Consider the following 144,179-nt stretch of genomic DNA (forward strand, 5'->3'; position numbering starts at 1 on the left):
ACCCCACAACAGCAAAAACACACTCAGGTATAAAATATTTACTTCCTTTAAAAACTATATATATTTGAGAAAGTGAAGACATGCTTCTCAATTAAAAATAAACTAAGATTACAGGGTTCAAGCGTAAATGAAGACAGCCTAGCCCACTGCCAGCAGAGGTGGCTGGACCGCTTTGAAGTAACAACATTTGAAAGCTCCCATTCTTTGAAACTAATTTAAACACACAGAATTGTTGAAAGATTAAAAACCGCAGTCAGCTAATTACACCCTCTCTCATCTCTTATTCAGCAAATGAATCACTTTTCCTGCCCACTTAGCTGAGGTACATGGATTTCTGCCTAATTAGAAATGTTGTAGATGGGACATTAGCGGGAGCGGAGCAGGCCAGGGTGTCTCTGCTGCTTCATGTTTAATTCCTGACAGTAGAGCCTGATAGCAAAGAATAGAGAAGTCATTAAAGAATTTTAAATTATTTATAAAAATTACTTTGCCCAAATTATAATTATTTTTCCCCAAATGGCCTCGCATCTAGTGGAGTGAGGGAAGAGGCGGTTCCATGTTGATTTTAATGAACATTTTAATGTTATATATAACAGAACATCATGAATACAATGGAAACAAAGTTCTATCAATTGAATAAAAAAATTTTCAACATAAGTGGGGAGGTAATAGTTCGATACTTATAGTATTTATTTTAAAAATATTCCCAGCTTGAGGCTGAAACATTTAATTTTGCATTCCAAACTCTAGCATCATGATTTCCACGTGAGCTTAATGCAGAATCACAGCAGGAAAACAAAAAATTAATTAATCTCCTTTATTTGTCATTAAATCAATAAAATCTCTGACTGCTACAGGTCTCCTTTAATAATATATATCGAACTTCTATTGGAACCATATTGCTAATGCCGTATTATAGACACTCAAAACCCAAACAAAACAAATACTGTATAAAATCTAAACGTGAACATGGCTGAGTCCTAACATTTATATTTAACTTAAGGTTTTAATGCATTTTTACCTTTCAATTTTTTGAAAAGACACCAAAAAAGATAAAAATAAATATTTTTCTCTTCTGACTGTTTCTGACTTGAATGACGGCTACAGGGAGGAGCACGGAAGGCAGCCTTGCCACGTCAGCCACTGCGACGTGCAGCCAACAACTGCTGCAGACAAACAACACAAGAGGTCTTCCTTCTCCAGCTTTTAAAGGAAACCACAGTGCAGTCCTGGAAAAAAAAACAAAGTTTTCCCAGTTCTGTACGGGGCAGTTCTAGAAGGAGACATGGAGAAGCTCACAGCTACTGCCAGCTGCGGACACAGGGTTCAACCCCGTAAGAACTCAGACGGCCGGCAGCAGTGTTGCCGGGGCCTCGGCAAAGGTGCACACATCAAGCCACCTTTGATTTAGCCATAATCACATATGTATGCCTTTTTTTTGGACAAAAATATATATTTTTATAAAAAACTGATCATCCAACTTTAATGATTTCATCTATGGACTCGAGAGTGGTAGTAAAGGAACAGACCCAATTATGACAAGGCGATTGAGGGACAGAAAAATCAAGTTCCTCAGGAAAAGCAAAGTATAAAGTTAGAGAGAAGCACATTTCCTCAGCCCTGTGCCAGTCCTCCCACGGACTAGCCTGTGACATGCGCTCTCCGACTCGGAAAGGCCTTTGCGGTCTCCTCACCATGAGTTGGGAATCTTCACTGGGGAAATCAATCCTGACTGCCTCGTCTGAAGTGGGTTTGTGTTGCTTCTGAAACACCAGACACTTCACTTTATGCCTCAGACTTTTTGGTTCTTTATGTGGGCTATTTAATTAACTGATAAAAGAAAAGGGAACTGCTTAGCATTTTCCATCCCAGCATCACCTACTCGCAGCTACACATTCTTCTTCCACTTGCTTCTTTATAATCTTTTATTTGCTAAAGTTGGCAAAGTTTGCAAAGGCATCTTGCTTGGGCTGCACAGTTCCAGAAGGCATGGCCATGTTGGGCACGCCCATCCCCACCGGGCCTGTCAAGCCCATCCCCGTGGCTGACAGCCCCATGTTCATGTTCATGCCCACCATGCTCTGGCTCATCACTGGGGCATTCCCCAGAGGGGCCATCCCCATGGTGCCCGTCATCACACCGGGCATGTTCATAGGCATGGGTCCCCCCATCAGGGGGTTAGTTTGTGGCCGGACAGGAAGCATGTTTGACGGAGAACTGAGGCTCACAGCTCCAAAGCTTTGCGTCACCACACTCAGAGGCTGCTGCAGATCTACAGGAGAGAGGAGAGAGGTGACTGCAACAGAAGGGAATTCTTGAGATTCACAGAGCAGAAAAATAGGACACATTTTCCCGACTGTCAATACTTCTAAATCCAAGAAGAGAAGTCGATTAATTTGTCCTGGTTACATTCAACAAATATTCAGCAGATGTTGCTTTGGTCTCCTAGAGACAAAAACATGACCCCAAAACATTCCTACAAAATTCACTGCTGAATCCTTCCTAACAAACTGTCAAAAGCAGTGTCTACCAAAAGCCTTAAAAAAGTTTTATTTGTTGACTCAAAATACTGTATGAAGGAAAAAGCAGATGTACAGAATGCATACAAATTTTTTATGGTTACAAAAGAGTTGGAAACAATTTAAATGACCAACAGGGAGCTGTGCAATGGTATGAGGGGAAAATCTAAAGATCATTTTTCTCTGAAAATGCTCAACAGACAATAAACCATCATATTAATGTTGTTAAATGCAAATACCAAGAAAGAAAACAGTACAGATATCCACATTATCACTCAGCACACTGAGTCTTTCGAGGACAACATCCATGAGACAGGGGCCCTGAGCTGGGGAGTTCAGACGGCTTTGTTTCTTCATCAATATTTACAAAAACAGCTGTACAGTAATTCTGAAAAAACAAACAAAACCCAACTTCCTACTTTGGATCACTGTGGAGCAAAAGCTGTACCACTGAGCTCTGTCTCGGTGCTTGGGTTTCTAACACAGTCTCCCATGTAGTTCAGGCAGTCCTAGTAACTCAAAAGCCTCTTATGTGCTGGGATTAATGGCATGCACTGCTCTCAGAAGTATTTTTATTTTAGAACTCATAAATTTTCTCATACCAGAAGCACAACACAGAGTTGGTGTGCTAGTAGGAGGGGTACCAAGTGAGCACTAACTAAGCAGAAAATCTTAGGTGAATATGGTTATCTTCACATATACCCCATGTGTCCCCAGTGTACGTCATCTATATTTTAATACAGAAGATCTGAAACACAGATGGGCATTTGAGGTAACTTACTCTGTTGTTGAATCATTGTGTTAAGCGATGGCTGCTGGGGCTTGGAAGGCTGCATACCAGGTAGTAAGTTGTCTAGGCTGATGTTGACGCTGGGGTCAGACCAAGTAGAGGGCAGGGTTTTGCTGGCCGACTTCTGGACCATATCTGCATTCTGATTATAGAGAGGGTTAGGCTTCTGCAGCACTGCACTAACATTCTGCAGAGGCTGGAAAAGAAAAGTATGATCTAGGAATCAAGACAACACCTTCATCACATACTAGCAAATCACTTCAGTGCCCTGAGAAACTTCCTAAACAGAGTCCTCCGAAGACTCTGGGTCCCGTACAGCAATGCCCAGTTCTCTAGAAGGTACTATCTCTGAAAAATGCCCAGGGCAATTACCAACTACAGGCCGTGATCCCCAGGAAAACAGACTGAGTAGACTCCAAAGGGCAGCATCTGAATAGCAGCAAAGAACCACCTGCCAGGTTAGCACAACTGAAGGTGGACAGGTGGAAATGTAGCCTTACTAACAATGCAGGCCGGTCTGCTCATGTTATAAAGCCCAAGCCATCAAGCAGCAAGTCCACTGCACAGGGCCTGACTGCCTCGAGTGAGCGCCTCCAGTGGCACTCATACATGCATGGACTGACAAAGGAAAAACTCAGGAGAAAGAAGCAGAGGTGCACGGTGGCTACTAAAGATAACTTTATAAAGGGACAGGAACAAGGAAAGGAACGGGAGAAAAGAACTACCAAGGCAAAGAGTCAAAGGAGGATAACAGAGGCTGAAAGAAAGCCACTAGACCCTCACACAATCACCTTTCTGCTTCTTTCTTCCCCTCCTTCATCCCAATACCCCAAAGATGAGCATCTATACATTAAAACAAGTGATTAGTATCAGAAACATATCAGTAACTCAGTCAAAACTAGCAAGTTCCAAGTACAACTCAGACACTCTTTCACCTCTGTCCATTCAAATTCTACTGTTAAGCAATTTGTATTTAACTCCTAAAATGTGAGTTTAAAAACTCCCACTAGTTTTCCTTTAAGAAAATGAAGGTTGACAACAGGCCCAGAACAGGAGGAACGTTCATCACTGAGACAATGGTTTTCTACATGAGCAATGATGTACAGAGATACTTGGATAAGACAGAACCAGAACTTATTGACTATTTTCCATGGGTATGTATCTGCTCCCCAAAACAATTTTGTGACCGAACAGATTTCAGCATGTCTCCTTGTGCCAGCTACCACGCTTGGTATTTTAGGGACTTATGTAGGTAAGACGGCCTTGCCCTGTAGAATACACTTGACTCTACCAAAAGACACAGTGGGTGATTAGCACAACCCCCACCTCTGTTGTGCAGTCACGTGTCACCTAATGGTGTTTAGATCTACAGTAGACTATGGGAGGGAGGGTTCCTTGCTGTCTTACACTAACCATCATCTCAGCAGCTGTAATAACAATCCCCACGGGAAGCAGACAACTCACCTGGGATCTTGACATAGGCAGACCGAGCCCCACCGTGTTAGTGCTCAGCAGAGAGAAATTCATACTCTGGGAAGACGTCATGGTTGCCTGGGATGAGCCCATAAAATCAAACAGGTCTGAGGAGTTAGAGGCAGCAGGAGGTGGGCCTAAAGCTGGCTGTGAGCCACTGATGAGTTCTACTGCAGGCTGTGGGGCGCTGCCAAAGAGCTCACTACCGGAAGCAACAGGGCCTGATGGGGCTTGGTTGAAGGCACTCCAGTCACCAAAGTCTCCATTCCCACTTGTTGCTGTTACCAAGACAGAAAGAAGGCAGAGTAAGAAGCACTCTGAAGTGCACAGAGAAATGCAAGCTCTACGAACCGCAGCTAACTGAAGCTGATAGGAGTCCATGCAGGTTAGCATCTGTGGGTCGCATCTCCATCTGGACAGTATCCTTCCTCATGAATATTACAAGACTGTTAACATGGTGGCAAAGAAAAGAGCTAGAACTCTCAAAGTAAAACCTACCTCTTGGCAGGTCTGTTCATGATACATGAAAAGCACCATGAAATGACTCCAACCAAGTCTGCATCAGTTATACACATGGGACTCAAAAAGGGAGGAAATTCTATACTGATTAACTTCCTGCTAGGAGTGAGGACAACTCCACACAGAGTTCAATTTTTGCTCATCATTTAGAAGGTTCAAAGAGAAATCCAGTTGTAAATTATAGCTGTGTAATTGCTGAAACCCCAAGTTCATGATTTAAGATTTATTAAGAACAAACAGAAATCATGAGAGATAAAAAGCTAATAAAACAAAGTGTGGGTATTTAATACATTTCTGTTAGAAATTCTCCCTCTCCTTTTGTTTCCATGGACTCCACAAATGCTACCACCTAGACTGCCACTCCAGCATGCTGACTGCTTAGTGTATGTCAATGAACAGCAAGGGGAACTCATGTGTGAATTTAATGCATCTGAAGGGGCATATATTGAAGGCTTCGTCTGCAGTTTGTGCCACTAAGAGGCAACTGGATGATGACTGTGAAATTTATCAATGAGCCATTTTAGTGATGAGCTTATGCAGACTAGGCCATCAGGAGGTGGTCTGGCTGGAGGAAGGGTGTGCCTTTGAAGGGTACATTTTGTCACAGCCCTGTTCTGGCAGCCTCTCTGCTTCCACTCTGAGGACACCAGCCTTTCTACCACAGGCCCACAAGCAAGAACCAGCTGACCCCGGAGTCTCTGAAGCTGGGAGCCAAAGGAGACTTCTTCCAAGGCAGACGTCTCACACGTCCTCTCACAGTGATGGAAAGCTAATGCTTCAAGCTAGCTTTAGAAAGTAACCACTAAGACCTCATACGTCCCAGAGGCAAACTATTAAAAAGCAACTAATCAGCGAGCTCCTCTAGACCTGACTTTTAAATCTACACTGTAAAGATGAAATAAGGGCACATGCGGCATCATCTGAGGATTGATATTATTACTTTGGTTTAACTTGGACAATTCAAATGAGTGTCCTGCACAGAAATGCTGTATCTGGCTTCTGCATAACTGTCTGTAATACACGGATTACCCAAGCAAGTCATAGTTAAACATTAGTCTGACTAGGTTACACATGGTTCCAAGTAAATACACCTGTCCTCTAGGGAGGGACATATGCACGAATAGGAGTCAGTGGCAGCTGAAAAAGCAGAAAGTAAAGAAACGCCATTTATGGACCATCATCTGGAATTGTAAGTGCACAGCTCCATGGTCTCTACAGTCTGGGAATACGTGTCTAGCCTGAAAGGTAACCACCACAGCAGCACTGTCTTATGAAGAGACCAGTCACATGATGCCTTGAAGCTTGCATTCCTCTATTACTGTAGTAATATGCAGCATCCTCAGGAGAGAAACTCCACGCTCTGCTGACAGTTTCAGGTAAGAACGGGGCTGCTATTCTTTATTCAGGGTTTTACTATAACTGGCTGTTAATCTTTACAAGACACTATATTAGTCATTTTTACATTTCGTTCTTGATTATTACATATTTTAAAACCATTTAAATAAGGCTGCTGAATGAACATAAACTTTATCCTAATTTTCCATTTGTAGGATCTGTTAAGTAGAATATGAGTGGAAATGGGCAAAGCATGCTGCCATCTAAAAACTCAGCATCAGGATGATTAATCATGCAAGGACAAGATTTCAAACGGTGCAGACGCTGTTCAGAAATGATTAATCACTGTTGTGGGTTCAGCCCCTGTGTGGTGGTGATCAGACTGTATTAATCACACATATATGGATGGAGATGTATGAGAAGGCTGAACTAACATATTCAAGTTATTTGCATACTAGACAACTTCATATATACAAAAAAAAGGTCAAGGATTACCCAGGGAACCTGTACAAGTAGGCCATGTTTACCTTCTACTTTGATGTGCCTACAGCACATCAGCCTTGGGAAGGTGTGCCACACTTCCAGAAGGAAGCAGTTAATCAATCATAGTTTGGGGGTAAACACTTGTAATTTATAGAAGGAGGTTGTCAAAATAATGCAAACCATCTTCAAAGTTGTGCACTTTTTTTCCTGACCACTCCCTGAACTTACATTAGGTATCCCTCAATATAAAGTACAATCCAGGTTATTATAACAGCAACAGAGTCTATGGGATCTGGAGAGTAACACTGACTCAGTTACATACATTTCTCCCCTGGCTCTCATGCCTCTGATTCTTATAGCTACTGTTAAGTGCTCTCTCACACTGTGGTGAGCCACCCAGATTCTATGGGTGGGAAAAAAATGCCACAATGCCTTCACAACCTGAGGAAAAAGACCAAAGGACTTCAGTCTGCACTCTCCAGATCTCTAGAGATATAACTATCTATATAAGGAACCATGGTAGGTGGTGTTTATCCTTAGCTTGAGAAAGCTGCCCATTTTCATTTCTGGAAAACCAGGCCAACTAAGGGAAACACTAATTATTGTGCTTTTGCTCTAAAATGAGACCCATGTACTTACACTCATCCCTGGAGGACTAAAGAGTGTGTTATAGATATAGGTGGGGTTTGATAGTTTAGTTTGAGTCATATACAACTAAGGTAACTGATCTAGCACACCTAAGACACTGACCCAATTTATCTTGTGGATAAATTGATTGGGAATTAAGAATTATAAATACCATAGGGATTAAAAATGCTGATTAATAGCTCTGTGTGTATGCATGTCAACTTTTCTGGTAACTTTCTACAACCTCTGGTTGTGGCCAGTCAAATCATCTCATACCTTGGGAAGGGAAATTGCCTGATGCAGCAGCTGAGCTGAAGTCAGCAAATCCTCCAAATAAATCAGTGGATCCTCCTAGAAGGCAAAAATGGGGACAATGTTTTGAACAATTACAAACAATATCAGGAATCCTTTTCAGGCAACACACAAAAATATACTACAGGAGAGGTCCAAGGTTCTTGGACTCCTTGACTTTTTGACATTTCTTCCCCCAATTTGTTAAAACTTTATCCCTCCCTCCCCCACCACACACACTGAAATTAACCAGACCCAAAGCCCTACATCTCAGTGGACTTCTGTACAGTTAGAACAGTCATTCTGAAGTTGTGGACCTTCAGATGGAATTTTACATTTTTACTATCAGATGTATTTTTATGCATTTAACCACCACCACCAAGTGAAAATTCCATGTTAGACTAAAACCAGAAAAACAATAGACTGCATATCCTCTTTCAAAAATGATACAGAGCAAACCATGAAACAAAGAACCAGACACACACCGGGGAGGGTGTCGGCATCAGATCTCCTTGGAATTGGAGTTGCAGGAGGTCGTGATGTGGATGCTGGGAACTGAACTTGGGTCCCCTGCAAGGGCAGTGCATGTTCTAAATCACTGAGTCATCTCCCCTGCTCCCAATTTCAATGTCGTTGTTGGCTTTTGTTAGGTTGCTGCTTTTTTCCCCCACGTCACGATTTTTCTGTGTAGCCCTGGGTTAACCTAGAACTCACTTTGTAAACCAGGTTGGCCTTGAACTCACAGAGATCTGCTTGCCTTTGCCTCCCTAGTGTTGGGATTAAAGGCACGTACCACAACCACCTGGCTTACATTTTTGTGCTTTAAAACAAAAACTTGGGGGAAAACTTGATGGTTTGCAAAAAAAAAAAAAAAAATCAATTTGAACAGACAATGGGAGAAAATTCAGCATGATAATGTTGCCTTTTTCCTCTTGCTCACTTCACACAAGATTAAATACCTTTTTATTTTTTTTTAACACATGGGGGAAAAATCAGCTTTTTGCTACTATTTACTTACTCATTATTTTTATTGTGTGTTTGTGTGTCTCATGACACATGCTCTGGCACACAAGCAGAGGTTATAGGTCAGGATCCAGGGACAAATTCAGGTCATCACGCTTGTGTAATCTGAGCCATCCTGCCATCCCTTATTACAACTGCTAAGCTGTTTTTAAAATGGCAAAATCACAGCCACTGGGTCAATCTCCTTCACAATTTGTATACTACTACAAAGGTCAGGGATTTATTTTTAAGATCTAAAACTTTAAGCTGTTGTCTTTATTTTTGTCCTTAAGGTTTTACTTCTTAAGAGTCAGAACCTTAGAAGCCTAGAGCAGCAGCTCAATTATAGTGCTTTTAGTGTTATGTGAACATTACACAGGTTACATCACAGCTGCTTAGCCTGCAGTGCTTAGAAACTAGCCAGGTGGGACTGCAACATCTGGGAGGCACTCAAACACCACCAGGGACAGCTTCCAACATCTGGTGCCATTTCTGAATTGCTTTATCGCTGCGAGACATTCTGCCCATCTGCTACCCTCAGCTGGGTTAATTAAAGTATAACCCCGCCCCTTTTAAGATGGCCAGCACAATAAAGGGAAGAATCAGTTTCTGGTACATGTGTGTTCTCTTTCTTTTGTAGGTCCATTTACTGCAGCCAACCATCAGCAGGTGTAACTACTTCCTCCTTCCCTCCACACCGCACCATTACACACACTACAGATACATCCTTACAGCAGCCAGCTAGTGCCAACCACAGGCTCGGCACTCCTACCAACACAATCGCGCCCATGGCTATTTTAACACTCATCCAAAGGACGGTATGAAAGCACTTACTCCTGTTTTGTCTTGTTTTGTCTCTTTCCTTGCAGGTATATGGGACAAGATAAAACGCTATGAGCACAGAGAACTAAATGTGCACACTACAGACAAGCCCACATTAATAAAGTTAGCAGGGAAATGAATGCTGCAGACACTGGAGCTTAACATTCATGTTTGTTTTCCATGTTCCTTCATGTTCAACATTTTGATCAAAGTATACTGCTAACAGGATGATAACTTCTATTAGCAGTAAGGGATTTCAAAACAGATCATCTTAATTTGCTTCATGCAAGCAGTGGATAAAGCACCAGTAATTTTTATGCTAAGCACAGACCATCAAATGTGAACTAGTCTAAAGTTACAGAGAAAAACCCACGCTGCAGGTAAAAGCGGTGAAGAGCAGATTTTAAGCTTTTCACGAATGTGGTATTTCAGTGTGACAGTTCCTCCCCTTCTTCCATCTACACGAAAACTATACACATCAAATGTCCATGGCAACTCCTACCCACTCTACCCACACACGTGCGGCTTGGTTTCTACATGACCTGAGGAAGGAGCAGCGAGAATGGGCATGTATGCTCTATAGCATGGATCTGCCCTTTTCTGATGCACCACAAAACCACCTTTAACTGAAAGAAGTGTTTCAAGCTTCTCAGAGGAGGGAGAAGCATGGTGATGCCCTAACAGCACAAGTGCCCACGCTCCAGCACCTCCCATGTCATCTCTAAGGAAATACAGGGAAGACTCTAAGAGTGCTACATGAGGAAGGCCGCTGCTTCTCAAAATGCCATTCCTGCAGATTCCCACATGAGAGCTGTCATCATAAATGAATCATATCCTTCTGCCTTTCCAGGGCAGCACGGAGGTTATTTACAACCACCATCTGGGAACATGAATTTTCCAAAGCAATACTGGGAACAAGAAAAAACATGGACAGACAGTGCTTAAACTACAAATGAAAAATTAAATAGTTGAATTCAATGCACTAAAAACTGAAGAGTTTTAATATATATAAAGTTAAGTGACTGATGAAAAAGAGCTTTAAAATAATCATTAAGAATAAATACCTACACTAGAGAGAGAGAAAAAAAGCCTAGACCACCAGTAGGCAAAGTCACAACTGGTCCATAAAATATAACGTGTTTGAACCCAGTACTCAAAACGAAATGTGATTCCTCATAAAACAAAGATTCCGAAAGGTGTAAATGTTCTGTGTTTGGAACAGAAGAATTTAGAAAAACCTCAAGCTAAGAAACCTGAAGTACAGAAAACAGAGATCATTAAGTTAAAAAACTTAGTGGTGTAAATCACAGCAGGTCAGCAGACAAGCTGTCCTCAACTAGCAAGCCTCACAGCTTGGCCACATAAAAAATGCTAACGTCCATCTGACTGAAGACGCACAAACAACACTGGGGAAGCAATGCGCACACCTGGGAGGCCAATGGAGAAGGGTCAGGTGTGCAGCCAGCCTGGGCTGGACGGCAAAGCCTCATCTTAAAAGCATTTTTCAAACAATAGTCACCAAATATTTTGACAGCTACCTTTATATATTTAATTTGGTGCAAATCAGTTGCTTCCCACATTTAAAAACTGAGCACAATCATCATCACCATCAGTGAAAATTTCCCTAACAATAACTTTGAGTAAACCCAGCTTAAAGATAACTTCTACCCAATGCACGCTGATGTGCTTGGATTGCCACAGCGCTTCCAAGTCACATAAAATGTAGTCAGGGTCAAATGGCAATGAGAAATTTGGACTTAACACATGTTGTTTTGCTTTTTTACTTGAAAAAAGGAACTTAGAATATACCAAGACCTATTAACACAGCTGTTCTAGGTACTGGTGACATATTTCTCTCCACTCCCAAGAGAAACACATCTTTGAAACTTCTTAATCAGAGACACAAGGCCTACAAGGTGGACCCATTCTAAAAGAGAAATGAAATGGTTTTAGCATTGTTTTTAGTTGGCTTAGTTTCTAATTTTAATACCTATTTTCTGGCATGGTCTTAGGAAAATGCTCCCTTAGAAATGAGCTGTTATGTAGGAGGCACTGAACCATCACCCTAGGAGCCTGTAATGAAAGATCACACAGGACAGTTATCAAAACAATCTCAAGAGCAAGCCGGCAGCCTAGGTTTTGCATGTGCAGCTTTAAATTTGGTCAGATGGTCCACAGCGATTTTAGCAGACACTCTGTAAACTGCTAGTTATGAAGATGTAATCACACCCACACGAGGAGGAAGCAGGAAGAAGCACAGAGAACCTGAGTGTGGCTGGTGGAGACACTCATCTGATGAGTGGTGCAGATGTTCATCTGCTGCCTCACCGTCTGCAGCTGGATTACTGGCATGGCAGCCCTGTGACAAACACAGGACATCTGGCACATCCTTACACACGCTCATGTGCAAGCGGTAAGATTTAAATCTAACCACCTTCTGTGGCAGAACTTCAATTAAGACCTGTAGTTAAATATACTATCTCAAATGAAATAATTAAAAAGTAATTCTGATGTCAAACCATGTTCAGCTGCTTTTGAGATAATACTGAGATAAATTTTAAGGGCAAGAAACCTTCCAGATTTCATTTAAACCCTTCCCCAGTTACTGTATTAGTATTAACTGCTGTTCATATACAATTAGTCTACCATTTATATTAGAGAAGAAAAACCACACAGAGGTGTTTTTTTTTTCCGCTCAAAGCAATCTTGGGGTCACAGAGGAGGAAAGTCACATTCACACAGCTGATCTTCCTAGTTAGTTAATTCTTCTTTGACTGTTTCACAGAAGCACAAAAGGGATCTTTCAATATTTCATGTCAGGAAGTCCAAAATAATTGATACTCCCTGACACTATATCTACATTAGACAGCTGTATGCTAACCACCAGTCCATACCACAGTTCAAATCTTAAAGATACAAAGACAGCACATCTGTTGTTAAATAACCAAGGCAGCGGTTTACCACTGAGAGCACTGCAGTCTCACCAAGTTACAGTAATTTTAGGACAGTTATAGAGGAGACTGGAAGGGAAATGAGAATCTCAGAACTGGGTCAAACTAGATGTCTTGCAAGTTTATTCCTAGGCCAGTAATTTTATGACAGTAGGCAAGAAGGAAGAGAGAATAACTGGGGGTTCTATGTTAATCACATGTACTAACCTATCAGTGATTAATATAGTAATTTACATCATGGACCGATGCTTAAAGCAAACAAGCAAGTTTAACAACACCTTTGCTTCTGAGAATTATTATACACTATCTGTAAACAGCTGCACTCTATGCACTAGTCACACCAACCCTGCTGATCATCATTTTAATGTAATGAACTTTAAACAGCCTCAGAAAAGCTAATCTTTAAAAAGCTCTAGTTTTGAGCTGTTTTTACTTGGAGTACAGTAGTTTATTAAGACTACAATCATCAAATGCAATCCTACGGCATCAATTTACTTGAACTCAATTTTTCAGGAGTTACTCAAAATATAGCACATTCTGGAGATCGCAATGAAGACATCCTCAGTCTCATCGATGAGAAAGGCTTGGTCCTTTCTGTTCAATGTGATGTCTCCCTAATCTTTCTTCTCCTCACAGCTCTGTGTATGCTGCCCAGGTTGGTGTGGAACTCCTCAGGCCAGGTAACCCCCACCCCCAACTCTGCCTGCTAAGAACTGTAATTATAGGCACGTGCACTCCGCCTGGGCCACAGACCTCTTACAACATGCTTGATGGGGACGCACAGTTATACAAGACCCCTTTCCTCCAAAGCACCAGCATGTTTATAACTAGGTAACAACGGTCAGTTACTGTCCTTTGACTAATGATTATTTCCTCCACTTCACTTTTCCAAGAGCCTAAAATTCCATTTTAAGCACCCAACCAGTGTCTGGGTCAGCAAATGCACACTGACAGATGAACAGAAGGTAAAGAACACAAGGCATTATCTGCTTTGACAACCACAATGAAGGTTTAGGGAAAATCATGAAAACGTGCAGAGTAACATATCTTTTTATAAAAAGAAATTTTAAAATGTTAATTTTCGTGTAATTTTTTACATCTTCAAAATTACTCATAGAGTTTAAAAATGCAAACTACAAAGCCTCCAAAATCTTGGTGGAAAATTTCTTAAGTATATTAAACTCTGAAGGAGGAAGCAGTACAGAGAGGAACCCAAACAGAGAGGAAGCCCTATAAGTTACAGTGACTGATGACAGACATTCACTAATACTGGTAACTACCACAAACAAGTCTTTTCTCTCTCAAAACCTAACGATCAGATAAAAGCACAAAACAGAGATACTTTTCAAAGAATGCTTTGAGAAATGGGTGCATGCATATGAGATAAAAACAGCAATGGCAACCCCAGAGACACATTCACAAAGGTCACAGGCACTGAAGACAATAGGGGAAGAGGCTACTAAATTATCATCTTCCCCCATTAGGCAGTTACGTAATTCTTTCCAAACAGCACCAAGTACTCATATTAATGTCATATTAGCAAATCCGGGAGTATTTTTTGCAGGACTGGAGAGACAGTCCAAAGTCACACACATGCTTGGCAAGTGCTCTACCAACGAGTTGTATCCCTAAACCCCTTTCTAAATTTTATTTTGAAATGAGGTCTCTTTAGGTTGCCCAGGCTGGCCTTAAATCTGTAATCTTTCCTGCCTTAACCTCCGAAGAACCAGTGATTACAAGACCTGGCTAATTGTTTTTTAAGAGACAGGATCTCTCTACATAGTCCTGGCACTTGCTCTGTAGACCAGGCTGGCCTCAAATCACAGAGATTCACCTGCTTCTGCCTTCCAAGGGCTGGGATTAAAGGTGTGTGCTACCACACCTAGCTAGAATTCTTTTATTCCATCTTTCACATAGCATTAGAAAGTAAATAGCAGAAACCACAGTTGCTGGAAAGAAGGAGCCAATGTGCAGCTTACCCACTGATTGGCTGTTGCCATCAAACAGATCAACGAGGTCCCCTGATGACTTGCTGCTCGGCACTGACGGCTGAAACAGTAGAACAGTGAGTAAGCTTACAAAGAACTGCAACGTCAACCCCCAACTTTGACAAAAATTATGTAATCATCTAAACAAGGCTAGATTTAGATTTCTAAAAGTAACAGGTCTTGAATCCTTACAGAGGAAGAGCAAGCATCAATCATTCCCTATATAATAATCACCGTGAAGTTCTATCACGTAAGTCTCTTTTCCCCTAAACAGTTCCCCATCTTAAAATTTTATTAATGAAATATATATGTGTGTATGTTAATGCACATGAGTGTAGGTGACATGGAGTTCAGAATTGGGGGGATCAGAACTCCTGGAGCTGGAATACTGTACGGTGATTCTGAGCTACCTGATGTGGGCCAGTAAAAGCATACACCATCTCTCTTGCCTCCACAATACATGGATGGTCTTGCTATGTAGCCCAGGGTAGTCTTGAACTCAATCCTACTGCCTTAGCTTCCCAAGTGTTGGAATTACAGGCATGCATGACTGAACCAAGTTCTAATAAATTAAAAGTGAATTTTAACTCACTTTTCTTCATACTGCATTTCAGTGTGGGAAAGCAATACACTTCACACCAACCATGGTACAGCACCAGCCTGTTCTTTATCATTTCCCCTAACTGTCGAATATGCCCATGCTTTCCCTAGTGAATGTGGCTGAGACTGGTGACGCTGGTGGTATGAGATGGGCACAGATGGGCTACAATGGGATTCACAACCTCCCTGTGTGAATGACAGTGTCATTTCTACCTTACAGGAAAAGTCATTCGGCACTGGGACAGTTTCTTCTCCCAAAGAGATCTCTTGTTATTAATGACTGAATAGGGCATGCCAGATGAGCAAATAATATGATTGATTGAAAGGCCCCAGCTTACTAAGGCAGGAATTCTGAAAGCAGTTTACGAGAATAAGGCAAACATGCTGTGTAGATCCATGTTGTCCACACCTTCGCTGAAGACTGAGGTGTGTGGGTTGAAGCGTTCTGATCCGGGCTGGCTTTGTCCCCTGTGTAATGTGCTGCTGCCCCGAGATCAATGGTTTTGGAAGGGTTAGCTGTGCGCTTGTGCCGGGTGGTGGTGGTCTCCGTGGCCTGTGTGATATGGATATGCTTCGTTGTCACTGTTTCCTCTTCGTCTTTGAATTCACCTTTGGGAGATCTGCCTCTCCTTGCTTTCTTTTCTTCATCGCTGTCACTAAAAGATTAAAAACGAAACAACATAATAAGACTTGGGAATATTGTAAGATGGAGTCCTTAGTGGTTTGAGTGAAAGAATCAAATGCACTAATTCCAAAATTCCACACTCTGACTGTTTGACAGGATCAACACAATGTTATTTAGGCTGTTGAATAATAATGTGTATGTATTAGGGAGGGGAGGAGGGAATGCGCACAATTTCCTAGTTAAGTCTAAAACACCCCTACAAAGGGAGGAAGTGATTTTCAAAAATGTGCCTGAGCAAAAGAATGTCTAAACTACCTTAGTGTTTGTTACAGATGTAAGACTTAACTAGTAGATAAATACTGTGCAAATGCCTACAATTTCATTTGTCTTCTTTTAAACATTATTACCAACTTTCTGAAAAGACATTGCCATGTAGTCTTAGATGGTCTCTACCTTACCATATAGGCAAAGATGACCTCTTGATCTTCCTGCTTCTAACTCCCAAGCTGGGGTCTGAGGCTGTGACGCCACACAGGCTTTTCCCAACTCTATTTAAGAACTCAGTGTGTTAGCAATTCTCATGCATTAATCTAGGGACATAAGAAAGACTGGCTAAGGTGAGGTATGGGGTGCAGCCTTGTAACCTCAACATCTGGGAGGAAAGTCAGGAGCTCAAGGCCATCGCTGGCTGTACAATGAGTTTGAAGTCAGCTTGAGCTACCAGAGACTGCCTCGGAGGGAAGGAAACACCAGACAGTAAAACTTTGATGGTCGGCCCTATCAACTGTCACCTGAGAATGAATACAAACACAAAGCCAGGTCTTTTGTAACTGCTGCATTTCGCTCCTCTGTCACATCACACACTACCTGTCAGCTATGCTTTGTAGAAACTTGGCCATATTTAAAATATTACTGAGACAACTATCTTAATCATGTTAACACTGCAAGTCAACTAATCAAAACCCCTAGAGCGCAGGAAACCAGGATTCTCATAGGTTGGCAGTGAAGCGTCTACTCTACTATCAAAGCCATTGAATTTTTTTGTCTGGGTGCAAGCAGGAGGGAGGAAGAAGAGTGCCATGAGAACCTGAATACACACCATTACCTTATTACTTAATTACAAAATATAACATACAACTTCTATATTTTTCAGGTCAGACCAAACACTTTTGAGGAAGGGGAGAGAGGAGAGTGCTCAGACACTGATTCTCAAAGCTCAGTGCTAGAATTCAAACACACAGATCTCTGGGAGAAAGAAGATATGCTCCTACTACTGACATAAGCTCTGTCCCTTCAAAGACCATGTTCCTACAATCCTGAAAAGGGCATTCTAGAGATGTAATGACTCTGGATGACACTGAAAATACACTAAAGTACTCATTTTTAGAGTCCTTAACAACCTATTTCAAAATCAGATTTGGTTTTATTTGAACTTCATTTCCATGACACCCTAAAACCAAACTACTATTAATTTATGGGTAGGAAAAGAGATGGTATTTAGTTTAAAAAAAAAAAAGCAAACAACAAATGAACAACGACAAAAAAAAAGCAAACAAAAACAAAACAAAAACCCCCTCATTTTACAGCGGCCCACAGTCTGATGGGCCTCAGGTTTTACTTCTATTGTTTGATGTAAGTTCAATCACCTACATCAGAAAAATAATGTTTATAAATATAGGCCTGTATTACAACTCTAGAAGCCAACTGCACAGGATTCTTGTGCTCATGTGGGCATGGGATGGTAATGCAGTTATCTCAGGTAGTTCAATTTCAGCCCTTAACTTTCTCTAAAACTTAGTATGTAAGGATTATTTCTCCAACATTATTTTAGATCATGGAACCATATGTTGTCCAAATGTAAAATTATGAATAAAAATTTTATCATGGATAAAAAACTTCAGGGCAAGACTAAAATGCCTAAAGAAAAATGCAGAAGACAGGACCAGATCGCTAAGAAACAGACAGGTGTGGACAGTACGGAAGAAGTGTGAACACGCTAACAGCACTCTATCTGACCCAGTGTTCAGAGACGCGGTTTCTGTGTGGAATGCTTAGCAGCATCGTGAACGGTTCCCAGTGTTTGACATGAGGCATTTCCAGGAGCTGACATTCCTCTATGAGATGTGACTGGAGAAATTCGCACATTCGCCACACTGCACATCCATACTGGTTTCTCAATTAACAAATATATCAAATTAACACAATTATCTTGAAACTTCAGGAAGGAGAGGGGTATGTAGCCACTCTTCTGTTCTTTATAACCAAATTTCAAGTGTCCTCTAAGCGGGGCGGTGGTGGCGCATGCCTGTAATTCCAGCACTTGGGAGGCAGAGACAGGCAGATGGCTGTGAGTTTGAGGCCAGCCTGGTCTACAAAGCAAGTTCTAGGACAGCCACCAAAGCTACATAGAGAAACCCTGCTGGGGGTGGGGAGAGAGAAAGAAAAGAAGGAAGGAAGGAAGGAAGGAAGGAAGGAAGGAAGGAAGGAAGGAAGGAAGGAAAGAAGGAAGGAAGGAAGGAAAAAAAAAAAGACTCATCTAACAAAGTCTGTTAAAAACCAAAAGCTTAACTTCAGATAATATTAACACCTTGAAATCAGACAAAAGCTGTTTGGTTTAAACAGCTGCATAAGCCCGCAGCCCTCCAGTGAGTGGCGGGGAAGGCGGCACACCTGCAGCGTTCCGGAGAGTCCTCCCGGTCTTTCCTCCGGAACTTGCTGATGGTGTCATCGATTGTGCTTCCGATCTTATCGCTCAGCTCACCTAACTTATCACTGAATGGAAAAGCGCTCTTGTTTTTATCCCACTCTTCATCCCATTTGGACTTGGGTTCAGGATCGTATCTTTCATCTGTGTGAACAATGAAGAAAGAAACAACTAAGGATATTGAATTTGGAAGGTCCCACAGTCCTTCCTTCTGAAGACTTTCTCATAAAACATTATTTTTAAGAGAAAACAGAAATCTTGCACAGTACCACACAAGCTTTGCATGGCAGGGTGCAGCACATGCCAATCACTGTGTCAGGAATGCAGATTCAAAAGCATTTCTTCGTGAGAACGTCACGGCCCTGATGGCGGGCAGCCGTCGTGAACCCCTGAACCCTGCTGTGGAGGAGTGGAAACACAAAACACACTCCACAAACATAAGTCGGAGGGAAATCTTTCAAGTTTTCAAAAGTCATTTAATGAATCCTATTTTATTTTTGTCTCAATGGTGCTTCAGTTTTAGAAAAATCTGAGCCAACAACAATATCTTACAATAACAGGAAGTAAAGCTAGGTGCCGTGGCACACACCTACAGTCCCGACATCCAGGAGACAGAAGCGGAGTGCTAGGCTGGAGAGTGAGCACACACACGCAGCACAAACTAAAGACATGGAGGCTGTACTCCAGACAGCTCCAGACTGAAGGGAGTGAGCATTTGAGATCAAGACTTTAAGGCCATCTAGTAAAATACAACACAGTGAGATACCTTCTTAGAAACAGATGAAAGAGGAAGAATGGACAGACAGATAGGCTGTCTTACCTGACTGAGCAACCAACCGACCTCCTCCAAAAACACTGTTTCCCCTAATGGAACTCAAGACTGATTTCTGCAGCCCAATCAGCTGAAAGAATCCCATTCTTTGGTACCAAACTAGAAACACTGTAACTGAACGGATTTTAAGGCCTGGGAAAGAAATCTGTAATTTTCATAAAAAGAATTCTAACTTTCCAAACCTTGACTTTAGAACTCCAAGTGTGTCCAGCAGCTCTGAGCACCCGGAGAACTCTGGAGGGAGAGACCAGTGACGGAAGGCAAGCACCGCGATCCGCACTGGCGCTTCTCTGGAGCCCAGTGAGCAGGGGGGTTATGGACACAAACAGAAACCACTCATTTCCATCTCCAAACTTAACTTAAAAAGCAAATCTGGGATCTAGTGAGATCACATGAGTTTAAGGAAAGATAAATGATATCAACGGAGGCAGGGTGGGGGCGCCGAGAACAAAAAGGACAGCAAAAGGGACTTCTACTCGGAACCCTTGTTACAGGGTGGGATGGCATAGGCGTCCTTTGGGAAAGTTCCTAAACATAATCTGCTGGACTGCCTGCTGGAACCTCAAGGTTAAATTTTACAGTGCGGGTTTAACGATTTTAAAATATGTGTAGTAGGAGCTTGGAACACAGGCCCGAGAGAAGGCCCAGGTCTCATGAAGCCCAGGGTTCAAACCCAAATGCTGCAGAATGAATAAATGAATGAATGGATGATGGAAGTAAAACCACACAAAACACCTAAAGCTGTTGAGAAATCCAAAAACCATTAATAAAAACCAAAGACTGTTAATGCAAACACAGGCTATTCCGCTGCACTGCAACACAGACGCTGAACCAGCCCACTATGATCTTGTCTACAAACTCACTCAACTTTCTGAACTCACCAGCTGCAATTACACACTGGTAACAAAACGGGAAGCATGCACATGGAAGGAAAGTTGCCAGCGGCAATTTAGTGGTGCAGAAAAAGTCAAGAACAAAAAGACTTGGACAAACCCAAAGACTTTATACGCTCTCAGAGAAGCCACTCCAAGACTTAAGTGTTTACTAGAAGAGACATACATTCAATCAATTCAAGGCCTGGTGTTTTGTTTTTCCTTTCTTTCTTCCTTTCTTTCTTTCTTCCTTCCTTCCTTCCTTCCTTCCTTTCTTTTTTGAAGAAAAGTTTTCTCTGTAGCTTTGAAGCTTGTCTTGGAACTAGCGCTTGTAGACCAGGCTGGCCTCAACCTCACAAAGATTCACCTGCCTCTGCCTCTCAAGTGCTGGTATTAAAGGGATGTGCCACCACCTCCCAGCTGAAGACCTGGCTTTTTATGTGATGTATGAGATAAAAAAAAAAAAAAGACTGGTTTTCTGCTGTTAGAAACAACTTTCAATACTAACTAAAGGCAGCATTTTCCCTCTGGAAGCAGCTAAGCAAAGGAACAGAAGAGTGAAGATATTATCCAGAAAATCACAAAATGATAATTTTTAATTTTTTTTTTTTAAGACAAGATTCACTATGTATCCCTGGCTGGTTTAGAACACCATATGTCAACCAGGCTCACTTTGAACTCACAGAGATCTGCCTGCATCTAGTGTCCACCAACACCAGCAATAAGAAATTTCCTTTTACCGATATCCACAACCTCAACAGAATCGAACTGTAAGCAAAGTCAGAAACAGGCGCAGGAGCTGGAGAGCCTCACGGGGTGAATGCTAAGACTACATACACACTGGCCTGCATGTGGACAGGACAGGCCCACGAGACATGCTATCCAGAAGAACTTGTGTGTGTTTCAGCACTCAGTGCACTATTTTCACATTAAGAATAGACAGTAGACACAAATGTTCAAGCTGTCTTCTGTGAGGAAGAGGAGGACAGACACAGAAACTGCGTCTTCTGTGTGGCCAGGACCAGCCTCAAACTTACTGTCCTGCTTTAACCTCCCAAGTGCTAGGACTGCCGGTGTGAACTACCACAGCTGGATTCCAACTGCTCTTCGCCGTACTATGAACAACAAAGAAAGCAACAGCAGACACCCAAGAGCTGGCAATATAGTCGGCCATCTTTTCCTGGGTTAGACATTGTGTAATTAAGGGAAGGGAACTGAGATTTCATGGACTTACGGAAACAAACATGTTTGGAACCACAGCTAAAAAGTTTTTGAACTAGAAAGACCAATCTCATGATTAAACTGGCTTGCTGGAAACTATTAGAGGAGCTTCCCTTCTGTAAGAAGGCTAATCGTAAGAGGAGGGTGTGTGCCTCCTTGTTCTCTGATTAACTCAAAATGTTTGCACTTATCTAACTAGCCACAATCAGCAAAACCCTGTTTTTTGGATTCACAATAAAAAATAGAAAGATTCCCAAGATCTAGGCAAACAGGAGTCAAAATATTACATATATTTTAGAATTCTGTGTATTCCTGGGGGGAAAAAAGTATTTTTTTCTTTAAATTTTTTTTTATTTCAATGATTTAAAAGACATCCAAGGCTAAGTAAGTGGAAGCCTGGGTGGCCATGGCCTGGCTCTGATACTCACTGTATCTGAATCCACCAACGCTGTCTGAGGAGACTCCAACATACTTGTCTTTGTTCTTCTTTGCTTTCTTTCGCTCTTCTCGAAGCCTGTCATCATCCTGTGCAAATTCAACTAGCTCCTTTACTTTCTGTCGAATGTTTATACCTTGATCCTTGCCGTGTTCATCTTGAGGACAGTAAAGAAGAAAGCAAACTTTAAGAACTCTCTTAGTGTGTACTAACCGTTTCAGAACAGAATTGAAATGAAAACAGCAACAAAAATAACTTCAAATTTTTTAAGGAGGCAGATTACGGCATTAAATTCTAATCTGACTTGATGACCTAGATCACAACTAGACAAGATCAACCTGTGATCTACTGAAAGAATTACAAATGTGACATGTGGAATGCACACAGCTGAAAGTGTTTTCTATCATATTTTAACGAGTATAAAAGGAAGGAACTACTCACTTTTAACATTCTGACGGTCCAAAAGTACCAAGTATCTTGATTTCCCCAAGTTTGGGAACACTAACTAGGACTCAGTGTAGCTAAACCCTGACATTTTACAGTCATTACAAGTGAAGCAGGCTACAAAATGAAACGCTAGCCGCCCTCTGCCGCTTTCACATTCAGAACACTCTGGTCCCGCTGTCGAGCCCAGTAAACACTATCTGGTGGGAGGGGCCACTTCAAACAGATGTGTGTGTTTTGGAGCTCTAACCTTCTCTTCCCACATGATTAAAGCTATTCCTTTATGGACACCACAGGGGACCAGTCTCCAGTGCATATTTTAATATAAACCCCAACACTCATGTTGTGTTGGTTCTGTTGTTATTAGCCAGTCCTTTCTGCAAGCTCCTGTCTTCACTAATTAATACTCTAGGGCCCCATGCCTTGGATTCTGCACTCGTCACATAACCAGCAAGAGTCACATGCTAATTAGAGCAGAGAAGCTTCCAAGCTGGTTCAGATGACTGACAACTCCAACTACTGTTTTAATTTGCTTATGAGGGTTTTCTATTGCTCACCTACAAAGTGGTAATTTTCCAGGGATCGCAAATCATAAATGTGCTCTCTGGCGCTTGTAACAACTCGCTCCGATCCATTTCTTATGAGGTAAGCAAGGAGCAGCAACGACTGTGGAAATATAAAGCATCAAATGACTTAACGGAATAAGCTCTAGAAGGGCTCTGGTACACAGCTACAAACACAAAATCCAGTATTACTAGATGGAAAAACTTAATGTTAGTGGTAAGGAGTATGCCCTTTCATTACTGTTTGACCAAAATAGTTTGAACTTCAACCTGAAGTCCCTCTGATAACTAGTTAATAATTACAAACTACCTAGTCAATGGCCACTTTAAATCAAGATTTAAGAAAAAAAAAACACCCAGTAATTCTGACATTCAACACTAAGCGTGTGATTTAAAGGAACCTGGGGATTTGGGGGATTGGCCCAGCTTTCACTGTGGGCATTACAGAGGTCAAATATTAGGGACTTGGGGAGATCCTTCTGTCTCTACAGGACCCTGCACCATTGTCCTCAGATAAAATCTCATTCTGATGCTAATGAGGTTTCAAAACCAAAAAGCCCACAAAAGAAAAATCGAGAATTTGAGAGCACTTTGCTGAAATGTCAGCTTCAAGGATGCCAAGGGGTGCGACTTCTCTGCTGAACTAGGCAGACTGGCTCTTGCAGTCTTATGAACACAGTAGCAACACTCTTCTCTTGCTCACGTGAACCTTCATTTCACAAACATTCGATGTCTGAGGGTCTCTGCAGGATGGTAAAACCAAGAATACAAACTTACATTTTACTACTCAGTTTTGGGGGTTGGTTTTGAGACAGGGTCTTATCATGCAGTCCTGGATGGCCTCTAGCTCACAATAATCCTCCTTCCTCAGTCTCCTAAGTGCTGAGGGTACAGCCCTGTGTCACCATACTCAGATTGAAAAAGAAGTTCAACAATATTTAAAAGCCCTCATTATAGAGCAATTTATACAATTTATAGAAATACCAGAGAATATCTTAGAAAAAAATACCATAAAAAACAGAATTTGTTGGACGTGACGGCACACAATTTTAATCCTACTTGGGAGGTAGAAGCAGTCAGATTTCTATGAGTTCAAGATCAACCAGGATTACACAGAGAGACTTTGTCGACTCCGGACCCCTCCAAAGAATTCATAGAATGGGGAGTGATAGCTGGGGAGGTTTCATGATACAAAACCATGCCAACATGGAAACAGGAAATTTGGCTTCCCTATCACCCAGGTAAATAGCGGGGCAGGCCTGGCTGCCACCTGTGATCCTAGTGTTCAGGAAACAGGGTCCTATGGCAAGCTGGCTGCACTAGCTGAGTCAGAAAGCTCTGAGGTCAGTGAGTCCCGGCTCAGAAGCTAACGTGGAATGCCTGAGGAAGACACGAGGCAGAGCTCTGGCCTCCACACACATTCAACACTCATGTACAGTACTCACACATCTACAGCAACAAAAACCTCCCGCTGAAACAGGTTTTGAATCCTGAGAGCCAAAATATCTGAAGTTTCCAATGCGCGCACTGCTTTGGCATGCAGCATGTTAATATAAATCCTATCTGGCACACAGCGTGCACTGGAAATAAAATTTGAGGAGCAGGAAAGCATGATGAAAAAGAAAGCCCATCACCTTGTTCTAGAAATACAGAAATCGAAGTGAAATGAAATGAACTGGACAGAAAGTGCTTGCACAATGGAAGTGTCAGGAAGCCTACACATTTCACAGTACCAATTAGTGTCCTTTGCTGTACTGAGCACCATTACAACACAGTTATAAATTAAACAAAGTTTACACAGAAGTGACAAACATGAGACTCGTTTTTAATATCAAATGCTCACGTAGTAAACATGCATATGACTACAGATTCAGGTGTCAGAAATATCCAAATAATTTAGTAGAGGAAAAAATGAAGAGATAATAAAAATCTTCAATATTTAAAAGAACACACTAAGTGTGCAAACCCTCTGTAGTATGAAGAGCTGCTCGTGACAAACAAAGCAGGCACAGCCACTCTCGTGTGTCTGGGGAAGTCTGGACTTAGTGGACAGCAGCCGCTTGGACGCTGGCAGCGCTCAGGCTGTGGCTCCCCCCGTACCTTATAGACTCTTCTCCAGTTCTTTCTGTTGTCTTTCAGCATTCGGGACCAAAGCATGTTCATAAGTTCTGGGAACTGTTCGTACATAAAAGTAGCCCTGCAAGAAAGTTTTCCTTAAGCATTTGTAGTAGGTTAGCTTTGACAGTAGGTGGCAGGCTTGCTCTAGGCCCTTTAGATTACCTAAATAGCTTAAAAAATAAACCTAAATCAAATTTCAATGACATTCCTCCTAAAACACGGCTCCTCTTATTTTGTGCAGCATCCAGAACATCTATAAGGCCAGAAAGCACTGTGCCATGCTGCAAGCTTTTCATTCATGGCCTTGGTGCCCCACATTATTATCAAGAAAGAAAAACTTCATTGACTTTACTTTAAATAATTTATATGTATTTTTCAAAATTTCCATGAAAATTTTAGTGAATCTCTTAAACTTGACTGACACATTTTTAAAAGCTAATTTTTAATAGGAACTGAATCTAAATAAAACTCTCCACACCATGATCAAAATGGATTATGCAGAATGTATGACTGTAGTTCAACAGTTTAAAACTGAAAGCAAACTTCACTTTCTGTGTAAAGACACTTTGATTCTTCCTGCACTGTTGAGTCAAATCACCACTTACTTGGCAATCTCTCCCATGAGCTGCCCAGAAGGTCCCCAAGGATCATCATTCGTTGCTTCTCGAACTTTAGACTCAATCTCTGAATAATTCATAACCACATTGGTGCTGTAGAGAAAAAAGTGTACACGTGTGAATGCACACACACATACATACACAAAGATTAGCATCAAAACTGAGCAACGCATGGAAACTTAATCATGATACTAATGCTATGTCCTCATGAGCGGCCTCTATGGGGTGGGGCGGAGGGCGGATCTGTGCATAGGCCACCCCAAGGACGCCGCATTTCAGGCTAAGTTATCCTAGGAAGACTTTACTTTCAAGAACACAGGCGGGAGATTCCATCAGCCCTGGTATGAGCCCAGGAGAAACGGCTTGGACCAAATCTCACAGACAACTGAACACGCTAGAGTCGACCCCGGAACTAAGAAGTCAATTTTCTCACCAGTCGTGCTTTACAAGAATTTAGTTTCGTGTTTACAGGAATTCTGTTCTCTCCCTCATGCACCTCACCTGGCCGGGCTCTCCAGCACCTCCTTGACTAGCTCACAGTGTGCAGGAAGCAGGAAGCAGCAAGGGGCGGGACTGTTCTGCTCTCACAGCCGCAGGGCCAGTTCACCTGTGCCTTTCTCCCCACCAGTCAACAGGATCTGCTCTACTGTGCCGCAGTTGGTGAGGGGCGGGCCTAGCTTTTCCACTCTCATGAGCCAAGGGCCAGCTCTTCCATTTGCCACAGACAGCGAGGGGCATCTCTCCTCCATCTGCTATGTAGTTTTTTAAAAGTCATCAAAAAGTTGTTTTCTAAATCCAGCAGTGGTGGCTCATGCCCTTAATCCTGGCACTGGCGAGGCAGAGCAGGCGGATTTCTGAGTTTGAGGCCAGTCTGGCCTACAAAATGAGTTTCAATACAACCAGGACTACACAGAGAAATTCTGTCTCGAACTACCACCCCCACATCAAGTTGTTTTCTAAATAAGGAAGGTTTGAAGTTGCTACTCAGACCTTTTAAATCTTATTCGTTCCTTCAAGTACTGTAGCTTAGGTAAGATACCAATAAACAGATCCATGTCAGAACTTATATATATAAATCCTCGGGTGTTTTCTTAAATCCTGGACACTTCCTCCGACTGCACCAATGTATTATAGCGTGACTAGAAGTTATTTCTTTGAGATCCCATGACTCCTGCTGCCCTTGAAGACTATTAACAAATTTTCCTAAAATTCCAGTGATGATTGTGTTGACAACAATTTATGAATAAATAGTAGTGTCCCTCTTCTCCTTAATTTTATCAGCAACGGAAAAAAAACAAAAGTGAGTCAACCAAAACCAGGTCTGCAATATAAGATTATACAAAACAATAGATTTCACACTATTTTAGTTTATCCTGGTGGATGAAAACTACATGGCTGTGGGCAGTTAAAAGCATCCAAATGCAGCTGGGAAAGTGAACAATACCCACCTTGCATTTCGTTACAGAGCTTTCCGCTCAAGGGTGACAGTTCCACCAGAACCAGAGCAGTCAGCAGCGCTGAGGCTCCCACAACACTGCTTCCCTTCCTCCTGCTAGAGGCCTGTGGGCAAACCCTTCAAAGGTTCTTAGCTCAAGGCCTGAATGCTGGAGCGCTGTGTGTTTAGGAGAGGTGGCAAAGGGCCAGCAATTTAAGAATTTCCTCATTTCCTTAGCTAAAAAACAATGGGAGCCATTAAAACAGTGTTGGTTATAAAAGACACCCACAGAAGTATCCTATGTTGTTACTATGATAGCAAAACCCTAATACTTCCACGAGAACACTGTTCTAAAGCTATTTTCCAATAAAACTGTTGCTTTCAGAAATGAGCAAAAATAAAGCTTTTTTTTTTCAGTTTCACTAACTCAGAGGTAAGTGTTAACTAAAACAAAGCAAAGAACACTGTAGTTAGGCCTCATTCCATGCATTCCAAAGTACCAATTTCTAAAAAGGTAAAAGCAGCATATTGACCCTTCACTATTTGGATGCTTTCAATGTTGGACCTATTCTTAACATCAGTAACATTTTAAAAATGGAAAATAACTCCCTTCAAAAATAAAAATTAGAAACAACTTCAATCCCAGGTAGCTTAATCCTAGATCTTCCTAAGATTGAGAGAGACATATGTCCCTATTTCAGTTGCTAGAGGGGCTCTCTAATCAGTGTTTGGACACACAAATTCTAGAGAAACGTCTGAATTTGGCTAAGCTGGAAACAGCTTCCCAGGACCTGGGCAACTGTCAATCAAGGAGTTTCTGGGCTTGTAAGCAATCAGCTCAAATTCTGGACTGACAAAGCTCTTTCAGAAGGTGAAAAGAACAGGACAAGTCTCACCACCACTCTCCTTTGAAGGAGGCGGCGCTACAGAGGCAGCCTTTGAACAGTGGCCCTGCTCTTCAGTCCCCATTCCCCCTTACCTGACCACCCGAGAAGAATAAAAAAATCAAGCTGTTTTCCTTGCGTAGTCCGCGTCCCGGTTACAGGGGCAGAACTACCCAAAGGAAGCATGGGTACAGCTGCTTCCAGCCAGGGCTGCTTCTGAGCCACCGTCAGCAAAACCATTAGGGGAACATGAGCGGCAACAAGACCTTGCATACTCCCATCTTGCTGATATTCTCTAAGACTTTTTCAAGAACATGATTTACTTAAAAATATAAGCCAAGAAAAGTGTGGAGAAAACTCAGGACCAACTGTGAATGAACAAACAGTGTGGTACCCAGCACTCACTTCTCCTTCTGTCTCTGTCTCTCTCTCTTTTCCAAATGAGGTCAAATGGGTTTGGACCCTCATAGGGCATCATCCTTTAAGTCTAAGCTTACAACTTTGCTCATCCCAAGATCATGAAATATTAGACACCTAAATGTGTTTTGTCATATTCAAGTGTACAAAGTTTAAGACAGAAAGACAGACAGAAACGGACCCAATAACTTAGTTCCAAGCAACAGTTTCAAGTAACAGTATTTTCTTCATACTGTCTCAGATCTTCCCAATTCATCCCCAAAAGCATTAGTAACCAAGGGAAACTATAAAATGTTACTAAAATGGACACCAAATTCCGTGTCACAGTTGGCTACATTTTAACTATTACAGGTTAGAGACATTAGAATGAGCAACAGGGATACTACCTGCACATCCAGTGTTCCTTTTCCTGCGCAGTAAATGCTACAAAACAGCGACTGAAGTATGTCACCCAGTGTTATGTGAATAAGGCAGTGCACAAATTTAAGTTCCTGCAACTGGAATAATATCTTTAAAACAGGAACTGAGAATTAAGTCTACATCTAAGTAACCTCTTAAGACGTTTATGCCAGAAGAATTTCAAAAGGACATTCTGATAATGAAGTTTTGTGAAACAGTTATATTTCCTGATAAATGCCAAAGTTAGGCTGGGTCTCACTTCTGCAACACCCACCTGGAGACAGAGGCAACAGGATCAGGATCAATACAGCAACCTGGGTTATGCTGTTAAGACTCTGCCTCATAAAATTTCTTTAAATGTTACAGCCCCCCAATTAACACAAGAAGACATCAAGTATGGGTACTGTACTGCTCAAAGAACTTAAACTTGAAATTATGTTTAAAGATATGATCTCAGCTACTGAATTGCTTTTGTTTTGTAAGCATATGTTAAAGAAGGAAGAAGTGGGAGTTAGAAAGATGGCTCAAGGGTTACAGCTAGTACTTCCTGCTCTTGCAGAGGACCAGCATCCAGCTCCCAGCACTCAGGTATGCAGTCCACTCACCAAGCTCCTGCAACTCCAGCTGCAGGGGACCTGATACCTTTTTGACTTTTTGCAGCACCAAGACACATACACAAATAAATAATAAATCTTTCTTTTTTTAAAAAAAAGATAAAAATAATTTTTCTCCTCTCTTACAACACATGTTCTCTCTTTCTCTGTGTTACACTTGGTGGTCAGAGGACAACTTGCAGAAGCAGACTTATCTTAACAATACACTGTAAGTGAGAACAAAGTAAACTTTCAGAGCAAAGCCCTAGCATGCTTGATAGATGAAGACTGTACCCTCAGGCTGAATAATGCAATGGCTACAAAGGCCCTGGGAGCAGGCTGTGAATACTGTTATTTTCTCACTACAAGGTGGCCCATATTTAAAGCCACTTACATTTTTATTTCTCAAAACAAGACATTTTTGTGGGCAGTACACTTTACTCATTGACTCTACAGAGCCGACACAAACCTCGTGTGTATGTCTATGTAAGCATACTCACTGAAGCCAGAAGAGGGCACTAGATCCTGGAGATAACTCAAGTTCCCTGCAGGCACAGGGGCTCTGAACAGCTGAGCCATCTCTCAGTCCCCAGAGGTGACTCTGAGACAGTTTTCCCCAAGGCCCCCAGACTGGAAATCACCCTGAGCTGTGAGGTGGAACACAATAATAGACTTGCTCCCAACCCCACACAGCAGATTTGGGGTATGACAGAAGCATAAACTATGTCTTTGCTTTGTAAACTTGCCAGTTTTTTACTAAAAATGAAAACTTTGAACAGAAAGTCTAATAAGAAACTATTGCGTTTTAGAATTTAGCAGAGGCAAACGCAATGTCAAAGAATAAGCTGTTAACTTAGCTGCCGCTGACACGGACGGATGACACCACCTAATACTTTCTCTTCTGGTTCTAAACTGTCTTTCTCTAAAACTTTCAAGAGTAAAAAATAAGCACTCCAAGTTGGGCATATTAACCTATATTATTAACCCAGCCTGCATTCTGCATTGTGAGATGCTGCCTTGAAGAAAGGAAGGAAGAAAGGAACAAAGAAGGAAGCATTCATCCTAAAACCCTGTAATTTTAATGTGTGAATCAAAGAAGTGTTTGTTCCCCCACTTAAATGATCACATATCTAACACTTCAGGAAAATTCCCACTACTTCATGCCAGTGTGCAGCAGGCAAATACTAACCAAACTCATGTATAAATTTCTAAAATTCATAAAAACCAGTTTGTTTGTTTTTTTACTCTAAAGCTGTTTTAAAATGTAACTAGAAGTTGTTTTCACAAAGCACCAGCTTTCTGATTGCTGCTAATGGTGACTTAATCTGGCAAGTTTTCAGGAAAATCCTTGAGTAATTTATGAGACAGACATGCTAAGAAAATGACACGAATGGGACAAGCCAAGAAAAACATCCTGGTGTCAGCAGCTAAACCCCCTTTCCTTACTTGCAGGGGAGCAGCACTAAGTAAAGCACGCTAACCGACAGCAGTCTGTTCTCAGACTGAACTACTCCACAACACAGGCCTCAGAAGACGATGCTGTGCATGTGTGTGTTCTCACCAGGCTGCTCACCGTTTACAGCATTCTGTATAGAGCACAGCAATATACAGATTCACTCCATCAGTAACTGAGGTGTGAACTGATGTCTCCGGTGTGCACCTACTGTTAGGGTCTCTAAACCAATCACTGGCATGTCTCAGTCTCCTCATTTAGAAAGTCCCCATACATCATTATTATGGTGACCAAACAGTATGTACAGGCAGTTAGCTGAGTTTTCTGATCCACTTGCTGTTTTTAGGTCGAGTTTTTAACCCTAAATATGGCTTCATATGGACTGAATATGAAACACCCTACTGACTCATGTGTCAAAAGCCTGAACCCTGCTGGTGGCCGTATTTTAGGAGGTTCTGGAAACTACAGGAGACAAGGTCTCTCTGGAAGAAGACAGGCACTAGGAAAGGTGCTCTATCTTTACTGGCTGCTAGAATGTGAACCTCTGTGCTCCATCTCCTCCTTGTCCCAATGGCCCGGCACTGCTGAGACCATGAGCTGACAAGCCCCTTTCTTGTCTGGGATGTCTGTCAAGTAACTGGTCACAAGCACAAAGAAATTGACTATAAAGTCCCTCATCAGAAGGGTAAGAATACATGTGATGCCTAATTCTGACTGTCTCAAAAACAAATAAATAATTAGCAGAGCGTTGGAGAGATGGTTCTCTGGTAAAGAGTGCACCCTGTTCTCTAGGAGGGCTCTCCATCACCCTCTTCTGACAATTCACAACTATCTGTAACTCCTGGTACTGGCATTCTTTTTTGAACTCACTGGGCAATGGCACTCACACCCACAATGTATACAGATGTGTATTCACATAACTCAAAGTCAAACTTAATTTTTAAAAAATAATTAGCAGAAGCTGGGAGTATGGTTTGGTGGTACAGCACAAGGTCCTGGGTTCAATCTGCACTATCAAAACTAACCAATACCCAAAGTATTAGAATTCTGAACTCTTAAAATATCCACACCAATGTCCATATAACTACTCCATGTGGCTGAATGCCATAAGAACCTGTTTCCTTTCCAAATACACAAATTATACTATGAAACATCTGGATAACCTCTGGGTCTTACTGATTTGTGTGGAACTCTGCTCACTTCCTAGGAGGGGTGCTGCTTTTATGACTTAGGCAAACTTATAGAAAATCCATCGCCAAATAGCTTGTCTCATGACATGGCAGAGTTACTTTTTTCCACAGAGGCTCCATGCCGGCTAAGACCAAAAGATCAAGCTTCTCATGGCTAGCAAAACAGAATAAATTACCCACAAGAAGTAGGATAAGAAGTAATTCCCATGTGGGTAAAATTCCAACCCTGAGAAATCCCTTTCCCAGAAAAAGTTCTCACAAAACTATATGAATGTGTTTAACAACTGTATAAAAACACGCACGTGGAGAAAAAGACACCCCCAAACAAAAACCAAACCAAAGCTCCAAACAAAACAACAAGGCTCCAGTGAGCAGAGTGGGGTGACTGGAGGTGGCCAATTTAAAATGTTTAATATTATTTAGGTAATGAAAAAAACAGAGGAGAAAAAAAAACAGTATCAAGTTTTGCCCCATTTTCTAGCAAGTGCTGTATGGCTGGACAGACAACTGTGCTGGGAATCTTCCCAGCCCCCTGGCTCAGCAGTCACCCTCTGCAGATGCACAGCTGTGCTCGCTCTTCTCATCTTCTGCCCAGAACATCTGGCCATCACCAGGACGCTAGTCCCCACGGATGACAGTCACAACCCTGAACAATTTCTGTTTTCTGCTTTTTAAAAACTTCTATGTTTCTCAGCGACCTTAAAGATTTGGAACCATTTTCTTTCCTCTGAAACAGCAGTCTAACAGCTCTGGGAAAACTGTCACTGGGGACTGACGACGGGTGCCCCGAGAAGAGGGTTCTCTGGGGAGCTGGGCAACGTCGGATGCAGAGAAACTTCCCAACTATACTGCTTCTTGGAGACTCGCCTAGCCTAATGGCTTATCCCCCAAAGATGACAGCACTGTACATACCTCAAAGTTCTGAGATAACATTTCTTCCCTTGACCATCTTGCTTGAGTGTCCCCAAACCCACCTTAATATGACTGTTGTAAATACAAGTGCCTCTTCAAACCGTCAAATACATGTCCACCTCACTCTTCTTTTTTTCTTCTTAGGAATAACTTTCCCTTTAGTCCTAACTGTTTATTTTTACAACTCTTTGGGAGCACACGATGGCTCTGTGGATAAGGGGGCTTGCTGCCAAGCCTGACAACCAGAGTTCAATCCTTGAACTCACATCTGGAAGAACAACCAAGTTTTGCAGTGTCCCCTGGCATCTGAGTGTGTGTCATGGTATGCTTGTGTACATGAACACCCATGCACATACATAATAAAAGCCAAAAAAAAAAATAATTAACTCTTGGGCTAAGATTTCAGCCTTTTAACTTGTCTCAAGTTTCACCTATTTGTGGTGTTTTTAAAAATCTCAGTTGTTCCTGAGTGTCATTTTACTTTCCCTACTTGCTGGCTTTACGTACCTACCTTACTTTTTATTGACACAAAGCTGCACACATGCAGACGACCTCATGTTTTGATGCAGTTATACACCAGGTGGTGTAGGAGGTCCTTCTGTTTATGTGTTGCTTTCATTGATTAATCAATAAAGAAACTGTTTGGCCTAATAGGGCTGAACTTAAGTAGGCGGAGAAGACAGAACTGAATTCTGGGAGGAAGGAAGCAGAGTCTGAAAGCTGTAAGGTCAGACATGCTGAATCTTTCCTGGTAAGCCATGACCTTGTGGTGTAAATGGGTTAAATCAAGATGTGAGAGTTAGCCAATAAGAGGCTAGAGATAATGGGCAAGGCAGCGATTTAATTAATACAATTTCTGTGTGGTTATTTCGGGTGTAAACTAGCCGAGAGGCTGGAACAAAGGGACCTTTCTCGTGCAACAACCAGGTAAGACTCGGCACCCGTCACTGTGAGCCTCAGAAGGCTGTTCTGGGCGCACTGTGAGCAGTGGCAATGCAATGATGCAGTCAGCAAACCTTCTTTCTTTCTTTTCCATTTCTGTATTGACTACTGCGCTGGGGACCAACCTAGGCCCTTTCTCATGCTGGGAAGTACTCTGGTTCATACCACCAACACCTCTTTTTCCGAGACACAATCTCACTGTGTATTTAGGCTTATCTGGAACTTGCTACATAGCCCAGGCTGACCCACTACCTGAGGCTAAGATTACTGGAATGTGCCACCATGCACAGTGTCCCGAGCGTCTTTGTAACAACAAACTCATCTCCTCTCGATTTCTTCCTCCTTCCCCAGCCTCTGCTAACCACTATTCCCTCTAGTTTCCACTTCTGCAGTCAGCTTCTCTGTGTTTGACAGCAGAGGGATCTTTGTGTCCAGCCATGTCCCCCATCATGTTCCCCAGTTTCATCTATGCTACTGCTGCATAAGACAAGAGTATCCCATGGTGGATATGTGCATTGTCTTCATGTAGCTACTGAAGCACACAACTGATTTCATGTTTTGGCTGCTGTGAATGCTTCAGTAAACATGAGAGCTCTGTGTATCTCTTCAACAGACTATTTCCTTTGGACATACACCTGCAAGTGGGACTATGGAGTCATATGGTGGTTTGGTTTTTATTTTTTTTAAGGTATCTGATGGGTACAGATGTCTTGCCTGTATGTATATCTGTGCACCATGTGCGTGCCTGGTACCTGTATGTATATCTGTGCACCATGTGCGTGCCTGGTGCCTGCATGTATATCTGTGCACCATGTGTGTGCCTGGTGCCCAAGAAGGCCTGAAGAGGGTGTCAGATCCTCTGAATCTCAAGTGGAAGCTAGAAATTGAACTCTGGTCCTTTGGGAAGTGCAGCCATGCTCTAACCACTGAGCCATCTCTCCAGCTCATTTATGCCTAATTTTTGCTTTAAGTCTCTATACTATTCTCTGTAATGGCTGTGTTAGCTTAGTTCACTCTCACTCCCAACCCTCTGCCATCTTAACCCCTGTTATAACTTAGCTAATGTTATAGCACATGGAGTTTGCTAAAGGCATTTAAACTTTAATCCCTTCAAAATTCTTATATTTTAATTTCTTTTCTTTCTTTCTTTCCTTTTTTTTTTTTTTGCTTTGCTTTTCATGACAGGGTTTTCTCTGTGCAACAGCCCTAGCTGTCCTTGGAACTAGCTCTTGTAGATCAAGCTGCCCTCGAACTCAGAGATCCATCCGCCCCTGTCTCCCGAGTGCTGGGATTAAAGGTGTGAGCCACCACCACCCAGTTACATTTTAATTTCTAATCACCACTTTAATCATTTTATGCCGAACACCTTCCCCTTCACTTGGTACTAATTGTAAATGGCACTGAACAGACAGACAAGGAAGTACTCAAAGAGATGGATGGATGGCCCCTCCACATGTTCTGACTCTGAACCAGCAGCGCTTCTCTGGGCCCTGCCCCCTCATGAAGAGATGTAATGTTGCTCACAAATGCCAATTAAAGATGCATGTGTTTTCAAAAGAATTGACTTCATCAAATCCCAAGAGTAAAAATGATTTTTTTTTGAAAACTAGGGCTGTTTTTAAACAGAGTGATATTTTTCTCTATATTATTTGACAAGGAGTAATATGAGCTCTGAGCTCATCAGAAGGCTGAGCAGGCTACATGCAGCAGTTGGAATGCTTATAGCCTACCTGTTCACTTCTGTATTGAGCAAACAGCTCTTCCCTTTGACCAGGAATAAGCCCTTTCAGCCTCCTTCTAACATGTGGTGGTGGCCATGTTAACCTCAAGCACTGTGCTCTTGCTTCCGTGGGCACTCCTGCCCGAGCTAGGAGCTTGAGCACTGCTGCTGGTCACTGCTCACCCTCTCCATCAGACCCTCCAGGGCTTTCCCAGGCCTTCTACATTCCTCTACAGTGCACCTCTCTACTTCTTCCGCCCACACAGCACTATCTTAGTTTAGTCACCTTTTCCCACCTGGATTGCCAAAAGCCCTCTAACTAGTCTTTTTGTGTCTATTTACAAATTTCTACCACACTAGAGACAAAGGGAACTCTTGTTCATATACAAGTCCTACATAAAGTTAGCAAAGGCCACTCTCCCGCTTTGCTTTCAACTCAAAGCCCATGTCACCTGACATGAAGTAAGGTTCTTGCTGGACAACAATTTACCTCTCCAGAATCAAGACTCAGCAACCTTTAGGTTGCTTGCTTAGGTTTTCTTGGTTTTGTTTTTAAGTCCTTTGCTCTACAGCTGACCACATTAGCACTTGGTTTTACAAATGCCACTTCCTCCAAAAAACCTTCCTGCAATGCCCACACAGGTGGAGTCCTTCTATCTATACCTGCCTTCTACAACTGTTCTGAAACAAAAACAAGTGCCCTGCTTGTTTCTTTCCCCTGCCCTGGACTTAAGACTATGACACAGTATTCTGCTTACTTAAACCCCTAGGTCCTGAAACAGGCTTGGTGACAGCAAATATCAAACCTTTACTGAATAGTCTCAAAACACCACCACCAACAACAAAATAAGTAAATAAATAAACAAGAGGCTGTGACAGGAAGATGCAGCAGGGGATGAAGCAGATGAGGCAGAATCAAAGTTGACTGAACTCCCTCTTGGGGACAAAGTGTGCAAGCAGAAACAACGAAGGTGGTGAGAGCTCCATCTGCAACACCACACACTGACAGGGAAGCACAGAGCTTCTCAGTGAACCCAAGGGCTTAGAAAGAAACCTGCTTAGGCAGCTGGTTTAGAATTTCTTTGGTTCCGACCAAAGTTCTGTCATCTGATACCAAGCCTACATGAGCTGAAGAAGTTCAAGGAAACCATACACAAAAATTTGGTTTGAATGTCTCCTCAATCAGTAAAAGTGTTAATAAGCTGAAAGACAGCAAAAGTTACTAGGGATCGTGTCGAGTTCAGCTGCAGCCAGAACCACAAAAGATAAAGAGCAGTGTGCTCTATCCCAGTGATCCTCAACCTTCCTAATGCTGTGACCTTTTAATACAGTTCCTCAAATTGTGGTGACCCCAAAACTAAGTTATTTTCGCTGCTACTTCCTAACTGTAATTTTGCTTCTGTTATTACTTATTGTAAATATTTGATATGCAGGATATCTGATATTTGACTCCTGTGAAAAGGTCATTCAACCCCAGAGGGATCTTGACCCACAGGTTGAGAACAGCATTCTAGGTCATCTGATGAAAAGTTGTTGACCAGCTCTGATCTCCAGTGATCTCTGGTTCTTCTTGGTCACTTGTATGCTTAAGTGCAGTCACATGAAGTTGGCTCGGAATGGAGAAGCCAGCCCACTAAGCACACCCATGACAACCAGCAGAAAACTGATGCTTTCTAGTTGGGCTTTTAAGGTCCCTGGGTTTTTGTTTTTGGTACCCTTTCTTTCTTTTTAATTCTTCTCTCATATATTACATCTGCAGTTTCCTCTCTCTCCCTCCCCTTCCAAGGTCGCTGTTCTTGTAGTTTGCTGTTAATTGTTGGGCAGCAGCCAAGGGTGGGGTGTGGACTTCATATTTGCAAACTGACTAAGACACTAAAGTATACCTGCAACCCTAAAACCAACAGTCATGTGCTGTCCTGATCTCTTGTGGACATGTCTGTGCAAAGCAGTGTCCACCACACTGGTTCTCAGCGGAGGTCAAAGATAACACTGTGCCCTCATTCACTCAGTACAGATGTCTGTTATCTATTCAGTACCATGTTTCCACAATCCTGCTGTTTAAACAGTCCATAAAGGCAGTGCGCAAGTGCTGTACAGTGGTGCTCTAAGTCCGAGAGGGCTGGACAGTGCCTCATAGAGGTATGTGAGTTACAACGCTGTGTACAGGGGTTCAATGAGATAGATACAACATATAAAATTAAGGATTGAGATTGACAGATGGCTCAGTGGATAAGAGCCCTCTGCTCTTCCAAAGACTCAGGTTCAATTCCCAGCATCCATATGGCAGTTCACAACTAGCTGTAACTCCCGTCCCAGGGGATCAAACATCTTCACATAGACATACATACAGGCAAAATACAAATGCACATGAAATAAGAGTAAGCAAATTATTTAAGAAAGTGTCTTACATCAGAAACACACTTTTGGAAGATTATGGATCAAATGAAGCAAATATTGTGGCTCAGGCTCACAGAACGTAACTCTACCTTTTTCCCGAGGAGCAGCACTTGCTTCTTGCTAACTTTGCTGATGATAACTTTACAAAACCGAACAAGGACTGACTGCTGCTTCTTATGGTGACTTAAGGTTCAATTTCTACCATCAAAAAAGGTAAATGGACACATAAAGACTGACTTGAGAAGTGAATACACAAATGAAATTAAGTTGTATTGGACAGAGGTGGGCTGGAAGGTAAAGAAGTGAGATCAAGAGATTAAAAGACAGCCACCAAAAGCACACAGAGGATGAATGCAGGAATGTCCTAGTAAACAGCACCACATGGTAGGGGCGGTTATTGATGTTGCTTTTAAAAGCCAGGGGTCATTTTGGGGCTTGGATAGAATTTGGTCTGTCACCTGAAATTACCTCAGTGGCAGGAGCTGTGTGTCTTAAAGAAACAACTGAAGAACAACATTAGAAGCCTACAACTTAATGGGATACTCGAACATTTAGTTAAGCCTCCTCCTTCCTCATGCTGAGTGTTACATGAAGAGACAGGCACCACCACGAACGGCATTTAACACATGAAGGAAAGTCTCCCACGTTTCTTTCTTTGCATGGAAGCTTGTTTACTAAAACCCTTCCATGCTGGAAATGTGTTCTCCGCACAATCTGTTCCCATGGAAGAAGTGCACAAAGCTGCCTTTGCCTGTACAGTGATAAATACTCTTGGGTTCTCTCCAAAGCACAGAAAATCTGCAGCAAAGCACAGCATCCCTGGCTTCACTCTCTCCCCTATAAAATGGCTGTATTTGTTGTTCACTGTTTTTTTTTAAATACACAAACCTGGTAGTTAAGAGTGTTTGTTGCTCTTCCAGAGACTACAGTTCAATTCCCAGCATCTACATCAGGTGGCAAGACAGTTAGAAGGTGGCGACACTCACACGCAGGTGCTGTGGTGGTGTAAACAAGAACAGCCCTCACAGGCCCATCTATATGAATACTTAGTCATTAGGAAATGGCATCACTTGAGAGGGATAAGGAGGTGTGGCCTTGTTGGAGGAAGTGTTCCACTAGGTGAAGATTTTGAAGTTCCAAAAGCTCAAGCCAGGCTCAGTTTCTCTCCATGCTGCCTGCAGATCAGGGCATAACTCTTAGTTACTACTCCAGCACCATGTCTGCCTGTGTACTTCCATGCTCCCGAAGACGATGATAATGGCCTAACCCTCTGAAACTGTAAACAACTCCCAGTTAAATGCTTTCTTTTATAAGAGTTACTTTGTTCATGGTGTCTCATCACAGCAACAGAACACTTGACTAAGATGAGCGTTATGTGTATGTGTGTGTGCCTGTGTGTATACATACACTTACATACAAATAAAAATAATATAAATCTTTAACACAGAGAACAATAGAGTGGGTGGTGATTTATTTAATCCCTGAAGTCAGGTTTTGTTAGTATCCCTATTTTACAGAAGGTAAACTGAGGTACACGGTTAAAGTTTCTCATTCATTACACAACCACTAAACGGGTGTGTTGAGGATTCAAGCTCAGGGAGTGTGGCCTTAGAGTCTGTGTTGTTCAGTGTTGTCATAGTCATGACTTCAACAATCCTCCCAGTCTGTGTACAACTCAGCACCAGGAGTAACGGACACATTTGGGGTCATTTCACTCCCTTGTTTTTCAAAATCCCTCTTGGGTATCTTATAATATGTAGGACAAATCCAGATTCCACACACGACTTACAAATCCCCATAGGCACAACTCTTCCCTGCTCTGCCACATGCTGTCCCACTGTCTGCACACACAGAACCCCTACTAACTCCCTCCTCTTATGTACTCTATTTTTCAGTACTACTGGAAGCACTGCATTCTCGGAAGGGAAAAGCCCTCATCATCACTTATTATTAGAGCCTCTTCATAACCCTCCTGAACATCTAGTGTTCCCTAGAATTTACTTTTATTTAAATGTGTATGCCCGTGCCTGCTTATCCATAATCCACATGTTTGCAGTGCCCACGGTGGCCAGAAGGTGGTGTTAGATCCCCCAGGACAGGCATTACAGGTGTTTATGAGCCAACTGCTATGGGTGGCTGGGAACAGAGCCCAGATGTTCTTTAAGAGCAAATTCTCTTAACCACTAGCTATCTCTCAAGCCCCAACTATTGTTTTCAGCCATGTCTCTAACTAAACATTTTCACAACTTCAGTACCCACAAGAGCTCCAGGTAAAAGATAATTATTCATTCAATAAACTATCCTGTGGTTTCCTGTATTCCCTGTTAAGACAATGTTCCTTTGGATGTGGGCATCTGCCACGAGACACATGCCTTTCATTTGAGTTATTCATCACGGATTACATAAGCATGAAGAACAAAGTTAAAGGACAGGCAGAGAGGGTAGAGGTACTTGCTGCTGAGCCTGACAATCAGAGTTTAATCCCTGGAACCTACATGGTAGAAGGAGAAAACTGAGTCCCACAAGCAAGTGTACACACACACACACACACTAATAAAACAAAAAACAAAGCCTTTTGTTTTTTAAAGAAAAAATTTAAGGGATAGGCTTCATGACAAGATTTTTGTCTATCTAGAATATGCAAAGTCCTGAGTTTGGTTCATAGACATAACAAACACATACATATACTTTTGTGTGCACAGAAAATATACTTTATTTTCATTCACCATGTAGCAATTATCTATTAAATGAGCAACATCTGTACCTCAAGCTCTTTCATTTATGAGTTTTATTTAATTGTAATGGGGGTGGGGGTGGGAACCATGAACACCACAGTGCACATGTGCAGGCCAGAGGACAACTTCCCAGAGTTGGCTCTCTCCTTCCCCCTTACACAGATTCCGGGGATTAAACTCAGGAAAGCTTACACAACAAGCAGCTTTATCCACTGGGCCATCTTCCCAGCCCAGCTCTTCTCTATTCTTTTTATTTGTTTTTTGATTTTCTCTTTCTTTCTTTCTTTGTAGCCCTGGCTGTCCTGGAACTTGCTCTTATAGACCAGACTCACACAGATCTGACTGCTCTGCCTCCCAAGTACTGTGATTAAAGGCATGTGCCACCTCGCCTGACAAGTTCCTCTTCTATTCTTAGTGTTAATGTTGAAATTAAGAAACTGGGGCTAGGGAGATGGCTCCCTGCATCTTGAGGTGCAAGTTGAGGGCCCAGCACCCAAGCAAAAGCTGGCATATGTGACTGTAACCCAAACACTGAAGGGGTGGGGAAGGCAGATCTCAGGGGCTAACTGGCCAGCCACTCTAGTGAAATGGCTAACTCTAGGTTTAGTGAAGGACCCTGTCCCAAAGGGGAGATAAGGTGTGTAGGACAGAAATGAATAAGACAGCCTGATACCAAACTCTGCCCCCCATAGGTGAACAGCCACAAGCATACAACATATACACACAGGGAAAAAAATAAGAAACTGTACCTGTGCTGTGTACAGTGGTCCAGACTTATAATCCTAGCACCTGGGAGCCTGGAGCAGGAACACTGCCAGCTCAAGGCCAGCCTGGGCTACAAAGTAAGAACTCATGATTTTCCAGCCTCAGTCTCCTGAGTTCTGGCATACATAAATTTTTAATTGATGGGAAAATGCTACTCAGAACATATAGCCAGTTCCTCTCCAACTTTATTCAAAATGATTACCTATTTCAAATAAGCTGTGGTTTAGTCTGGAAGGAAAGCACAGCATCTAACCTTAAATACCTACAGATCCACTGTCAGCTCTTCCTTAGACAAACTTCAAAACAGCTACTTCACACTTCTAGTTGCTAAATGAAGCGCCAACAGCTAGCATTCTAATTAGAACACCGCTGCCATAATTGACTCTTACTGAGCAATCAGCTAAGGCTAAAGGAGGCAGCAGTGCAACAGGAGTGCTGAACACAGGTGTGCGCTGGGACAGGAAGTGCCACTAGCAGGAATGCCGTCCCTGAGAGCGATTTATTGACATAATCAGAATAAATATGCTTTGGTTGTTGTCTGTTCATATCTAATTAGTTTAAGGAAAGCAAACTGCGCTTCTGGGGGTTAAAAAAAAAGGAGAAAACAAATACATAGATGTGTTCTTAACCTCCAAGTCTCTGCCATACACTAGCTGTCTTCATACACGGTGTTCGGTCATCTAACAACATGAAGCCAGACTGAGGATGGTGCTTAGTTGCTGGAGGGGCTGCACATTACAAGTATTTTTTTTTTAAAAAGGAGCACAATTAAAGTAACTTCTTTTCATGTAGATCAGAACGTGTGTCTATAGACACATGGGGTGGGGGATGACACATGGAAACACTGAGCAGTATGGACAAGGGGTTCAGGAATGCCCCGTCATAGTTTCTAGAACTTTCATTTCAAAATACAAAGGTTTAAAAAGTCAGGGAGCTGGCTGCTAGACAGTGTCTCCTAGACATGACAGGTCAGCTGCAGCAACGAGATTAACAGTGTTGTTGCTGAAACAAGACCTGTATGGTGACAGTACCTGCTGACACAGCAATGTGGACCCAGAAGATTTTCCAAGTCCTTACCTTAGATGAAGAAACACACGAAATCAGTGTGCTGGAAGAGGGAGGGTTAGTTTTCTCCAAGGACAAGGGGCCTCCTGGTAGGTTTTCCAAACCCAAGTGGTCAGTCTTAAACACATATACATATGATCAACACTAAATGGACTCAGGTTATTTTTACATATATACCTATATGTATACATGTACACACCTGTGTCAGTATGTCGAAAAATAATAATTATAGAAAGGGTCATGTATTTAGAAGGGCACAGGAGGAGCTGGTAGGGAGAGGGGAAGGGGTGAAAATGATGCAAGCAAAATATCCAAACATGAAATTCTTAAAAAAAAAAAGAAAAGAGAGACAAGCTGGAGATTTGGCTCAGTGGTTAAGAGTACATCTTGTTCTTGCAGAGGACCTGGATTCAGTTCCCAGCACCACATGGTAGCTCACGACCATCTGTAACTCCAGTTCCAAAGATTCTGACATTCTCTACAAGCCCCTGAGGGTTCAATAAACTCAAGTGCATGCATGTACACAATATATTTAAAAATTAAAGTTAAATCAGGGGCAAGGGATATAGCTTAGATGGAGTGCTAGTCTAGCATGCACAAGGCCCTGGGTTCTATCCATAGCACCAGACGTCTGTCATTTCAGCAGCAGGAAGGTAGAGAATCAGAAGTTCAAGATCATCCCTACTGACACATTAAGTTCATACTAATTTTAGGATAGATAGCCTGAGCTATGTGAGAAAATGCCCTTATTGCCCATGCTGCAATGTACTAGGTGCTACCGAACAGTTTAAAACGATCAGTGTATCTTACATGACCTATCTTAATAATGCTGTATGCACAGACTAGCTGCTTTTCAGTAAACTGATGCTTTGCTGTTGTTTTTAAGAAAGGACAGTGTAATATTATTCTTTTGGGGGAAATAGTCAAATAGTCAAGGTACTTTAAAAAATGAACACAGCCCAAGAATTTTATTTGTATAAGATTGCAATTCTAGTTGGAATTACAGACATAATAATTACTAGTAAAACTGCTACATTTAAAATAGGTTAAAATGTTATAAAAATATCGTACTGTACTTATTTATTCATTTATAAACAGGGTCTCACTATATAGCTCTGGCTGGCCTAGAACTCACTGGCCTCAAACTCAAGAGACCCTGACTCTGCCACCAAAGTGCTGATAATAAAGGTTTGGGTCACCATGCTTGAGTAAATAAATTTTAAATTCCTATGAATTAAAACTAACCTTAAAAAATACTGTCATTATGTAACTTTAAAACCTTTGGGTCATAATTTAAAAAACAGTTACAAAAAACTGCTGGGGGAGCAGTTTATAGGTGGAGACCAGAGGACAACTTGCAGAAGTTGTTTCTCTCCTATTACTACGCAAATTCTGGAAATTGAACTTAGATCATTAAGCTTAGTGACAAGTGCCTCTGAGCCACCTTGATGACCCTGCGTTATAACTTTTAAAGTTATCTCAATGACAAAATTTAAACAAACAAAAAAACCCCAGAAGAAGAATCTACTCAGAAGACAATGATAAAATCTAGCACATCAGTTCATTTAATCCTTTAACAGATCCACAGGCAAACTATACCAATTTCACACATAAGTAGCTGTCTGGCTGGGTGGTGGTGGCGCACGCCTTTAATCCCAGCACTCGGGAGACAGAGGCAGGTGGATCTCTGTGACTTCGAGGCCAGCCTGGTCTACAAGAGCTAGTTCCAGGACAGGTTCCAAAGCTACAGAGAACCCTTGTCTCAAAAAAAGAAACAAAAAACAACAACAAAAAAGCTGTCTCCCCTTTCAATGATCTCAACCACCACTCATGAAAAAAATAAAACTGAAACCCAAAGAAATCTGATCAGCTGTCACACTCAGGACTGGCTTTTTAGGTGATACCTTACCTAAAACATTTGAGGGTTTTATCAAATATACTATCTTACTCTAAGGATGAAAAAAACCTGAACAACCTGGGTTAGTAAGCTTTCCAAGGAAACAAACATTCAGCAGTCAGGAGATAGGAAATTCTCTTTGTGGGCTTTGATTCTATCACTTATAAACTGGCCAATTAGTTTCAGATACAGCACCAACTATCCACACTAAATTGTCTGTCTATGACTCTCATACACTTCCAACAGAAGGACAACTGGACATACATACTTCAATAGGGGAATATCTATGACACCACCTTTGTGAATACAAACGGTCTTGCATAGCTCAGGCTAGTCTGCCAAGGCTGACCTGATCTACTTTCCAAGTGCTGGGATGACAGACGTGTCACTGCATCCAGCCTCTTTTTTCACTTTTACCTGTGATTAAACTCACATATATTACCAAATCCTCAAGATTAGGCTTGGCTTTCTGACATAAAGGCTAACAAGGTAAAATAACAAAAATATTATATTTCAAATTATTGACTTTGGACTATTTAGTGAGAGCAAAAGGAGACTTCCTGTCTTTCCTAACAAGTGCTTACTGCTATCAAAAGAGGCTTAGAGCCACCTGGGAAGTGAGAAGTGTCATTTGCCTTGTGACTTCGATTCTGACTCCATGTTCAGTAGCTCACTTGAGTTTCTTTCAGCAGTCACGTTTGAACAATAGGGTCTTCATCAGGTTTTGGCTCTACCTGGTTCTTCTGGGAGTCTGGCTTTGTGTTTTACTTGAAGTATCCAAACTGGAAGAACATCCCCTTTAGTATTGTTTCTTTTTTAAATGCAACTTCACAGAGCCATAGAATCCACTAGAACCTTAAGGTCTGGCTTCATGTTGCCCAGGACTCTGTGGAGTTCTTTAGAAATTGAGTAAGACTTTTCAAAGTCTGCAGAATACTTGCAAGCTCTCAACAGTGTATCCAGTTACTATGTAACATTTAAATATTTGGAATGGATTAGAAAAGCACAGTATCTAGACAGGAAGATACAAGTCTAAGATGCTATTTCCAAGTGGTTCATTTGGAACACAAGAAACATTAGCTAAAATAGATAGGAATCAAACCAGTATAAGAATATCAAAGTGACCATCGTACAAAAAACCAAAGGGCTGAGAACCCGAAGAGCTTCGGAAACTATTTACTGATGATGACTGATTCTGCATCGTGATAATTCCCACAAATGGGACAACATTCTTTGAGACTGATGTCAGAAATGCCTTCATGACAACAGTGAAGGTTTCCTCTCTCACATATGAAAACGTCTGTCTTTCCCTCCATTTTGGGTCAGCTAACGTAAAGATGGTATGTGGGATACTGCAGAAAAGGGGAACTGCCAACCTTGGTTGTGAGTCTTAAGTAGTAAATATGTTTTCCAGGTAAGTTTCAATTTGCAAAAGGTATACACTAGTAACTCAACTTTGGGATAATGAATGAGACAAGTCTGTCAGGTGATTCTTTAGGAAGACCAGCAAAGACTGCAAATATATCTCCTAAAGGCAGATGGCTGTGATTTTAGCTTAGAATATTTTCCAGGTCTGTTACCTTAGAAATGTACCTAGACTTATGTAGCTCATTTTCTTATTAGAATATTAAAACTGGGAGCAGGGAGGTAGAGGTGGAATGGTCAAAATGGTACTTTTAAAAGATTTATTTTTAAAGATTAAAAAGAATATGTGTGCCTGAAGTTGACAGAGGCTAGAAGAGAGTGTCTGATCCCCTAAAACTGGAGTTGCAGATGCTGACCTGCCACGTAAGTACTGGGAATGGACTCAGGTGCTCTACAAGAGCAAGTACTCCTAACCGCTGAGACAGCTCTTCAGGTTCCCACAAAAATATTCTTTAAAAGGAAGGAAGGAAGGAAGGAAGGAAGGAGGGAGGGAGGGAGGGAGGGAGGGAGGGAGGGAGGGAGAAGGGTGGGAGGGGAGGGGAGGGAGGGGAGGAAAGAAAGAAAGGAAGGAAGGAAGGAAGGAAGGAAGGAAGGAAGGAAGGAAGGAAGACGAAAGAAAGAAGGAAAGAAAGAGAAAGAAAGAAACTTATTTGAACATTGATGGTCACTTATTTGGTACATAATGACCTTTATTACTAGAAATGTCCTGATTTAAAGGACAGTCTAACAAATATCAAGTTAGCAAGTTTAACAAATTCATTCAAAAACATTTATTAAGTGTCCACTGCACATAATGAATTTCTAGCATTTGGGCAATAAGGAAAGCAGGAACTAAAATAGACAACTACACACAAACAGAAGAAGGCAGGCATAGGGATGCTGTTTGCATGCAGGTTATGAAATACAGAGCCCAGGGCGGCAATGAGACACGAGGTCAGAGGGGGAGTCTGATCACAGAGGTGAGATGAGAAGCCACTGAAGAATTCCAAGCAGAACTGGCTGGTATTTTTGCTTTTAAGATATGTCTATGCTACGTAGTGCAGACATCCGGGAATCTGATCCTCCAGCCTTAGGCTCCTCAGCACAGGGTCACATGAGCACTGCACCATGTGCAGCGCTGAGTGTACTGCCACTCTAGGGAGGGCCTTATAAACTCTATGTTTATTACTGTTGTGTGTAGGATGTGTGTGTGAGAGAGTACACACCACAGTACATGTGTGGAGATCAGAGCACAACGTTTTGGGGTGAGTTCTTCCTTTCCACCTTCACGTGGGTTTCACATATCAAACTTAGGGCTCCAGACTTGTATAGCAAATGCCTTTACTAACTCAAATCACTAAAGCATCACACCAGCCCCGCTACAAACTTTTATTTGGCTTCGTGATAAATGAACTACCTTTGCCAAAATGCCAAAAGTCCATCCAGCACTAAATATAACCATGAGCCAAACATGCCAAATGAAGAATATGAAATGCAAGTAGCACATGACTTTATGTCACCTCAAAAAGACAAATACGGATGGTAGCAGAAACCTGAGGTTGGAGGAACATAACTATGTTTGAAGCAAGGCTGAATATATAATAAGGCCCTGGTTAAAATAAAAAAAAAACAATCAAAGACAACAACGAATCTGAGAAAAACTACAGAAGACACCAGCTAGCCTGATGTGTTATTTTCAGATTTGCTAAAAATGCATGAGATGTCAAGAAAAATAAAATTAAACTGAATGTGGCTGGGTATGGTGAGACAAGCCTTTAATTCCAGCACCGGGAGGCAGATCTCTGAGTTCCAGGACAGCCACGGCTATGTAGAGAGACCCTGTCTCAAAAAACAAAACCAAATCACAATAAACCCTGAGCTTAAGATGCACATTTCCACCAGGAAAATATAAAGCTCTGTGGGTTTTATATGATGAGTGAAGTGTACAAAAGCGTGTGCACAGGCTGAGCAACCAAAGTGAGTGTGTGCACACTGTCAAACAGCCAACCTCGCATGTAAAGTCCCTGTCCTGCATGCACAGAGCCCCGAGTTCAATCCCTGGCCCTGTAATGTTCAGGAGTGATGGCATTCACATCATCCTAGTAGTTAGGAGGTGGAACCAAGATGACCACAAGTTCAAGGGAGCTCAGGGTCAGTGTGGGCTACAAAAGACTGTCTTAAAGAAAACATTGTAGTTGGGTGTGCTGGTTCACGCCTTCAATCCCAACGGGGGCAAAGCAAAGAAAGCTGATCTCTCCAGATTCACCACATTCATCACACAGAGCTCCAGGCCAGGCAGGGCCACAGAGTGAGACCTTGTTGTGTTTGTTATTTAAAAAGAAAAAGCAAGATTACCAAAAGATTATTTATATTCAAATTATACACAGCATTTAAATGTTCTCCTACACTAAAAAATTAACAAAAATCCATGTCAAAAGAGATTCTAAAATAATCAGTTATTAGATTTTTGAAGTGAAAAACAAAACCTATTGTTATTGTCAGACTCTAAGAACCGTTTGTATTTAACAAATCACCCGTCTACTCTACTCAGAAGCAGCTATACTCGGGATCCAACACAGGGATGTGCTCTATTACTTTACCTGTACTTACTCAACTTTCAGAAAAGCCCCAGTGAGTTTTAAAAGACTTCACTACAGAGCTAGGAAGCCCTTTCTCTACTTCACACATGCTACTCATTCACCGTGGAGAGATGCCTCAAAACTACTTCCAGCTCTCTCAAAGAATCACGGTTGGTTCCCAGCATCCCCTCAGGTCACAAACACCTGTAATTTTAGTTCCAGGAACCCAATGCCCTCTGACCTCTAAGTGCCCATTAATTCACGTGGACACCAGATTCAGACAAATAAAAATTAAATCTTTAAAAGACAGAAACTGTGTATTTGTTATCACATATTTGAGTGATATCTTATGGTCCAGTTTAAGGATGAAATGCCGGCTTCCATTGACATTCATAAAATCTTTTCATGTTTTAGATAAAATGTTTTACATTGGCAATATTTTTAAAATCTTAGGGAAATACAAAACAAGCTAAACGGCACCGTGGAAGTGGCAGGTGGGAACTGCAATATGTCTTTCCAAACACTTCAGTCTCCAATATGTCTTTTGAAAGAATATTCTGCAATACGCTTCACAATATTCAAGTAAAAGCATCCATGAGTTGGTAAAAATAACACAGTGTATGCACAGCAGTGTTTAAGACAAAAGGCTGAGCATGGTGGCCTACACCTATAACGCCAGCACTCAGGATGGAGGGAAGCTGAGGCAAAAGGAATAAGAGTTAAAGGCCACCCTGTAGCACACAGCAAGTCCTGGTCTAGTGAGAACTTCTTAGGAATAAAATTAAAAACAAAACCCAAACAACAGAGTGCCCACTGAGGGCTGGAGAGACGGCTAGCGGTTAAGAGCGCTCGTGCTCTTGCAGAGGACCTGGATTTGGTTCCCAGCATCCACACGGCAGTTCACAATCGTCTCTAACTCCAGTTCTAGAGAATCCGCCTCCTCCTTCGGGCCTCCACAGGAACTGTATACAAGCAGTACACACACATATATGCAAACACTCGTACACATAAGATAAAAATAAATACATCTTTCTTAAAAGCCCACTGTAAACAACGAGCTCACTATCAGGACACAGCTCTTACACACTAGTAAATAACCTACTGTACCTTTACTCTCTCGCTGTACCCCATTTCCTCAGAGCTACCGAGTACCTAACAAAACAGCAACAACACATTTCCCAAGAAGGTACTAGATATCAAGGTATTTTTAAAAAGGCTTCATGTGTAACACCCATGAGCCTATAAAACATGCAAACATGTCTTAGATTACAGTTGAGAAGTCATAGGCACTGCTCTAACACCCAGAGCTACAGCTACTGTTTCTCATTAGTGGCCCTGAGTTTCAATCCATGTCTTACCTGTGATCCACTAGTGGAGTCCAGACTCAGTGACACTAGCTAGAGACAGCTGAACGTGGTGGGAAGTGTCTTTGGCTAGCAAAGACCAATGAAGTAGGCTAACCAAAGAAAGCTTGTTGGAAGTGACAAGCGCACGTAGTCCTAGAAAGTTAAATCACATGTAATTGGGACTAAAAGGCAGTAACTACACAAGACACAGCAGAAATCAGAAAAACGAACTTCTAAGCCAGGTGGTGGCGGCACATGCCTTTTAGTACTTGGGAGGCGGAGACAGGTGGATGGATCTCTGAGAGTTTGGGGCCAGACTGGTCTACAGAGTGAGTTCTAGGACAGGTTCCAAAACACAGAGAAACCCTGTCTCAAAAAACAAAACAAAACAAACAAAAAACAAACTTCTAAACTAGGAAGGAAGCTGTCTTGCTTCCTCAAACTGGAGTTTGAATTTACCAAGATGTCATAATTGTCATATTATAGGTGATACAGTGGACAAGAACATTTATACACTACGATGGGGGTAGAATTTGCAAAATCCAGACTGAGAGAAATGCAAATAACCCAGGTTCTCCAATAACCAAACAAGTAGGGAAACATTTAGGAATAAAAGATGGAGTTTGACTTGCAGGATAAGAGTATCAAGGGAAGACTGGCACGTCTGGCAGTATTATAGGCGAAGCAAGGAGAACAGATATATCTACCAATCAGAAGATTGGAAACAAATGACAGGGCTGGAGAAGTGGGGCTCAGAGATTAAAAATGCTTGCGGCTCTGTAGAGGACCAGGGTTTGATCTCCAGCACCTGTGTGGTAAGGCTCACAACTGACTATAATTCCAGCTGCAGGGGATCCAACATCCTTTTCTGGTCTTCCTGGGTAATGCACTCACATAAACACCCCCCACTCCACACGCACACACAATTAAAAATAAAATGGCTAGGCATGGGGGCGAATTCCACACCAGTCAAGGCTACATAACCAGACTTTGTCTCAAAAAACCAAAAACAAACAAAACAAAAAACAAACTAAACAAGGAAATAAAAAAAAATCATGAAGAAATTAAGAAATACAGGACCAGACATTTGATACCAAGGGGTCACTGAGAATGGCAATGGTATTGTAGTCATGACTGCAATCAATGACTCCTAGCTGACTACAGGGACTCACACCTTAATCCCAGCACCTGGGATCTGAATCAGGGAGGCTGCTCCAGGCTAGAGGTCAGTCTGAGCTGCACAGGGGGTTCTAGGTCAGCCAGGGCCACCGGCAAGATTCTGTCTCAAACCAACCAACCAACACACACACACACACACACACACACACACACACACAAATTAAGTAAGATAATGCCTCACCTTTTAGGAATTGATTCATTTACAGAATAGATAAATTGATATGTTATCTGGGACTTGCTCCAAAATGCCATCCTAGGCTACACAAAGACTGTGTCCCACCTATTTGCCCCCCAAAGGAAAGCAGGCACGCATGAATATAGGAAGCATAAAGAACTTTTAAAATCTTCTAGAAGCTGGGTGGTGGTGGCGCATGCCTTTAATCCCAGCACCCAGGAGGCAGAGGCAGGTGGATCTCTATGAGTTTGAGGCCAGCCTGGTTCAAGTTCCAGGACAGGCTCGAAAGCTACACAGAGAAATCCTGTCTCAAAAAACAAAAACAAACAAAAAGTCTTCTAGAAGTTTTACTTACTTTCATATCTAGATCTTTGACGCTGGCACTTATTTTCAGTTTTTATCACACCAAATTTCAAATACGGCTTCCTAAATACTAAGCTCTTTACCAACTAAGCTGTATCTCCAGCCCCACTTTTCTTTTTCTTAAAGAAATTATTAAATGTCATAAAGGAGTATGAAAAATAATACAGAAGTGTACACACACACAACTGTGAAGCCATATTGTACAAAGTAGGAATATGACTAGTAAGTGTTGCTTACAACGAAGATGACAAGTACCTTTAGTGGCCATACTGGGAAACACATAAAAGCTACCACTAAACTGAAGTGCACACCAAAGGTACGGGCAGGTTGAGGCTGTTAGGAGGCACCCTGGGAACAGTACTAAACCCACTAACTTAAGGTCCCGAAAATTACCCAACGAAATGCTGGCAGGATCTTTCTCAGGAGTTACATTCTCAATACCTACTTGTGTCCTGTTACCAGGAGAAAAGGAGGATAATTAATTCATTGTCTTGGTGGCAACAATTCTCGACAACTGGTTCAGAGCAGTTGTTCTCGGAAGATCAGAGCTGACAAGCACCTTCTCATCTTTGATGCTTAGTTCCAAGAACTGAATGAAGGCTTACTGGCAAGACGGAGATAAACAAGAGTGGGGGGATGAAAGAAAAGCAAAGGAAGAGTCTTCACATTGCAGTGGACTGCAGCAAAGTGCCCTGCCAAGTATGGGCCACTACAGGAGTTCCACAGGGCTGATCTAAGACAACAAATACACGCTCTGTTCAAACAAGTGAAGATACTCCCCTCTGAAGAGCGAAGTTTGCCCATGGAGTAAGTCAGACTCCAACAGCAGTGCACACAGCTCTATCACATTAGCTAAACACCCAGGAACTAAAAACAAGCAATGTATGGCAAGGAAAATAACTAAAGGGGATCTATAATTGAGAGACCAACTTAAAACGAACCATCTACCGCAGATGCCTTGACCTTAAACAGCCAGAGCTGTTTAAACAACTATGCTAAGAAAGGGCTGCTGGTGGAGTACACGGCTCCCTGTAAGGAAAGAGAAGGGTTGGCTGGCTTGCAGAGCCAGCAGCAGCTTCTCTGGACCAGACCATGCATGTCACTTTTGCCACATTCCCCGAATTCCCAGAGAAAAATGCTACAGAGCTACAGAACTTCCAATTCATACCTTGTGTAGGATTACAGATTATAAATGTATTCAATTTATTACAGTTTTGAATTCAGGTCAGAGGTAACAACGCCTAGCTAGCTGCAGCTGCAAGTTTCTTCACTTATCCTTTCCTGCCAGTTGCCTTTGTGAGCAACAAGACAAGACAGGGGAAATGGGTGCCCTCAGCACTGGCTGGCCTATGTGGCCTTCTTTGTTTTCCTGATGTTTTATAATGTTCTGCTCTAGACCCATTTCATAACACCCAGAGGGGTAACCAAGGAGGGCACTATACCCTGACTTCACAGAAGGAGGCTTCAGGCTACCAAGAGTTCGTGTTTGAAGCCCCTCCTTACCTTTGAGCAATGCCTGGGCACAGATGCCAAGGGCTGCTCTGGGGAACGGAAACATTCAGAAAGAATACATTTATCTGGTTGAAATAAGTTACATTTGCTAGTGGGTATACGCTGAAAGCGTTAAGTTTTCCTGAGTCATGAGCTGTACTTAATGATTGCTTCAACCATTTAAATGTAACATTTATTGGTCATCTTTTTTGGCTGTACTTTGCAGTACCCAGGACTTCCACATAGCAGGTAAGCACTCTACCAGTGAGCCATATATCCCTCATTCTCACTCCCCTCCTACACCCCGGACAGAGTCTCCCTCAGCCCAGAGGCCTCAAAGGGGCTATGTAGCAGAGAATGACCCTGAACTCCTGATCGTGTTTCTACTGTCCAAGTGTTGGGATTACGGGTATGTGCCGCCATCCATAGCTTATAAGAGAATTTACTCGCTGGCCCCCGTACTGGGACTGAACCAAGCAAGAGCTACATCGTTGAGTTATAGCCTCAACCTTTGATTACCATTAAATTTTTTTTTAAAAAAAAGTTCATTGTTAGCTCTGTGTGTGTTTCTTTGTCAGTGTGTGCGGGGGGCAGTCATGATGGCCGAGGCTTCAGATTACTTGGAACTGGAGTTTCAGGTGATTGTAAGCTGCCTGATATAGATGCTGGGAAATTATGTTCTGATCCTACAGAAGTGCAATATATACTCTTAATAGACAAGTTATCTTTTCAGGCCTCTTTAATTACCATTAAAAATATGATAATAATAATGATAATGATGATGATGGTGATAATAATAATAATAAACACTCTTTTCAAACTAAATTGTCTCTGGAGGACCACAATTTTCCAAAACTTGCTTGCTTATGTGAAATACTAGTTTTACTGTTTCCTTGATGGGAATTTATCTCATCAAGTACTCAATGAATCTGAAGTCACACCTAGCCCATGGCCACCATAAGAAATTACAAGTTGGAGTCATTCTGCCTTAAACTACAAACAGGGCTGGTTAGAGGCAGAACCTGAACTCTTTATTCCAATCATTGTCTGAACGTTCTACAGGGCCATATTAGTCACCTGGCCATTTCCTCCTCTAACCTCATCCCTCTATTAAACCAATCAGCCATTCCACGGATGCGATTCCCCCATCACGATTTTCTAAGCATACAGTATAACATACTGTACGATGGGTCTGTACAATGCTTATATTTTAAAGTTTTTTTTTCCTGCCAGATAAAGACAAAAATCAAATGCTGAGCACTCATCAGGAAAACTGCCTCCTGTTTTAGCCTCAGTGTGTCAGTGCACATGGAACTTTGGAAAAGTTCTTGGTGGCAACATTCTTACACATCCTTGAGTAAGTTGGCTCAAGGCTGGACTCCAGACTGGACAGAAACAAGAAAGGGACTGCTTCACTGTCCCTTCAGACTCTGCAGTATCACACATTTGGTGAGGGTGGGTTTCTTAGTTTTCTTTAGCTACCCTCTGACTTAGAAGCAGAGGTAGGGTAGTTTTCTAAAGACTTCTTACAACTTCTAAACAAAGTTGGTATTCTATTTCTTATGAGATACCCTGAAAACACCCAAGGACTCGGAAAAGAAATGATTTTTCTCTTTGGTTAAACCAAAGCAGAGTTTACAAAGAGTGGAATGGCCCCATATAAATTTCTGAAAACTTAATGGAAAAATGAACGATAAAATCACGAAAGGAAAATCTTTCAGACTTGCAGCTTCTCTGTGAGGTTTATCTCACTTCAAAGTCGCAAAAGTGTGCTCTTTCAGAAGTGCGCTGACATGAACATGTTTTGTTATAAAGACTCCTATGAAATGGAAACCCTCGGTTCTTCATTTTCATAACTTAACAAGGCCATAATTATCTTCATTCTGAACCAGGGAAGACAGAAGTACGTCAAGGTTGCGATAAGAACCCAGCTCTTTCGGGTCTGAAAACGGTACTTTAAGCACTGGACTAACTTAGGGCGCGAGGCAAAATTTGCACTGTCAAACTCTGGTTCCATATGAAGCATTATCCAAGTCGCTGCAAAATATGTTGCTTTCTGGAGTCAAGAAGAGCTTCTTCACTTCCTGGTTTTCGGTTAGGAGGGTGGCTCAAACCAACTGTTTTCTTACCACACTTATTGCATAATCGCAAAAACCCAAAAGGAAGAGGGCTGGTTAAATGTTTAAACTTTTATTTCCTGGTGACCTAGAAGACCTGTTAAATTCGATAAGCTCAACCTAAGGGTTAAGGGTTCCTCAGTATACTAAGGTCACTGGAGTTATTTCGGTCTGAAAGGCGTTAAAAGCAGGTCAACAGGATACACAAACTTGGTTGTTGTTTTTTTCTCTTCCTTTAGAGAAATTCTTATTGGAATGATGTCTTAATGAAAACGAATGGAACAAGCGACCCACTCAAAACTACGAGTAGTGGGTGGGAACGTTAGAGGGAAACGATCATGAAAAGTTGTCTGGTCATCTGCTTTCACTCGGGGTGAGAAACCAGAAGGGCGAGTCTCCAGCAACTCCAGCCTGGCCACAATGACCACTTGTTACACCTCCCACCCACTGCACTGCAGGTTCACTAGAAATTAAAAGGACTCCAACAAGCTAAAGGACATACCCGGCCAGGCCTAAGGTGTCTCTGGATTATACCCCAAGGGGGGCGGTGGGCGGGTGCACTGTGTCCCCTCGCCCCCAAGCCCGGCCTGGTGTCCAGGAGGCCAAATTCCAGCTAGGCTGGGTACGATCAAAGCATCCGCCTGCCAGGCGAGGGGTAGGGGCGCGGTGAGGACGTCCCGGGGAGCAGGGATGCGAACGGGGGAAGGGGGTTCTGCACCACCGGAGGCTCAGGGACCGAGGCCCAGGCCCGCAGCGGCCGCCGCCATCACCGGGCCGCGGGGCGGGGGGGCGTGCCGCGCGCCCCCGCGCGCCGGACCACCGTGCGCACGCTCCCCGCCCCCGCCGCGGCCCCGGCCGCAACTGCCCCCCGATACTCACGCTTTGTCCACCAGCTCCCGCACTTTCCACATGTTCAGCATCGCGCCCCGCGCGGCCCGGCCCGCTGCCGCCTGCCGCCGTACCCCACGGACCCCGGGACGCCTCCGCGCCGGGGCTGGTCCAGGCCCGGGTCGCTGCCGCCACCCACCGCCGCGAACTCTTCCTCGCTGGAGCTCCTTCTCCCGGCCACAGCCACGGCGCCTCCGGTGACACGTCGAGACGCGGCCGCACCGGCGCTGCGTGGGGCGGAAGTGGCCGGCTTTCCGCCCGCGCCGCGCGCCGCACGCCGGGAATTGTAGTCCGCGTCCTGCTCTCCTGAAGCGCCGGCGGACTAAGGTTGCCACGGTTTGGGGACCTCGGACAGAACCTCCAGGTGATCGCCATCCCAGTGACAGTTGCATGACTTACTCACGCTCACCTTCTTCATCTGCACAACGTGAATGCTAAGCTTGATTATCCGAGTGTGATTGGCGTGCGTGTTCTTTCTTTACGCACGTGTCTCTGCACTTACTTCCAAACATCTAGATATCTATATATCACTAAACCTGGAGCTTCCAGCTCTGATTAGTTAAGAATATTTTTCTAAATCCTTTCTCATTCTAGTTCTATGATACAGTGATTTTATATGTAAACAGTTACTTGATACCTTCGTTGGATACATTGTTACAAGCTCACTATCGTTGGGAAACCAGAAAGCCAGCACCAAAATATACACAGCATACCTATATGTATTTTATGTGATACACCCAAGAACTTAATAGTTTTAATTTCTAAAAGCACACATACACACTGCTCTCTGAGATCTGCTAAAGTAATTGTCACTGATCACATTTCCACTTATTTACGTCAGTCAAAGCAGCTGATAAAGCTTGAAATAACCTTAAGTTTCATTTTAGGCAGCTCCTTGAATTCACAGAGAGCCGCCTGCCTCTGCCGCCCGGAGGCTGGGATTAAAGGAGCACATCACCACCGTCCAGCGACTCCTTAGATTTTATAGGTTTTGGCCGCCCTGTTGGCACACTGCACTTGGGAGGCAGTGGCAGAGGCATCTGGATGAGTTTGAGGACAGTCTGGTTAACATAGGAAGTACTAGGTCAGCCAGAGTTACACAGTAAGACCTTTTTTTTCCCCAAGGAAAAAAAAATCCAACAGCTTAGCAAAAGAGCAATGGTTAAATATGCTACAAGATTCTCTGAGTAAGTAAACACATCTGAGCTATGTTCGAGTCCAAGCCCGAGCTTGAACAAATAAAGACTCTTTGCTTTTGTGTATGGAAAAAAAAAACCTTGTTTTTTTTAAATTATCATTTTAAAAATTAATTAAATATTTATAAAAATATTTAAATATTAGGTAAAATTATGATTCTTATTTTTTACTTTAAAAACTCTGCCACTACTTGCTGAGCATCTTCAGGATGGCACAAGTGAAGACTGCAGCTGGGTCTCCAGTTCCCTGGAAGCTTAAAGGTCCATGGAGGAGGGACATAACAATCAAAAACCATTTAATTAGAGAGAACAAATGCTTGTTGAAATAAAGAACAATGTTACAGACAATGATGCGAGAGAAAAATAACATTGGAGAATATTTAGGGCTCTTTGAGGAGATGGGATGTAAGCTAAACTGGACCGATACAAAGGAATTGGCTGTAAGAAGATCAAGAGAAGAAATATTGGGGGAGGGAGCATGTGCCCCCCCCACAAACCCTTAATATTCACAATGAAAGGGGAAATGGTGGCTGTCAGTAGCAATGGTCCCAGGCCCTCTGATTCCAGATCTGTCAGCCCAGACCGCTGTTCAGTCTGCATTTACTTGGTCATTGGAAGCAGCTTTGAAAGGGCTCCAGTAAGGCCCTGAAAAAGAGCAAACTAAACCAAGAAGTATAGAGAGCAGAAATCAAGATACAGCTGGCTCACATAATCCTTAAGACTGGACCCTGGAGATCACACTAAATAAGTTGGAGCGTTAGGTTGGGAAGGGAGGCGGATGGACAGGTACAGAGGCGATCAGAAATGGAGCTTTCAAAAGCAATGTTTACTTTCCCGTTGTAAGTGTTGTCCAGCCCAAAGTTCAAAGAATGGAATGCGGCCAGGGCAGATGAGAGAAACTGTTTTGCATAAATAAGAGCTCAGCAAGTTAACTTCCAAATAAGCCAGTGGGGGGGGGGGCGGTGTTGGGGAGGGGGGAACACCTGCAGAATGGGCAGGGCACAAAACTAGCAGCTTCTATGCCCTGGGCTCTTCACAGCAGTGCACGGCCAGGCTCGCCATTCAACCACCAAACACAATGTGAGTGTCTCATATTCTCCATCCAACGCCAAGTGTGAGTATATCTAGAATTAATCTGAGTTGTCACCTGTGGCGTGTTTAGAGTCCACTGGGGCCAGACAGAATGCAGCACTAAAATCTTTCTGTCCGCTGTTCAGAGGGAGGGGAGCCCCCAAAAGGGCTCAGAAAGAGTTTGTTTGAAAGGTGGTCTCCTGAGACTAAGCATTTGCATATCGGCAGGGTGTTCCATTTTTTACCTTTTTAATCTTGCAAGTTTGAGGGCAGTTGCCATAGTAACTTCTTTATAGCCAGCTAACTACGGCCACGGTAGAAAAATAAATGGGGACACGCCCCACCAATCCCCCCTCAGGAAAACATTGTTCACTAAGTGAGCCGATGCCTTTAAAGTAAGGCTAAGCCATCATGTGTCCTGAAAGGCAACACACTCAGCTCTGTTTGTTACGTGCGAGGAGCAGTCACAGGCGAATGGACACCAACTGCTTAGCTCAGGTGGTTGGCTCTCAAGCGGTTCCTTCAGAGAGCTCTGTATGACAGTCATGGGACAACAATTTTACCAAAGATCACAGTGGAGGAATAAGGGTTTCTAGGTTCTTGGCTTCTTATTCAAATCATTGAAATAAGGGCTCACACTGGTTTCCAAAGTAGCAAGAAAGCTTTATTTAAAGCAAAGCAATAGATCAGAATACAAAAAAAGAAAGAAAGAAAGAAAGAAAGAAAGAAAGAAAGAAAGAAAGAAAGAAATCAGAATCCACTGCAAGAGCTGAGCTATGTGAATGAAGGCTTTCAAGGTCTCTTTTATGGGGTTTAAAAAAAGGGATTTGGTTGCTAAAGCAAGTGTTGGGAGTGATTGTGTGTTTGATTGATAGATTAGGCCTTAAGATCATTTTTATACTGCACATATCCTTGCCCAACTATGCATAGGCACAAGATGGTAAGTAGGGGACTATCCCTCAAAGGTCATTTGAAGGATCTTATTTTGTCTTGTTGCTCATGCACCCAAATCCACTTCAGGCTGGACTGACATTTCCAGTTGTTATGCTGAATACGTGGTGAATATAGTTGGACAGAAACTGTCTGTGTTTGGTTGTTGTTAGGTAAGGAGAAACATTCTCCCTTGTTCAGAGGGAGGAGGATATGGGTAATTCACTGTAGGTGGGGGTTCTAAGGTTTCGAGGTGCATTGTTCACAGAGGGGCTTGTGTTCATAGTACATACGGGTGACAGGCGGTCAAGTGCATTATGAGAAGAGGGGTATGTATATAACTCAAACCTACAGGGTCCCGGGTTACTAGGCTCTCCTGTGCTTGACTGATTCAGCACCATCCAGACTTCCAAGAGGACCAATTGGCTAGGGCATATAATCCTATCGTCCGGGGATTCAATCAGGAGGACAAGCAGGAGTTCTGGGCTCACATGGCTACATACTTCGTTCCAAGACACCCCAAGCTACAGAATGACGTGCTGTCTCAATAAACAAACAAACAAACAAACAAATAAAATAGAGGCAGTTCAGCAGCTAAGAGTACTGACTGATCTTTCAGAAGACCAGGGCTTGATTCTAAGCACCCACAGGGTAACTTACAACCCTCTGGAACTTCAGTTCCAGGGCATCTAAAGTCATCTTCTGGCTTCCGTGAGTACTAGGCATACAGATATACATGCAGACAAAACACCCAGGAAAGAAAAAGAAGTGGATGGTATGGTAATTCAAAATGATGAAAACAAGTAGTGAACAAAGCAAGCAAGACAACAAAGAAACAAAAGACCAGTTGCAAGGCGTGTGGTTGGCAGATACCCTCCAATGACCTCTCTTCTAGGACCATTTGTTCCCGGGCTCAAGGTGGGCCAGAACTGGGCTGTTTCTGCCCAATGTTCCACCCACTTCCTCCACTCCTGGACAACCAGAGCTTTGCTGCAATGACTCCTCTTGTGCCCACTATTTTTTTCCTCCTCTCCCTTCGCAGGTGGCAGAACTGCCTTGGGGTTTGAAACTCTAGCCACCTGTTCTTGCTTTCCACTCCCTTCTCCCTTCCTCCCCACACCCATGCGTCTCGACACCTCTAATTCCCTCTTAGCTTCTTGTCTGCTGTACGCAGACTGACCCAGGAAGTAAAACCATGTAGCTTAGCTTTCTGTAGTTGGATCCTGCGTCTTGATTTTGATGACACCTGACTGTTCTTCCTCTTTAGGAGGGAGAATACTTCATTTCTAGATGTATTATGTGGGCTGCCACAAAAAGCCAGGTAGATTATAGATTGCGCAACCCCTTGGGCACCGTTTACATAGACTGTCATGAACAGGTTATACAATCAACTAGGAAGGATGTGGTTAATGCGTGTGGGATATGAGTGTGGGATATGAGTGGCAAACTAAACAGTCGGGTGTTGTAGTACACACCTTTAGTCCCAGCACTCAGGAGGTAGAAGTAGATGGACCTCTGCGAGTTTGAGGCCAGCCTTGACTGCATAGCAAGCTCCAGGCTGGCAAGGGCTATGTAGAGAGACCCTGTTTCAAAATAAAATAAAATAAAATAAAATAAAATAAAACAAAACAAAACAAAACAAAACAAAACAGAGTTGTTGGCTGAGAATTTCAGAACTTGGGGCCAGGCGGGCTGGATTTAAAATTTTAATCTTTATTTTGACACTCACTAGCCATATGATCAAAATTATTTTACCTCTCAGTCTCAGTGTTCTCTTATGAGTAGGGAGAATTAATTAGAGCTCTATTGTGAAGGCATTTTTCAGCCACCCATCAGTAAGTCATGGACATCTTTCAAAATGCCAGTCTTCTGGTCTACCTCTTGGATTTCTGATTCAGTTTCTTCCATCGATGCCAGTTTGCTAGTGACCTAATCATTTGCAATCTCCTTAGGCAGAATAAAAAGGCCTTAAACTATACCACAGGGGTAGAGCTTTCGCCTAGTGCACACAAGGTAAGAAAGTAACACGAAGAAACAAACGAAGGCGTGACAAAACCAGGAAATTATAGCCTTGGAAACTCAGACACTTGCTGTGCAAACTTCGTAAGTATTGCCAGGATTCCCACTCTGATTTTCATTTTACCTGCTTGCAGGTAGGCATCTCATCGTCAAGAGGACGAAGGCCTAGGCCCTTTACAGAGATAGTAGCCATTTGTTTTCAGTTAAGCATCACTGGGGGAAGAGGTAAGTCTGTCTGGTCCAGGAGGCTAACATTAGGAGTGATTTTCTCATCAGCCTAATTTGGCACACGCAGTCATCAGGACTACTCATTTCTGGGGGGAACTGATTGGTTGGGGTTGGATCACATGGTCCCCTTCTCACAACGGAATTTAGGGAGTGGGCAGCTCTAGTAGAGCCACACCACTAGCAAACGACATGCTCTCTGATGCAGGCAAGAACACCCACTGAGGCTGAAGTTCGGGAGTGTATTTTCAGGCCAAACGAAGCCCAAAATTATTTTTGCCAGACCTGGGAATGCTCGGCCCTAGGTCCGACTAGTTTCATTCTTACTGGCTATCTGAATTCCACAGACAGCCAGGGTAGGGAAGGCGGAAGTGAAAAGAAAGGCAGGAGGAATAACAGGAAAGAGCCTTCAGGAAAGAAGCGGTGAAAAGCTGCCGCAGGTCAGCGGACTATCCAGACTTTGTTGCTGTCTGTTCTGCCAGTAGCTGGGCCCTTCCTGGATGAAACTCGATCCTGCTCAGTGTGCTCAGAGGCTCGGAGGGGCCTCCTCAGAGAGCCTGGCGTGTGTGCTGCAGGGAGAAGGCAGGCCTTCCTGGAGATGGGCAGGTCCGAGTCTACAGAAGCAATGGTGTAGGGCCTGCCTGGGTGCCTCCTGGCTGTTGCTCCTTTGCTTTCTGAACCGGGAGAGCCTCAGGGCACAAGCTGCCCCTACTGTAGACCTCTGAAAAGGATGCCATCAGCTTGTGCCCTGAGGCACATTTTTATGTGAATGAACTTTTTTTTGTCTGAACGTATATATGTGCAACTTGTTCATGCCAGGTGTCTGCGAAGATAGAAGAAGGTGTTTGATACCCTGGGATAGACTTACAGACAGTTGTGAGCTGCCATGTGGGTGCTGGGCATCGAACCCAGGTCCTTTGACCACCAAGCCAACTCTCTATCCTTGGCTAACTCATTTTTAAAGAAGGGATTTCTGAGGCCAGGCAGTTGGTGGCACAAGCCTTTAATCTCAGCACCCAAGAGGCAGAGGCAGGTGAGTCTCTGAGTTCAAGGCCAGGCTGATCTCCACAGGGAGTTCCAGGACAGCCAGGGCTACACAGAAAAACCCTATGTCAAAACCTCTGCCGGCCCCCACCAAAAGGGGTGGATTTGGGGAAAGACCAAGTACTATGAGAAATCCCACTGAGTCTTCGCTAGCTCCTGAACTCTCTTAGGTCTCGAGAATTATGCTACAGTGCTATAGGGCAGCATCTGATGCGACGAACACTAGTTGATGGATGGCTTGTCTTTAGAAAACAATGAATGTGACCCAAGACTTGGGGGAAGAACAATCGGCTAGGTGTGTTTTCTTTCTGGGATAGTCAACCTTTGTCATTTATGGGGCCATCTGTAATACACGGTGGAACTAAGGAATAGCTGCCACCTGAAAAACTTAGTGTACAGGCATGGACCCTTACTCTGTACTCTGTTGTCCTTCCACCCAGGGACCTGTGAACGAGACTGGGCCAGGGCAGATTGGCAAGCAAGAGCTCCTGTGTGTGAGGTGCATTCACACGGAAGTGCTCGGCAATGAGGAACTCGGGGGTGGGAGGAGTTAGAAATCTGGGCTCCTATACCTAACTCAGTAGGGAAAGAGAGCAGGGAGAAAAGGTACCCATAGGCAGGGGAAGTGGGTTTTACCCTGCTATGGTAGAAAGGTTTGTGAGGATCCTTCTCTACACAACTGTGACTGGTCATAGTGTTGTCATCAAACTCTGGCCAGGGAGGGACTGCATGGCCAGTTTATTCTTGGTTTCTGTCCTTGGGGCAGACGCCTTCCCAAAAAGGGAATTTATGGCAGTCTTTCTCAGAATTTTCTGTCTTGAGGTCAGATAAGGGGATTTCCAGAAGGCTTCTTTCTGTACTGGTGAATCTCAAATGTCTTCAGCTTAATTTGTTAGCTAACTCTAGAGTTCTGGTGTGCCCCCACATCGCCCAATATGGAAGACAGGTGCGGAAGCAAAAAAACTGAAGGGAGATAGGTGAGTCGGGGTTGCACGCCAAGGACAGAAGGAGCGGCTGTGGCATCGGTCACACCTGGTCTCTACGACAGAGCTGTGTGACCTTAACTAACTGTAACTTAGGTCTTAGCACCCTCATTGTCAAGTCGAGTCTCGGACTCATCGGGGTTGCTGTGAGAAGTGAATGGACTGACCTACATTAAACGTCCACCATACGGGATGAGAAGGTGACCGATAGTCCTGAGGTCATCCAAGGTGGGTTCCCAGCACCCAAATCAGGTAGCTCGTAACTGTCTAGAGCATAATTCAGTTTCAGGGGATTTGATGCCCTCTTTTGGCCTTCATAGTTATTTATACTCCCACATGTGCTCGTGGGCATGCGCGCGCGCACGCGCGCGCGCGCACACACACACACACACACACACACACACACACGCACAAAACCTTAAAATCTCAAAAAAAAATTCTACCATAGCACCTGGCGTGGTTTGAGGCCCCAATAAAGACAAGGTCTATTACTGCTAAATTGTTTATATCTAGACAGCTCAGTTGACGTGGGAGAGCGTGTTGGGTGAATTTCGTTAACTCTTGCAACAAATATCCATCCGGGCTCTTATCTCCGTGGGAAAAAAATGTACAGTGAAAACCAGACCCGCTTCCTGTTCTCATGGAGCTTGCCGTCTTGGGGAGAATTCAGACGCTAAACCAACAACGCCAGGGCCAATTTGTCATCACAAGCCCTGGGGAATGCCGCCGTGGAGGAGGGAACAGGATGGTGCGAGAGAACGCAGGGTGGTATTTCATCTAGATGGGGTAGGCGTGGGGCCCAGGAAAGGCCTCTCTGGGCAGGGTGACCTTTAAGGCAGGAGTGGAAAGACGATCTGAAGGTGAGAGAATGGAAGAATTGTCCAGGTGGAGAGAGCAGTCTGTGGCAAGGCCTCCTCCCATGGTGGAGATTAGTTTGTTCTGGGACCTGAGAGGAGGTCCTGGCGACTAGGAGAGAGGAGGAAGGTCAGAGGTGAGCTCGGGGACTTGATGGTTCTTTGCTTGCTCAACTCATCCCCTGCTCTGCTTCAGTCTGACTTGTGTGGGCTTCGAGGCCCACAGTATCATGGCTTTGGACTCCCCGAAGATCCTGCCATTTGGGGGAGAGGGAGAGCAAAAGACAGGGTGGGGAGAGAGTGGTTCGGCACCATAATTGCCGTGGGGGACATTCTACCGACAGGTAGCACTCCTTCATGGTTCTAGCAACCCCTAAGGCTCCTTTGCTTGAGTCTTCGGGTTCTGGAGGACAATGTCTTCACCCTGATGGTAACCATGTCTGTTTTTCTAAATGTTGATTTGTCTCACCTTGCCCACCTTACTGGGAACTGCCCCTTGTTAAGGTTTTGGCCGTACTTCCCAATTGTGCTGTTATGCTGACCGACTGAAGGAGTCCCAACAAGGAATATTTTTAAACATCTACCTTCCTTCCTTCCTTCCTTCCTTCCTTCCTTCCTTCCTTCCTTCCTTCCTTCCTTCCTTCTTTCCTTCCTTTCCACTTTTTGGTTTTTCAAGACAAGGTTTCTCTGTAGCTTTGGAGTCTGTCCTGGAACTAGCTCTCTAGACCAGGCTGGCCTAGAACTCACAGAGATCTGCTTGCCTCTGCCTCCCAAGTGTGCCACCACCAGCCAGCTTCTTTGGTTTGTTAAATTGTGAGTATTAGTGCAATGCTCACAGGTGTTGCAAAAGGAGCGGCGGGCTGTGTCCCACCACCCGGCTCCCCGGCTAGTTTACACCCGAAATAATTACACGGAAACTGTATTCTTTTAAACACTGCCTGGTTTATTGTCTGTAGCCTCTTATTGGATAACTCTCACATATTGATTTAACCCATCTCTAATAATCTGTATGTCACCACGGGGTCGTGGCTTACCAGGAAAGATTCAGCATGTCTGACCTGGCAGCTTCATGGCGGGCAGCTCTCTGCCTCTGCCTGACTCTGCTTCTTTCTCCCAGCATCCTGTTCTGTCTACTCCACCTATCTAAGCTGCTGTCCTATCAAAAGTCATGGCAGTTTCTTTATTAACCAATGAAAGTAACACATAGACAGATGACCCTCCTACATCACACAGGGGCCAGATGAGCTGGAGTTAAAGACAGTTGTAAGCTGACATGGGTGCCAGAGACTGAACCTTAGAAGAGCAGTACATGTTCTTAACTGCTAATCCATATCTCCAGTCCTGGAGACTTTTTAAAAGGGCATTTTTATTTACTTTTACATGTATGAAGTTTGTGTGTGTGGGGGGGTGTATATACATGCAATGGTACACATGTAGAAGTCAGAGGATAGCCCTGTGGTGTGGGTTCTCTCCTTCAACATTTACATGGGTTTCAAGGGTTGAACTCAGGTTGTCAGACATGAGTGGCAAGCACACACTTGTCCATGGAGCCATCTTGCTCATATCACAACATGGAGGGTTTTGCACGTCAGATTAAGGACTTGTTATTTTTCATATTTCTGGGATCCTTCTTTCTTCTTTTTTTCTTTCTATGTAGTCCTAACTGGTCCCAAGACCCAAATACTTCTGTCTCAAGGCTCATGAGTGCTAGGGTATGAGTATGCAGCCAAAGATGACTTTGAACTTGCGATCCCCTACATCTGTCTCCCAAGTGCTGGGAGTGTAGGTGAGCATAAACCTGACCTGTTGAGCAGTGCTGGGGTTCAAACCCAGGGCTTCATGCACACTAGTTCAGCATTCTACCAATTGAACTGTATCCCAACCTCATCTGTTTCTTTTAACATCTCCATCACTACTTCTTGAGCCACTGTAGACCCTCCATCCCTTTACAGAAGGCCTCTCTCCGCATATTTCAGACTCCTTGGAAAACCTGGTTTCCTCTCGTGCTACTAGATGAGGGTAGAGAGAGGCCTCTGGCTTTTCCTCTCTGATGAAGATATTAGCCACGGTTCATCTCCCTAGATTTCGGATGTATTTGCAAGCACCCCTCAGTCTGGGTATCCATAACCTTTCTTGGATTGATTGTAAATTAGATCATATTACTAACAGCACATAATTCTTAAGTTATTTCCCATGACGTGTAGAGTCCAAATTTAACCCTTTAGGTTTTCCTCCCCAAATCTGGAAGGACAGATGCTTCTGGGGTTTTGCTCTGGGTTAGGGCTCAAGGCCAGTTCTCAGGACAAGTTCAACAGAATGAGAGTGTGGGTCACCAGAACAACAGATACCACAAAGGGCTGTCATCTACATCCTCTTTCTCTGTTATCTGTGGTGTCCATTTTCGTTTACACCCACATCGTATTTATCTCCAGGCAGCGCTTCTTGAGACTGTGTCTTCATGTTCTCAGTACTTACTGAGGATGTATCTTCACGGTACCAGCTGGATTTTCCCAGCACTTTAGACGGGTAAGCCACCGAAGCTTGGCTCACACTGCATGCACACACCCTCCCAGAGGTGAGGCTGCTGCTTCATGTGTTGACTTCACTGGCCCCAGAACCTATTCCCTTGTTCTATTTAAATGCTAAGTATGTATTGCAGTGACACCCTGTGATTATAGAATACAAGTGTCCTGTGTACGGTCTAGCTTGCCAAGCCCTCTGTGTGCTGAAACTGCTTTTCCAGTCTGCTGGTGGGGCTTCTGACCTTACTTGAGTCTCTTGATGAAGCTTAATTTCCCTCAGGCAGGCATACCATTAAGAATGTCCCTTTCCCATGATCCACACCAGAGGCCATTGGGTCATGGACCTGTCTGGGAAAGTGAAGATCTTAGAGACCCAAATACCTACTGGGAGAAAAAAAAATAGAATATTTTATTACATGTTATAGCAATCAACATCCTTAATAGAGATTTCTTCCCATCAAAAATTTTTTTCAAGGCAGTGGCTACAACTCTCCTCTCTAGGTGGCTGAGAACCTTGAATTTTTAAAATATTCCTCCCTCTGTCACTCAAGTGCTATGATGACAGGCAGGTACTGTAACACTCGGTTTCTGCATTGTTGTCAGTGGAACGTAGGGCTTTTTGTGTGCTCGGTGAGCCCTCCAAACTGAACTACACTTCAGCCCTCCTTTTTTGTCTCTATAGAAGAGTCTGTTCATTATCTCAATAGTAAATACAGCATGCTCATGTGTCTTCTCTTAATCCATAAATTCAACTCTTAGGTATTTACCTAGAATGAAAAGCTATATAAAAATTATAATGGAAAAATATTCTTAGCAACTTTATTCACAGTAGCAGAAACCCAAAATCAACCCAAAATGTGCATCAGCAGGGTTTGGATGAACAGACTGGCTTGCATCATTTAAGTGAAATCTGACTCAGCAAGAGAAATGAATGCATTGCTAAGATAGGCAACAACCTGGCTAATGCGCAAGAGCAGCTGGGCACAAAAGTAATAACTGTGTTTGTTCGAAGTGCTAGAACAGGGAGCACTGCGGTTTCCTGAGGTGAGGTACAAAGAATTGTGGGAAAGGAGAATGAAAAATGAAAGGACCAGTACAGTCACTTTCAAAGTGGGAATGATCCAAGTCAGGTGGCGGTGGCTCACGCCTTTAATCCCAGCACTTGGGAGGCAGAGGCAGGTGGATCTCTGTGAGTTCGAGGCCAGCCTGGTCTACAGAGTGAGTTCCAGGATAGGCTCCAAAGCTATCTAGAGAAATCCTGGAGAGAGAGACAGAGAGAGAGAGACAGAGAGAGAGAGAGACAGAGAGAGAGACAGAGAGAGACAGAGAGAGAGACAGAGAGAGAGACAGAGAGAGAGACAGACAGAGAGAGAGACAGAGAGAGAGACAGAGAGAGAGACAGAGATAATCCAAAACTCACAAAAGTTAATGCTTTCTCCCCTCTTTAGCAATTTTGATAAAAGGTCACTGGATTTTCCCACCCTTTATCCTTGTCCATACAGATATAAGCAAACATATCTGCACATAAGTAGGTTTTGAGATCTTGCTATGCATGATTCTTACTTTAAAAAAATAAAAAATAAAACAGGGCTAGAAAGATGGCTTAGCAGGTAAAGGTGCCTGTTTCTAAGTTAGATTTCATCTCTAAGACCGCATGATGGAAGGATAGAACTAACTCTCATAGGTCTTTAGCCTAAGCTAGTTCCAATTCCCAAGGATGGCTTTGAATGTATCATCCTCTGGACTCTACCTTCTGAGAGCTGTGATTGCTGGGATTATATTATGTGCCACCATGCTTGGTTCATGTAGCGTTAGGAATCAAACTCAGGACCTTGTGCATACTAGGCAAACACCCTCCCAACTAAACTATATCAAAGTCCCAGTTATTTATGTTCTTGATGACACGTCTGAAAATCTGTTCTTTATGGCATTATCTGAGTCCTACATTTTCCTCCAAGAGTTTCATAGATCTGGTTCTCACATTCAGATGGTCCATTTCAATGACTTCATTATTTCTTCTTCTTCTCCTTTTCCTCCAACTCTTCCCCTTTCTCCTTCCTCCCCCTCCTTTCAATTCCTTCCTCCTTCTGTCTTCTTCCTCCTCCTCCTCTTTCACTTCCTTCCTTCCTCTTTCCCCCTCCTTCCTCCTCCTTCCCCCTTCTCCTCGTTCTTGATAAAATCTTGCTATGTAGTCTAGTTTGGTCTCAAACTTGCCATCCTCCTGCCTCTGCCTCTAGAGTTCTAAGTTTCTAAGCCCATGCTATGACTTTTGAATTTCTGTAGAAGGGGACTCCATTCTATAGATTGAAGATGTCCAGTTGTCCCAGCACCATTCACTGAGTTTATTATTTTTTCCTCTAATGAATTGTTTTGGTGCCTCACTGAAAATGAGTTGATCAGGTTCAGTAATTATTCTCAGTGTCAAGGATAATAACATGACTGTTGACTTGTAGCTTATCTTACCACCCTTTGCCCTTTCCACTCTGAGGCCGTTTGTTTCAGAGATTGTTCTGGGATTTGTAATCTTTGAGTAACACCGTACCAAACACACTGAAGCATTGGCACACTTGTATAGGGGTACATGGGCCAATAACTGCAAATTTTCCTTATCTTTCGGGTGGGGAAAATAAAAGTCCTTACACATAGAGTGTTTATGGAGATAAAATAGGGTTTAAAAGATGCCTCTGAATCATACAGTAAGGGGACAACTGTAAAATACTTTACAACATAAAGGAGCAAACTCAATGCTTTGGCAAGATTTGGCCCAAGGACGCCAGAAAGCAAGCTTTGCTCTTTGATTACCCGGCTGAATGACCTTGCCCAGTCGCTTGACTCTAAGCAGCTCCATTTCCTGGTCTACTGAATTCAGGTAATGATGCCAGCTCTAATCACTGTTCTGAATTATTAGATTGAAACCGGGGAGTGTGTGTGTGTAAAAAAATGTACATCAGAAAGTTTGTTGTTCTGGGTCCCGCGAACAGTTTCAGTCGCTTTCATTCAAAAGAAATATCTTTGGCTTGTTTATAGTGAGTGATTTACCCTTCTGGGGGAACAACCACAAGCAATGTTTACCCCAATAAAACATTAACATGAGGTTTCTTACCACTTATCTGGGCAAAGGCCAAGGCCTGGTATTTGGCTCAAAGAAAGTAGTTATACATTGTTTAATAACAACCAGGCCCTTAGGCAACTCCCAATGAAAACCTTGGGTGTCTGGATTAGAGTATGACTAAGGAGTACCTCCACCACAGCTTTTTATTGATTGCTTAGACTGAGGAAGGAGTATTCTTTTCTTTTCTCTTCTTTTTTTCCTTAAAGAAGTCCTGGGCTTAATCGGCTTAATTGATATATGGTTTAATTGACAGAGCACTTACCTGGCATCCTCCTGGGTTTGATATCCAGTACCCCATAAACTTGGCATGGTGGTCCATGCCTTAATCCTCACACTTTGGAGGTGGACAGGAGGATCAAAAGTTCGAGGTCATTCTTGGCTACATAGTTGGGAATTTAAGGCAAGCCTGTATTCATGATACCCTATATCAAAACAGCAATCTGAATAAACTTCATTTACACTAGGATGAGCTTAAAGCCTCAGCCTTTCTCAGCTCCATTTGCCACCTCATGGAGTTAAGGGGAGAAAAATGGTGTGCCCGAGGGAACCTGATTTGTAGGGAAGAAGCAGTGAGCCAAATAATAGTAGCAGCCCAGAGTAATAGCTGCCTCATTGAGAAAGACAGACATCACACAGCTTTTCTAGATGTTTCTCCCCATCAAAACAGGTCACTGTAGAGTCACTGAACTCTGACGATGTTAATCTCAAGTATGACCTAACAGTTACAGACAGACCAGGGTGGGAAGAAAGGGTCTTCAATTGTTGCTAAGTGTCAATGGCACCAAAGAAGTCAGACAACTGGAATACTAACCTCTCTGAGAAGTCTGGATGTTATTTTAAGAGGAGTAACTCAAGCTTTGAGTTTGATTCACAGTGACATTTCACCTGGTACAAGAAGAGGGATGGCCATGGGTAAGAACGGTCCCTGCACAGAGAATGGACTGTTCTAGAAAGCGGTGAAAAGGGCAGAGATTCAGACGAATGAGGGTAGAGAGGCAAGATGAGGATCTAGAGATTTCCAAAAGGGAACTTCCCCTGTGAAAGTTTCTTCCTAGGTGCCTTCCATTGTAACCACAAAAAGTTAGACGTTATAGAATTTTACTTGATTTATCTGAGATTCTGAAACTGCCTTTAGCCTCTGCCTTCAGTAAAGTGTGAGCATAGCTTGATGTGGTGGCATGTGCCTATGGTCTCAGCACTTGGGAAGTGGAGCCAGAGAATCAACACCAGTTTGAGGCTAGCTCGCTCTACACATGAAGAGCCAAGGCAGCCAGGGCTATATAGCGAGTCCTTCCTTGATTCTTGAAAACAGCAAAAATGTACACACAGCTGTTTATTGGCTGTGTCTCAGCTTTCTTACCTGTGAGATGGAGATAATTCTACCTCCTGAGGTGTGATGAGGGTTAAATACATGGGCACAACTCAAATGTGCTACTAAATGTGCCAAGTGAGCGACCACCAGATGAAAGTGAATGTTAATAATCGTAGCTTTTAGAACCACATCTCCCCCTTCTTCTTCTCGTGAGATGTCTTCTTCCAGGTCTTTCAGATACCCAGAAAACCTAGAGCTACTAGTATCTTTTTTGAAGCGAATGGGATATTAACAATATTATCACAAGCAGAAGATGTTAGCTCAGTGGTAGACAACTTGCCTAGACTGAGCAAGATTCTGGATTCCGTCCCTAGTCCCGTAAAGTTGAAACAACTTAAATAAACCAAAGCCCAGTACAAAGCTCTAGCATTTTGTTCAGGCTGAGTGACTCACAACTATAATCTCAGCATTCAGCAGGCCGAGGTTAAGAATGTCATAAAGAGCTTGAGGCCAGCCAAGTAACAGAGTGACTTTCAGTCTGGCTAAGACTACTGGACTACGTAGAGTTGAGCTTTTGCCCCAAAGGAAAGGGGGTGGGAGTAGTATGCTTTAAACATCTGTCTGTAAGAAGTTAATACTTGGGGACCAAATTCAAGCAATAAAACAGTGTTGTTTGCTGTACTTATCATATACAAACAGCGCACTCACTATAGGCATATGATTGGAGATTGGAATTGTCAATCGCTTCCAGAGCTGGTGTGTTGGCCTGGCTTCTGTCTTTTTATGTAACTGCACATGGGGAGCCTCACAAACAAATTTTAGTCTTTTCATGGAGGAGAGATCAGACCAAAGGTCTTCATTCTCCTGAACTCTTGGGCCCTGAGCAGTTTACTGAAGAAAGACAGTAAGGGCCCCCTCTCAGAGTGATCTATTGCCAGAGGAAAAAACAGTTCAAAGAAGTAAAGTCCAGATGTTTCTGGAAGGGACAAGCTCTTCCCTAACGTTGATGAGGGAGGTAAAAATCTAGATGGAGAAGTTACATTCCAGTAGCTTGGCTAGTGAACACTGGAGGCCTCATGTGCCTGCATTTTTATGTATTCTGATGGAGTCATGAAATGGAGTTCACTTCCTTCTGTCATTAAAAAGGTAAATTGTATATGTATTCTGATGGAGTCATGAAATGGAGTTCACTTCCTTCTGTCATTAAAAAGGTAAAACAGAACGAAAACAGACTCTACAAGCAAAAAGGATCTGTGGTATTTTGAGATACTCTGCTTTTGAGTCCTGTCTGAGGAGTTCCCCTTTTCTGCAGGAGAGAGCGTGGAACCTCAGCAGGAGATGACTGCCTGGGCTGGAGAGGTGGCCTGCCATGGTAAGCATGAGGACCCGAGTTACAACCCCCCAAACCCTTGTAAAGCTAAGTGGGGTGACACACGTCTGCAAGCCCAGTGCTACTGTGGTGAGATGGTTTGTGAAGACAAGAGATTTTCCCTAGAAGTTTGTGAACCAACTCTTTTGTGACATATGCAACAAGAGACCCTGCCTGAAATATGGTTCAGGATGGGCGCCTAAGACTGTCTTCTGACTTTCACATGAACATACACCACACACACACACACACACACACACACACACACACACAATCATATACACATGCGCACACCACACACACTTATGCTCATATACACCTATGTGCACTTACACATACACACACACACTATCATGTACACATGTGCACACCACACACACTTATGCTCATAGACACCTATGTGCACTTACACAGATCACACACACACCATGCATGTGCCATACACACATACTCACATATGATCATACACACATGCACACCACACACACCACACACACATGTACATACACTCACACATGATCACAGACATATACCATGCACACACCACACAGATTGCGCACACGCACACTACTCATGCAAGCACCTCATACACACACCGCCCACACCCCACGAACACCCCACACACCCCACACATCCCCCCCACATCCCCCACACACTCCACACACCACATTCACACCACACTGTAGTTATATTTCATTTGTATTTTAATAAATAAAATTTGCCTGAAGTTCAGAGAGGAAAACAGTCACACTGGTCAGCCTTACATATCAGGCAGTGGTGACACATACCTTTAATTTCAGTAACCACACTAGTTTGCCATAGAAACTGTACTGCGCATGCCTTTAATCCCAGTGCTTGGGAGGCAAAGACAGGGTTTCTCTGTGTAACAGTCCTGGCTGTCCTGGAACTCGCTTTGTAGGCCAGGCTGGTCTCGAAATCACAGAGATCTACCTGCCCGTGCCTCTACACACACACACACACACACACACACACACACACACACACACACACAATCATACATGTTTTCCCCCCATTCTGTTTGGTTTCCTGCTGCTGCCACAGCACATCACAGGGATGAAGAGGGGGTGTTCACAGCTGTAAAACTGAACTTCTGGAACAAATGTACCCTGTGGGAGGAGGACCTTGCTAAGTGCTTTTTGTTTTAAAACTCAACAGTGCTGAAGCACAGTGTGGAGGCACACCCATGGGATCCCAGCCCTTGAGACGTAGACACAGGATGATCAGGAATTTCAGGTCACCCTTGGCTTCCTGAGTTAGAGGATAGCCTGGCCTCCCTGAGTCACCTCTTCCCCCTCCCCTCCCTTCCTCTTTCCCTCTCCCCTCTGTCCCTCTGTGTGAGGCTGAGGTTCAACCTAAGGGTTTTAAGCATGTTAGGTCACCTCTGTACCACTAGGCTATATCCCTGGCCTTTGAGACCCTTCTCTCCTGACTCCCCTCCATCTGCCCCTCCCTTCCAACAGCCAGGGTGGAGTGAGGGAAAGGGCAAACCAGGCCTTAGGCTGGTCTGCCTCCGGTCCTTTCCTGCTTGTGGTTTTGGCATCGTGAGGATTGGTTCCTTTGCTGTAAATGTGGCAGCCCTGCTCTCCTCCCTGCTTCTGCACTGTATAAAGGTGGAAGGCAATGAATATTCGATGGCTGTTGCGTCTCAACCCAGGACAAATGACTGACTGAGGCATCTGTTAACATGTCGAAGTGGACTCTGGCTGCCAGGTTCTTCCAGTACCCTCAGTCCCTCCCAGTTACAATGTTTTCCTTCCTGACTGGCTTACCCCACTCCTTCCCTGAACTCTCCAGCTGAGGGACTGGGCTGCCCTTCCCCCAGCTTCTCTCCCTATATAATCCAGCCACTTTGGCTACACTGATCCTTTTACTCCATCGTCCCTTTTTACCCCCCATCCTTTACCCCTTTTGCCCCTATGGACCTCTCTGTCTCCCGACTCTCCCCTCTCCTCACAGGGCCCTGCTCAGTCTGCAGGTCATGTCCACTCCAGACTCTCCCAGACATCTCTGCTCTGGCAATGCTCTCCCTCCTATTCACAATAAACCTTCCTCTCCGCCGTACCAAGGAGCAATCAAGTCCTCCTTTCTACTTTATTAGTTTTTCATCCAGTGACTATAACTAGAGATGGGTCCTCTAAAGGACTACGGGCATTCTCGAACAGTCTAGCTTCTCTGTGATCCTTCAGGATATTAGTCTTCCCCATCTGCTTTAGCTCATTGGGATGCATGGCGTTTTCATTCATTCATTCTTTCATTCATTCACGTATTTATAGACTTAGGTTTTTTTATATATAAATTACACTCATTTTGAAAGAGAGGGATAGAGCCAGCGAGTGAGCATGTTGGGGCATGTATGGAGGTCAGCGGACAACCTATAGGAGTTCACCATGTAGTTTCTAGAAATCAAACTAAGATTCCCATGCAAGTGCCTCTCCCCCACGGAATCCTCTCAACAGCTCCTTAAAAGCTTTCATTTGTGGAAACCTTCAAACATAAAATAGAATACTATAATAAATCCCCGTGCACCCATCACTCCAACAGGATCATGAGCCCATTGCTGCTATTCTTTCAGAGATATGTCTATTGCCTTAGCTAAATCACTTTAAACAAATACTATGTGTATCTGTAAATGTCTTCCATATGGACCTCAAAAATGAGTGCTCTCAACATGAAAGATACCAGGATGCTATTACTTTGTCTTTTAAATTTTAAAGCTGGGTTATAATCTGTAGGAGACTGAGGCAGGAAGATCATCATTAGTTCCAGAGTAGCCTGAAAAAAGAAACACACACCAAAAGACAGCAGCAAAATGTTGGTGTGGATGAAAGTTAAATTTCAAAACCAAATTGCATTCACAACACTAGTTTTGCCCCTTCTGCCCTGTTTTCCCTTCCAACAGGTAGCATTCTGTTTTTAAGTATTTATAATCATATATGTGGCCATATAACACATATATATGTATATATATGTTATATATATATATATATATGCATGTACTATATATGTAAGTGTAAATGTGTTTGAACCAGCTGGATAAAACCACCTTTCTCTGTCTTGATTTCTTATCTGTTACTGTACCTTGAGAAATATAACATAGATTTTAAGGACTCCGGAGAATACACATATGTTATTTATTCAGCCAGTTCTTTATAATAAAAATCTTAATTGTTTCTATTCTTTTACTATTTTAATTTTGTTGGTTTGGTGTTTTGCTTTTTGTCAACTTGATACTAAGGTCATCTTGGAAGAGGGGACCTCAACTGAAAAAAACGCTTCCATCAAGTTGATCCTGTAGGCAAGTAGTCTGTGAGACATTTTCTTGGTTGACGAATGGTGTGGCCCACTGTGGGTGGCACTACCCCTGAACAAGTGGTCCTGAGTTGTATAAAGATTCAGGCTGAGAAGCCAGTAAGCAGCAGCACTTCTCCATGGACTTGGCTCAGCACCTGCTTCCAGGTTCCTGCTTGAGTGCCTGCCCTGACTTCTCTAACGATGGACTGTGGTCAGGCGTACAAACCAAATAAATGCTTTCCTCCCCCACGTTGCTTTTGATCAGTGTTTCAGTACAGCAATAGGAAGCAAACTGAGACACCAGTCAGTGCCAATTCATGCTTGACACAGTACACATAACCTTTCCTATCCTTGTAATGTACAAATTTGGGGTAGATATCTGCAGTGGGATTTGGAGGCCAAAGAAAAAAATGCCAATGAGAATTAGGTCTCAAGGGCTGGTTCTCCTCTGTGGAAGTTTACCATTTGGCTTCTCACCATTGGTGAATGCAAGGATCTATTTCTGCACAGTATTTCACAACATGTCAATCTTTTGGATGTTTTGCTGATACTTCTATTCCCCGTTTCCCTCTCTCTCTTTCTCCCTTACTCTCCCTCTCTCTCCAATCTCATGAAGTCATTAAGTTATCTTCAGTTACTGGGTAATCCAAGCTTGCCTTGAATTTATTATCTCCTTGCTCCTGCCTCCTGGGCTGGGATTGCAGGTGTGTGTCACCATACACGGTTTAAGATTGACATACTGTGTGTTTAGAAGTCATTTGCATTTCTTTTAAAGTTATGTGCATATATTTCTCATCTACTTTTAAAAATATATATGTATACGATTGCCCTGTCTCTCTACTTAGCTCTTTTCATGGGATGATCAAATAGGCATCTTCTCATACAGCTTGGTCAGCACCTTCCTGGCTCCTCCCTTCCAGTGCTTGTCAATCACTCAGGGTCCTGGTTGGCTGGTACCTCTGCTTTTGATCTCCCACTGTTTAAATTTGCAAAGTTCCATCCTTCCTCACCTACTGCCAGCTGGGGAAGAAACTGCTTACTCTATCTTTCCTGGACACAGCTTGGGGATTCTACACTTAATTTCTTTCCCGACTGAAGTCCTTTTAGATCTAATCCCAGAGCGTGAACCTGGGACCTTCTCCATAGCAGATGAATGCTCTGCTTCCAAGCTGCATCCTTCATACCCAGACATCTTTGTCCTATCATTGTGAGGTTGCCTCCAGTGGCACTCGATGGAATCCTCTTGTGTGTGTCTTTAGTGGCTTCTTACCCTCTTCTCTACAGAGCACCCTTTTTTTTTTTTTTTTTTTTTTTTTTTTGCAGTATTTAGGACACTGACCTGCAGAAAGCATTTACAAGTGGATGCTCAGCAAAGGCCTGCTCAGGCAGTAAGCAGCATTTATTAAAATAATGTATACAATGGCACAGGGGGTAAATTACACCCTGTCAAATCTGATGATCCCAGTTTGGTCCTGTGACCCACATGGTAGAAGGAAAGAAACAACTCCCACAAATTATCCTCTGGTGACCTCTTGCAAGTCACGCCACAGGCATGTCAACACACTCACACAAAACCAATAAGATTACTGCAAAAGTTAATAAAATAACGCGTACTTGCTGATGGTCTAAGGTGATCTCGCTACAGATGAGGTCACAGACATGAGGTGTGTGAGAGTCACAGTGCCACCCAAGAAGGCAGGGGTAACTGGAGAGATAGTCTCACGGTGTAAGTGTAAAAGCAAAGGCAGTATTCCCTCCCTGGCTGTGCCAGAGGGCTGCTTTGCCACTCTGGAAAAATCACTTCGTCTTTTTGGCTTTCATTTCCTCTTCTGTGAAACACTAGACCGAGATTTGCTGCTGAATAAGGCTTCCCGGTTGCGGCATTTTGAGATCCTCAAGTGTTTGACTCAACAGTTGGCTTGCTGTAAGGTTTAATTACGTGATCCAAATGATCGGCTCTGCCGGCACAACCTGTCTCTCCGCTGTACGAAATCTTGCGTTGGCAAGAACACAAACGAAATAATTACAGGAGAAAAGATCTCCTCGAATTCTGACACCAAAAGGCCTGCTAGCTTCTGGCAGTGTGCATCTATTTTAACAATTATGTTCTCTAGTTGACTACTTCACATTTGTTTACTCAGGATGGGTAGGCACCATGTGCTTATCACATTTTTTTTGACTCTAGAAACTGTTGAACGATACATCGTCTGGGTTGCCCCCATTGCGGGGGTAGGGGCTGCGGGGGGAGTTGTCTCCAAACATCTGACACCACCAACTGTCTCCTCCCAAAAGCACTTGGCTCAGGAAGGACTCTGGGTTGATCTGGATTCGCCAAGTTACACCCCTCCTTTCCACCGTAGTGAGCACAGACACACGGTTCCTGGTATATTTAGCTTATAGCAGATAGCGCAGGCCCCTCTCTGTGGCTTAAATATCTTAGTTTCCTGCAAGTTCCTTGAAGATCTGTACTTGGGAGACATCCAGGCCCATTTCAGATGCAATGATGAATGACCCTTTCCAAGAAAGTCAAGAGGCTTTCTCCCATTTCCTCTAGTTTCTTTTATGTTTTCAGTTGTTCACTGGGTCATGTACTTATTTGCTCCTTGGCCATGTGCAATGTCTTGAACCTAGAAAGACCTTTATTTGCTATGTGCTGGAATGTAGACCTGGAAAGAAGCTACATACAGAGAGAGCTTTGTTTTTCTCCATCAACATTTCAACCTCTTTCTGCTTCTCTGTCCTTCCATTCTGCATCTGAGTCAATCATGACTTGGTACCAGTGGTTTTTCTAAATACAAAGCTCATAAAATTACCTCTCAGAGAACTTTTAAATGATCTGTGCCCTCATCGGGTAGCATGCAAGCTGGGCGGCAGGGTGTAATTTTGTTTTACCATCTTAAGTCGTTAAAGTGACAACATTTATAGGGTGCAGGTCTTGTTGGGAGGGTTGCTGTTCATCACGCGGCTGCACGGTGGAGAGTGGTTAGAGGCTGGCTGTGGTGGTGCGCACTTTAATCTCAGTTCTCAGATGCTGCAGGCCGGTGGGACGGGAGTTGATGCTCGACCCTCATCATACAGAGAGCTCGGGGCCAGTCTGAGACACCTGAGGTCGGTTTTCTCTCAGGAAAAAAAAAAAAAAGCACAGATTAAAAGTAGGCAGTAAAAAAATAAATAAATAAAAACATAAAAATAAATAAATAAAAAAAATAAATAAAAGTTAGGCAGTGAGCATAACTGTTTAAATGCAGAGATGGTCAGTATAGCTAAAAACATTGACTATAGTCTAGTTATACAACGTAACAAAGTTAAATAAGCTAAAATTTAGAATAGTTTCAGTCTAGCCACTAAAATCATTTTTAAATAATCATATTGGAACTTGTTTGTAATCTATTATTTTATCAAAGATTAAGCTTTGCAGTATATGACCCAATTTTCTAAAATTCTAAATGAGACCAATCGCAGTGGATTAAGCCTGAAAGGCCATCACTCCAGAGTCTGAGGCTTAGAGAATGTCATGAGTTTGAAGGTAGGCTGGGCCTCAGAGTTCCAGGACAGCCTGGATTACAGTGTGAAACTGTGTCTTAAAATAACCAAAATATACAAAAATTATATTATAATTTTAAATGTTAAAAATGTGAAACAAAAGGAAAATTATTTAGATGGAAATATATTGAAATATTTTCACTGATGTTTTATATTTCTGCATGTGTCTATACACATGAAGGTGTATATTCATGTTTACCACTTAGAAGGAAATATGAACTTCTCTGTAAAAAATTAATAATTTTATCTGTTAAATATGGGTGATTTTTTTTGAAGTAGCATTACTGTGTAGCACACTGATTAGTCTCTCAGATATGACTGCAGCATGTGGATGCGGCTCCTGGGTATTCTTTGCTGGCCATGTGATCTTCTCTAAATTATGTAACAAAACATGTGCGTTGAACAATAATCAAATCAACGTAATTAGCATCAATTAGCACCAACAGTTATCATTTTTATGATAAAAACATTTAAAATCATCTTGTAGCTTTTTTCTTTCATTTTTGAGACAGGGTCTCTCCATGTAGCTTTGGCTGGCCTAGAATTTGTTAATGTGGACCAGACTGGCATTGAACTCATAGAGATCCACATGCCTCTGTCTCTTGTGTGCTGGGATTAAAAGCATGCACCATGACACCCGACTTCTTGCAACTGATTTGAAATAGACAGTACATAATTATTGTATTGATGTACCTTGTATAGACACATCGTTTTTGTAGCATAACTGTTTTGAACTAGTAAAAAAAAAACCGTAATAACAATGTACTCCAGGTTTCTAAAATAGATTGTTCCATCAAGTGTGTTATCAGATGTAAGTGGAGAATGAGTCTCCTAACTGTGTTGTCAAACTTAGACACACATCATTATCAGCTGGAGGGTTTAGGAGGACAGATTGCTGGGTCCCACCCAGCAATTGTGTCTGATTCAGCAGGTTTGGGTGGATTTTGAGAATCTGCATCTCTCATTGGGTGGCTGCTGCTGACTCAGGACCACCCTGTGAGAGCCTCTGACCTCCAGCATTCAGTGCCACCATCACAGACCGGGGAAAGTCTGCGGATCACCATCCCCGACTTTTATTTTTTTTTATTTTTTTTAAAGTAATTTTATTAAATTATAAAAAGTTTCCATTTACGCCCTCCTCCCAACGCCCTCCCACTCCCCCCCTCCCTCTCCTCCTCCCTCTTTGTCCCCAAGGGCAGTCAGGGTCTCCTGCCCTGTGGGAAGTCCAAGTTCCTCCCCCCTCCCTCCAGGTCCAGGAAGGTGAGCATCCAAACAGACTGGATCCCAAAAATCCAGTATATGCAGAGGAAACCAGTCCCAGTGTCATTGTCAATGGCTTCTCAGAAAGACTGCAGGCCAGCCACATTCAGAAAATCCGGCCACATTCAGAGAATCTGGTTGGATCACATGCTCGTTCAGTCACGGTCCATCTGGCCTTGGTAAACTCTCATTAGATCCGACCCCTTGTATCAGTGGGTGATAGTATCCCTCGCAGTCCTTCGTCATTTTCTTCCTCCTTCTGCTCCTCATTTGGATCTTGGGGGGCTCAGTTCGGTGCTCCAACGCGGGCCTCCATCTGTATCGCCATCCAACGCCAGATGAAGGATCTATGGTGATAAGCAAAATATTCATCAGTATGGTCATGGGCCAAGGCCGGTTGGGGTACTGATCTGAACAGAGAATTCACAACAGATGAACTTCGAATGGCCAGAAGACACTTAAGGTCATGCTCAACCTCCTTAGCGATCAGGGAAATGCAAATCAAAACCACTTTGAGATACCATCTTACACCTGTCAGAATAGCTAAAGTTAAAAACACCAATGATAGCCTATGCTGGAGAGGATGTGGAATGAGGGGAACACTCATCCATTGTTGGTGGGAATGCAAACTTGTGCAGCCACTTTGGAAATCAGTGTGGCGGTTTCTCAGGAAACTGGGAGTCAACCTCCCTCAGGACCCAGCAATTTCTCTCTTGGGAATATACCCTAGAGATTCCCAAACATACTACAAAAGTGTTTGTTCAACTATGTTCATAGCAGCACTATTTGTAATAGCCAGAACCTGGAAACAGCCTAGGTGCCCCTCAATAGAAGAATGGTTAAAAAAGGTGTGGAACATATACACATTAGAGTTTTACTCAGCGGTAAAAAATAATGACATCTTGAATTTTGCATGCAAATGGATGGACATAGAAAAGGCTTTACTGAGTGAGGTAAGCCAGACCCAAAAAGAGGAACACGGTATGTATTCACTCATAAGTGGATTCTAACCATAATTTAAGGTCTTTGAGCCTATTATTCGTGATCCTAGAGAAGCTAAATAAGAAGACGAACCTGATGAAGATTATTTAGCTATCCGCCAGGAGGTAGGAAATAGTCAAGAGTCCCAGGTAACCTTGGGTGCATGGGGGGGGGGTGGGAGGGTTGTTGGAAGGGGAGCGGGTTAGAGAGAAGGGAGTAGGGGAGGAATGGAGAAAGCTCGGTTGACCGAGATGGGGGGAAGGGAGGAAGGATGAATGTGGGATCAGGGAAGAATATATTTCAACTAAGGGAGTCATTTTAGAGTTTACAGGAAACTTGATTATATATGGGATCCCAGGTCCAAGGAGAGATCCCCACATCCCCGACTTTTAAACCGCTCCTGTTGCATACCGCTAGACTTCCTTTCCTACTCCTCTTTCTTCCTCCCATTAGCATTCATGGGCCACTTATGGACCAGGCACTGTATTTGGTGCTAGGGACAAAAAAATGTTTCTGTCGGGGAGTTTATAGACCAGAAGGACTCTTGAGGGATTTACAATTTGCTGGTAGTTCAACTAGGAAATGAAGAGTTTGGTCACTAACTTTTTAAAATTTTTTTTGATACAGTGTCTTCTCAAAATGTATTATACAACATCATGCCATATATGTATGGGTGTGTGTGTGTATGTGTGTGTGTGAGTGTGAATGTTTTGCCTGCATGTGTGTATGTGCACTCTATACATGCTTGGTGCCAGTGAGAAGAGGGTGTCACATCCCCTGGAACTGGAGTTATGGATAGTTGGAATCTGCCATGTGGTGCCAGTATGCAAACCCAGGTTCTCTGCTATAGTAGCAATCGCTCTTATCTTCTGAGTCATCTTTCCAGTCTCAACATTAACTTATGCTAGTGGTAATTACTGTACATCCATTGTCCCAGGCTCTTCAGAAAACAAAACAGCAATTTATTATAATGTTTTCTGTGTTTCAAGTATTTCCATAAGCTTTCTTTCAGAGGAGCCTCACACGAGCCGCTTAAACCTGAGAAAACTTATTGGCAAACAAATGACCCAAACCACAGAGTTGAGGGTTTGCCTTTTCTGGACAGTAGGTAAAATAGACTTGAAATTAATTCCTTATTTCCTTTCTTGTTGTTGATCCAAATTTATAGAGGAGGCTGGAGAGATGGCTCGGCAGTTATGATCACTGGCTGCTCTTCCGGAGGACCCAGATCTGATTCCCAGCACCCACATGGCAGCTCATAATCATCTCTAACTCCAGTCCTGGGGAATCTGATGTCCTCTTATGACCTCCGTGGGCATCAGGCACATATGTGGTACACAGAAGTACATGCAGGCAAAACCCCACACACATTCAATAACTACAAATAAATTTATAGAGAACTAAATTTTCCGTAAGGTGTCTTTTTCTTTCAGTGACTTTGTGATATTGGTTGAGTTAACTGATCATTTTCACCTGTTATTTCAAGGATGTATGTGATACTTAAATAAAGGTTTTAGGAGTTTTTAATTTATTATTTTGGGAGTGTGAGTGAGTGCAGGTGCACACATGCCACAGTGTGTGTGTGTAGGTTAGAGAAAAACCTTGCGGAGTTGGTTCTAGGGAGCAACCTCAGGCCATCAGGTGTGCAGAGTAAGCACCTTTATCTGCTGAGTCATCTGCTGCCCCACCCCACCATGTGTGGTACTTTCAGGTAAGCATTTAATTTAATATTAGCAACAAATGCAAATCTAAAAACACTTACTATCCAACAGAAGCGATGTACTAGCTTATAGGTTTATACAAATTGTAACATAATACAATTATATAAAAATATGTCATTTTACACATGCACACACACACACACATACATGCACATGCACACACACACAAACGAGAGGAAAATACAGAATGACACTATGACAGTGACTACAGACTGCCTGGGGTTCTGGTGGATAACAGGGAGGACACAAACCCAGTCTGGGGAAAGGATTAGGCACGGTTTCCCAAGAGAGCTCAGGGTTCTTTTGATTTGGTGTGCGGTGGTTTGCATAGGGTGGAGAGGAAGAGGTCCTGTTAACGGGACTCAGACATACAGGAGTAGAGCGTCTCTAGGCAGATTATGTTCTCCGATTGACTAAGCGTGCTATGTGGCTTATAGGAGAAGCCTCGAGAGGTGGGTGGACTGGACCGAGGAGGTGCTGGTCGGGCATGTTTGGGTAGAAGCTTCCTGTGGGTGGAAGGCTGAATCAAAGAAGGTCAAAACTTTGGTTTTAGAGTTGCCGAGTCCTTGAGCGATCCTGGGCAACGTAGCGTGATTTCTCTACGTGGAGAATGCGGGTAACCAGGGCTGCGAGACTGAGTAAGGTAATGAGTGCATGCCTAGCTCTTGACACAGTGCTCGTGTTGGGTTTATGTCACCCTCTGTTACACCCAGCCGGTTATGCACCGTGAGGAAGGAGAGAGAACACTTACGGCTTCTAAGATGTTAATAAAGCACCACATAGGCTGGTCACTGATCGATCAGAGCTGAAGGACAAGGACTCGGGACCCCTGTTTCTCCCGACAGCTCCAAGCGGGGGCAGAAGTGGGGTTTATAAGCATAAAGTTCATGAACATTTGCTGCCAAGTTGCAGTTACGATTTTCACCAATCAGGACTTAGAGATTAGGGGCTTCCGTGAGTGCTCCATCATTGCCAACCGACATGCAATGAAAGCCTCTGAGTCCAGCCAATTGGATTCATAAGTTCGTTCTGTTGCTGGGAACAGTCATAATGTGTCTAAAGAACTAAAGATACATAGCGACTATTTCTCTGGTTTAGGGAGGAGCCTGGTCAGCCATTGGAAAGTTTTCAGCTCCCCTAGGGCTTGGGGAAGTGAACTTTATTTCACCCAACAAGTAAAATGGAGTCAGGAGTTAGGCTAAGGTGCTTTTGCCAAGCACCCTTCACCTCTGTCATTCTCCCCGATGGGAAGACATGGACACTAGAATTCCTCTTTCCCCAGACAGTCCATAGAAATTAGAAAACCCCTCTTTCCTAATTCAACTACAAATCCCAAACATCCTATTCTGACCTTGGTGTAGCCTTCCTGTGTTAAGAGCTGACCATCAGGAGCTTATATATTGGGTGGGAGACGCAGCTCAGTTGATAGTGTTACCTTGATGTTTCATTTCAAACTCAGGGCAAACAACTGAGATACCTATTTAACATACCAGAGCGGACCTGGCCACTAGGTTCTCCCAGCACCCCTCAGTCCCTACCTGTTACGGGGTATAACAGGCATGTGCAGCCCTCTACCCTGAAGTCCCCAGCCCAGGGACTGGGCTGCCCTTTCCCCAGAGTCTCTTCCCTAAATAATCAAGATATTTTGGTTACCCGCCCCTTTTGTACCTTTGGCCTCCTGGCTGCTGCACCTGGCTCCTCTCTCTTCCCTTTCCCTTCTCTTCCTCCTCTCCCTACGTGGCCCAGCTCAGTCTGGTCATATCCACTCTGGACTCTCCCAGATGTCCCTGACTCTGACTATACTCTCTCTTTTGTCTACAATAAACTTCCTCCTCTACCATACCTAGGAGTAGTCATGGCCTTTCCTTTCCTTTTTGTCCCCCCACCCCACCCCGCCATTTACCTAGCACACACAAAACCCCAGCACTGCATAAGCCAGGTATGGTGGTGCACATCTGTAACCCTAGCAGCTGGGAAGAAGAGACAAAAAGATCAGGAATTCAGAGTTACCCTCGGCTACAGAGTAAGTTCAAGGCCAGGCTGGACTGCAGAGACCCAAAAAAACTTAAAGCAAAAATAAACAAGAAAGAACTTCAACCTTCTTTGCTTGGTAATAGGCCATATGACCTATTACCTAGGTAATGTTACAGCCTAGGAACGCTGCAGCTGAGGGTTTGAAACACAAGTGTAGATTGACAGCCCTTGCTGGGTTTTCCCCTGCTTCCTTCAAAGCTTCCCATTTTGTGCAAATCACATTTCTGACAAGGCCATTCTTGTTTCTTGAAACCTAAACACAAATCTGATAACTTCCTCTGGCTCTTAGAGTCTGCAGTCCCAAGAGCACTGTGTCAGACAGAGCTGAAACCAAATACTTTATATGCATTTTTTCTCGCTGTCCTGTCCTTCAGTATAGCTGGGTCACCCATCATGAAGGGCGCCCCCTACACTTCCACAAAATAAGCTCCCAACAAATGATGGTAACAGGATAATTAAGATAATGCTGTTGATGGTGGGCGGGGGGATCACCATCAGTGCCAACCTCGTTGTGTACGATGTGTGCTGCAGAGCAAGCATGGGGTGATGGATCCTGGGGCATTCACTCTTGGTGACCTTGGACAAACTTGGCTGAGCAACTTGCCAAGTCTGTGCCTCTGCAGAAAGATTTGCTAAAGTGGAGGATGGAGAAATAGCTGCTCGGTATGTAGCAACCCTGCTTTTGCTCTATGTGTTATGGTAGAATTGGGGCCAAAGAATGAATGGATAGGCTTGCCATTCAGAAACCGGGAAAAGCAAGCTATCAGGAGCTGTGGATTCCTCCGATTTATAAGTCCACTGGCATCTGTTTTGTTGGTTGCCTTTCTTAGTGCTGCAACAAACCCCTGACAAACACAACAAAGGAAGGGAAGGATTTGTTTTGGTTCAGTCTGAGGGTGTCTTCTACTGTGGTGGTGTCGTTTGGTGGCAGGGGCTTGAGGCAACTGCTCATTTCCCAGGAAACAGAGAGGTGGATGCTGGCTCTTAACTCACTTCCTCTTTAGCTACAGTACACCACCCCAACCTATGGAATGGGACTTCCTACATTTAGGGTGAGTCGTCCCACCTAAATGTAGAAAATCCTTCCTAAATAAGTCTAAAGGATGTGTCTCTTCAGTGGCTCTAGATCCTGTTACGTTGACAATAAGAACCATCACATCTGTCTTCATTGTCAAGGTAAGAAAGGAATCAGGATAATTGACTTCTAGGTAGACTGCCCCAAATCTAGGCTGCTGCGTGTATAATACACTTGAAACAGGCCAGGTCCTTGCCCAGAGAGAGGTTATGTTGGTGAGATGTTCTTAGGAAGAAGGAATCAGTTCTTATAGACTAGAGACCTTAGGGAAGGAAGGCTGAGGGAGACCACAGCCAGCACCAATGTTTGAGGGACCAATTCTCTCATCCACCACCTGTAATGGGTGGAGCAGCGGAACGGAGGGAACAGCGGGACCGTAGTATTGGTGATGAGCTGTCTGCCAGAAGCTTCGCTCCCATTTTCCCATGACTGCGTCAGAATTCCCATTCCGAGAGCGCGAGATGCCAAAACAACAGCTGCTGGGCCTCTCTCCCTGACCTCAGTGTGCAGGGCTGGGAGGTGCAATTAGAAAGCTTGGGAAATGGCTTAAGCCCAGAATATCAAGTCATAATTTCTCTTGTTAACTTCCAGGCAGACATTGCATCTGAATGAATCTGAAGCACGGGCTGAAGAAACCTGCCACGGAGAACTTTCATCGCCACGCAGGGTAGCCTGAACCGCCTGACTGGGAGCTCGGGTGACTTTCCAATGGCCTTCCTTCTCGTTCAGTCCCCCAAGTCCCCTGTACATTGGCACGGTCCCCAAGCATGGAAGAGCAGACGTCCATCTTGAGTGGCCTCCTTTGAGGGGCTGCCAGCCCTAGGTGGTGTCTCGGCTGGTCTCCTGTTTGCAGTTATTCATGATTTTCAGATTTGGGCCGAGCTCCACCACCGCTGAACTTCACCTCCACTGCCTTCACGCCCAGAGTCTTGGCAAGAGAACGAATGTCGTCTCTCCATTCTCTCCACCACTCCCCATCTACCCACACCACACCCTGCTCTCTCCATAAAGGTCTCCAGGGCCGGGGCTGCCATCTGCACCACGCTTCCCCTGGTTTGACTGGTTTTTCCTGCTAAGGCAGCTCAGCTCCCTCCTTCAGGAGCGATGACCCACAGAGACCTGTGGTTAGTAGACAGGACCGGAAAAAAAAAAAAAAGGAAAAAAAAAATCCTTCAAGTTTGCCAGGCAAATAGTAAAATAGGTCTTTTCAAGAGATTCTGAGAACCTGAAAAGTGACTTTGTTGTAAAACCTGTGATTTTCCTTTCTCCTTTCCAATGAGTTGCGTTTTTGAACTATACTTAGTATTCAGAGCTCAAAGCGCTCTCTGTTCTGGGGCTTGAGAGCCAACCCTTCCTCTCAGTTAGGGGCAGGGCTTTTTGAAGAGCCCTGCTGCAGTCCTTCAGACGGCAAGCCGATTAGTTGGACTTGAACTGACCATCAGCAGCCCAGATTCTACATTCCTTTCTGAGGGAGGAAAAAGGGGAAAACAGCCGACCCTCTGACTCTTGAAAATACACAAAAGTTATTCATTAAATTCAGCCTTCTCCGGTTAGGAGCTGGTTGCCGTAGAAGCGAGGTAAGAAGGCTGTAGACCCTACCCTGTGTTCCAAACGCACAGTTTAACCTTCAGCAGGCTAGCTGGGACAGAAGGCCCTTGGTGTCTGGCAGGCTCTCACTAATTAACATGGCGGCTGCTCTAGAAAAGCCAGTGTCAGAAAGTCCAGGCCTTCATTGTTCCATCCTGGGTTGCTTCCTCTCTGTTCTGTTGCTTTAAGCACTTGCTAAGATGAAACCAGACTCAAGAGGCGGGGAAGTCGAGGCCATTTGTGTGCATATGAAGGCTGGCCACATTTCCTAAGGTTACCCCTTCAGATCTACAGCGGGAGACATGAACCAAAAGGAGTAATGAGAATGGCCCCGCCCCTAAGTTGAGCCAGGGTCTCACGTAGCCTAGCTTGGCCTTGAGCTTGCTATTGAACTGTTGGTTTCCCTGCCTCCACCATCTCAAATTCTGAGATTACAGGCATGTACTATCTCACCAGGTTTATGAAGTACTGGGAATTCTGAGATTACAGGCATGTACTATCTCACCAGGTTTATGAAGTATTGGGAATTCTGAGATTACAGGCATGTACTATCTCACCAGGTTTATGAAGTATTGGGAATTCTGAGATTACAGGTATGTACTATCTCACCAGGTTTATGAAGTACTGGGAATTCTGAGATTACAGGCATGTACTATCTCACCAGGTTTATGAAGTACTGGGAATTCTGAGATTACAGGCATGTACTATCTCACCAGGTTTATGAAGTACTGGGAATTCTGAGATTACAGGCATGTACTATCTCACCAGGTTTATGAAGTATTGGGAATTCTGAGATTACGGGTATGTACTATCTCACCAGGTTTATGAAGTACTGGGAATTCTGAGATTACAGGCATGTACTATCTCACCAGGTTTATGAAGTACTGGGAATTCTGAGATTACAGGCATGTACTATCTCACCAGGTTTATGAAGTACTGGGAATTCTGAGATTACAGGCATGTACTATCTCACCAGGTTTATGAAGTATTGGGAATTCTGAGATTACAGGCATGTACTATCTCACCAGGTTTATGAAGTACTGGGAATTCTGAGATTACAGGCATGTACTATCTCACCAGGTTTATGAAGTACTGGGAATTCTGAGATTACAGGCATGTACTATCTCACCAGGTGTATGAAGTACTGGGAATTCTGAGATTACAGGCATGTACTATCTCACCAGGTGTATGAAGTACTGGGAATTCTGAGATTACAGGCATGTACTATCTCACCAGGTTTATGAAGTACTGGGAATTGAACTCAGCACTTTAGTTCTGCAGGGCAACTGCTCTAATACCCCAGTTCCTATGTAGTATGTGTGTATATACGTGTATGTGTGTATGTATAGATATATGTATGGGTGATTGACAGAATGGCAGGATTTCACTTGAACTTTCTATTCTCCTGCTTCTATCTGAGTACCTGGGTTATAGGTGTGCACCATTGTACCCAGCTAAACAGGATAATGTTAAATGGCATGAAGAGGCCTGAGTCGTACAATGTATAGTCATCATAGAGGCGTAGATCTTCACTATAAATAAACAGCAGAGGTTTCTGTTGGCCAGCACGACATGCAAAACGAAGTAGGGAGATTTCATCAGAGTTAGAGGGCGCGGCTGCAACGGTCAGACAGAGTAAAGGTAAAATCTATTTGGCAAGCATGTGACGCACTGAGAAAAGCTCCAGGGGAGTGCTTGACTTGATCAACAGAGGCCGGTAGACTGCTCGCTGGAAGGGTGTGCCAAAGATGGAGAAAACACACTGGTTTCAGATATGAACCCCAAGTTGAAAGGTTTCAAATTCCTGGGTGAGTGGGGAGAGTGCTTGCTGGACAAGCATGAGGTCCTGAGTTCGGTTCCCGGAACCTTTGGGAAGCTGAACACAGTAGCACCCTCTGCAATCAGTGCTCCTTGGTGAAAACGAAGACCAGAGCATTCCCGAACTCACAGGCCGGCTAGCCCTACACACACTGCAGCAAAACAGGAGACTGTGTCAGCCAAGGTGGAAGGTGAGGACTGACATCAAATGTTGACATCTGACCCCCATGGAGCATCTGCTGGCCCCTCACTTTTATGAACACACACACACACACACACACACACACACACACACACACACACAGAGAGAGAGAGAGAGAGAGAGAGAGAAAGAGAGAGAGAGAGAGAGAAATGGGAGGGGGAATTGAAAAGGTGTGTGTATGCACATGCTAGAGATGGCCCAGGGGTGAAACCGGAAGACTCTTACTGGGTTCCTAGCACACATGCCAAGTGGCTCACAACCGTCTATAACTCCAGCTCCAGGGGACCTGACGCATTCTGCTGGTCTCTTCGGGCACTGCCTTAGTTTCTGTTTGCTATCATAAAACACCATGACTAAAAGCAACCAGGGGAGGAAAGGACTTACTTTAGCTTACAGTTCCAAATTACAGTCTGTCAATGAGGGAAATCAGGGACTCAAGACAGGGACCTGGAGTCAGGGACTGAAGTCAGGGACTGATGCAGAGGCCATGGAGGAATGCTGTTTACTGGCTTGCTCACCATGGCTTACTTGGCCTGCTTTCCCTTTTTCTTTTCTTATTGAGGAGCTTCTTTTCTATTAGTTTATTTTTATTTTATGTTTGTGTTTTGGCTGCATGCATGTCTGTGTGCGGGTGTCAGAATCCCTAGAACTGGAGTTACAGCTAGATGTGAGCCACAATGTGGTGCTGGGAATTGAACCCAGGTCCTCTGGAAGAGCAACCAGTGCTCTTAACCACGGAACCATCTCTCCAGTCCTCTCAGGCTGCTTCCCTATAGAATCTGGGACTACTAGCCCAAGGGTGGCACTACTCACAGTGATGTGGGTCTTTCTGTATTAATAATCAATTGATAAAATATACCACAGGCTTACCCATGAGCCAGTCTAGTGGGGGAGTCTTCTCAAATGAGATTCCATTTTTAAAAAATGACTCTAGTTTGTGTCAGGTTGACATAGAACTAGCCAACACAGGCACGCACACTCGTGTAATATACATACAGAGAAGTGGAAAGAAAGCCAAGGGGGTGAAGGCTTCTAAAAGCAGGTGTTGATATGTAGCTAAGCTTCTTGTTCTCTGGACTAGCAGCAGTCATGGCTTTTTTTAAAATCTAACAACGGTTAATGATTCTCCAAAATGCGCCAAGTAGACATGCAAGCTATTAGTGTCCATGGCTATTTCTCAATCTATAAAGGTGTTAGTTCTCTGAGAGTCAGTGTGATGCCCTGGATGTGGCCTTTCCAGGAGGTTTACTTCTCAGAATGACCTTGGTGTTCTTGTTTCCTGGGGATGCCTTCAGAAGTGAAGCCAAGGAAGCAGCATGGCGGGTAGTGTAGCTATCCTGGCTGGAAGAGGTATTTAAAAGAGGGCACACCTGTGCCCCTCTGCCGACTTATCAGATTATTCAAACAATGGTCCCCAAGGTCTTGGAATTTCCTCAGGAGTTTCTTGCTGGGAGAAGGGAAAGGCTGAAGCTTGGTACCAGTCAGGGAAGGGACATGTCTCCTAGCAAGAGGTTTTTATGAAGCTGTGACAGCTTACCAGATCACCTTGCAAGACTAACTGGGTCCTAGACATTGAAGGTTTAATGTACAATTGCTTCCTTCATATATCTCTTGCCTTTCATTTGAAATCAAACCTCATGTCGGTACCGTGAAGATGGACATGGGTGGGTACTGGAGGGGTGGGCACTGGATCTCTTTATTAGTTCTTTCTGATGTGGCCACATTGATACATTTCCTTACACACTGTTACCTATCCGTTCAGTTGGACAATTAGGGATGAGTGGCTGGGCCTGGCTTTAGCAGGCTCTGACCCTAATGACACAGTAACAGCAGGGCAGGGAGAAAAGCAACCTCTAAAGTTACTGTGTGTAAAACAGAAGAGGCAAGGACATCACACAGGAACCAACCAGCCCAGCAATGGATCCTCTCATGCTTCTCCCCCACCATGGGTAGGCGCTGCCTAGATGTCTCTCTAATCTAGTCACTGTGTTTCATGTGTCCTGCGTTTATAACGGACTCATCAACTGCCAATTAGGGTAAAGATACAGCTTTTCTAAAGTTCATCGTGGATCTTGTCACTTTTTAGAGATGTATTATTTTATCTGTGTCTCTGTATATAGGTGTATATATGTGTGTACCCATAGATTCCAGAGAGATGTCAGATCCGATTCTTTTAAGTGGAGTTACAGGTGTGTGTGTGTGTGTGTGTGTGTGTGTGTGTGTGTACACCCACAGATGCCAGAGAGAGGTCAGATCCCTTTGTGTGTGAGTTGCTTAGTGTTTGTGCTGGGATCTGAACACTGGTTCTCTGATAGAGTAGAAAGTGCCCCCATCCTGCCATAGCATGTTTAGGCTCCTGAGCATCTGAGCATTAGAAGCAAAACTTCACGATTGACCTTAATGTCTCTTCATTCTTCCTCCTTGCTGCTTTTCTCCCTGAAGGCAAGAACACATGTGCCAAGAGCAAAGGAATGGAGTGAGCCAACAAGAGAAAACACAAGTCTCCCCTTATGAGTCTGTTTGCCTTACAAAGAGATTATGTGGTCTCTCCTATTAGGGGTTGATTCTGCTTCCTGACCCTCAACTCTGGGATGGCCTTAAGACTTGTTTCATTCCTTAAGAATACTCGACATGCTATTGTGTCAATTCTGAGCCTAGTCTTAGAGACATGGAGAATTTCTGCTGGCTCTTGAAATCTGTCACTGCTGTGTACACAGGGCCAGGATAACCTGCCAGATAGGGACCTATTTGGAAGAGAGACTGCTTAGTACATCCAAGGCTGTCTTAAGCCAACCTCCAGCTAGTTAATGCCCAGACATGCAAGAGGAGAAAGCTATCTGTGTAAAGAGTGCTGATTGCCAGTGGTTATATGAACCTCGCTGAGAGAAAAACAGTTCAGCTGACCCTGACATGAGCCAAACCAATGCTGTTAATTTAAGTCTGTGTGCCTGGTACATGTATGTGTGTATGTATATATCCATTAGTGTGCCAAGATGGATGGAGGAACCCGTGTGTGTGTGTGTGTGTGTGTGTGTGTGTGTGTGTGTGTGTGTGTGTAGGTAGGTAGAAGTTGATTTTGGGACATCTTCCTCAATAGCTCTTGACCTTTTGTTTTCAGTTTTATGTTGTATATGTACACATGCTTGAGTGAATGCACGTGTGTGTGGGGGGACACACAGGCCATGGTGCATGTGTGAAGACTAGAGGACACTTTCGGGAGTGGGTTCTTCCACTGTGTGTGCCCTGGGAGACAAACTCAGGCCCTCGGGCTTTGCAGCAGGTTCCTTTACTGGCGGAGTCTCTTGCTGACCCTTCAACCTCATTTTTTGAAGTAGGGTCTTTCATTAACCTCTGAGCTCACCAACTCAGAGCCAGCGAGCTCTGTGAATCCTCTGCCTCCAACCACTTTGCAGATTACAGATGTGGGCGCCATTCTTGGCATTTTACATCGGGTCTAGGGACCCACGCTCGGGTCCTCAACTTGCAAGCACTTTCCCTCTTTCCAACTCCTACTAGTATGACTTTAAGTCATAAAGACTTGATAAAGTTTGTTACACAGCAATTGCTTGTCGATACACACACACCTCACTATTTTGTGCATAATAGGCCATCTTAATCTTAATTCTCAACTTTTGTTTTAAGTAACATTGTCTGAACTTGGGTGAGTTCTCCTGCCTGAGAGGCTCTTATTTTAAGAATATTCATATTTTAAGTCCTGGTGGCTTTTCTTTCAATAGGTTTTCCCTAACCCTCACATGCTGATGACTTCTTGACCTTACTTTGTTCAAACGTGTCTAAGTACTCTAGGTCTTGGCCTTCAGTATATGTCCTGGTTCGACCTGAATCTCCCAACTTAGTAAGAATACTATTAGTCAGCTTAGGAGGAATTCCCAACTTGAAGATCACTCTCATCTGCTTTTAGCAAGAATCCAGTTAAATTGGCTTAGCTATAATCATTCTGAACTCTTAGTAATCACCTAATACCCTCAGTCTGCTTCTCAGCTATAAATCTCCAGTCTTCCTTATTGTATTTGGAGTTGTTCCCGGTCTTTCATGCCTGTTGCAAAACCCTGTACAGTAGCCTTTTCCTGATCGTCTTTGGCAAGTGCTGAAATAAATCCCTTTCTTCCTTCTTCCTTCCTCTCTATCCCCCTTTCTCCTCTTCCTTTCCTTTCTCCCCTCCTCTTTTTTAAATTAAAAAAAAATTAGGCTTATTTATTTTATATGTATGAGGTTTTTGTTTATTTTGTTTTGTTTTGCCTGAATGTATGTATGCATATGGTGTACATACCTAGAGCCCATGGAAGTCAGCGGTCAGGGAATGCTAGATCCCCTGGAACTAGAGATGGTTGTAAAGCAAACCTTGGAACCAAACCCAGGTCCTCAGCCAAGAGGAACAAGTGCTTTTAACCACCAACTCACCTCTCAGTCCTTCTTTTCTCCTTCTTGACAGGGTGTCAGGTAGCCTTGGCTGGTTTCAAATTTGCCAGGTAGCTGAGATTGACCTTGAACTCAATGACCCTCCTGCGTCCAACTCTCACCTGTTGGGATTCAAGTGTGAAGCACCTACTTAGGGGTTAGTTTGTTTCTCTTCAACACAGACACATTCTCCTTTACTGACCTGTCTTAGCTAGGTACTTGTTCCACTGAAGTGTAATCACTAGTTTACTCGACTTGCTTTATACTCTCCTGCTTGTTTGTTGAAGGCCAGCCTAGATTTTTTTCTTAAGAAACATTCTCTGAACCTAGAAGAATACTTAGAAAATCACACAGACACAATGTACCTTCGTCAGTGGGAGGGTGGATGGATGGATAAGTTACTCTGTTTCTCTGGGTTTCAGCTTTCCCCACAGAGAGAAGGTATGGGATGGAAGGATTCTGGGATGCGGATAAGTCTTGTTTTCAATGCCAGCTCTAACAAGTCACCGGCCCTGAATGTTTGCGATTCTTTCCTGATGAAGACTCTGCCTGTTGTCTCTGGAGTTAAAGGGAAGGAATGTCATGATTAATTAGCCATGTTTGCCATGGTCAGGAAATGGGAAATGACAGCCGACCTGCCAGAAATGGACCAATTCTAGGGAAAGATGATTGCTCTGCCTCCTGTGGCTATCAATCAATCTTGCTCAACCCAGCCATGTCTGCACTGCATGTTGTGCCAGTGAAAGGCAGAAGCCAATGTGGAGCTGACTTGTTGCCAACGTTAATGGTGCTTGCTGTGCTAGAGACCAGGTGCTTACTAATCCATTTTTCCTTTCCCCTGGGCACGCTCATGGAGCTGGACTGTATTTTTCCAGCCCCACACCACGGAGTTTGTGCCAGAGACCAGTTTCCACAGATGCAATGCAAGCTGAAGTGATAGGAGTCCTTTCTGGAGCCTTCTTTGTGCAAATCCAAAATCATCTTCCTGACTTACTACCCTCCACTCCCTCCTCCCCCTCCCCCTCTCTTCTTCCTCTTTGCTCCCTCCTTCTTCTCCTCTTCCTCCTTTTCTCGGTAGAAGCATTGGGATGTATGGGTTTATATTTGGCATCTATGGACACCAATAGAAATGATATCTGGGAGATGGCTCACTCAGTAGGGTGCTGACCTTGCAAACCGAAGGAGTTCTAGCTCCAAAATCATGTGTAAAAAAAAAAAAAAAGTCGGCCATACTTGCTACACAAGTCACTCTAGGACTGGTGTCACCCCGGGACTTGATGATCAGAAATTTAGCCAACCAGGCAAGTTTCTGGCCAGTGAGTAATATTGTCATTTAAAAAAAAAAGTACTTTTAGGTTCTATTTTTATTTCTAATAATCTATATTTTGTCAGTGTGGGTTTGGGCATATGAGTACATGGCACCTTCAGAAGTCCAAAGAGGGTGATGGATTTCCCTGGAACCAGAGTCACAGGGGGTTGTCAGGCTCCTCCCTCTTGAGGGTGCTGGGAACTGAGCTCTGGCCATATGCAAGAACAGTTAGTACTGCTCACCACAGAGCCACCTCCCCAGTCCCTCTGTTGCTGCGTGTGTATGTGTGGGTGCCTGAGTACCAGGGCGCAATGACCAGAGGATAGCCTCTGAGGGCCAGTTCTTGCCTTCTCCGTAAGAGGCAGAATCTCTTCCTGCTTCTGCTGCTGTTCGAGCGCTCCAGAATCCCAGAAGTTTCTAGACTCTCTTTCTGTCTCCCCTCTCCTCTTATCAGAGGAGTGCTGGGTTATAGATGCATGCTGCCTCATCCAGCTTCTTATGTGTGGTGTGGGGGTTGAATGCTGGCTGGCAGGCTTCTGTGGTAGTTTCTTTAACCACGGATCCATCTCCTAGGCCCCCGAGAGACCCATCTCCAAAAGGAAAACAGCTGATGTCCTCCGGCCTTCCCAAGCATGCACACATGTGTGCATGTCTGTGTGCACACACAGCTACACCCAGTCACCCCCATGTGAAAAAATGACATATTTCGATACATCACATGTTTTAGCCAACAGAGAGGAATGACTGTAGAAGCCTGGAGGTGCTTCTGTCTGCATTTATTGCTGCTCACTTCTAGCCCGTGGATTCTTTTCCCACAGAAGGTAACCCACCACAGGGCATCATAAAAACCCCACACACATTCATTCTCTGCCTTTTGTCCTTGATTTCAGTTACTTGGCAGTCCCTGAAGGAGAAAAAGTTTATTCTTCAAGTCCAAGAACGTATGTGTTCCTGCCTCCAACTTAACGACCGTCCACAACTCGATTGCCAAGTTTTTGAGCTCCCGACAGACACCGAAAACACAGACTTAAAATATGCAGGCCTCTGTCTGCAGCAGTGCAGGGCATGAATATGCATATCCAGGCACACAGCTGCCACAGGCTACTCCAGGGAGGTAGGTCCCAGGCCGCTTGGTGACACTGGGAGAAGCTGACCTTTCTGTGTCTGCCCTACACCCCTGGCCATTTCACATTCTCAGTTCCTAGCTGTGAGTCCTCATTTGTCCCCAAGGACTTAGGGCTCCTAGAGCTGCTTACTGTTCATGCAGTGACATGTTTTTCTCCCTACGGTCTCATCAGAATGTTTCTATCCCAGATGTCGCTCAGTGACAGAGTGTTTGCTTGGTATTTGTGAACCTGAGGGTTCCACCCTCTGTACTGTATAACCTCAGCATGTGGGAGCTGGAGGCAAGAAAAGTAAGGTTCAAAGTCATCTTCAGCTACTTGGTGAATCAGGCCAGCCTGAGATACATAGGACCCCTGTCTCAGAACAAACATAATTTCCCCATTCTGAGGCCTTGCTTTCCCGCTGCTCTTCCTTTTAGTGCGCTGATCTGATGAGTCTTGTGCACCGGTGGCTTCACCACAGTCCCTAGAAAAGGAAGTGGGTGGCTCTCCTTTGCTACCTTGTCATGAATGGCCACCTCTCACACGGCCTTGCCTAACTGGGCAGCCTCTCAAACAGTGTTGCCTAACTGGGAGGTTTCGGACTGATAAGGAGAAAAAGAACAGCTCTGTAGCAGAGCGGTGCAGAGGGGGCCGTGGATATCACCCTGCTCTGATCCGCCAGTTCCCAGCGCTGGTCCTCTGTCGATGGTGTTAATTGAGAGGAGAGCAACAGAAACAAACAGCTGGAGGTGGGGTGTGGGAGGAGGGGTGTGGGAGGCCGGGTGCTAACACTGAGTGGGTACCAGCAGGACAACTGCCAGAGAAGGGAAGGTCAGTGGGGTGGTGTAGCTTTCTGATAACAAAACAGGAAGCAAGTTGATTGTGTTGGCACCAGGCTGTACTCACACCCCTCGGAAGGTAGAGGGAACAGGGGTTTAAGGTCGTGCTTGACCACAAAGCAAGGTCACAGCCAACATGGCTTAGAAAAGGCCCTGACTCAAAAAATAAATAAATAAAAATAAAAAGTTTTTGTTGTTATTGTTTGTTAATGTTAATGTTAAAGTCCCTCAAAGGCTTCGGGAATATTGTCAAGGCAGAGCAGAAAGAATGGAAGAGAGCCCCAGAGAGTGGGGAGGTGTGAGGCGAAAAGAAGTCTTCTGGACTTGACATTGGCCCTTACACTATTGAATTCCCTGTAGCTGTGGTCACCCACACAGCCTTGCAGAAGACTGGGCCTGCCAGCACTTTATTGTGGAAAGGGGATGGATGTAGGAGGCACCGCCCCTCCCTGGGGGACTACTGAAAGCTAAGGGTGGCTGGGGGAAGGGTTGTCACTTACTTGGGTCGTAGTCATTCATGAATTGCCCTTCATCTAGTAAATAACCTCCTTCGTGTTCATGCAAACAATCTTCACCCCCCCAAAAAGGCATCAAAATAAAAGGAGGGTCTGGGAAGAAGGATTTGAACAGGAGGAGGCTGGGGGAATAGGAGAGTGTAGTGAGTGGCAATGACGAAAATCCATTATATATATAAAACTGTCAAAGAATTAATGAAAACGGGAGCAGAGGGATGGCTTGGCAGTTAAAAGCACTGGCTGCTCTTGCAGAGGAGGACCTGGGTGCAGTTCCTAGCACCCACATGGCTGCTAACTGCTGTAACTAACTGCCATCCCAGAGGACCCAACGCCCTCTTGTGGCCTCTGTGGGCACTGCGCATTCACTGTGCGCAGACATACATGCAGGCAAAAACATCCAGGCACACAAAATAAAAGCAAATTTAAAAATGAAAATGGGACAGGAGGGGCTAGGCAAAGATAAAGGTTTTATAGTGAACATAAAGGTCCATAAGAGATTGAGACATGCCACAAGGTTTTGTGTTCATTTTTGCAGATGTCACTGAGTAGGATCCAAATATGAATTTGACACACATTGCCACCGTCAGTCCCCATGGTTGCACTGACTGAGGGCTCACCATATATTAGTGGTTCATTTATTTCCCACTTCAAATCAAAACATACTATCTCACACGTATCCATGAGGAAACTATAGTTAAAAAATAACTTTCTAGGAGGTTACAGAGTTAGCAAAGGGACAGAGATAAGAGCCTTGTTCTTAATCGCCACACCTGACTGTTGCTCTCCAGGAAGATGGGTGAGTGTCAAGCAGCTCTTGTAGGGCCTGGTCTGTCCCACTGTTACCAAGGGCAGAGCAGAGAGTTTGGAGAACACCCGCTGAAGTCTCCAGAATCTTCTGTGAGTGGAAAAAAAAAAACCGAAAGGACAAGACTGCTCCTAGGTATAATAAAGCAGACAAGAAGCTTTATTATAGATACATGGGAGAGCATAGCCAGAGACAGGGACATCCGGGAGAGTTTAGAGTGAACATGACTGCAACACTGAGCTGGAGCATCTGTGGAGAGGGGAGAGGTGAGATGGGAGAGCCAAACCAAAAGGGGTAGCTTCGGCCGAGAAACAGAAAGAAAAGCAACCAAAATGTCTGGATTACATAGGGCAGGGCAGCCCAGCCCTTGGGCTGGAGAGTTCAGGGTAGAGGGTGGGGTGTGCCAGCCATACCCTTTAACATGTAAGGACTGAGGGATGCTGAGAAAACCTGGTGGCCAGGTCCACTTTGATTTGTTACATAGGCCCCTGAGCAGGGTCTGAGACTTAACTTTCCACCTCTGGAAGAAAAATCACACTAGGCAGATACCCTGGGATGCCCAGCTATGAGTAGAAATCGAGTTGGTTTATTAGGAAAATAAAAGCCTTTCTGAGGATTGGAGTGAGCTAATGACTTGAGGAAAGGCCCCGAATCACTAGGCCAAAGAGGCTCACGACCTTTCATCGGTCATTATGTTGAGCATGCTCCTCCTTCCCCGTTTTTGTGTATGCAAGCTTCCGCTCACCCCCAAGCCCATAGCCCAGGTAGAAAAGGATTTCCAGTCTTTTTTATCAGATGGCTTCTTTATTTGTGAATGTTGATGTCCATCTCTCTGGTCTTCCCATCTCATGAGACACCACTTTCTTCATGAAATATCAGAGGAAAACCCAAAGGGTGGAGATGGTAGTGGCAATCTCTGCTGTTGGGCTGTGATCCCACCAGCCACCAACATCTCTGGCTAGCCCTATTCCCTTCGGGGAGGTCGTCACAAGTGTCCTTTGGCTAATCCGAGAGAGCAGGCTGCCAGTTCTAATATGGTGCAGCCTCATCAGTGTAAGAGAGCGGAAAACATCGAAACGAATGCCCTTGAGAGTAGCGTCCAGGGCCATCATATACCTGTCAGGCAGGCAGAACCTCTCAATGGAAGCTCTCCAGCCATCAATGGCCCCAGAGGATGTGATGGGCTGCCCTTCAGAGAGCCAAGGTGATGACAACAGGCACGCATAGGCAGACATCAGAAGTAGAAAAACGTATCCTGACAATGGACTGCTTTCCAGTCACCACATGCCCTTGGCTACGTGGCTGGAACTTGTCCACTGTAGACAGCACCGCACATCCGGGGAAGTCAGGCATGGGGTGCGGGCGCAAGGAAAGCAGCTTTGCAATCAGATCTTTCAAAGTCCATTTGGCTCATGCTCCAAAGTCTTGGGCTGGAACTGACAGCAACTTCCTCCCTGGTTTTTGAAATGGTCAGATAATAGGGAAGAGGCATTAAGCCCCTTTGAGACCAAGGCTCAGCTTCAGGGAGACTCCTGAAAGGGAAGTCTGCAAGGAGACGTGACTCCATTGTAGCCCCTTTCTTCCCGGAACTGTGAACAGTAAGCAGCACAATACCTACCCGCGGTACCTGGAGTTTAGGTCTAGTGATCTGGAGTGGAGAAACGTTTAAGAGGCCAAGCAAAAAGATAACCCCTGTCCACCTTATCTCTGTTCTAAGAACTGGGGTTAAGAATAACAAACTCTGCTGGGTAGGTGCCGGCCAATTAGTCCGAAGTCTGTAAACCTCTGAAGTCTTATCAGGGCTTCACTGTGCGGAGAGAGTGGGCAGCCTGTTTGGGTGGCTTTGCATGTGAAACGAATTGCCCTAGAAATCCTGGGAATTTGATCGCCCATCAAATCTGCCAGCCCTTCAGATCCCTTGACAATCTTTGACGATTCGCATCTCAAGGTTAAAACAGGCTTTCTGGATGCTAATCAGCTGTGAAAACTTTTCATCTTCTCTGGAAAACACAGACACACACAGACGCACACAGACAGACACGGGCACACAGACAGATACACACTGACACACACAGACGAACACACACAGACACACACACATTGACAGGCATACAGACACACACCCACAGACAAGACACAGAAACACACAGACACACACATACACACATAGATACAGACACAGGCATACAGACACACAGACAGACACACATAGGCACACAGTCACACATTGACACACACACAGACACACACAAACACACAAGTCATACACAGACAGACACAGACACACAGACACAGGTAGACAAACACAGGCAGACACACAGACATACACACACACACACACACACACACACACACACACCTCCCTCTGCAATGGATTTCTTTAGAGACTCGAGCGTGGGAAGGCGGATTTGCTGGAAGTGCACTATGCTTATGGGTTGTTTCCCTTCCTTCTTAGGGCTCGTGGGAGCCTGGAATCCTCTAATATTTCTGAGTTCCCTCTACCAAATGCAAGCAGGATTTTGTCATAGCTCTCCCTGGGAGGGGGATGGTGGTGTTTCATCATGATAAAATACTAGTTTCAAACTGGGCCTAGAACTCAATGGGGGGGGGCAATTTTACACTGTATGTGCAATGCCACCGTGTTCCAGCTCCACACTGCAAAACAAATAAGTACAAAAGAATGACACACCCCTCAGAGTGCTCTTGGTTTTAGCAGTTCATAGATTTGAAATAAACTTTGCAAACATGCTTTAAAGCTGATGGGGGTGGGGCGGTTGAGAGTCTTATAGGTATATAGAGGGACAGTTATCCTCATGGGTTATTTTAAAGACACTTGATTTTTTTGTTGTTAGGGGTAGGGACAAATGTCCTATTGCTAAGTTATATCCCTAGTTGAGTACTGAATCCTTTACAATGATACTGTCTTTCTAGGAGACAGTGGTCTGGCTACGTAGCCCAGGCTCTCTCTTCAAACTTGCCACCATCCTGCTGCTGTCAACGCTGTACCTTGTCCTCTCCCCCCCTTCTGCTTTCATTCACTCTATTCTTTTCCTTCTTCCTCTTTAAGAGCAGGGTCTAATGTAGCCCAGGCTGGCCTCAGCTTGCTACATAGTCAAGGATGACCCTGAGTTGCTGATCTTCCTTCTTCTATCTCCCAAGTGCAAGGGGGAAGTGTGGGTTCCTTTCAGGTTCTTAGTCTCATAAATACAGAAATTTAAAAACAGAACCAGAAGGGAGTCTGAGGACAACCAGAGACTGAGAGAAAAGTGTGAAGGAATGTCAGCAGCTGCTGGAAGAAGGGGAGAGAGAAGAGACACAGAGGAAGTTAGGGTCTGAGAAAGTTGACATGCTCAGCCACGGAGGTCTGCCTAAAGCTGTATGGTAGACGGAGAAGGGGCTTCATATAAAGACTGACAGAGTCCAAAGTGACAGGGAAGCTTGCTTTGACTTTTAACCAGTGCACGAAAGGGTTAAAGAAGAACCATGCTTGGTGCAGGGCTGCAGATCTGAGTTAAAAGGGCATCTCATTCCAGGATCTCATGTTCTGGGGCAGGGACTGATTGCGCCAAGGATACGCGGTTAGAAACAGAAAAATGGTTTATTAAGAAAGGGAAACCACTGCCCGGAATAGAAGTGGGCTAATGAGTGGAGAGAAAAGGCCTAAAGAGCATTGGGCCATGAGGTGGAGAGCACAGGAAGTTCCTATTGCGTGGCCTCTTCTGTTTGTACAGCAAGGGCTCTCCTCAGGCATGCTCTGTTCTTTGGATGAAGTCAAGGCAAGGAAGGGCATCCAGTGTTTCTCTACAGCCATCCCGAGCACACTGCATTTCTTTTGTGATCCCCCAGGTTGGGGAAGGCTTCATCTTTCTCTGCGAACGTGCCTCTTTAGATGTTTTTCTTGATGTCTCAGTCTCTAGTCCCTTCACTCCTGCCACACAAATGTTGAGGTGACAGGGATGTGTTACCACACCCATCTTCAAATATAACGAGTTTCTTTTATGATCTGATTGGGGTTTTGTGTGTTTGCACTTCTGAGACTAGAGCCCATGACCTTGCACATGCAAAACCTCATTTTCCTCAATGCTGGAATTCTAGATCAGTACCACTCCCTCACTTAAATCAGGGTTCCATGGTTAATATTTGGGGCCAGATTACTTTGGGCTGACTCTGCCTCGCAGGATCTCTGGTCTTTATCTGCTAGAAACCAGTTAATTTTCAATAGTGAAAACCTGTCCGGGTTTTGTTACATGTCCCTTGGGGGTAAGGATAACATTTTAGCAAGTAAAAATAGAGGATGCTTAATTAAATTTGAATCTCAGAGAAACAACAAAATTACTATTAAGTATAAATCGAACTGACTGTACTCTACAGACTGAGGGAGCCTACTGGGATAGTGTGTGCAAAATCTCCCCCTAGTTAAGAAACTGTTCTTCCAGGCAAAGGTTTTCATGCATGCACGCTCTCCCAGTGTCAGCGACTGCATGCTCGCAGAGTTCTGCCTGGCTCTCTTTCTTCCACACTCTTGACTTTTCATTTCCAGTCCTCATGGTAAGTCCACCCCACTGTCAGGCCTCACGGTCCTCACCACTGAGCATTATGGCTTTAGGTGCAAGAGGATGTAGAACCACTAGAAATATAAGATGCTAACGCGAGAAGGGGCTGCAAACCGAAACCAGGCAAGACAATGTAGGATGATGCCTACGTAAACCACGTCCTTCCACAGATGATGGACTGAGTCAGATAAGGATCGGAGGTAACTCCGCGTTCCTCCAAGACCTCCATGAACCCCTTGGAAGTCAGACCCGGAAATCACCATGAGGTCATCGTCTTGCCAGTTGATGATCAGATATTTCTGGGCAGTGGCTGTGGCGGCCCAGGGGCTGGCATTGTAAAAAGAAAGGTCGCAGTTCTGTGCCAGTGATTAGCACATTGTGCCTCCATGAAGAGATGCTTGTGGATAGCAGGTAGAATATATCCTGGAGCTATTAACGAATTAAGTGACCATGGGCAGAGTGGGAGGCTGGAAGCCTTTGTAGATAGTGTAGGAGGTTGGAAGGAAGAGTAGGGCTTGGGTCGGGGCTGGGCTGGTTGCGGCCACTGAGTGCTGGTGGAAGATTAATAATTGGGTTCAAAGCCGGGTGGCAGGGCCGGTTTCTTCTTCCACAGTCCTTAGATATTTACTGTTTAGAGGAGAAGCAGAGTGTGCTTGGGAAAAGGACAAGAAGGAAGCTTGCTTTCTGTGTCTTTATTTTCTTCCTTATTGTTCCCAACGAATTATTACACTCCACTCTGCAAACAAGCTAATCGGACTGAAGCAGGGACTCAGGCTGCCTTTGCCAAGAAGTTCTGAGTGTTTACGTGGTCTCACAGGTGTCTGGTGGGTGACTGAAAGCCGGGTCTCTCTGTCTCTATTTCCCATGTGTGTCGTTGGCTGGCTTGAACTTTGGGTCAGAGTCCTGCTTCACTCTTCACTAGGGTGTATTTAATCTTAACATGGCAGTCCCCCACCCCGATTCCAGTCAGCCTAAGGCTGTTACCACATTCAACACATTATCAACCCCCAGTGTTGAAGCCGCCTTCCGGATTACTGGATGGTGCCTAGAAACGATCAGTCATTGACCTTAACCTGAAAGCTTTACTGACACCATCTTGCTGGTCTGACTTCTTGTTGGTCTGGGTAGTCCTTTCTCTGGGTCATTCTTTCCTGCAGTTATCTCACATTCCAGGAACAACAGGCCTCGTCATAAACGTCTTGTGACAGAGGAACCTAGCCCCAGGCAGCAGCTACTGGCTTATCGTAGAGGAGACTGGAGACTCAGCAGTACCATCCTGAGATAAGGATGAACCAGTTCAAAGGAATGAACCAGCCCACAGTTTGAAAGACGACTTGGCTCTGCATACTTTCCGGACCACAAGGCTGTTCCTCTCCCTACAGAGGCCTAGACTTCTTATCAGCACACTGCTGCCTGCAGCAGGAAAAACTCAGTCCTCCTGCTCCTCCCCAGGATGACTACACTGAATACAATCCCTTCTTGCCTCGCTGCTGTGGCTGTTTATCATTTGGTCAGTTGAGTTGCAGTGAGTCACTGAGACTGGTCCATTGCTGAACCCACAGTATCTGGCCTCTATTCTAGAGATCCAATAGCAAGACCTTACAGATGACATGACAGGGCCTCGTGTGTTAATGCATGCCCCAAATGCATGCCCTGTGGAGACTGATGCAGGAGAAGCCTAAGTTCCAGGCTAGCCTGGGATATGCCCCCAATTCCTTTAACCTGTAGTGCCGAACCTCCTGCCTTTTTATTATTAAAAAAAAAAGAGATAGAAATGTAAAGATAAGCTCTGTCCCTTTAAGAGACAAGCCCTGCCCATTCCCTCCCCTGTCCTCTGAAGCAGACAGATCTTTCTTCCTGCTTCCTTTTCTGTCTCCCTCTTGAAGAGGCCACTTCTCTCTCTCTCTCTCTCTCTCTCTCTCTCTCTCTCTCTCTCTCTCTCCCTCCCCCCCTTCTTCTTCCTTTCCCCTCCATAACCCACTGAATAAATATCCAACCTCACTCTGCATGGTGTGCCTTTCCATGTCTCTGTCTCTTGCCCCCGCATGGCTTTCATGTCATGCCCATCTTCTCGTGGGACTGTCTGCCCCATTGAGGTCTCTTACCTACTACGCGGCTCCCTGCCTGGGACTCATGGCCCGCTGCAGCCACTCAGGGAACTGTGCTGTCCCTGCCTGAGACTGGCTGCTCTCAGACCCGCTGCCCACTGCAGGTCAGCAGCGATTCTGCGCTGCAGCCACTCGGGGATCTGCAACATTTGAAATTAATCCATTACACTTATGCCAATTTTTTAAAATAGAACATTAACGTCTGTATGAACTGGGTCTGTTACATGGAACGACTTTTATTCCCCTACAACCTCTGAAGCTTTTTATTTTATATTTCTTTGATTTCCCTATGCCACTCTCTCCAAGACAGTTTCTCCATCTTCTTGTATTCATCATTTTGTTTGGGTGTGCTTTATGGATTATTGTTCTTATTGCTTATTCAGATATGTCCTCCCCCCCGACTTTTTTATGTTTGCCTTTTTTAAAAAATATTTTTGGGATAGGGTTTCATGTATCCCTACCACACTGTGTAGTCAAGGATGACGTGAATCCGTCAATTTATCTGTTTTCTTTCGTCCATTTTCTCTTTCTTTCTCTCGTTCTCTTTTGTTCATTTGTTCTTTCTTTTCTTTCTTTCTTTTTTTTTTTTTTGAGGCAGGATTTCTCTGTAGCTTTGGGACCTGTCCTGGAACTTGCTTTTGTAGACCAGGTTGGCCTTGAACTCAGAGATCTGCCTGCCTCTGCCTCACGAGTGTTGGGATTAAAGGTATATACCACCACTGTCCAGCTTCCTTCCTTCCTTTATCTATTTCTTTCTTTTCTCTCTCTGTTCTTCCTTCCTCCTTCTCTCCTCTTTTCCCTTCCCCCTCCCCTCCTTTCTTTCCTTCCTCTCTCCTTCTTTCCCTCTCCCCCCTCTTTTTCTTTCAACAGTATGGCCTGCAATTTTTTATCCCCCTGCCTCCTGGGTGCTGGAATTGCAGGCAAATGACACCATATAAGGAACTCTTAGCTTTATAGATTGACATTACTTCTAAGGACTTACAAGGTAATACTATACATTGAAAAATTTTATTACAAAACAGGATGGTATAATAAAAAGCAAATAAAACCAAACCAAACAATATAAACTAAATTAAAGAGGAAGTTGTAAGTCATGTGAAAATGTTTGTTAATGTTTACCTAAAACATACTTAGGAGACAAACTTGTAAAATCGGAGGAGAAAAGTAAGGGCTTCACACCAATGGAATCATGTCACCTTGCACGGCCTTAATTACTCAGTGTAATTATTTTGAGACACATTCATGCTGTTTGTATTGGTAGTGGTTGCTTTTTGTGATTAAACAGTAGTCTATTAGGTGGGTTTCCATTTCGTCTCTCTATGAGGGCAAATAGGATTAGTGCTCGTGTTGAGGTCATCCAGGGAAAGCCACTATGAATGCTGTATGTGAGTCCTTGTGTGAGTGTAGGGGATTGTGTATATGGACTTGAGAGCAAGGGAGAAATTATTGTCTGAAAGGTGTGAATTTGACTTTTGTACAAGAGGGTCTACCATTTTGCATGTTCACTACACAGCACACATATTTCAGGCAATACACATTCACCAGGGCTTAGAATCCCTTTCCTGTAATCTGCCTGTTTGGAGGGTCTGGTGACCCGATTGATTCCTTCGTAGTCGGTGACTCTGCAGCATATCTCTGTGGGCTTATTTGCTGTTTTTTTTTAATGAAATGTCTTCATTTTGAACAAATATTTTGTTTTGTGTGTGGTTTATAAGTGTGGAAGGGGTACATGTGTGGCAGAAATCAGAGTCAAGTGTCTTTCTCAGGTGCTTTCCACCCTATCTATCATTAAATATCTATGTCTGTCTGTCTGTCTGTCTATCTATCTGTCTGTCTGTCTGTCTATCTATCTTTGAGACAAGGCCTCTCACTAAGCATAGAACTCACATTATTGTTCAGATGCTTTCCCGCCTAACCTCCCGCCCACCCCCAGCACTAGGAACACTGGTTTGTGGCACTATGACTGACTTTATGTGGATGCTGGGATCTGAACTCGGGTCCTGTTTCTGTGATATGTGCGTGCACTTTACTGACGGAGTCAGCCCCCCAGCCTCTTTTTTGCTTGTTTTATAATTAGACTCTGAGTTTTCTTATTATAGAGAATAAATTTCCTATTACTCTCTCTGCTTATGTACTTACATATTTACAAACAGGCCTCCATTTCCTGAGTGCTGGGATCACAGTGTATACTACCTCACCTGGCTTGATATTGAGGTTTTTTAAAATTAATTAATTTTTTTTATAGTTCAAAGTTAGGATGAAATTTTTCTATACTATTTTGGGAAGAGATAATCCTCTCCCCACTGATCTGCCTCAGTGACTTCATTTTAAGTTAGGGAATATGTATGTAGATCTGGCTTTGGTGTCTCCTCCTTTGTTTCATTATTGATGAGGGTGTCTTTCGATAGCACAGTATCTTGTAGATGATAGCTTTATAATAACTGCAGAATTCAGGCAGTGTAAATTACCTTGAATTGTTCTTTAAAACATAGTTTGTTGTTTTTGTAGTGTTATGGACCCAGGACCTAGTGCATGGTGGGCAAGTGCTTTACCCCTAAGCCACATCTCCAACCTTGGTTCTGTTTTTTTCCAGCAATGTTATGCATTCTTTACATATACAGTGTAAATATACACTATATTCTATATACAGTGTAACATGAACACGTCAATTTCTATAAGGGAACCTGGATTTTTTGAGGACTTATGCTGATTTTACAGAGGAATTTGAGAGAGAAACAGTATCTTCTAGCCTTTTTTTTTAAAAAAAGATTTATTTATTTATTTATTTATTTATACAGTATCCTGCCTGTAGGCCAGAAGAAGGCACCAGATTTCATTATAGGTGGTTGTGAGCAATGTGGTTGCTGGGAATTGAACACAGGACCTCTGGAAGAGCAGTCAGTGCTCTTAACTGCTGAGCCATCTCTCCAACCCCTAGCTTTTTTGTTTTGAGACAGGGTCTCACTATATAGATGAGACTGGCCATGAACTTCCCAACAATCCTCCTGCCTCAGCCTTCCAAGTGCTAGGACTATAGACGTATGCCCCCATTGCTAGTGAACACTGATTTCTTCGCATTGAGAGTTCACTTCATTTTGATTGAGTCTTCATACAACAGGATAGCGTACATTTCTGACTACATGTATCACGTTGGCAGGGGATGCATTCAGGAATCACTTGGCAGCCAGTCACCTGGGACCACCTCTGACCTTAGCAACATAGTATTGAAAGTAGCCATTCCCTAGCTCCAGCCAGACAGAATTTATTTGTGCTAAATTAACTCATATTTTTGCATAGTACAAAACCCAGAGATGTATGTAGTCTCTGTGGAGTAGAGGTTATCTCAGGACTGGCAGGCCTCTGGGAATCACAAATATGCCCGACAAACCTCTCACATCTAGGCATCTGTCTTCACTTTCCACCTTGTTCGGGACATGGTTTCTTAGTTATTTACAACTGCTTTCAGTGGGCCAGTGGCTCTTGAGCTTCTGGTGTTCCTCCTGTCTCTGCCTCCCCCATCTTTCTGTCTCAACAGCACTGAGATTACATACCCATTCAACCATGCCTGATTCATGTGGGCTCTGGGGATTTGAACTCAGGTCATACTCATTCAACCATACCCTGATTCATATGGGTTCTGGGGATTTGAACTCAGGTCATACCCATGCAACCATGCCCCAATTTATATGGGCTCTGGGGATTTGAACTCAGGTCATACCCATTCAACCATGCCCTGATTCATATGGGTTCTGGGGATTTGAACTCAGGTCATACCCATGCAACCATGCCCTGATTCATATGGGCTCTGGGAATTTGAACTCAGGTCATACCCATGCAACCATGCCCTGATTCATATGGGTTCTGGGGATTTGAACTCAGGTCATACCCATGCAACCATGCCCTGATTTATATGGGCTCTGGGGATTTGAACTCAGGTCATACCCATTCAACCATGCCCTGATTCATATGGGTTCTGGGGATTTGAACTCAGGTCATACCCATGCAACCATGCCCTGATTCATATGGGTTCTGGGGATTTGAACTCTGGTCATACCCATGCAACCATGCCCTGATTCATATGGGTTCTAGATAATATTCTTAAAAAAATACTGGTGTGCCCCCTGAGTGGCCTGCCCAAGATCCCTGGACAGTGGGTTTGCAGAGCAGTCGTGAGGCAGGCAGAGATGGCTGCCAGAGCAGTACAGATTCTGAGCAGCAGAGCAGTGACTCATCCCGGTTAGGCTGGTGCTGTCATGCGGCCGGGAGAGTCACCCAAGTGGGCGGGTGAGCAGGTGGCGAATAAAAGACTTACAAAACATAGTAAACAGACATAAAGCTGAACATTTATTACTTAAAGGAGAGAGAGAGAGACATAAAGACAGAGACAGAGAAAAAGAGAGAGACAGAAAGACAGAGACACGTGTGCACACACCAAGAGAGAAAACAGAAAGAGGCCAAGATGGCGACGAGAGGTCAGAAGTCACTGGGAGTGGGCGTGGCTTGTCCCTTCAAGGGACCAGAGATCAAAAGGAATAACACTAGGAATGTGAATTCAGGTCACACCCATGCAACCGTGCCCTGATTCATATGGGTTCTGGGGATTTGAACTCAGGTCCTCATGCTTACATGAAAAATGTCTAACTCACCGAGTCATCTCCATAGCTCTCCACCACTTAAAAAATTAGTGGCACAACTTAATAAGTAAATGTGGCCTTCCTGAAGTAAAGGGGACCCGGCCCCCATGACCTGGTGCTTGAGTTGACTGACAAGCATCCTAATGCTGACTTGAGATAGGAAGTGGCAGGATGCACTGGCAGACAAGGAAAGAGGTACAGGTTGGGCGCTTGGGAAAAGGTCAGCATCAGCCACACGGGTTAAGAAGAGATCCTCACGTAGGTACCTGTGTAAGACGGAACGACAGATGAAGTTTTCCCAGAGGAAATCATCAGAGATACCCTCAGCTGGACTTGAGGAGCACGCTCCTTTGGGAGCCTGAAGGAAAATGGTGGCAAGCCAATCAACAGAGGAGACGGAAAAGAGTCAGTGAGAAAACCAGCCCTGGTATGATGACACCCTCCCCGGGTTCTGTCTGTCTGTGCACACTCTGCCTTCAACCTGACACATAGTTGGTGTTCCATAAACGTTTATTGAATAGCTAAATGAAGGATAGGATGGTTAATATTGATAATAAAATCGAGAGGATCTAGAATTGCTTAGGAGCAAGCCTCAAGGTGCACTCCTGAGGGATCATCTAGATAAAGTTAACATCTGGGTATGCTTTCTGAGGAATTATCTACATTGGATAAATTGAGGTAGGAAGATAAGACCTTCCACACTTGAGTGTAGCTGGAGACTGCACTTTTGTTTCCCAGCTGCCCAGACCTGAATAACCACACAGAAACTATGTAAATTACAACACTGTTTGGCCAATGGCTCAGGCATATTCCTAGCTAGCTGTTATATCTTAAAATTAACCCATTTCTATTAATCCGGCCATCGCTACAAGACTGTGGTTTACCAGTAAAGTTCTGGCATCTTTCTCCTTCTGCAGCTACATGGCGCCTGCTTGACTCCACCTTCTTTCTCCCTGAATTCAGTTTAGTTTTCCCGCCTAGCTATATTCTGCCCTGCCATCGGCCAAAGTTGCTTCTCTATTAACTAATGTTAATAAAACATATTGATAGCATACAGAGAGGAATCCCACATCACTTGATGGGCTGTATCCCCCTGGAACTTTGGGCCAGAATAAACCCTTTCTTCTTCTGTACCTTGCTACACTTACGCCAAGTGTTTGGTCATAGCAATGAGTACAAATGGCTGCCTGCAGATTTTTTTTTGTTTTTCTTTTTGGAAGCCTATGATAAATAGTTTCCAATGTTGATGTGAACTTGGGATGAATGAGGGAAAATTTCTCTGAGAAAAGGGTTTTGAAGTTTGGACAAATAAAATTACTACTGACCTCACTGAAGGAAAATAAGGACATGACCACTCCTAGGAACAGTTGAAGAGAAGGTTTGTTTTTTGTTTTTTGTTTTTATTGTAGATATGAGGGAGGAACACCAGAGGCACCTGGAAGAGTCCAGACTGAACATGGCCAGCAGAATGAACCAGGCCATGAGAGGAGAGAGAGAGGGGAGAGAGGCCAAGAGCAAGTCAGTGAGGAATCAAGAGAGCATGTAGCCAAAATGACTGAGTGATACAGGAATCAGAAGCCAGGGGAAGGGAAGTGATGCCCAGTCACTGGGCTGGTGAGGTTTAGGGTAGGGGTGGGTGGGTGAGAAGTACTGGGAGGAGCCACAGGTACTGAGTGAGACCCTTGGTTTCTTTGGAATCTGACATTTCAGCCTTTTGTTGATAAAGTTTTAACTCATCACTGTGACAAAGATGGTGGGAACCTCTAAAACACAAAATTAAAAAACTCAATCTAGGGCTTGCTTTCCACAACACAGCCCTAAGCTTTGTTAAGTACTTGGCTTGGCTCCTAGCTCAGAGTAAAATACTCATTCATGAAACTGATATTTACGAGTGTTTAGCGAGGGCCTGAGGGAGGGCTTAATGGTTGTGGGTAGAAGAGTGAGCGAGACAGACAGGGTTTGTACTTTAGTAGACCTGACATTCGCCCTGGGGCGGGGACAGGTAAATAAAGACATCGGAGTGATAGGTGCTGCAGAAACTAAGGGACAGCGATTGGATCGCGATAGCTGCATGGCTATGATTGGCGGACTGGACAGGTCAGGGCCTGAGCTGCAAGGAGAGCTGACAAGGACCTGACCATTGCCATATTTATTCTTTTTGCCTTAATTTTGACAACTTTTTTTTTTAATGTGTGTACATGGTAGGGAAGGCACACATGTGGCAGTCAGAGGACAATTTTGAGGAGTCAGGTTCCTCCTTCCACCTTTATGGAATTCCGGGGATTGAACTCGGGTGATCAGAGTTGTGCAGCAAGCCCCTCTGCCCACTGAGCCGTCTCACCAGTCCATTGTAATTTGAGACTCGTTCCTTTCTGCTTCACCTGCCCTCTACACCAGCTCATGACGACATTTCACTTTCCTGTCCAAAACCCTTCCACGTTTCTCTGAGTGACTTTTCGAATCAGATCTCTACATAGACAGCAGCAAAGTGTGGCTCCTACATTCAAAATTGTGGCGTGCGTGCTGTTCGGTGTGGGGAGCTGGAGAAAAGGTGTCCTTGCCCGAGGCAAAGGCATTTATACCTTCTAGGGAGTTACATGATTAGAGAACCAGGCACAGAGGAGGGGGTGGTAGAAGGCTAATCGGAGCTTAATCTATTAGAAGAGGCAAGGCCTTTGTAAGGTGAATTAATGATATTTGTTGTGTCATCGGCTGAGTAGCTAGCAAGAGCTTGCTGACAATGAGGCCAAGGTTGAAATGAATTACCTGCTGGACCAGAGAGTTTCGTGGGAAACTGTGCTCCTTGTTAACCATCTACGAGACTTAAGTAAACACAGAACTGCCTTGAGCCTTGGTTCCTTAGTCTGAGACCTAACCTAAGTCGGGCTGGCCTCCCATCTGCCTGCCTCACAGTGTTACGAGGAGCAAATGAGAAGGGCTAATAAAGTGCTTTATAAAATCATGCTCCATAAATATGATCTAGTGTTGCCTGATGACAGTGTTTTAATGGTTAACGTATTTCTTGTTTGCTGTGTATCCGCTGACTCTGTCTTGTGTGGGGGTTAAACCACGTTGCACATGATAGTTTATGAATACTTTGTGGTCTTCCAGTGATTCAGTATATCGATCCCCAGTCAGGAAGATTATTTTTGTAGCATGAATACACCCTATACTATGTGTGTATGTGTGCATGCATATGGTCACGTGTGTGTGCTTGAGAAGGTCAGAGGACAACCCTGGGTTCTGTTCCTCGGGAACTGTCTGCATTCTTTTTTAAAAAAGTATTTTTGGTTTTTTGAGACAGGATTTCTCAGTAGCTATAGAGCCTGTCCTGGAACTCACTCTGTAGACCAGGCTGGCCTTGAACTCATAGAGAACCACCTGTCTCTGCTGGGATTAATGGCGTGCACCACCACTGCTTGGTTTGTCACTAGCCTGGAGCTCACCAACTAGTTGAGGTTGCTTGATGAACGATCCCCAGGGATGCTCTGGGCCCTGTCTCCGTGCTGGGATTACAAGCAAGTCTGAACACTCCATCTTCCCCACCTACACCCCGTATTTTTAAGTGTTAATTCTAGGCCTCAAGTTGTCAGTAGCTCCGGGGAACCTTTTTCTGGCAAAATCTTTTCCTTTGAAAAAGTTTTAGGATTACTTTTTATGTTTATTTTATGATCAAGTGTGCACATGTGTGGGTCTGTGTGTGCTGGCACACATGTATGAAGTCAGGGGACAACTTTCAGGAGTCAGTTTTTTTCTACCTTGTGGGTCCCGGGGGTAGAATTCACAGTATGTGGCTTGGCAGCAGGCGCCTTTACCCACAGAGCTGTCTCTTCTAAGCGCTCTTCGCGCAACTGTAGTGTTCCTAACCACTGACTACGAGGGCAGATTTCCCCTTTTATCTCTACATGAATGAATCCCAGGCCGAGTCACCTTTGAATCTTGTCTCTTGCCTTGGTCTCTAGAGAAGTAGAAATCAGTTTAGCATCCACACAGGACGATGGTCCTGTGACACAGAACCCCAGTTTCCTGCTTATCACGACACTGGTTAGTGGCCATTGCTTTCTCGCAGGAGCTGATAATGTAGAATCCAGTGTCTGCTGTGGCTGCTAAGTATTTAAAATGGGGCCAGTCTGAATTCAGGCGCGTTGTGTGCACAGTGGACACGCCAGATTGAAGAATTAGCCTGTGAGAAGAGAATACACCGATTTTGCTATATCGTTTAGCAGTTGAAATGATACTTTGGATTAATTAAAGTGTTGCTACAATGAATTTTACCTGCCTGTTAGCTTTTCGAAAGCAGGTACTAGATAATGTAAAGCATGTTATATGTCTGCACGGTGGGCGCAATTTTCTAACACTTCTTAAGGCAGTTCTGTAGGTAATAGATGCATAAAGATATAAAAACAATAATATTCTATGGGAGAGGCAAGGGGAGTCTACACATTTTAACTTTTACATCTTAAGGTAGTAGAAAACCCAACAAAAGAAAAGAAAACCCACTAAGACAATAACAACTACCACCAACCAAAGAACTTACAGTGCACCTAGCTTATTGGTTTGTAAACCTATCTATGTTTTAGAAACCACTAGAATCATGTTATTTATTATTTTGCCGACTTCCAGGTTCTACACCTTGGATGTGGTGGTTGCATAGGTCTGGGATGGGATCTTGGACTATCTTTTATTTATTTAATTTTGAGGCAAGGACTCACTAAGTAACTCTTGGTTGACCTGGAAGTAGATCTATGAAACAGGCTGGTCTGAACTCACAGTTATTCATAGGATTAAAGTGTTTAGGATTAAAGACATGCACTACCATACCTAGCACTGGACAGTGTGTTTTTAAAAATATCTTTTGAAGTTGATACTTACTTTTTTTTAGATGTACTTATTTTATGTGTATGTATACCATATGCGTGCATTGCCCCAAGAGGTCAGAAAGAGGGTGTTGGATTCTGTGGAACTGGAGTCACAGACGGTTGTGATGGTGTTCCCATAGGTGCTGGGAACCTAGACTGTGTCTTCTGAAGAGCAACAAGCACCCTAACCACGGAGCCATCTCTCTAGGCTTTGGACTATATATTTTTAATAATCAACACAGTAGTTTAGCTCATTAGATAAATAATGAGTAATTAAAAGCCATGCAAGTTGGTGTTAGTGGCTGTGTGTGGGCAGGACAATCATGAGTTTGAAAGCCATCCAGGGGGTACATAGCAAGTTCAAGGTCAGCCTGGGGTATATTAGACCTTGTCTCAAAACAAACAAACAGACAAACAAAAAACAAAAACAAAAGCCAAACAAATGAATAAAAACAAATAGCCCAGTGGTTTCTAGTGTGCAGCCAGATTTGAGAACTCCTAGCTAGGATTTTTCTTTCTTTCTTTTCCACGTTTCCTTGTAAGGACTTTGCTAAAGAGATAAGTTGTTACTGGCAAAGGGCCACAGAACATGCTGGTCTGGGCTTGTGTTTCACGTTACCGATCTCCCACGTTTTGTTGTTCTGCTTGACCTCAGAGACCTGAGAAACTTCTCCGGACTCAGAATGGGAAGGAGGAGTCAGGCAGTCTCGGAACAGTTTGGGTTTGGCTCAGCAGCCCCCTCTGCTGTCAGAAATCCTAGGCTCCGTTGAGCGGAGCCGGCAGGGGAGCTGGGAAATGGTAGACAGTTTAGTCACCTGTGGGTGGGTGATAATAACAGCCAGGGCAACGAAAACTACTGACACCTTGAAAGTGCCAGAGGGAGAGGTGGCAGACGAAGAGCCTCCGAGTCACGGGACCTCAGTTTCCCCATCTGAGCAGGGAAACAATGACACGCTCTGTCAAGCTTCCCACACTGAAGCCCATTGCAGTCTTCTAGTAGACTAAGGAGAGTGCATGTGCCTGGCAAATGCTACCAGATAGCGACACCCACTTGTTGAGGGGGCTCTGGTCTCTTAATTGAGGTGGATCGACCTCACCAAACAAAGGAGAGGTGTGTTCACCTGCTTCCAGAACAGGAAGGGCTGAGTGGGTGTGGGTGGTGGAGATTGGCTTTGTGCCTGAATGAATTGGAGTTAGGTGATTGGGCTCTTAGAGTCCATTCATTCTCTCCTGGATTCAGTGATATTTTAAAATTTTTTTTTAAGGAGATGGCGAGAGGAAAGATTTCATGTCCCATAGGCTGACCTCAAACTCGTCTTGTAGCTGAGGATGACCTCGGACTTCTGATTCTCCTGTTTGTGCGTCCTGAGGTAGTCACTGGTGTGTGCCACCACACCAATCTGTAAAGTGCTTTTGATTGAACTCAGGCCAGCACACCTGTCAGGCAAACGCTCCCCTACCAGAACCACCTCCCAAGCCCACAATTTGTTTTACTTTTATTAGGCACCTCTTGCGTGGCTGAAATTGTATGGAAAGGGATGTTGAGTCAAATTAGGCGCTCTCGTTTTGCCTTTGGCTCTTACCGTATCTTGTGTGTTTCCGTTGCCAGAGATGTCTGCAGTTAGGTGTTGTACATAATACCATAATTAGGGGGCATAATAGCTACTGTAAGTAGGGAGTTAGCTATGCGTCCGGGCCCGGCTTGTGTGCTATCTTGTTCAACAATCAGTGCTGAGGAGGAAATCGGTCTGAGGTGGCAGCACGGGAAGTGGTGGTGGTGTGTACACACCTCCCCTTTAGCCCACATGGAAAAGGACTTGTTTTTGTTAGAGGCATTCAGTGGCTCTAAAGTTCTAGGGAAAATACATCTGTGCGTGTGTGTGTGTGTGTGTGTGTGTGTTCATCAGCACCGCTCATGGCAGTGAAAATAACTCCAAGGAGACAAAATATTTGTAAGTACATAGCAACACACTTTAAAACATATGTTGTGTGTCTGAGTGTGGGTTTATGCCTATCAATGTGCCTGCAGTGCCTGCAGTGGCCAGAAGAGGGCGTCAATTCCCCCCGGATTATGCTGTGGGTGCTGGGAATCAAACTTGGATCCTCTGCAAGAGCAGTATGTTCTCTTGGCTGCTGAACCAACTCTCTATCCCTGCAACACACTACTTTTGAAGAACAATGCCATAGCAGGAAGACACAGTAGGTAGAAAGATGAGGGTGGTTACTAGTTATTTTATTGTTGGTTAGTGTCCGTTGTTCTTTGGGAGAGTCTTGTTTCTTTTGTGTTTTCCACTTTCTAAACCTTCGCTGCTGACAGTTGTGTGTGTGTCTGTGTAGACCAGGGGAGACTTCAGGTGTCATTCCTTGGACACCATACTTCTTTGTTGTTGTTGTTGTTTTGTTTTGGTACAGGGTCTCCCGCTGGCTGGGACTTGCCAAGTAGGAGTGGAAGAAGGCTTAGAGAGTGGGACATAAGCATCGGATTTAAATCCCACACAAAGCTGGGTGTGGTGGTTTCCTTACGTCTGTACTCTCACTATTCCTAGAGTGACGTGGAAGACAGAGGCAGAAGAGCTCCTGAAAGCTTGCTTGCTGGCCATCTGGACTGGCTTAAGCAGCAATGAACAAAAAGGAGAATAAACCCTGTTTCAAGGTAGAAGATAAGAACCAAGGCATGAGGTTTCTATAGGTGTTATAGCATATGTACTCTCTCTCTCTGTCTCTCTCTCTCTGTCTCTCTGTCTGACTGTCTGTCTCTCTCTCTCTCTGCCTCTCTGTCTCTGTCTCTGTCTCTCTCTCTCTCTCTCTCTCTCACACACACACACACACACACACACACGCATCATGCACACAATATCAAACAGATACGGCCCATCACAGATGGCTTTATTTATTTTTAACGTGGGTTCTGGGGGATCGAACTCAGATCCTCACACTTGCACGGCAAGCACTTTGCAAGCTACGCTCCCTTCTACCACCACTAGCAGTTTTATTTTGACAATTTCTAAACATACAGAGAACTTGAAATTAGGTCACAGCCTGGAGGCATCAAGCAGAGTGAAGAGCCGTTGGCCGCGGGGGTCTAAAAAAAAGGAACTGTGAGAACAGATGTTAGGGCTAACAGGGTTAGGTTAATAATGGCGTGGAAGGAAAGAAAGGCTCACAGCTGGGGATGAGAGAGTCAAGCTGACCAGGTAAGAGAGAGGGCAGGGGTCAGGGAAGGCAAGGTCAATGGCCTCAAAGACTGGCTGGCTGATTCCTATGAAGGTTGCAAGGCTCCTTTTGCCCTTTTACAATTCTCATTTCTTATTCAGCTAAGTGTCCAACGGGCTAAACACTAAGTAAGGATGACACCTAACAAGAATTTTCCAGGCCACTCCACAGATAGGTAGACATGGTGCCACGTAGAATGTAATCAAGAGAGACTACAGCTCCATCTTGGCAACTATGATAAGAATTAACTCCCTGCCAAGGCTAGCTGGTCATGTAAGTATGAGAATGGAGAGAGGACATAGCTTAGCTAAGGGCTAAGAGACCCTGGCAAAATCTGCAGCTAGCAACACTTCAAGGTCAGGGAGTGACGGACACCCCAGGACGAATGGCCAGAAGACAGCCAAAGTCAACAGCTATCAAAGCAAGTCAGACACAAAGAGAGGATTTCCCAGTGTGACCACTCTCCTGTTTGCATGAGCAGTTGTGTACAACACAAAATTATATCCCTGTTTGGGCCAGGAGGGGTTCGTGTATTGAGCTCCATTGGCTAAAAGAATTAACCAGTCTTAAGAGAAACCACCCTAGGCTTTGCTCAGTTTCTACCATAAGTCCCGCACAAATCCTTAGACAAGAAAGGCCAGTGGCTTCCTGTCCCTCCTGGTACTGCAGGAACCTTGCTTTTCTCACAACCATTTTGGGTTCTCTTTTGTCGCCTCACTTGATTTCGGTCACTCTCAAATCCTTTATTGAGCCTTATTTCTACAATAAAAGCTCCTCTTTAGGGCCTAGACAGATGAGTAAGCACTTGAATCCTTGTTGCTCTTGTAGAAGACCTGGGTTCAATTCCCAACACCCACATGGCAGCTCCCAACCTTTCTTTAATTCCAGTCCCAGGGGTTCTAGCACTCTCTTCTGGCCTCTGACAGCACCAGGCACAAACATGGTCTACAAAACTGTGTACAAACACAGCATTTATACATGGAAAAGAAAAGAAAAGAACCCCCAAATCCTTTAAAAGTGCATCCTGTTTGTTGCTGTGAGATAAAGCCAGAAGCGAACGGTTGACTCAGTAGACACTGTAGACACTCTCAGCGACGGTGAGTGTCTGGCATGCTAACCGCAGTAATGCACACCTGAGACGAAAGTCACTTCCTCACTGAAAGGCATCCGTTTCTTTAATTTCAGAAAGGTCCGGGCTTCAGAGAGACCACAGAGTTTGGTAAGGAGAATGTGAGCAGGGAGTCGGAAAATGGGTTAGACTCACATCCAGAGAAGTCCCTCTTCTTGCTTATTCATTTGGGACAAGAGCTCTCCTCTCTGTGCCTTCTGTCCTGCTCTTGACTTATTTTTAAACTCGATGAAGTTACAAGCATCGTTTTGTTATGTAAGTGTCTGCTCACCCTTTCGTTTAGGAGTTGGTAGTAGTGCCCATCCGAGACACACCTAGGTCTTTTTTTTGTTTTTTGGAAACAGGGTTTCTCTGTGTAACAGCCTTAGCTGTCCTGGAACTAGCTCCTGTAGACCAGGCTGGCCCCGAACTCATAGAGATCCGCCTGCCTCTGCCTCTCAAGTGCTGGGATTAAAAGTGTGCGCCACCACTGCATGACCTGATAACTGATAATTTTTCAGGGGGACCACATTACAGACTGGTTTCCAATTTTACCCTATCCTGTATCACTCAGATGAAGGGGCATCCACTTCATACATCCGCTGGGGTCACATGGCTTGTGGGTTGTCAAAAGCTGTAGTCAACAAGAGAACAGAAGTGAGCTCTCCAAGAGACCCGAGGGAGGGAGATTAACTCTTCAGCTCTAACGCCCACCAGAAAAGCAGTAGCCGTACAATGTTGTCAGTCACTTAGATTTATCCCAGGGATGCTTATTGCACTGGACTAAGGTTTTCTCCAGGCTTAGGTACTCACGTCCTTGACATACACAAATTACCCATAAAGAGATTTCCTGTGTCCATCTCATGCATGGAAACTTTCCTCCATTATTCTGAGTTATGGGATGGCAACTTCTTTTCCCAAACCTGCATGATCTCCATCACACTGAAGACAACAAATGTCTCAGTCATGATAACCCAGTCGGTGTCTTTCTGCTCAGTAGAAACGTCATGGCAGGAACATGCCCTTCTGCTTAATTTCACATTAAGAATTTTTGGAAAGTGGTTAAGGAGACGGAGCTGTTGCTAAAAGCACTGGCTTCTCTTCCAGAGGATTGGAGTTTGAGTCCCAGCACCCACATGGCAGCTAGCAACTGTCTGTTACTCCGATTCCAGGGTACCAGATGCTCTCTTATGACCTCTGCCGGCCCTGTGCGCTTGTGATGCATAGGCAAAACATCCAAACACATGATATGCAAGAAATAAATAAATCTTAAATTTGTTCTCAAAACTAATAATGAAGCACTTAGACTTCCTTTAAAACTTTGTCTATAGATACCAAGTAATCTTTTATAGGTGGTTTGATTGAATAAATGAACAAGAATAAATTTTATTTATTTATTTATTTATTTATTTATTTTGTGTGTGTGTAGGCATGCACATGTGTCCTGCTTGTGGAAGATAGAGACTAATGTTCAATGCCTTTCTCAATCGCTTTTCTACCTTTTTCTTCTTTTTTCCTTTCCTTTCCCTTTTCTTCTCTTCCCCTCCCCTCCTTTTTTGTCCCCTTCTTTTCCCTCCCCTCCCCTTTCCTTCCTTTTCTCTCTTTCTCTGTCTCTGTCTTGAAACAGGCAAAGTTTCTCACTGAACTCAGATCACATTGATTTGACTAGATTAGTTGGCCAGCAAACTCCAGGGATCTTCCTGTCTCTGAATACCCGCCCCCCATTGATGGATTATATAGATGCTCTGCCATTGTGTGTGTGTGTGTGTGTGTGTGTGTGTGTGTGTGAGTGTGTGTGTGTTTTGTCAGGGATCAAGCTCAGGTCCTCGTGCTTGCACAACAAGTACTTTGTAAACTGAGTCAGCTACCAGATTGGATTTCTGGTGCCTCCAACCCAAGCTTCTCCAAAAGTCTCCTCTCCCTGAATACTGCTCCTCTCCCAGGCTTTGCAAAGGGCCACTCCCGAGTTAATCAGATCTCCCTCTGTCTGGAGATCATGAGTCAGGGAATACAAACATTAGATAATCCTTGGGAAGGCTGTTTTCACTCGTTTGTCTTCAGACTCATTCAAAAAGTCATAAACAGCTTTTGAGCAAGCCTTTGAGGGATCCCTTGAGTTTTATGACATGTCTCATGGTATAGAAGATTAAGATGACTTTAGGATGCTGTGAAGATGAACACTGGGTCATCTTACCATGCCTGTTTTAGAGGGCCAAGATCCACTTTGGACCGGAAGGAACGTGCTATCAAACTCCGTTGCACAAAGGCACGGAAAGCATGGAGGGAATACTGTGTTGTTTTGTCTAGTTCTCAGACAGGGGCCTCCTGTATACTCCAGACTAGTCTGGAAGTCGTCTTTATAGCCCAGGCTGGCCTGAATCTCACAACCCTCCAACCTTGGCCTCTTGAGTGCTGAGATTATGAACACACACCGCTAAGGCTTGCTTTGTCTATTCATTCTTCTGCTTTCCAACACAAATTTGTTTCAGAGCCCGTGCTGCTATGAAGAAATTCTTTGAAAGCAAAAATGTAAGAGAGCTCTGTTTATTGAAAAACTCTTTCGTTCCTTGTCTGAGGCTTCTTTGTTCACCCACTGTTTCTGCTCCTTCTGCTTTGTTTATACAACAAAGTCAATATTGTACTCCACTTACTATCACTTACTGTGGTAGGGAAGATGCTTGGTTTGTAAACTGTGGCCAAACAGCAACTGTGGCATAATAGAAGGACCCAGAATTCAGTCTCATATTGTGGGATTGAGGTTTGGGTTTTGTTAATGTCTTCTCAGACATTAGGAATCAGTCATGTCTAAGAACAAGACTGACACTTCATTTCTTAGGCTTCTTTGGGTGAGATATTTGATACAGTAAGCCTCTGGCAGATTCTAGCTCTAGTTGACATGGAAGTGTGTTTTACGCAACACCCTCTTTCTTCAGAGGTTGGGGAGAGAAAGTTGGACTCCCCCAAAGCATGAGGTCAATGGCTACTGAGAGGAGGGGTTGATGGAAAGAATGGCACAATACTGAAGAGACACACTGGCCAGTTCTTTCCCTGAAGGCTGTGGAGTAGGCGATGCAGTTGATATACTGTGGATTTTGAATAGGAGAGATCTGGGCTTCAGGCTCTGCTCTACTGCCTAAAGGCAATGATAATGTTAACACAGTCACGTCTTTCTTCTGATGTTGTGTGACTCGCATTAGCTAATCGAGTACAGAGTCAAGAGACCCAAGTTCTCTCTTAGCATTCCCAGCTGATCTGAGAGAGCTAGGCTAGAGCACTGGATGATGCAATTAGCGAAGCATTCTGGAGGTACCGGTGTCCACCAAAGTTGAAGGGGTATTATTTGGGATTACTAACTCCCCTCAAATTGGACTTTTCTAGTTATAGGTTAGTACTGACAATAAGCCCATTGAAGAGATTAGCTGTAATTGGTGCTTAGTTGTTGCTTTGGAGTAAATGTTGACCCATTCACTCTGAGGCCATTAGGTTTTGGCTTTCTTTCCTTTCCTTTTCTTTATCTTTTTATTATTATTTTTTTATTTTTTTATTTTTTTTTTGAGACAGAGTCTCTCTACTATGTAACTCTGGCTGTTCTGGAAATAAGTGTGTCGATCAGGCTGCTCTCGGATGGACTCACAGAGATGCACCTGCCTCTGCCCCTGCTGGGATTAACCACGCCTGGCTTAGGTTTTGGATTTTAAATGACCCAGAAAGGACTGACTACTAAAGGCTTGGTGTGTAGCCTATAGTACTCTTGGAAGGTGGTGTCTAATGGAAAGATGGCCTCTTAAGTCACTGGGCTATGTCCTTCAAGGAGACACTGAGATTCTGGTTCCTCCCTGTTTGTTTCCTGCGTAGCTGCTGTGTAGTGAGCAAAGTCCTTCCTGTAATCCGTTACTATGATGTGCAGCAGCAACCTAGCGACAGAGTATCGTTGACTGACCCTCTGGAAGCAGGAGCTGGGATACATCTTTGCTCATCACAAAGCGGTATTGTTGGATATTTTGTCAAAACAACAGGAAGTTTCCAATTATAGAAGGTTGAGCTGTCTAGAGTTTGCTCAAAGGCATTGATGAGGAAAAAAATAACTCACACTCGGATTGCTGGCCATGTGGAAAGCCTGTTCAATCTGCCGGGTTCCCTCTGTGAGCCAGTAGAGTATTTTGGTACCTGGCGGATACCAGTGTTGTGTCCGGGTTTGTAGTGTGTGTGGCTGAGATGGAGAGGGTGTATATTTGAGTTTAAAGTCGTGATGCAGACAAGTCAGGATATTGACTTAGAAAACAAACGAACGAAAAAGACTCAAGTAGACATTGGCTTGCCTAACTGGTCTCGTATGTATTTGTATAGTTTAAAAAACTCCAAAAACTGGCACACTGGGACATGTCTGCAGTCCTCGCATTTGGGTATGGAGAGGGAGGAAGAGGAGTTTGGCTATCCAATAAGTCAAGGCCAGCCCAGGCTGTATGAGACCCGTCTCAAAACGAACAACAACAACAACAACAAAAAAGAAATGTAATTATTTTCATTATGAACATAGCCCATTATGCGCTCTAATAATTTAAGGAATAATTTTCATATTATGTGGATGAGTATTTCACCTGCATGTAGAAGTGTGTATGCGCGCACCAGGCGTGTGCCTGGAGTCAGTGGAGGTCAGGAGCAAACACCGAGTCCTGTTCCCTGAAACGGGAGCTACAGAGAGTTGTGAGCCACTCTGTTAGGGATTAAACCTGGGTCCTCCGTGACAGCAGCAAGCACTCTTAGCTACTGAGCCATCTCTCCAGCCCCAATTTCTAATTTCCGTGAATCCCAGGCCGGTCTTGAACGTTAACCTACCGCTTCCATTTCCTGAGGGTTAGAATTTCAGGTACAAATGCCACTCTACATAGTAGGAATCATTCCTGTGAGTTCTCCCCATCCCTCCTTGCTTCTTCCTTCCTTCCCTCCTTCCTTCCTGCGAAGCCCGTTGAGCATGGCTGCTTTGTGGGAGCAATGAAATCTAAGGACGAAACCCTGCCTTTGAAACAGCAGACAAGGCCCCGCAGGACCTGGCTGACATTTCCTCTTTCTGTCTAGCCTCACCTCTCATCCTTCTAGCTCTTAATCTTCAAGCCACGCGGACGTTTTCACTCCCTCTAACTTTCAGAGGCGCTGTAGGCCCTTAGCCCTGACTGGACTCCTTCTGAAGTCAGCTTTCTTCTTCCCTTGTACTTCACCTTTGTTTTATGACTCCTGCTCAACCTTCAGCTTAGAGGTGACATCCTTAGATTGATTTTTCCTTGACCCCTCACGTCGAATGTCCCCTTGCCAGGCTGCTATCTCATGGCCACTTCCCTTCTCTCTTTTATCTGAGCGTAAACTTCAGGAGAGGCTTGCGTGGTGGTGGTGGGGGCTATGTCTCTTTTGTTCGTTTGTCCCCTTCCTTCTAACAGACTGGCACTCTGCCCACGGGCCAAATTTACCACAGTCAGCCTTTTCTACCTCCCCATTTGTTTTAATTGCACAGTTGTACATGACCGAGCAAACGGCAGACAGGTACCTGTAATCAAACAGTCCGGAGAATTGAAGCACTTTCGTTCCTCCCAGGAGCAGTCAGTGAGCCTTGGCAGTAGGTAATTTAGATTCTGGACAACTGATTTTCAAGCTGCTTCATTGGCTACCTTCGGAGGAGAGCGGAGACAGCCGGGCCCTTTGATAATTAGGCTGACTCTGTTTTCATAATTCTGCTTCACTCACTAGAGTGGTTAGCAAACTTCATTATCAGCAGCTTGATGAGAAAGCTTTATGCATGTTATATAGATCTGGTGAGCAGTTTCTCTTGGCGAGGAGGCTGAGGCCGTGCCGCGAGGAAGTGCTTCTGACATGCGGTGGTCTCACCCGTTTGCCATTGTAGATAATTTCCAAGTGGCTACAGGAAAATCATACAATTAGCATCTTGTCTCTGTGTGTTTGATCCGGAGAAGGGTAGCGGACTGTCGCAGATGAAAGCAGCCACCGCAGACTGGTGTAACCAAGCAGCCTGCATCTGCTGAAATTGTAAATTCATCTTTTCTTTTACTCTGTGTATCTGGAACATTGCCAGAGGCCAGATGATGATCCGTAATTAAGGGGAACCCATCTTTAAGAAATTTCTCGAAAAAGACATGTGGCTTATCTGTCAAGGACTCAAAGCGGCTTGGGCTTCCCCTCTTTGTAACAGCCATAAATTACCCTTTGTAAATCTCTCTAGCCCATAATAGCCTGCAAGCTCTGTCAAGGCAGAGATGACTTTAGTCTCTGCTGCTGAACTCTCAGCACACACAAGAGGCACAGTGTTGGCTGGGGAATTGACTGACGTGGATGAATACAGTTGCGTGGTGCTATATATTCAAGTTTTGTCTTTGGTGATCAGTCTGACTGTGTTCTGAGTCAGGACTCTGTGGCTTGTTTGTGACCTTGCTTCACACTCTGGTTTAGGCGATAAACTACTTCAAAACCCAGCGTGTTGGGTGTACGTCTGTGTGCATGCAGGTGTGCTACGGGTCACATGTGGAGGTCAGAGGACAACTTGAAGGAATCAGTTTTCTCCTTACACCACGTGGGTCCCAGGATTCCAACTCAGGGCCTCAGGTCTGGCAGCAGGCGCCTTTATGTGCTGAGTCATCGTGGTGGTCCCATGCTTGTTCTTGTTGGTGACAGCGGCAACATGGCTTGGGGGCTGACAGGTTGGCATGGAATGATCCTGGCCTAGGAACCCTGACCATTATGGGCTGGGGTCTATCATGTCTAGAATACATTCAATAAACACCAAATTCCACGTTGCTGGGAATGCTTGCTAGCTAGCAAGGGAGAATTCACCAGAGTTGACTGTCATCTTATGGGATTATGACTGGCAGTCAAGTCAAGTATCATATCATTAAAAATTCTTAGCATTGTCGCACAGAGCTTGAATAGTTGTAACTTATGGTGTGAAGTTTCATTGAAGATATGGCCAATAAACCACGGATATGGGATTTAAAAAGTCTCCGGTGTTCCTGTGACACATTGCATTTAACCACGATTAAGACACTGTCAATAGGTAGATAAATTATAGTTCAATAATATATAGTGTAAAATGTGATATGTGTGTGTATGTGTGTGTGTTTTGTTTTTGTTTTTGTTTTTGTTTTTTTTGCTAAACTAGAGACTGGAGATTTTTTTTTTTATTTCTAAGATAGTAAACATTTAAGATTTTGATGGCCTCTGTTAGAAAGACCCTAGTTCCAGTGTGCCATTTATCTCTAAAATAGCCATAGGGGCTGCTGAGATAGATTTGCATGAAAGCCTGGGAGCCAGTATTCAAGTCCTAGACTTGATGCCAAGGTGGAAGGAGAGCGCTCAACTCCACAAAGCCATCCTCTGACCTCCACACACGCACCATGGCGTGTCACACACTAACACATGCACGATGGACAAGCAGCCAGTCTGCCAGTCACAGACGATGCAGGAGTAAGAGGTGATGCTGTCGGCCATGGAAGCTCTAGGTACAGATACAGGTGGTAGGCAGCGTGGGGTCCTTGGGTCATCGTCTGCCAACTCACGTTCAGACTCTCGCAGGCAGGCAGCCTGGAAAGGTGGACCAGAGGGAAGAAAGGCGCTATATAAAGGGAATAAAGATGCTTGACGAGGAGACAGGCCAAACAGGCAAGGGAGAGAACAGATGAGAGACGCCAGAAGTACAGTGCATGTGGCAGGTAAAACACCAGACATGGGAAGAGCAAAGAGGGGCAGGGACCCTGAAATGGTCTAAAATAAGCCGTGCTGGACTTGACACTGAGAGACTTAGTGGACGGCAAATGTGGAAGAGGGGAGGGCTTGCTCTGACCTAAATTCTTTTTCTGCCTAAAGACAATCTTCTAAAAAGACCCAACAGTCCCAGATCTTGTCCCTGGGATCTCTTCCAGCAGTGAGGAGTAGATCCTGGTATATGAGAGGAGACAGGCAGGCACCATGCCCAGGCAGACTGTCACAGGCAGCGTCCCCGTTACTTCTGAGAGCCCGCTCACCGTTTCTGCAAATGTCTTGCTTGTGTTAGTGTTTTCTTTGCTGCGCCAAGGTCGTTCAGAGCTTTGACTCTTTGGTTTCAGTCTGTGGTTGCTTGGCCTTGTTTGTTTGTGCCTGTGGCTAGGCAGGGCATCTGGATTGGTGAAGGGCAAGTGTGACTCAGATCTAATCATCTTGTTTTGGCCAGGAAGCAAAGGGGAGGGAGGTGAGAGAGCCAGATTGATTGAGATTGGAATACATGTATGCATTCACCAGGGTCCCAATATTCTCTCCAGGAGCCCCATCCGTGACCCAAGTTCCTGTGCTAAACCACATCTCTGAAAGGTTTTTCTGTCTCCCAATAATACCAAAGGCCAGAGACCAAACCTTTAGCATATGAACAATTGGGGAATGGTCAAGATCTAAACCATAACATGCATTTACCTTTCCCATACCCCGTGAGCAGAGTATGTAAGATTCCAGAGACCACTGCCATCTGTCTGTCTATCTTGTCTCTCTGTCTGTCTTTCTGTCTGTCTGTCTGTCTGTTTGCCTGCCTGCCTATCTATCATCTATCTGTCTGTCTGTCTATCTATCTATCTATCTATCTATCTATCTATCTATCTATCTATCTATCTATCTATCTATGTATCATCTATCTATCTATGTATCATCTATCTATCTATCTATCTATCTATCTATGTATCATCTATCTATCTATCATCTATCTATCTATCTATCTATCTATCTATCTATCTATCTCTAGTTTTATTTTATCTAGTTCAGTTTATTTTACAGACTCAGTTATTAAACCCTTAGAAATAGAGAGAAGGTCTTCCCTTTGTGATGGTGAAATGGTTAACATTGAAGAAATGGGGGCTTAGGCTAAATGGGGGCTGCTTCTGTGTAGTAGGAGAAAGCTTGTCATAAAAGGGCACATGCTTTACATCATTCAAAAAGTACTGGCTGCAGCTCAGGCTCCCTTTGGCAAGGGTGATAACGTCACCAACAGTACCCATTTGTGCCTCTTGAAATCCCACACCTTACGTAGTCAGGAAAGCAGCAATGATTCTTGACGCTCACAGCAAGATGACCCTGGTATCCAGGCCTACTTGTGGGATGTTTGAGACGTTTCTGGAAGGATCCAGGCTTTGTTACTGGAACCCATCTTATTCTCCTTCCTCAACCAACCATCAACTTCCGTCCAATTACCCTCAAAGGCCAACATGCCAGGCAGCTGGTCCTCTCCAATCTGCAACAGCTGAGCTAGTTGCAAGTAGTTGCCTCTAGAAGAGGCTGCCCAGATATCCTCTGGGCAGCTAGCTGGATATTTATGGTTCTGTCTGGAAAGAGCGTATCTCCGCTCAAGGGCCTGACCTCTAGGGTAATTCATTCAGGAATGCAGGGATCAGTGTAGGCAAGAAAGGTTCTCCCTTCCCCTTTCTGGAAGCTTTGCTTTGTGGCCTTGGCACGACCTGCTGGGAGAGAACAAGTACCACCCATTCCTTCCTAGACAAGCAGAAAGAGATGAGTAGATGATCCTGCTGCAAGGCACACTCAATAAATATTCATGCCTCGTATGTAAAATACCTTTCGCTGCTAAACAAAACCCAAGAGAAGGAACAAATGGAATGGGCCCATGAGAAAGTTGGCTTGCTTTTATTTTCTCAGTGCGTGGAGGGCATGTCTCATGGACGCAGAAATATATTTCCGTGGTGGAGGAGAGGTTCACAGTTTAAAATGAGGAGAGAGGAAAATGAGAGTTTTTTTTCTTAATTGGTTTCAGTATAGCAGGAGGTGGGTGGGGAGGAAACGCTGTGGCCAATCTGATTTGCTGGCTTGGCTTTTTTGTTTCTTCTTCTTTGAACTTCTAATTACGACGAGTTTCTTCTGAGTCCCCGGAAAGTGGGTCAGCTGTTTGTAAAGCGATCGTGACTATTTCTGAATCCTGATCGTCTCCAGAAGGGACTGAGGAGCTGCTGGGATGACGCCACACCTTTGGTCCTTCTTTGTTAGTTCCGGTAACATGACTAGACCGAGCCCTGCTGGTGTCTGCACATCCTCCAGCTGTGGCGGTGCTGTGGGGGGCTGTGTTGAATTTAAGTACTGGAGCTGAGGAGGTGACCAAGAGGGTAAGATACTTGCTGTTCAAGCACAGAGAAGTATTCATTCAAATCCCCCTGTAAAAATCCAGTAGTAAAGTCTATGCCTGTAGCTTGTCAAGGGCAAAGACAGGAAGATTGCTGGGGTTTGCTGGCCACCAGCCTAGCCCTACATCCAGTGAAGGTTTCTCAAGGGAATAAAGTTCATAGAACAAGATACCTGGCATTCCCTTCTCTCAGCTGTGCACATGTATTACCCGCCCCCCACTCAATACACACACACACACACACACACACACACACACACTAAAAAGGAGTATGTTAGTACATTTTCCTTCCCGCTCTTTACTTAATTAATTGTATAAGCTTTTGCCAAGGTCTATAAACCATAGGCTCCTTTTCTCTAAATAGAGGTGATGAGAGCTTCTCTCTGTGGGGTCGAGGGTAGTCTAGAGAAGAGCGGCAAAGAACGCAAACATGGTATTGGGCTGGTTTTCATCTCTGTTGCCTGTCAGCTCTAGGACCACCAACCAAGCTCTTGACCTCTTAGCCCCAGTTTTCCACCATGGGGAATGGAACCAACCAGGACCTGGCTCTTAGGGTTGCTGTAATAGTTTAACACGTTAGTGTGGGGGGATCCAGCAAATCTGAGAAGCAGGCTGGGAGTGGTGTGACTGCACAGCCCGAGCCGGGGACTTTCTTAGTGACAGACAGCTCAGCGTGTTGCCGTTTCAGAAACTGTTAAACTGTTTTCCTGCTATGACCAGAGTTAAATGTTTGGATTGTTTACCATCTTACCATATGAAACAACCAATTGAAATGATCCATACCATAGAGTTGCTGTCCCATAAACACAGTTCTTTTTTTTTTTTTTGATATTTATTGAGCTCTACATTTTTCTCTGCTCCCCTCCCTGCCTCTCCCCTCTCCCCTTCCCCAAGATCCCCATGCTCCCAATTTACTCAGGAGATCTTGTCTTTTTCTACTTTCTACTTCCCATGTAGACTAGATTTATGTAAGTCTCTCTTAGTGTCCTCATTGTTGTCTAAGTTCTCTGGGATTGTGATTTGTAGGCTGGTTTTCTTTGCTTTATGTTTAAAAATAACCTATGAGTGAGTACATGTGATAATTGTCTTTCTGTGGCTGGGTTACCTCACTCAAAATAATGTTTTCTAGCTCCATCCATTTTCCTGAAAAATTCAAGATGTTGTTCTTTTTTTCTGCTGTGTAGTACTCCATTGTGTAAATGTATCACATTTTCCTTATTTATTCTTCAGTCAAGGGGAATTTAGGTTGTTTCCAGGTTCTAACTATGACAAATAAAGCTGCTATGAACATAGTTGAGCACATGTCCTTGTGGCACGATTGAGCATCCTTTGGATATATACCCAAAAGTAGTATTACTGGGTCTTGAGGAAGGTTACTTCCTAATTTTCTGAGAAATCGCCACACTGACATCCAAAGGGGTTGTACCAGCTTGCATTCCCACCAGCAATGCAGAAGTGTTCCCTTTTCCCCACAACCTCTCCAGCATATGTTGGCATCAGTGTTTTTGATCTTGGCCATTCTTACAGGTATAAGATGGAATCTCAGAGTTGTTTTGATTTGCATTTCTCTGATGACTAAGGATGATGAGCATTTCCTTAAGTGTCTTTCAGCCATTTTAGATTCCTCTGTTGAGAGTTCTCTGTTTAGGTCTATACTCCATTTTTTATATTAGATTATGTGTTCTTTTGGTGACTAATTTCTTGAGTTCTTTGTATATTTTGGAGATCAGACCTCTGTCTGATATAAGTTTAGTGAAAATTAAGCACAGTTCTTGCCCAGAATAAAATATAAGCCAGTCAGAATTGCCATGGTTCAGTCCTTTATTTATATGGTGAGGACCAAAAAAAAGGGCAGATGTCATACAAAGTTCCATGGTCCAGCATCCCCAGGGTGGGCTATTCTGCCATGCCTGTTCCTGTTGCCCTCTTTCCCTGAACTTAGTAAACCAGTGTTTTTCTATTCTGATTTAACATGGTGAAATTTCACCACATGTAAGGCAAGGCTTTCTGTTTAGCAGAACTCAGCCTATGTAATACTGGAAACAGAAATGAAATTGGGAAAGTCAGTGTGAAAAAATTTTTGGTGGAACTTCAGGGAGGACAATCATCACAGTAGGAGGAAAGGAAATTCAAGGTACAAGTCTATTTTGCATGTCATCATGAGTTCTTTGGTTAGAAAGGTTCCTTGGATGGGGATCTATATTGCCTATGCAGCCTGATCGTCATTAGAGAAAAAATTCATTATCTTAAGATGTGCTTTGGTTATTTATCACCGATTACATTTCTTGCCAAATTCAAGGATCAAAAGAACAGTTCTTTGGGTTCACTGGGCGGTTTTGCTTCACGTGATGTTGATAAGATGCATCATCACCTGGGGGGATACGTTGAGAGGGTCATCTAGCAAGGCAGGCAGTTTGTACTAGTCGTTGACAGGGAGTTTAGCTGGGACAGCCCACCCTCAGTCCTCTTCCACATAGTCTCTCTATGTGGCTTTAATTGCTCATAGCACATCCTTAGGTTCTAAGAGAAACAGGGTGGCACGGCCCAGTTTTCCTAAGACCCAGTCAGGCTCAGACGTTTCAGAATGTCCAGGTCTATGACTGGAGACAAGTTTGTGTGACTCATGCTATGTTACAAATATCGTGGCATACTATTATGTGAGGGGTGAAGATAATGTAACAGAAGCCTAGCTGGCTCCGCATTATAGATTCATTTTCTGTGTATGGTAATGGACCTGCGTGAGAGCACCTGGAATTCAAATGACCTCGACACATACCTTACCAAGAGTGCGGCCTATGTTTCCTAGGTAGCTATTGAAGACTGTCAATCATCTTTCTTTTTGGTTGGAGCATTTCAGTAGCTTGTGAAAGACGTTATTAAAAAAAAAAAAGACTGCCACCGTCCCATTTGGCTCTGGTGTGTGTTAATTAGAAACAAAGGCAATTTGTGTTTGATGGAAGTGGGAGGTTCATTGCGCACCGTGGTTTGGCTGTATGCAGCATGGTGAAAGACTTCTGTGCAGATTTTCTCTGTATCTTTTCTCTTTCACTGTCATGGTTGAGTAGGCTTTCTGGAGACTGTGGCTCTCCTTTCTCAATGACGCAGTTGAAAATTATGTTTATTTATTTTGTAGATCTGCAGGGAGGCACATATGCCATGGTATGCATGTAGTGGCCCAGGGTAACCTGAGGGAGCCGAGTCTCGCTCTTTGCAGTGTGGCTTCTGGAGATTGAACTCAGGTTTTGAGGACGGGTACAGATTGGTGCCAAGTGCCTCGAGTGGCTGAGCCATTTTGCCGGCCCTTTCTTCTCTTTCCACCTGATCCCGCCCCCCGGAAGTCACTGTTGTATTTGGGATTTATTTCTTTCCACCTTACAGGCGTTTGTTTTTGCACTGTGGAAAAAGAGGACTTTTTGTGTCCTCTTTCTGGAGGGTCAATCAATCCCACCTGATTTCCAGGGTTGGCAGCCTGATGACGGGGTCGCTGTGCCTGCGTGGTTTTATTTTCTCTCTTAATAAACTTAGACCCTTTCCCAGGCGGCTAACATCTCACTGGGGTCCTGATCCATGGAAGGAGAAAACGCAACTTGAGTTCTTAAAAGTTGCTAAACTTTGAGCAAAATTTGATGAAATATGGCTGAGGGAATGGCTTGAAACCTGGACCAGTAAGGCCCGACTTCGATTATCAGTAGAGCTGCTATCAGAGCACTGATAATCAAAATATAAAATGTCTTTTTGTTTCAAAGGTCTTAATGGGCTTTATTTTTTTTTTCGGAAAAATTATTTTATTGGTTATGATTGCGTGTGTATGATATGTGTAAGCGTGGACATGTGTGTGCCACAGCATGCTTGTGGAGGTCAGAGGACAGCCTTCTGGAACTGGTTCTTTCCTTCCACCATGGAATCTGGGGACTGAACTCATGTTACAAGGCACTTTAACCTTCTGAGCATCTCAGCACCGAAAATAAGTGTTTTAAAGAGTCAAATAGAAGAGACTGGTTCCATAATTGAAAAGGAATCGAAAACAAGCAAAAGGCAGATTGAACATGTCAAGGTGGCTTTATGCTTATGGAGATGGAACAATAGGAAGCAGACTGTCTGGCTCCTATCAGGTGGCTCCATATTACCGGTATGGTAGGAGTATTAAGGCATTGTACGAGTTGGAACTGGACTATTTAGGAAATCTTGCTAATTTCTTAGCTACGAAGCTGGCTTTGGCTAGGTGATGTGGAGTATGGAGACTCAGTGTGAATAATTTCATGTGTTTTATTATTATTATTGTTATTATTATTGTGGAAAGATGAAGGGATTGAACTCAGGTTCCCTCAAGCTCCTTCTTTATGAGCCAGGCTCTCACTGTCGCCCAGGTTGGTCAGAACCTCACGGTGTAGCCCATGCTGGCCTCATACGGCAATTCTGCCTCCGCCTCCCCATGTTGGGATTGCAGTGTGAACCAGACCTACTCCAGCTGGTTTGTTTGCTTAGCTTTATCTGCTGGGAGCCTGGTACAGAAGCCTCGTTTAATAAAATGGCTTCCTGTGATTTTTACTTAATATGATTTACTTGGATCGGAAAACTAGCCTTTGGAGGAAAGACTAACAGTAGTGGGAAGACAAATGCAGTTTAGGGTCAACGTGTTGTTTGGAAGTTTCTACACACGTTCAGGGTCCTGGCGTTCTTTTGTGAAGTTTCAGAAAACTGTAAGAGAAAAGTTTTCTTGTCAGTGGGTCTACCGGGGACTCAGACTACACCTCTGGGACGGCATATTTTCTCTCTTAGGAGAGCGAACAAGAGCTCTCTCTGTGGTGAGAAATGGAGGCAGAGAGCGTAACTTCGGGTCCCAGGATGTAAGCAACACAACGGTTGACTACTCCCAAACAATCCTGGTGACTTTCTGGGCTGGTCTTATCACCCAGCCATTTGGCCTGAATTATTATACCTCGTGATTGGAAAAACCTTATGAGATAATGAAGTTACCTGTTTCATAAGTAGGGTAACTGAGAAAGATGTTTGGTCTGCCCAGCCACAGTTGGTTGTGGGCAAGAGATGAATCCCAAACCCTTTTTATTTTGTGATTCATTTTATTTTTAATTGTGTGTATGGGTGTGTGTGTGTGTGTGTGTGCATGTGAGTTCATGGAGGTCAAAAGAGGGCATGGAATGGTCGTGAGTAACATTACATGGGTTCTAGGAGCTGGAATTCTGGTCCCCTCTAAGACCAATAAACAACCTTACCCACTAATCCATCTCTTCAGGCCCCTAGGACCTTAAATCTATCTATCTATCTATCTATCTATCTATCTATCTATCTATCTATCTATCTATCTATCTATCTATCTATCTATCTTTCTATCTATCATCTATCTATTTTTATTTATGAATGGTAGGTTCTCATGTAACTTTAGGATAGTTAGTCTCATGTAGCCCAGGCTGGCCTCAAATTCACTATGTAGCCTAGGATGATCTTTTGCTTCTTACTTCCACCTCCTGAATGCTGAGATTGCAGGCGTTCACCACCACATCTTGTTTTAGGTGGGGCTGGGCTTTGAACTTAGGGTCTGGTGTATGCTAGGCAAGTACTCTCTTGGCTCTGTCACACCCAGCCTTGTTTTTGTCCTGACTCTCAGTTTCCTGGTTTTCCTGGGCCTGTGGGGTTTTTATTTCTGCAGGAGGGACACTTGTGATTGTTTCTGGCACACTTCTCTTATCGGGGACTGAAGGGGTATTAAAAGGACAGTGTTTCGAAGATGTTAAAGAAGCAGAAAAAACAGAACCAATTATTTAGATGTGGAGGCTGAAAGAAAGACAGTGAAAGGGGGCTCCCTGGGGTGGATCTGGACACTGACCTTCAGCAAAAGGGCTGTTGCACTGACCCTGAGAGACCAAGCTGGGAATGTGGGTCTCTTTCCTGCAGCTGTCAGAATGCCAGGGGCAGGGCAGAGATGCCAGGCCTGGGCATCTGGGCATGAGGGGGAGACGCTCCCTCAACTGTATCTGTGGACAGAAGTGGTGAGTGCTTGACATTCTGAATGCAAAACACTTGTCAGGGTGCCAAGGGCTAGCCAGCCAGGGCTGGGGCAGTGAGGGAAATTGTGCTGTAGGTGCCCTAGGATGCACAGGGCCTATTTGGGGAGAAATGGCTTCTGCGGAAGTTATACACGGAAACTGGAATCCCTCGCCATCTGGCTGGTATCTCTCAGTTTTCAAGAAGCGTGCCTACATTTTATTTTACTTACTTATGTACTTAATTTAACAATAGGGTTCCATGTGCCCAAGCTGGCCTCGATGTAGCAGAGGATGAACTGAACCCACCTGGGCTACACAAGCCCTTGCCTCTACCTCCCAAGTACTGGGCTTACAAATGTGCATCACCGTACTAGACATAATCTCCTTCCACAATTCACGATGCACAGCCTTTTGTAATTTGCATGACAGAGGGGTGGTGTGGATGTATTTCATCTAGCTTCTAACTATAAAACTGTAGGGTGGATTTAAGCAAGTGTTTTAAAATGGGATTTTGTCCCCATTTCCACCCCAATTCTGAAGAGTCTCTTGGGGCTGGGAAGAGTGCTGGCTTATTTGATTGGGAATCACCATAATAAATAAATAGTATCTGTATAGAAATATCCCAGGTGACTCATTCGTACAAGAGCGCTGTGCAAAATAACACTGTGGGTTGTTAAATTCTTGTTAGCATGAAAACTTTCCTTCAGGAGTCAAGAGGCAGAGGCTCCTCAGAAAGGGTAGAGATTTTAAGTCATGTGTTTACAGCCGTTGGGCTGTTCTGTTTCTTCCCAGTTCTCTTTTCATGAACGCTTTCTTAATTTTGAAATAGCCAAATAGATCAATCTGTTTTCCATAGCTAGTGCTTTTCATGCCTTTAAACCCTCCCCTCACTACAAGGTTAACCAGAAAAGCTACTTAGATTTTCTTCTTCAACATACAAGTTTTGTTTTGACATTTATGTCCTTAATGCATCTGGAGTTGGGTTCGGGATATGCTGTGAGGGAGAAATTCAATTATTCTTTTACTATTGCTACAGTTATGTTTTTATTGCTCCATTTTTAATTTTTATTTTTAAATTTAATCTCGTTTTATGTCTATGGGTGTTTTGACTCCATGTATGTCTGTGCACCATGTGCATGCCTGGTTCCCATGGAGGCCAAACGAGGACATCAGGTCTCTGGGACTGGCATTAGAGACAGTTGTGAGCTGCTGTGTGGCTGCTGGGAATTGAACATGGTCATCTAGATGAACAGCCAGTGCTTATAGCCACTGAGCTTTGCTCTGTGGCTCGATTCCTTCATTTATTGACGTGATTTTCCCCTAATTGACACGAGATGCCATCTCTGTTCTTTCTGTGACTTAATGTTTTAGAAACTTTATTTCCAATGCAACAGCGCCAAGAGGCACACTCTTGTTATTTCATCAAAATAAAATGCAGTTGTCACTTTTAAATAGTGTGCATGCTTGATCCTGCATATGTGTGCATGTGCACAGGTGGATAGGGAGAGCAAAGGCTTCAGACCCCCGGAGCTGGAGTCTCAGACCATTGTGAGCTGCCCAGCAAGGGTGTTCGGAATCAAAGTTTGGTCTTCTAAAACAGCAGTATGCACTCTTTGAAGAAGATTTGTTATTATTTAATTATGTATGTGCAAGGTAATGTATGTTTGTATATGTACATATATATGTAAGTGAGTGTGGATGCCAGCAGAGGCTAGGTGTTGGAGCTGCAGCAGGGGTTACAGGGGGTTGTGAGCTGTCTGATATGGATGCTGGGAACTGAACTTGGGTCCTCTGCAAGACCAATATGGTTTTTTTTTTAAACTACTGAGCCATCTCTCCAGTCTAATACACTATTTTGTGTAGCTATTCAAGTAATCTTTTAAATCATTCTTAATCATACAGTTAGCTAGATACCGTGTTCTCTCCAGTTTCTAAGGCTTCGGTTCCCTCTCCCTGGTTTCTTCAGTGCTGATGTCACAATATGGACAGAAGTAGAGCTGGGGGAGTCCTTGCCTGCACCTGATTTTACAAAGGGTGCTTCTAGCATTTCTCCCTTAGAACAAATGTTCGATTTAGGTCATTTGTTAGTACGTCAGTTAGCTGTTATATCCTCAGTGTTCTGTGAGCCCTTCTTTACTTTCTACAGCTAAATAAGTTCTAGATGGATCTCTGCTGAGCTTTAGAGACAGCCCCTTCTCTCCAAGGAGGTTTGACTGCTGTCAAGTAGAGGATGTCAGGCGATGTTTGGGTACCAGCATACTCACTCTTAGAACGCCAGGCTTCGATTCTCTAATGGTGGAGAGAATGGAGACGGGAGCACACATGCACAGCTATCTCTTTCTCTCCCTACTTACAGATTAAGAACTATGACACACATCAATATGACCAGTTCAACAGCCACATTTACACTTGTCATTTTCTTTTCCATATTTATAACTCTTTATCCTACGAGAGCATGGTTTTATGATCCTTCGTGCATTTAGTTATTTGCTTCCTGGTATGTAAGCAGACTTCTTACAATGTTGGCCAAAAGAACAAGGAAGGGGTGCAGCTTGGTCGCAGCACTAATGTTGTGAAGAGACACCATGATCACGGCAACTCTTATAAAAGAAAGCATTTAATTGGGGTTTACTTAGAGTTTGAGAGGTTTAGTCCAGTATCATCATGGTGGGGAGCATGGCAGACATGGTCTTGGAGAAGTAGCTGAGAGTTCTACATCTGGATTCACAGGCAGCTGGAGAGAGACCCTGGGCCTGGCTTGGGCTTTGCAAACCTCAATGCCCACACCCAGTGATACACTTCCTCCAACAAGACCACACCTCCTAATCCTTCTCAAGTAGTGCCACTCCCTGATGACTAAGCATTCAAATATACGAGCCTCTGGGCACCATTCTTACTCAAACTACTATAGGATGGAGTAGGGAAAGAAGAGGGAACAAGGAAAGGGAGGCAAGTAGGGGCAAAGGTTTTGAGTAATTTTGTCTTATATCGTAGAATCACCTCTTCTCTTTAATAAAATGAGGGCAGAAGAGCAGGGGACGGGGAACATACCCCATGGGAAACAGACCACATGACAGCTACAGTGTGGAGGGGGCTTGAATGGCTGGCAGATGATGGAACCAGTGGTCCTGTCCTCTAACCTCTCATGTGGCCCCTGGCAACCTTGTTATTTGCTTATTTACTTAAAAAACAACGCTGGGAATGAACCCAACATCTGTCTCACACTAGGCAAATGTTAGACTATTGAACTGTGTCGCCAGTGTTCTGGCAGCCTTTTCGCATCAAGCTCCTTGGATATTATAAAAAACAAAGTAACACAAAACAAACCCACCAGAGATGAACAGGAAAGCGGTGGAAACAAATTTAACATAGGAGTATAATCATAGGAGAAAAGAGGTCTCGGTACAGAACTAGGCCCAATTTCAAAAAGCACGGACCAGTGGGAATTCATAACCATAGAAGAGGTTGAGATGGGGTTAAAGGATGAAGACTAAGGAAGAGAGAATGTCAAGGTAACAGAGCTCTGGCTAGCCTGAGCTAGGAATCTTGCTAAAGGCAAGCCAAGAGGAGCCACATCTTTTAGGGGATGGTAGAGAACGAAGAACCCGAGTGGTTACGAAGAGTGATATGGAGGGTGGAGGTTTCTACTTAAAATGGCCTAACATGATTCTTGAAAAAAAAAACTGAATATGGAAATGGTTGTGAGATTCCAAAAATCATGTCTTTGACAAAACATGTCTGTGTTGAGTGTGGTTAAAAGGAGTCTTTGTCCCTGTTTTTGGAAGTGCTGCTTTGGGAGACTGTGAGGATGCAAAGCATGATTTTTTTTTCACTGAGCTTCTTGGGGAGACCAGTGTAGAAGTTTGCATCCCTTCACTGTTGACTGCACAACGCCCTGGCCCTGGGTACCGTGTGTGTACAGCAACACCGTCTCTCGTTCTGTTTATGCTGCCAGCTGTTCAGGTGGAGACTCTTCTACAGTTCAAATTCAGGCATCATCTCCCTGGGTTCCCTGGGGACCGAGATCTTCATATTTCTCATAGAACTGTAGCAGGCATGGCTTGGCCTCTCTAGTTTTTATTTTTATGTTTTTGAGACAGGGTCTCATGTAGTCCAGGTTGGCCTTGAACCCACTCGGCTGGTGGATATGTCTAGGTAACTATGGTCCCTTGCAGGTCAGACCAAGAAGGAGGGGCCATCACTGTAAGGGAAAATCTACAGGGCTTTTCTCATTGCTTAGTCTCAGCAACACTTTCTTATTAAAGTTATCTAGAATCTTAAGCATGGGGCTGGGGAGGCGGCTCAGTGGATGTAGCCCTGGCTGTGGATTCCTAGAACCCACAATGGTGACAGCGAGGACCTCCAGCGCATGCTGTCTGCTCAGACCACCCAAGCAGCAGTCTCTGGATTTGTTTCATAGACCCTGACTTAGTGAATGATTGAGAGAAACCCATGCCTATGTAAACACTCACTGACACACACAGACACACACACAGACACACACACACACAAATTCTAAATAGCAATTTCTTTGTGTTTACTCATAGGCTGTAAGTATCGGTACTGACTTCAGTAGAAATTATATCCATACAGTGCTTTTATTTACCCACTTATCAGACCTCGTTTGGAAAGCTGGGGGAATTTTAAACTTCTTTTTATACATTTCCTTTAAAAGTTGTATTCCTATTACAGTTTGTGTCTATGAAACAAAATGACTTCATGGAAGTAAAGTTAGCAACGATGCCATTCTAAAGAGGAAGTTTAAAAGTTTTTTTAATGTCTCATACATTTTGAAATTCTCTCTCTCTCTTTTTTCTGTACTTGAGTCAGAAGCCAAGGGAGGCTCCCACATTGTGACTGTTTATGTCTTGTTAATTCTGTTTTAATTCACTAACTTCTACTCTGTCTCCTTTAGAGCTGACTTTGCCAGGAATTCAGGTAGCTGTTGTTTTATGCTGATTTTAATCCTATATCAGTGGTTCCCAGCCAATGGCTGAGACCTCAGGACCATTGGAAAACACAGATATTTATATTACGATTCATAACAGTAGCAAAATGCCAGTTACGGTGCGATGGTCCTTTAATCCTAGCACTTGGGAGGCAGAAGCAGGTGGAGCTCAGTGAATTCGAGGCCAGCCCGGTCTGCCAAGCGAGTTCCAGTACAGTCAGAACTGTGACACAGAGAAACCCTGATTTGAAAAACCAATAAAACAAAACCAAAGCAAACAAATACCCCCAAATTACAGTTATGAAGTAGCAACAAAAATAAGTTTATGGTTGGGGGTCACCACAACATGAGAAACTGTTTTAAAGGGTCACAGCATTAGAAAGGTTGAGAACCACTGCTCAGATGATCGGGCTCCTCTATATTGCCGGTGTGTTACCAGACAGGCCGCGAGGTCTGATTGGAATCAGATGCGATCTCTTCATAACTTGGAGAGTCTGTTCTCCGAGAGGCGGGGCTTGCGGTAGCAGCCTGGGTCTTGTTTGTGGTTCCTGTAGCCTCTGGTGTTTCCCTGGGAAGTTGGTAGGAGTTGCTGACTTGGAGTTTAGAGGGCTGCCTAATTCGTGCGTGCTGCTCTGCTCTGACCTCTAGTGGAACCGGCTTGTTAAGACACACAGACCAATTGCTGCCCGCTTTGGTCAGGAGCAGGCGCTGCCTCAGAAAACCGGATGTTCCTCAGGTCTTCCTCAGATTTCTAGGACTTGAGGAGGAGGAGAAAGGATTTCAGATAGGGCCCTGGAGTGATCAGGTGGATTCCAGCCACACAACCTTTCTTATACAAGTAAAAGAACCATTCCTTCCCCTGGAAGCAACTGTCCTTCCCCTGGCCTTGCAAATGACCCCAGAACGCGGCTCGACCAGTGTGAGTATAACATCCTTTTGGTTCAGGGAGTAGTCCCCGACCAAGGCAGCGGATGATGGGAGGTTAAGCATCTCCCTGTTCGTGGCATCTAGAGTTACAAGGTTTCTGTGTCTTTGGTCACACGGAGAGGCAGGCTGCCTGGGAATGAAATCAACACCAGCGACGAGGTCTCTGGAGCCATCACTAAGCTGCATTTCCCTGTGGCGCCTAGGTTGAGCCAATGCCCTTTTCTCTTAGGCTTATCACATTGGGTTTCTGTCGCTTGTAAAAGCAGTTCAGGTGACAGTCACGTTGGCTATGACTGTTTTTCTGAGTAGAGAACCAAACGTAAGCGTGAAACAGATACGCCACGGCCCTCTCGTTTCTGACAATCAGCACATTTGTGATTATTACCAAGTGGTCTGAGTAACTGTTTTGAAATGTCAGTCTTTACCCGTGAAGCAGGAAGCAGGCTGGTTTAACTCATCTCTCCCACTCACTGGCTGAGGATAAGTTCTCGGTAAATATCGCTGGAACGCACAAGTAGTTGCGTGATGGTGTTTACTGGCATGGGGATTCAGTCTCCATTGTCTGGTACTAGTCAACTGTCCAGGAGTGTTACTTTTCCTGTGTTGTGCTAAAAGTAGCAGGGCCAGAGGAGGACGAAGCTTACAATTTGGCTCCGGGAAACAGTGTGTGTCTTGTGTGTGTGCATGGGGCGAGAGAGAAGGCAAATTCTGCTGAATGTTTCACCGTGGCTGGAATTATGTGGCAGCTAGAGGAATGTTCGTTGTCTAAATTCTTTCAAGGTTTCTATGCTTAAGAATAACCAAAATGAAAAGTTACTTAAAGAAAAACGGTTACTGATATCTGGTGGGTGCTTCATGTTTATCCAACCTTAAACAAACTTTCAGTTCCTGAATCATAGGGCGACTGTTGGATAAAACCACCACTTACGAAGTAAGCATTCATTTTCTAGGAAGATACATTTCCCCAGAGTTCTCTTTAAGTGATAGGAAGATAGCCCCCGCTGCTGGGAAAGCTCGGATAAGGGAATTATTTGGACTCTGGAGTCTGAGGCCAGCCTGGGCAACATGGCAGACCCTCATCTCAAAGAGAAAGGAACAATAAAACAATAGTAGTAATTAAAGTGGTCCAAGAAGGGCCTGGAGAGGTGGTTCAGTGGTTAAGAGCACTGGCTGCTCTTCCAGAGGACCAGGTTCGGTTCCCAGCATCCACATGACAGCTCACAACTGTCTGGAAGGCCTGCTCGAGGTGCACAGACACAAATGCAGGCACTCCCCACGCATGAGCAAATAATAAAACATTTTACGGAATGACCAGGAAAAGACAGAGTTGAGCTGTAGAGGAAATTGGAATTAGCTCAAGAGAACCCTCCCTCCCTCCCTCCCTCCCTCCCTCCCTCCCTCCCTCCCTCCCTCCCTCCCTCCCTGCCTGCCTGCCCTTCTTTACTCTGCTAAGATAAAGATGCCTTCAGAATATAAAGCATTGCTGAATTTGGGACCACAAACACAAGGGGAAGACCAATCCATGATGTGATCACCTAATGGTCATGCTCAACACAAAACTCCTCACACTTACATACACACTGGCAAGTTGAAGCTTCCCCGGCAACCCTAGGGAATAACTTCTATTGTCGGCACATTTTACTGGGGAGGAAGCCGACCACAACAGCTGAAGGAAGTTTCTGCAGAGCAAATGCCAGTGCCACCTAAGAGCCACGGGAGGGGGTGGGGGTGTCTGAAATTGGACACAAGACTAAATAAGTAGTTTATCCACATCAGCCCTTCCTTTCCACTTCTGCTTTCGCACGGGGCAGCCTGGCTGGGGAAGGGCTCTTTGAGCGCACTGTCAACTGTCCTTTCCTACAGGTAAGACGCTGTGGCTCAGAGGTTGAATGCTTGCTAAGCTATGTGCTGTTCTCTGAGTTGGAGTTCCAGAATGTCAGTCCCCCCAAATCCTTTCATATTGCTATCTGCACAATTGCTCACAGTGGTGCGCACACACACACACACACACACACACACACACACACAGAGTGTAACAACATATATGATCATATTCATACATGCCACATGCACAAGTACACATTTCATAAAATAATCTAATTCATGTTTTTTAAAAAATTGTTTTTATTGAGCTATATATTTTTCTCCACTCCCCTCTTCTCCTCTCCCCTACCCTCCTCTCCTCTCCCATGGTCCCCATGCTCCCAATTTACTCAGGAGATCTTGTCTAATCTCCTTCCCATGTAGGTTAGATCTATGTATGTCTCTCTTAGGGTCCTCATTGTTGTCTAGGTTCTCTGGGATTGTGAATTGTAGGCTGCTTTTCTTTGCTT

The 144,179-nt window shown here is 44.1% G+C and overlaps 1 protein-coding gene and 1 long non-coding RNA gene across 4 annotated transcripts; one reads left to right on the forward strand and one right to left on the reverse strand.

Annotated features, from left to right (window-relative positions):
• Positions 1–559: 559 nt before the first annotated feature.
• Positions 560–56,379, reverse strand: Clint1 (clathrin interactor 1). 3 transcript variants are annotated; one of them, XM_085694871.2, is made up of 12 exons: positions 56,170–56,379; positions 25,821–25,925; positions 25,198–25,294; positions 23,092–23,200; positions 22,083–22,247; positions 18,696–18,873; positions 15,810–16,056; positions 14,792–14,861; positions 8,023–8,097; positions 4,774–5,060; positions 3,301–3,505; positions 560–2,272 (listed from the first exon to the last, which is right to left on the reverse strand). In XM_085694871.2, exons 1-12 carry the CDS (start codon positions 56,208–56,210, stop codon positions 1,926–1,928), a joined length of 1,926 nt encoding a protein of 641 aa, XP_085550997.2. In that variant the 5' UTR covers positions 56,211–56,379; the 3' UTR covers positions 560–1,925. The 3 variants fall into 3 exon arrangements, with proteins under 3 accessions (XP_085550997.2, XP_085550998.2, XP_048291910.3); XM_085694872.2 differs by having other exon boundaries at positions 3,301–3,451; positions 56,170–56,378; XM_048435953.3 differs by lacking the exon at positions 56,170–56,379 and adding an exon at positions 27,281–27,299.
• A 1,978-nt stretch (positions 56,380–58,357) lies between these two features.
• On the forward strand, positions 58,358–87,780 carry LOC146892887 (uncharacterized). The gene is made up of 3 exons (XR_015003555.2): positions 58,358–58,454; positions 72,759–72,818; positions 87,333–87,780. It is a non-coding gene; the product is annotated as an uncharacterized LOC146892887 (long non-coding RNA).
• Positions 87,781–144,179: the final 56,399 nt, after the last annotated feature.

The sequence above is a fragment of the Myodes glareolus genome, chromosome 9 (assembly GCF_982192425.1).
Source record: "Myodes glareolus chromosome 9, mMyoGla1.1, whole genome shotgun sequence".
In the NCBI taxonomy this organism is placed as follows: Eukaryota; Metazoa; Chordata; class Mammalia; order Rodentia; family Cricetidae; genus Myodes; species Myodes glareolus.

Excerpts from the sequence above, each read along its gene's own strand:
- Clint1 (XM_085694871.2), bottom strand. The coding sequence starts at position 56,210 with ATGCTGAACATGTGGAAAGTGCGGGAGCTGGTGGACAAAGC. Across the intron at positions 16,057-18,695 it reads GACTCTCCGGAACGCTGCAG|TGACAGCGATGAAGAAAAGA; the intron begins GTGTGCCGCCTT and ends TTAATCTTTTAG. Across the intron at positions 3,506-4,773 it reads TGCCTATGTCAAGATCCCAG|CCTCTGCAGAATGTTAGTGC; the intron begins GTGAGTTGTCTG and ends TTTCTTTTCCAG.